Raw genomic sequence first — 144,179 nt, 5'->3', positions numbered from 1 at the left:
GAACAGGGGATACATAGCAGTGACTGCAAGCCAGATAACTAGATATTAACCACTTGAGGACCTAGGGCTTTACCCCCCTTAAAGAGACTCTGTAACAATTTTTTCAGCCTTAGTTCTTCTATCCTATAAGTTCCTATGCCTGTTCTAATCTGCTCTGGCTTACTGCAGTCTTTCCTAACTGCACTGTCTCTGTAATAAATCAATGTATCTTTCCTCTGTCCTGTTTGTCGGGCTAAAGCTTGATTGTGTGGAATGTGCAGGGCTGCTTGTGATTGGGAGAAGTGATACACACCCTCTGCAGGCCCCCTGCATACTCTGAATGACTCATACACTATGCTTAGCTGAGCCTATTAGAAGCTGGTTAGTTTGTTTGTAAACACTGCCTAAAACTGTTAATTACAAGCCAGGATTGCAGCAGAGAGTGGCAGAAACAGCACAGAGGGGCACAGGAGAAAATAATGAATAGAATGGTATGCTTTTTATTGGAAGAATATTAGAGTACAGATTCTCTTTAAGGACCGGCCACTTTTTTTCCATTCAGACCACTGCAGCTTTCACGGTTTATTGCTCGCTCATACAACCTACCACCTAAATGAATTTTGGCTCCTTTTCTTGTCACTAATAAAGCTTTCTTTTGGTGCTATTTGATTGCTCCTGCAATTTTTACTTTTTATTATATTCATCAAAAAAGACATGAATTTTGGCAAAAAAAATGATTTTTTTAACTTTCTGTGCTGACATTTTTCAAATAAAGTAGAATTTCTGTATACATGCAGCGCGAAAAATGTGGACAAACATGTTTTTGATTTAAAAAAAAACCCATTCAGTGTATATTTATTGGTTTGGGTAAAAGTTATAGCGTTTACAAACTATGGTGCAAAAAGTGAATTTTCCCATTTTCAAGCATCTATGACTTTTCTGACCACCTGACATGAGGGGCTAGAATTCCAGGATAGCATAAATACCCCCCAAATGACCCCATTTTGGAAAGAAGACATCCCAAAGTATTCACTGAGAGGCATAGTGAGTTCATAGAAGATATTATTTTTGTCACAAGTAAGCGGAAAATGACACTTTGTGACAAAAAAAAAAGTTTCCATTTCTTCTAACTTGCGACAAAAAAAAATGAAATCTGCCACGGACTCACCATGCTCCTCTCTGAATACCTTGAAGTGTCTACTTTCCAAAATGGGGTCATTTGTGGGGTGTGTTTACTGTCCTTGCATTTTGGGGGGTGCTAATTTGTAAGCACCCCTGTAAAGCCTAAAGGTGCTCATTGGACTTTGGGCCTCTTAGCGCAGTTAGGCTGCAAAAAAGTGCCACACATGTGGTATTGCCGTACTCAGGAGAAGTAGTATAATGTGTTTTGGGGTGTATTTTTACACATACCGATGCTGGGTGGGAGAAATATCTCTGTAAATGACAATTTTTCATTTTTTTTACACACAATTGTCCATTTACAGAGATCTTTCTCCCACTCAGCATGGGTATGTGTACAAATACACCCCAAAACACATTATACTACTTCTCCTGAGTACGGCGATACCACATGTGTGGCACTTTTTTGCACCCTAACTGCGCTAAGGGGCCCAAAGTCCAATGAGTACCTTTAGGATTTCACAGGTCATTTTGAGAAATTTCGTTTCAAGACTACTCCTCACGGTTTAGGGCCCCTAAAATGCCAGGACAGTATAGGAACCCCACAAATGACCCCATTTTAGAAAGAAGACACCCCAAGGTATTCAGTTAGTAGTACGGTGAGGTCATAGAAGATTTTATTTTTTGTCACAAGTTAACGGAAAATGACACTTTGTGAAAAAAAACAATAAAAATCAATTTCCGCTAACTTGTGACAAAAAATAAAATCTTCTATGAACTCACCGTACTACTAACAGAATACCTTGGGGTGTCTTCTTTCTAAAATGGAGTCATTTGTGGGGTTCCTATACTGTCCTGGCATTTTAGGGGCCCTAAACCGTGAGGAGTAGTCTTGAAACAAAATTTCTCAAAATGACCTGTGAAATCCTAAAGGTACTCATTGGACTTTGGGCCCCTTAGCGCAGTTAGGGTGAAAAAAAGTGCCACACATGTGGTATCGCCGTACTCGGGAGAAGTAGTAAAATGTGTTTTGGGGTGTATTTTTACACATACCCATGCTGGGTGGGAGAAATAACTCTGTAAATGGACAATTGTGTGTAAAAAAATCAAAAGATTGTCATTTACAGAGGTATTTCTCCCACCCAGCATGGGTATGTGTAAAAATACACCTCAAAACACATTGTACTACTTCTCCCGAGTACGGCGATACCACATGTGTGACACTTTTTTGCACCCTAACTGCACTAAAGGGCCCAAAGTCCAATGAGTACCTTTAGGATTTCACAGGTCATTTTTGTTTCAAGACTACTCCTCACGGTTTAGGGCCCCTAAAATGCCAGGGCAGTATAGGAACCCCACTAATGACCCCATTTTAGAAAGAAGACACCCCAAGGTATTCCGTTAGGAGTATGGTGAGTTCATAGAAGTTTTTATTTTTTTGTCACAAGTTAGCGGAAATTGATTTTAATTGTTTTTTTTCACAAAGTGTCATTTTCCGCTAACTTGTGACAAAAAATAAAATCTTCTATGAACTCACCATACTCCGTACGGAATACCTTTGAGTGTCTTCTTTCTAGAATGGGGTCATTTGTGGGGTTCCTATACTGCCCTGGCATTTTAGGGGCACTAAACCGTGAGGAGTAGTCTTGAAACCAAATGTCGCAAAATGACCTGTGAAATCCTAAAGGTACTCATTGGACTTTGGGCCCCTTAGCGTACTTAGGGTGTAAAAAAGTGCCACACATGTGGTACCGCCGTACTCAGGAGAAGTAGTATAATGCGTTTTGGGGTGTATTTTTACACATACCCATGCTGAGTGGGAGAAATATCTCTGTAAATGACAATTGTTTGATTTTTTTTACACACAATTGTCCATTTACATAGAAATTTCTCCCACCCAGCATGGGTATGTGTAAAAATACTCCCCAAAACACATTATACTACTTTTCCTGAGTACGGCGGTACCACATGTGTGACACTTTTTTGCAGCCTAGGTACGCTAAGGGGCCCAACGTCCTATTCACAGGTCATTTTGAGGCATTTGTTTTCTAGACTACTCCTCGCGGTTTTAGGGCCCCTAAAATGCCAGGGCAGTATAGGAACCCCACAAGTGACCCCATTTTAGAAAGAAGACACCCCAAGGTATTCCGTTAGGTGTATAGCGAGCTCATAGAAGATTTTATTTTTTTGTCACAAGTTAGTGAAAAATGACACTTTGTGAAAAAAAACCCAAATAAAAATCAATTTCCGCTAACTTTTGACAAAAAATAAAATCTTCTATGAACTCGTCATACACCTAACAGAATACCTTGGGGTGTCTTTTTTTCTAAAATGGGGTCACTTGTGGGGTTCGTATACCGCCCTGGCATTTTACGGGCCCAAAACCGTGAGTAGTCTGGAAACCAGATGTCTCAAAATGACTGTTCAGGGGTATAAGCATCTGCAAATTTTGATGACAGGTGGTCTATGAGGGGGCGAATTTTGTGGAAACGGTCATAAGCAGGGTGGCCTTTTAGATGACAGGTTGTATTGGGCCTGATCTGATGGATAGGAGTGCTAGGGGGTGACAGGAGGTGATTGATGGGTGTCTCAGGGGGTGGTTAGAGGGGAAAATAGATGCAATCAATGCACTGGGGAGGTGATCGGAAGGGGGTCTGAGGGGGATCTGAGGGTTTGGCCGAGTGATCAGGAGCCCACACGGGGCAAATTAGGGCCTGATCTGATGGGTAGGTGTGCTAGGGGGTGACAGGAAGTGATTGATGGGTGTCTCAAGGTGTGATTAGAGGGGGGAATAGATGCAAGCAATGCACTGGCGAGGTGATCAGGGCTGGGGTCTGAGGGCATTCTGAGGGTGTGGGCGGGTGATTGAGTGCCCTAGGGGCAGATAGGGGTCTAATCTGATAGGTAGCAGTGACAGGGGGTGATTGATGGGAAATTAGTGGGTGTTTAGGGTAGAGAACAGATGTAAACACTGCACTTGGGAGGTGATCGGACGTCAGATCTGCGGGCGATCTATTGGTGTGGGTGGGTGATCAGATTGCCCGCAAGGGGCAGGTTAGGGGCTGATTGATGGGTGGCAGTGACAGCGGGTGATTGATGGGTGGCAGTGACAGGGGGTGATTGATGGGTGGCAGTGACAGGGGGTGAGTGATGGGTGATTGATAGGTGATTGACAGGTGATTGACAGGTAATCAGTGGGTTATTACAGGGGAGAACAGATGTAAATATTGCACTGGCGAATTGATAAGGGGGGGTCTGAGGGCAATCTGAGCGTGTAGGCGGGTGATTGGGTGCCCGCAAGGGGCAGATTAGGGTCTGATCTGATGGGTAACAGTGACAGGTGGTGATAGGGGGTGATTGATGGGTAATTAGTAGGTGTTTAGGGTAGAGAATAGATGTAAACACTGAGCTTGGGAGGTGATCTGATGTCGGATCTGCGGGCGATCTATTGGTGTGGGTGGGTGATCAGTTTGCCCGCAAGGGGCAGGTTAGGGGCTGATTGATGGGTGGCAGTGACAGGGGGTGATTGATGGGTGGCAGTGACAGGGGGTGATTGATGGGTGATTGACAGGTGATTGACAGGTGATCAGTGGGTTTTTACAGGGAAGGACAGATGTAAATAATGCCCTGGCGAATTGATAAGGGGGGGTCTGAGGGCAATCTGAGCGTGTAGGCGGGTGATTGGGTGCCCGCAAGGGGCAGATTAGGGTCTGATCTGATGGGTAACAGTGACAGGTGGTGATAGGGGGTGATTGATGGGTGATTGATGGGTAATTAGTGGGTGTTTAGAGGAGAGAATAGATGTAAACATTGCGCTTGGGTGGTGATCTGATGTCGGATCTGCGGGCGATCTATTGGTGTGGGTGGATGATCAGATTGCCCGCAAGGGGCAGGTTAGGGGCTGATTGATAGGTGGCAGTGACAGGGGGTGATTGATGGGTGATTGACAGGTGATTGACAGGTGATTGACAGGTGATTGACAGGTGATCAGGGGGGATAGATGCATACAGTACATGGGGGGGGTCTGGGGGGGGTCTGGGGAGAATCTGAGGGGTGGGGGGTGATCAGGAGGGAGCAGGGGGCGGGGGGGGGATAAAAAAAAATAGCGTTGACAGATAGTGACAGGGAGTGATTGATGGGTGATTAGGGGGGTGATTGGGTGCAAACAGGGGTCTGGGGGGTGGGCAGGGGGGGTCTGATGGGTGCTGTGGGCGATCTGGGGCAGGGGGGGGGGAATCAGTGTGCTTGGTGCAGACTAGGGTGGCTGCAGCCTGCCCTGGTGGTCCCTCGGACACTGGGACCACCAGGGCAGGAGGCAGCCTGTATAATACACTTTGTAAACATTACAAAGTGTATTATACACTTTGTATGCGGCGATCGTCGGGTTAACATCCCGCCGGCGCTTCCGTATGGCCGGCGGGATGTTGCGGCGTGTGAGCGGCGCCAGGCGGAGGCGGAGGATCGCGTCACTGATGACGCGATCGCTCCGCCCATGCCCCTACAAGGACCGCCGCCATTTGTCAATACGGCGGTCCTTGCGGGGTCCACTTCCCGGCCGCCATTTGTCAATACGGCGGTCGGGAAGTGGTTAAGGTGTTGGGGAGGTTGTGGGCCCTGTGGCCCTCTTAGTCTAATAGCAATCAGTGTGTGACGGCTGGAGTGGAGGGATAGAGGGGCGCACTTTGGTGTCTCAGCCGTGGGTGCTGGAGGACCTTGTCCCAGCTCTGCTGCCAGCACTTCTTTACCCCGCTCTCTCCCCCAACAGAAAACTCTATCACAACCCTCTCTCAAAATATAACGTCAAGTGCACAGTTCCATTTAATGTGCATTTGTTTATGAGTAGACTATTCCTGTGTTTATGGCACTTGGAGACAGTGATTGTTTTGCAACCCCTAGAGTTTTTTTTTCCAGCTACTAGGTATTCATCTGCAGGGGGCATAGATCAAGAACCAGCTAGGGTGGAATTACCATGACCAATCCTGTATCCTAGATGTGTGAGTTCTCTATGTTACATCTGTACTGCACTAATAACTTATGGTCCCAAACAAATGGCTTCAATGGTCCATGTTATGTGTTTTATCTAAATGAGGAGATATATGGAGCAAAGGTATGTTGGCTATATGAGAAGTTGATGGCCTAGTGATACAGAAAAGTGGTACAATGTGTTGCAACAAGTAGATATTTTGTTACATTGAACAGACATTTAGGCTCCCTGCACACTGCATGCGATTCCGATTTTTAATTGTTTTTTTCATCCGATTCCGCTTTTTAATCGTTACTGCAAGCTGTGTTTTTTCCTCAGTATTTTTGTTGATTGCATTCAGGGAAAATTGGAATTGCAAATCGGAATCGGAAACGGATTTGCAGTGTGCAAGGAGCATCAATCTGCATATCTTAATCATTGTCCAATACAATTGCAGCTGGGGGGTCCATAAGATGTATCCTGATAAGTTTAACGTTCTAGATATAATTTACCTCCAGGTTCATACATACATATGTTTTGGGATTGTCTGAGGATTATGGGTTATTGGGTTCAGAACTGTTCAGGTACCGGAGACAGTCAAGAGGGTATTGAAGGACTACTTGACTTTTCTGTATTCATATAAAGTTGTTCAGACTTGTCCATTAAACTCAACTCTCCAAATATGAAAAGAGTTTACAGAGGATCAATGCAAAAAAGAGGAGCGGTATTACTGGCAGTTACCTTGACACACAGTCACTCAATGACCAAGTTGGTGAGCTTTGAGGTTCTTGGCATCAACAATGTGAGAATGGAAACAGTTTATCAATCAAAGAAATCTGTTTGGCTGTTTGTAGCTCTTACTGTAGCAGGTTCTCAGGTCCCCTGTACACTGCAAATCCCATTTGTGATTCTGCATTTCCCTGGATGCTATCAAATCAAGAAGAAAAATACAGCAAGCAGTACCGATTAATTCCTCTTGCACAATACATGCGATTCCGTTTTTCTTTTATACGATCCGATTTTTGATTCCGATTAAAAAACCTAGGCGCATGCAGCACTTTTTTAATCGGAACCAAAAATTAGATCGTATAAAAAAATCGGAATCACATGTAGTGTGCAAGAGGCCTAAAAATCGCAAATCGGAATCGCATGTAAAATCACATCAAAATTGCAAATCGGAATCACATAATGGCCTCAATTCACTAAGCTTTATCAAACACTTTATCAAAGGTTTGATAATTTTCCTCATGGGTAAAATCTAATTTTGAATGCACTAAGGTGTTATAGATTTATTGAACATTTTATCGATAAAACATTTGATAAATATGTAACAACTTAGTGAACTCAAAATTAGATTTTACCCATGAGGTAAATTATCAAACGTTTGATAAAGTGTTTGATAAAGCTCAGTGAATCGAGCCCATAGTGTGCAAGAGCCTTGAAACCTCTGCCATTAACAGTGTAAGAATGGCAGCAGTTTAAATATTCCCCTTGAAAGCCTATAGGTGAATTCTGATTGGCTGTTGTAGGCTCCACCCACTTTCCTGAATATTAATCCCGGTTATGTAGTGACCAAGTCTTCCAAGTTTGAAACCCTGGGACGAACAGTCTAAAAATGGCTGCAGTTTATATTTTTTTCATTTAAGATGAACGGCTGAAATTTGATGGGCTGTTTTATGCTCCACCCACTTTTCCTGAATTTTTAGCCTCAGTCACCAAGTTACCAACTGTACCAAGGTTGAGGACTCTGGCTTTATTACTGTGAGAACGGCAAGCCTTCTACATTTTCCCAGTGACATGAATAGATGAAACCAAATTGGTTGTTTATGGTTCCGACCCAGGTGTGCAGGGGTGGGGGGCGGAGACCCCAGAATATATCTTCCCAGGTAGTAAGGAATCTGTATGCTGAATAGTGTAATGGTTAAGGGCTCTGCCTCTGATACAGGCGACCTGGGTTCGAATCTCGGCTCTGCCTGTTCAGTATGCCAGCACCTATTCAGTAAGAGACCTTGGGCAAGCCTCCCTAATACTTCGACTCCCTATAGAGCGTGTCCCAGTGGCTACAGCTCTGGCGCTTTGAGTCTGCCAGGAGAAAAGCGCAATATAAATGTTCTGTTTGATTGTTTGGAATCAGTAAAGGCATTTTTAGGTGATGGCGGCACATACACACACACACACATACATATATACGTCCGATTTCATATACCGTATATATATTTATATGGTGCTGATATCTAGCACAGCACTTTACAGAATATGTAGGCCTCAATTCACTAAGCATTACCGCATTCGCTAATGTAGAAAACAGCTGAATTTAACGATCACCTTGCCAAATGTCAGTTCACTAAACCAGGGGTCTAGTCCTGGGAAAAGAGGTGAGTGGACTCACCTGGAAAAACCCTGCGTCAAAATGGCCGTGGTTAAGCATAATGTAGGCGTGGTCATGGGTGGGGCCAAATATACATGACCTTAGCAGTGATGTAAAAGGTCTGCCGGGGAAGTTTGAGCTCTGCCGTAGTGTATCCCCCCAAAATAGATGTAATCTGAAAGCATTTCACCAAAAAGACACATAATCTGGTAGAAGTTCCTTCAAAATACAGATAATATGGCAGTGGTTCCCCCAAAATAGATAATGTGGCAGCAGCATTTCCCCAACATACACATGATTTGGAAGCAGTTCCCTAAAATATGCAAAACCTGGCAGCGGATCACCCAAAATACATGTAACACCCAAAAAACATATAATCTGCCAGCAGTGGTACCCCAAACATTCACAATCTGGCAGCAGTTCCCCCAAAAAAGCGTAATGTGGCAGCAGCCGTTCCCCTAACATACACATAATCTGGCAGCTGTTCCCCAAAATACATAACAGCGGTTCCACAAAAATGCAGATAATCTGACAGCAGTTCCCCCAGAATAGGTACCCCCAGCATAGGTAGCCAGGTCTATAGGTGTCCCCAGTATAAGTAGCCATGAGTATTGTAGTCCCCAGTATATGTAGCCAGAGGTATATGTGCCTAGTATATGTAGCCAGGGGTATATGTCCCCAGTATATGTAGCCAGGGGTATACGTGCACAGTATATGTAGCCAGGGGTATATGTGCCCAGTATATGTAGCCAAAGGTATATGTGCCCAGTATATGTAGCCAAAGGTATATGTGCCCAGTATATGTAGTCAGGGGTATATGTGCCCAGTATATGTAGCCAGGGGTATATGTGCCAGTATATGTAGCCAGGGGTATATGTGCCCAGTATATGTAGCCAGGGGTATATGTGCCCAGTATATGTAGCTAGGGGTATATGTCCCAGTATATGTAGCCAGGGATATACGTCCCAGTATATGCAGCCAGGGGTATATATGTGCCCAGTATATGTAGTCAGGGGCAGGGTCGTAACTAGGCCCCACCGAGCCGCCCTGCAGAATTTCAGAGCGAGGCCCCCCCCTCCCCTGGGGCCCACTCGTGGCCGTTTTGTGGGGGCTGGAGGGGTGGCAGCATGAGGGGAAAGCCTTGGCCACAGTCGGCGGGGAGAGGGGAAGTTCCCCCCCTCTCCCTCACCTCGGGGCTCTCCCCTCTGCGCTCCCCTCCAGCTAGTTACAGTGTGTGGGCAGATACATACCTTCTTCCGTGCGTACCTTCTTCTCGCTCTAGCGGCTGACGTCACTTCCGGAAGTGACGTCACTTCCGGAAGTGACGTCAGCCGCTAGAGCGAGAAGTCTGCGATGGAACGCACGGAAGAAGGTATGTATCTGTCCGCCGCTGCCCGCACACTGTAACTAGCTGGAGGGGAGCGCAGAGGGGAGAGCCCCGAGGTGAGGGAGAGGGGGGGAACTTCCCTTCTCCCCGCCGATGTAAATGAACGACTTCTTGAGGTATTTACCGACCGGTAAATACTTCAAGAGATTTCAAAAAATTGCAATTCACAAAGATGAAAGAATTCAGTAAATCAAGTAAAATGTTCGGTATTTATCTCCAGCTCTGACCAGCAGGTAACTCACAATCTCCATGTGGTAAAATTGACAGGTGTAGCAGACAGCCAATAGGGAGAGCCAGAAAGCCAATAGAGAGAGCCTCACAGCCCTGCTTCTCACCCCATTTGATCCAATACTCTGGAGGGCGGGACTTCAGAATGGCAGAGCAGGAGATGGAGACTTTTAAAAAGACTTTGCTGTATCCCAGTAGATTTGCATATCTATATACTGGTATACAGAAGAGCTCCTTCTAGTGGCTGCAGCACATCTAAAGGGATGCTGGGAATGCACTGAACAGGAAAAAACCTGACTCATGCTCACCATTTGTGGGAAGACTCACAGCTTTCTGCCTGACCTGCTCCACAGCTGGTGACACTTACTGAGCAGGGCTCAGTGAACTGAAGCATGTGTTTTTGGTAAATTACCAAACTTCTACTGCATGCAGGAAATCTCAGTCCTTCAAGTGTCCAGGAGCACCACCAAGGCTCAGAATCCAAAATACTGGTGTGCCAAGGTCCTCACCCCGGTACCTGGGGGCCACAGCAAATAGTATCACACAAAGGACCGGCACCACGCTGAGTATCTATAGCTCTTCAAGGCTTTATTAGTGCAGACATCATAAGCAACAACAGACTGCTGTTTCGGCCTCCTCCGGCCTTTGTCAAGTTGCTAAGTGATCATATGGGTTTTCATGAGCTGTATGCCAAAATCATCAATATTAAAACAATAAAAGGCTTGAACTACTTCACTTGTGTGTAATGAATCTAAAATATATGAAAGTCTAATGTTTACAGAAAATAATGAACTTTATCACAATATGCTAATTGATTTAGAAGGACCTGTATGTACAATGCCTAGCACACAAATAACCATGCTGTGTTCCTTTTTTTTTCTCTGCCAGAAAGAGGTAAATATCAGGTATTACTCAGTTCTGACTCAGTTCTGATAAAAAGTTCACCGATTTTAGCTCAATAAAACAGTTAAAACTTAAAAAGTAGACTTAAACATCAAATAAAACTATGCAATATCTTTAAAAAAAAAGTCATTTTTAGGACAAGGAAGATATATACAATTGTTTATTTCATTTGTTTATTTTTGCCTCGGGTGTCCTTTAACTTCTCTGTATGTTTTTTTTGGTATGTGGGAGAAAAAGTGAGTGCCTGGGAAAAACATAACAAGGGCCTTTTTCCACTAGCCTGCGATTTGCGATTTGCTTCTGATCGCAAATCGCAAGGTACATTAAACTAATGGAAACTGCAGCAGCAATTTCCATTAGTGCGATCCGATTGCGATGCGATTTTGGTAAAATCGCAATCGTTGTCCTGCCGCGTTTTGTATGCGATTGAGCTGGACTATAATGAGTATAGTAGCTCAATCGCAATCGCATGGTGGAAATTGAAACGCGATTGCGATCGCGATTGGAATCGCGATCGCAATCGCGATCGCATTTCATAGTGGAAAAGGGCCCCAAATCTGTGAAAATAGTGCCCTGACCAGAGTGTCATCCACTATGCCACCGTGCCACCCAGATTGTCTTGCCACACTACAGAAAAAAAAACCTTAGGACATTTCCAACACTTACAAACTAAAAAATAGATTTAATGTATGTTACACTTTCTGTTTACTTCAGTCATGTAGCTGGCATTGGAATTTCCAGAAGAAAGAAGAGTATTTCACATGTCTGTGTCACATCACTGATATTTACTCTTGGAGACGGGATTTTTACATAATGCTGTGAAGATTGATATACTGGCATACTTTAAAGGTTTCAGCTGCAAACATCTGCAAATATATAAAGTGTCAGAGCTGCATCATGGTAAATCTGTATCCTGCCATTCCTTCACTGATCTGTGTCTCCCAGGGGGGCAGCAACAAGCAACAACCATGACAACAAGTACTGCTGCTGACTTTATCAATGAACCCAAATCAAACTAACAATGTGGTAGTAGCTCAGTTTATAAGTTATAACTAGTACGGCAAGAGCAAAAGGGCAAATGTAATTCCCCAAGTAAAATATAATAAAGATTCTCTCACTCTGTCTGAAATTAAAAACTATTGGGTTCATTCACTAAGTAAAGTTACCGTGCACAAGCAGCGCAGGATAAAATCAGCGTGCGTCTGTTGCATAGTGTGCACTCTTAAGTTACGTGTGCTCCTTGTAATTGCCATGTGATGTGATGTAGCGCGACCGCAGCAGGGCTGTTTCTAGACTAAACTGCACCCAGGGCGAGGGTGTAATAATTGCACCCCCTTTCCCCCCACCCCCATGGACTCACGAACCCTTACTCTTTAGGAACAGTCACACACCCACAGGTCACAAGTAGATCTGCCTACTTATTACGGACCAGCCACTCATCCAGGAGGAATCAGGGACCAGGAAAACACACAAGCGAAGATAGCTTGGAAAGTTGACTCCTCCATGGGCGCACTGACAGCCTGCAGTACTGCTACAGGATATCAGGTGTCATCACGCGGAGGTGACGTGATGATGACTTGACGTCGGACACAGGCAGCCCAGGAGGAGTCAAGGAAGGTGATGGCGCTGGTAATCTTCATTCTTCTTCCATTTTGCTGCACCGCGCGTCACCAGCTCCCTGGCAGTTGTATCCTTCTGCCTGTGCCCCCTTCTTCTACTTGTCAGTCAGCACCCAGGGCGGTTGCCCTGCCCAAGAAACGACCCTGCGTGACCGCTATAGTTCACTAGTGTGGATGCGCTACATCACATCCGGTTTGATTCACTAAGTAGCAGTAAAGCTACCGTGCACAAGCAGCGCGGGAAAAAATGAGTGTGCACGCACTACACGTGGTCATGTTGCGTAGCGTCTGCTCTTTGAAACTGCTGCTCGATGTGATGTACTTCATTAGCGTGGCCACTACTACATTAATGTAGTAGCAGAAGTGAAGTATCGCAGTCAGGCTACATCACACCGCGTGGCAATGAGCGCACATAAATTAGGAGCGTACGCCACGCAACAGGACCACACAGGACCAAACGTAGCATACGTGCTAATTTTATCCTGCACTGCTTGTGCGTGGTAGCTTTACCGCTACTTAGAGAATCAACCCGATTGATCTATACTGTTAAAGTATAGGCTGCACAGCCCCTATTCCAGGCTCCTAGTATTCCTTGCCACTAACCCTTCTCATGCGGCTGACTGTCAAACCACCAAGATACCACTGTCTGTGGTATGGCAACCACTTGTTATGAATGAAGAGATGTTTCATGTACAAGTACAGGGATTGGCCAGTGTTGCCAGTATTGTAGCATGTATGCTATGCACTACATCACCAAAAGTGTGTGTACACGCTTCTTATTAATTCATAGGTTTAGCTGTTTCAGACACATTTATGAACTAATAACAGGAGCACACACAGAGATACTTTTTCCATTTGCAGTGGAATGGTTGTACTGAGGAGTGAAGTGTTAAGTTAGTAGTGTTTGGGAGTCCCGATACTGCACTTTATTTAGGGCCCTTTCACACCGGCTGCATTTCGAATTGCTTTTAAAAAAGATTGTGATTTTCTAAAAGCAACTACAGTAAAGGTACAATTGGAATCGTGGCAATTGTACTTCTGCTGCATTTTTCCTGCGTTGCAAACTGTAAGCTCAAAATAATTTATTGCCAGCAGGTAGCCTATACCCAATTTATAGATGAAAACCCAGTATTTTCTGCTAGAAATCCAGCATTTTGCTGGAATCACACCTTTAAGTAGGAAGCCACGCCCCCTCATGAGGCTGCTCCGCGGCTGTATATTCATTAAGCTTGTGCGCACTGCCTTCTGGGTAGTGACATCATGGGTTGCTAAGGGGGAAAAAAAACAGCAGTCCTCACTGTTATCAAGGTGGGACATGTGCACGAGGCAGAAGAAGTTTATCTTGCAGCCTCCGATGGGATGATTGATCATCCCTCTCTGCCCTGTGAAGCTGCCGCTGCCACTATCAGGTCAGCGACATGTGTTTAACTCTCCTCATCCCAGCTGGAATCCCTCTTGTCAGCTCTTCCTACAGCCTCCGATCAGGGCCGGCCCTAGACTTTTTGCCGCCTGAGGCAAATTTTGAAAAAATTGTCACCGCCGCCCCTCCCCCCCCCTCGGGGGGGGGGGGGGGGGGCGCTCTGGGGGGCCGCCAAGCTGGAGGGGTAGCTGGCAGGACGGGGGTATTGGGCCAGCGGCGGGGAGGGGGGTCGGACCCCCCCCTCCCTCGCCTGGGTCCCCCGTCCTCCGCTCCCCTCCAGCCTAAATAGAAGCAGCCGTATGTGTAAGAGGCACGGGCGGGGAGGACACTCACCTCTTCCCAGCGTGCGCTCCACTGACGTCACTTCCTGCAGCGTCCTGCAGGAAGTGATGTCAGTGGAACGCACGCTGGAGCGAGGAGGAGGTGAGTGTCTCCCCGCCCGTGCCTCTTACACATACGGCTGCTTCTATTTAGGCTGGAGGGGAGCGGAGGACGGGGACCCAGGCGAGGGAGGGGGGGGGTCTGACCCCCCTCCCCGCCGCTGGCCCAATACCCCCGTCCTGCCAGCTACCCCTCCAGCTCGGCGGGCCGGCTCCCCGCACCCACGGACGGGCGGGTGCCGCCCCTGGAAATTTGCTGGCTGAGGCAAAAGTTTCACCCCGCCTCATGAGCGGGCCGGCCCTGCCTCCGATGATCTTATAGCTCTGCCTGCATGTCATGTGCATTCACCCGACATGCAGGCAGAGTTAGAAGATCATCGGAGGCTGTAGGAAGAGCTGACAAGAGGGATTCCAGCTGGGATGGGGAGAGTTAAACACATGTCGCTGACCTGATAGTGGCAGCGGCAGCTTCACAGGGCAGAGAGGGATGATCAATCATCCCATCGGAGGCTGCAAGATAAACTTCTTCTGCCTCGTGCACATGTCCCACCTTGATAACAGTGAGGACTGCTGTTTTTTTTCCCCCTTAGCAACCCATGATGTCACTACCCAGAAGGCAGTGCGCACAAGCTTAATGAATATACAGCCGCGGAGCAGCCTCATGAGGGGGCGTGGCTTCCTACTTAAAGGTGTGATTCCAGCAAAATGCTGGATTTCTAGCAGAAAATACTGGGTTTTCATCTATAAATTGGGTATAGGCTACCTGCTGGCAATAAATTATTTTGAGCTTACAGTTCCTCTTTAAGGCTAACATAGTGAAAATTGCAAAACGTGAAATGCAAAACGCCTTTGCGTTTGTGTTTGCGTTTTGCGATTGCGTTTCACAATTTTTGGTGTCTTGATTGCATTGGTACATTTTACAGGCACCTTAGTTATTTGCACTTGATTATCAATTGCATTAACTAGAGCAGAAGTCAGTCACTACAAACATTGCTTGTTTTGTGGTGTAATAGATTTAATTGTGGTGTTTGCATTATTTTGTATTATTTTGTATTATTCAGTTTACATATACATATTGGCCTCGATTCACTAACTGGCGCTAAGCCGGTTAGGAGGCCTTAACAGTTTGTGGGTGCAAACCACAGCGTTTGGTGGTTTGTGCCCACAGGACCACCCACATCGCACGCTGCGCGGCTGGACAGTATTATTGCGCGGTGTGACGATAACGTCCCACCCGCTGCCCTCTTGCACCCTGTGCGACAAAAACAGCGCATCTGGTGACCCCCAAAGTGGCGCATTGATGTCGTCGCACCGCGCACTATTACTGTCCAGCCGCGCTGCACGCTATATGGGTGGCCTTGTGGGTGCAAACCACCTAATGCTGTGGTTTGCGCCCACAAACTGTTAAGGCCTCCTAAACGGCTTAGCGCCGGTTAGTGAATCGAGGCCATTATATACCGTGCACTTTGGAGGGTCATTTATTTAACCATTTCAGCCCGCAGGGATTTTTCACCTTATGCATCAGAGCAATTTTCACCTCCCATTCATTCGCTAATAACTTTATCACTACTTATCACAATTAAGAATTAAGAATTATTTTTTTATAAATGCATTTTAACAGGAATATTAAGAAAAAAATTGAAAAAATTCATTATTTCTCAGTTTTAACTTTAAAATAATACATGCTCCCATAATTAAAACCTATGTATTTTATTTGCCCCTTTGTCTCGGTTATTACACCATCTAAATTTTGTCCCTATCACAATGTATGGCGCCAATATTTTATATGGAAATAAAGGTGCATGTTTTCAGTTTTGCGCCCATCACCATTTACATGCTTATAATTTAAAAAAATGTTTGTAGTATACCCCCTTCCCATGCATATTTAAAAAGTTCAGACCCTTAGGTAACTATTTATGTTTTTTTTTATTATTGTAATTTTTTTTCCAATACAAATTTTATTTGGGTAATTTTTTGGTGTTGGGAAATAAACAGTTAATTTTTAATGTCATAATGTGTGTAAATTGCTTGAAAAATGTATGTAGATGCAGTTTTACTATTTGGCCACAGGATGGCCACCTTGAGTTTTTGGTTTTTTTCCTTGTGCTTCTCGCTTCCCAGAAGAACAAGGAGGACAGGGAATTTTTTTTTTTTAGAAAAACTGCGGTCTCTGTTAAGAGACCGTCTGTTTTTCTGCTGGGGACTTAGGCCGACGAACAGGAACCATGTTACCGTTCACTGATCTCTCGGCTACCGGGGAACAGCACGGGGGAGCGCCCGTGACCAAGCGCGGGTGCGCTCCACTGTAGCAGACCAGCCGACTGTATGTGAGGATCACATCTGGGCGGCTCAAACGATTAAACCAGTTGTTGCATAAAATATACATATATGTATAATGCACACTGCTCAAAATAGATTGCTCAGTTTTTCCACATACAGTACATACTGCATATACTCGATTATAAGTCTAGAAATTTAGGTCTGACTCATTAAATGAAAGTATAGGGGTCGTCTAATACACGAGTCACTGGGAATACTGAGCACACTGAGTAGTGTGTGTACTATTAGTGACATTCCCATTCGAAGCTATTTACCCAGTGGTAAGTGATACTTTCCTGATAAAGGAAATGCCAGGAAAACACAGGTCTGAAAGCCCTGGCCACAACAATTAACAAGGAAAGGGGCAGGAAGGAAAATTACCTGGCTGCAGGAAGGGGCGTGAATAATTGCTGCGCTTGGGGGTCTGCAGTACGTATTGGCTGCTTTTAAGGGACAGGAGAGGTTAATGGCTGCTATAGCTTATGCTGTGCAGTCATTAACCCCTCCTGGTCCCCAAGTGCAGCCATTCATTTTGCTGGGTAGACTTATACTTGAGTCAATAAAAAATCCAGCTTAAGAGGGTCAAATATTGGAGTCAACTTATACACAAGATCGACTTATATTTGGCTATGTTTTTAATTGTTTTTATTCAAGCACTCAATGAAGATATTCATAGCTTTTGCTCAATGTTGCATTTTCTGAGACTTACTGTATTCTTCCATCCATGGCACCATGTATTGTGTGAGGTTTTATTTGCCTTTTTGTTTTTTTAAACTTAGGATGCCACCTTTGTAACAAATCAGCTTGTCAAATTTCTGCTCTGGTAGAGCTGACCTGGCTACCCTTCTATTATTGCGAAGAAAAAACACAAAGGAACTACAAACACTTAAAGTCTACCTAAACGCTATATTCTTTTTTACAAAAAATCTCTGTACCACCAGAAGGCCCACAAGAGGGCCCCAAATCTACTACCCAAAATAAATCATGAGGCGGCACACCACTGGCTGCAAATATGCTTGTATTAAGAAACAGAAGCACTACATGTTACGGAAAATCCTTCATCAGGTGCATAACAATGTCTCACACCACCAACAAACAAAGACTGGGGTAAGCGCACCACACCCGAGTCCATCTCGTGGTTCCGCCCAGCTGAGGCTGGGCGGAGCCACGAGATGGACTCGGGTGTGGTGCGCTTACCCCAGTCTTTATTTGTTTGTTGGTGGTGTGAGACATTGTTATGCACCTGATGAAGGATTTTCCGTAACATGTAGTGCTTCTGTTTCTTAATACAAGCATATTTGCAGCCAGTGGTGTGCCGCCTCATGATTTATTTTGGGTGGCACTAGGAGACCGTGTGAGCAATCCGGTCGAGGCTCGGCACCGGCAAACTACAGGATACATAGTACCTGGCACTGCTACCGTGGAATCGCACAGTTTCCCCAAATCTACTACTTTGCTTGGGACCCCATTATAGCTTACTCCATCCCTGATTCAAGGGCTCCTTCAATATACATATGAAGCTGGATCTGCTGCACACTCTGCTTGTGCCCGCTTCTCCGCCCTCTGCCACTTCACCTGGGAGATGACCCGCCTTGCCTGACCCTAAAGACTGGCCTTCACTGCTGGTACCTTTTATATCAGTGTTCTTTTTCCTACAGAAATCCTGCTTACCCACATCTTATTCTTAACTTAAATCCAATACTGCAAGGTATTTTGCACGGTTTTCTTTGCATCAGTATTATAAGTTTTACATTTATATTATATTTGTAATGCATCTACTCGTGTATCTGTGAGCCCCTGCAGGGTGCTGAGAAAACAAGGCGGGTAATGAATTCAGTTTGTATAAGCAGTAAGAGAGGTCTTCTCTCCCCCTCGCTCTCAGCACCTTCTACAGTCTATCTCCAGTGTGCAAGATAATTCACTATTTGGCTGCATGTAGATTGCTGGACAGATTGAACATAATCTTGTTTTTCCACTGTGGCAGAAAATTAGGCTCATTGATAAGCCTCTCCTGGGCAACAAATTCATCTGCTTCGCTCATATCTTTTCCCACAAAGGCTAAAACTATCATTCAGAAGAAAATGCTGTTACGTTTCCATATTCAGACAATCCTAAAAACAGAAAAATAGGAAATGCATATAGATGTATTACACAGAAACTATAGCTATCTTAAAACAAGGATATTGGGCCTGATTCACAAAGCGGTGCAAACTGTTTAGCATGGGTGTGCTAAACAGTTAGCACGTGAAGTGCATTTTGCGGACTTTTGCGCGCGCAAAGTGCCGCGATTTGCACGATCGCACGAATCGCGGCACTTTGCGCGTGCAAAAGTCCGCGAAATGCACTTCACGTGCTAACTGTTTAGTACACCCGTGCTAAACAGTTTGCACCGAGGGGCGTGACCGGAAGTCCATGAGGTGAGGACGCATTCGAGAGGAGCTCCGTGCTGATAACTACTAAAACTATCCTGAACGGCAACCTGGCGTCTCAAAAGACCTCCCAAACTTCGGGGAAACCCACCCGGCAATCCCCGCCGTCATCCCCGATCAAGACAAGGCGCGCGTCAGAAGCGGTGGCAAAATTAAAACGCTTCCAACATACCTCCCAAGATGGCGCCGACTGCTCTGACACCACCAGCATCCCGGAGGCACTGATGGATGACGACTCTTTGCAATCTGCGCCCGACCCTGGCCCGATGGAACAGATCCTGGAGGGGGTCGCTGCCTGTCAGGCGAGCCTGGCGGCCATAACGGCCAAGCTGGAGGAAGTGCGCACGGACGTCTCTCTGGTGAGACAAGATCTCCAAAATCTCCGCTCACGTGTCTCGGATGCAGAAGGCCGCATTAGCGCCTTAGAAGACACCACGAGGCCTCTTCAACCGGCGATCACCACAGCACAACAGCAGATCACTGCGATACAAGCCAGACAGGATGATTTCGAAAACCGCAACAGACGGTCGAATCTCCGCGTGGTGGGGCTACCCGAGAAGGCCGAAGGTAATAATCCTGAGCAATTTATTGAACGGTTGCTTCTTGATACTTTCGGAAAAGATACGTTTTCCTCTGTCTTTGTCATTGAGAGAGCTCACCGGATCTCCCCACGGGTGCCGGCGCCAGGAGCAACTCCCAGAACTTTCATATTCAAAGTTTTAAACTATCGTGACAGAGACGCCATACTTAAAGCAGCCAGGCAGAGGGGGGAGATTAAACACCAAAATGCTAGAATCTCATTCTACCCCGACTTCTCAACCGAGGTACAAAAACAACGCGCCCACTTCTATGCCGCCAAGAAGCGCCTGAGGGAACTCGGCATATTGTACTCCATGATCTACCCAGCAAAGCTACGTATTGTGGAAGGAGAGAGCACCCACTTTTTTACTGACCCCCGAGAGGTATTCAAGTGGATCGAAGCCAACCCACGGAACCGGGCCCCTTCATCGCCGGGTGAGGTATCCTAAAGTCCTCCGCAAGCTACTTCCAGGCGCTCGAATGGGCCGAAGCCAATCCTCAGAAGAGGGACTCCTCCACTTTCAGGTGAAGCACCCCAAATCTCCTTTTTTCTTTTTCTTCTTTCTTTTTCTTTCTTTTTTCTTCTTTTCTATACATTGAAGTTACATGGAACTTAACACCTGCCTGCTGAACCGCCTTCCGGCCAAAGTATCCTTCTCCTTGTATACACTGACCCTTCATTTTTATACCCATGCAGACCAATGCCTATCTTTAAATTACTACCGCACTCCATGCGAACAGTTGCTATGGAATAGACAGCAAAAGTCGCATAGGCCGAGTGAACCTTTGTATACTCTGACACCTTCACACTGATCCAGGCACTGCTCTATTAATGGCCGCTCTTGTGGGTGAGGCCTTGTTTATGGGCAGCTATCGTGAACACCACCATGTATTTAATGCTGCTGCACGGGCTGGGACTCAACTGCAAAGTATGGGTGAAAATGCAGCTAACAGGAGAAGGCTGACCTGAAACACCTTGAGCATGAGTCAACTTTATAAAGCCTTCGGTACTTTGACTGTAAACACCATGGCTAGTTAAATGTTGAATATCTTTCCGTAGGGCAGGTGTTGTTTACTATATCTTAAAAGAGATGGGGATAAATCAGTAGCCCTCTGCCTCTATAAGTTACCACATCCTTCGTTTGGGGCGACTACTTTTTGTTATATGTTCTGCTTTGCCACATTTATATATGCACATAAAATTTGAGACGCCGGGGATGCGTCAGTACCTTTTCAAAATGTGTTCGGCACGGAAACTCCGTGTCCACCTAGCTCGGTAACGCCTCGGATGCAAGGTTTCCCTTGCCTCGTGCTTCTCATGGTTTGTTACCCCAGCCACCCATTGAGATGCAGCTTAACTGCACCCAAGGGTAGGCTTCCGCATTTAAGTTACGGGTACAAGGCCCCGCTGCCTGTTACAGCGGGGCAGGGTGGGAAAGGGTATGGGTATGCTTTGTTATTCACTGCTGGTGTGTTGTTAGCTCTTTATATTTTCAAGTACTATGACAGAATTTGTTGGAACCCTGGTTACCTATTTTTCCATAGGCCAGTTCATTTAACATTCCAGATGCAATGGCTTCCCAACTAACACTGATTACGTGGAACGTACGGGGCATGAACGACAAAATTAAAAGGCAAACGGTATTAACATACCTGTCTAAACAAAAGCCAGATATAGTTGCGCTACAGGAGACGCATATCACAGGGGGTAAAATCCTTAGCCTTAGGCGTGGATGGATAGGCTGGACCTACCACTCTACTTTCTCCCAAATGTCACGCGGGGTGTCAGTGCTGGTAAACAGGAGACTGCAATTTCATCTGGAAAAAGTTAAAACTGATCCTTATGGCAGATATGTATTTATTAATTGCAAGGTGGCTAATAATCCCCTCTTGATTCTGGCGTTTTACATCCCTCCTCCATACACGGCTACTCTAATGAAGGAAGGTTTAACCTTCATGTTACAATTCCCCATGATCCCTGCTGTATGGATGGGGGATTTTAATGCTGTTCAGAATCCCAAATTTGATAGGCTCCCACCTCAGATGGACAAGGAAACGTCATTTTCGCTACTCCTTGGTGAAATTAATATGCCAGATGTATGGAGACACATGCACTCTAATAACCCAGGTTACACCTGCACATCAGCTACCTATAAATCTCTGTCCAGATTGGACCACATTCTTGCTTCGCCTTGCATACTACCTAACGTTTTAGATATAAAAGTCTTGCCACGGCTGGTATCGGATCATTCACCGCTACAGATGACCTTTAGTTGGGGTCTCTCCCCTCCACCCAGATTATGGAAATTTAACCCATTCTGGCTTGAACTCATTAATTCAGGTGACAATATCTCACGGGATATATCTCAATTTCTGCATACACATAGAGATGAAGAGAATCGGGGACTGGTCTGGGACACCTTAAAGGCCTATCTGCGGGGAACCCTGATGCGAGCTGTGGCAACACACAAGAGAATTAACTCCCTAAATGAACGCAACATACAAATACAAACCCTGGCAGCAGAACAAAACTACATACAGAACCCATCGCCAACCCTTTATGAGGAATGGCAAAAACTAATACGCAAACTGACCAGACTTAGTGAAGAGAAAGCAAAATCCGCTATTTTTTTCAAGAAGCAAGCATTCTATGAGCAAGGGGAGCGTACTGGTACACTGCTAGCTAAAATGTCCCAAAATTACTCATCCCCACCAGTGATATCCTCTGTCATGAATGCAGCTGGAGTGGAGGAGAGGGGCCCAGATAGGGTTAACCGGGTCTTTAAAGACTACTACTCAGACCTCTATAAGTCTAAATCCCCAGCCAGTCAGAGTGACTCAGAAATATATCTTTCAGAAATCCCCCTCCCTAGACTTACCCCCGAGCAGAGGCAGCAGCTTGAGGAGCCCTTTACGACTGCGGAAATTGAAATGGCCATAACCAGCTTCCCGAATAAAAAAGCACCTGGCTTAGATGGCATCCCTGTCGAGATCTATAAAAAATTCTCTGAAGACCTAGCCCCTACCCTCCTTGAAATGTACAATGAAGCATACGAAAAGGGAATACTCCCGCCCTCTATGCGTGAAGCGTTAATAGTAGTCTTACCTAAACCAGGAAAGAATCCAGTACTATGTGAATCTTATAGACCTATCTCTCTTCTCCCAGTAGACGCCAAGATACTTGCTAAAATGTTAGCTATCCGCTTAAATGGTGTTATACTCTCCTTAATCCATCCAGATCAAACTGGATTTATGCCTGGCAAAAACACCGCCATAAACATACGCAGACTGATGGCCAACTTACAGTGCACTCACTTAAATTTAGGCCAACGGGCAGTCGCCTCGCTAGATATGGCCAAGGCGTTCGACACTGTAGAATGGCCCTACTTACAAGCTACACTATCCAGATTTGGTTTCGGGGAGAGATTTATGAGATGGGTCAATATACTTTACACAGAGCCACATGCAAAAATATGCACCAACTCTTGGGTATCTGAGTCTTTTGGGCTACAACGTGGAACTCGACAGGGATGCCCGCTTTCTCCCCTGCTCTATGCCCTTGCGGCAGAACCTCTGGCATGTCGTATTCGGGCACACACTGGCATAACAGGTCTACTTACCCAACACACCCAAGAAAAATTGTCTATGTATGCTGACGATACAATACTATATCTATCTGACCCGGGCCCCTCCCTTTCACTCGCACTAGAAGTCATTCAGGAGTCAGGATACTACTCTGGCTTACAATTAAATAAAGATAAGTCGGTTGTCCTGCTAATCGACGCCCCCTCCAGCCCTGGTTCCTTACCAACCTCCCCACTACAGATAGTTAGCTCCTTTAAATATCTAGGAGTAACCATTCAACTGGACCCCAGGAAGTACCTAACAAATGAGGTGTACCCACTGCTTCAGCTGGTTAGAGATAAAAGCAGATCCTGGACCAAGTTGCCACTGTCAGTGGCTGGCAGGGTGAACCTGGTCAAAATGGTGCTCCTTCCGAAAATTTTATACATTGTACACCACTCTCCCATCTACATCACGCAGCAATTTTTTAAAAAACTACGCTCTTTACTATTAAGCTTGATATGGTGCAATGGTAGGGCCAAACTTAAATATTTAATAATGCAAAACCCCAATGGAGAAGGTGGGATGGCCCTCCCCTCATTTCAAAAATACTACATGGCAGCCCAGCTGCACCAGATGGCTGCATGGTTCACCTCGGACATCTCCTACAATCCAGAACTGTACGGTTATGATATTGATCCCCATTGTAGCTCCCTGGCACTAAACCTACTAAGGACCACCCTTACAAATCTGGCACCTGGCAATACTCTGCTAGAGCAGGCAACCAAGGTGTGGCGATGGGTTCTCAAATATTATTCCAGCACTGACTATGAGACAAACACTCCACTATGGGACAATCCCAAACTCCCTGAGTTCTCCAAAATACCTGACTTCCATATATGGGTCTCTCGAGGCGTGGTCTTCCTTGGCCAGATAATACACAACGGAAGGATACTTCCATTCCCAGACCTGGCCGCCAGATTTGCTCTTCCCCCACACTATGCATTTAGATATGCCCAACTGCACCATGCATACAAGGCCCAATTTGGACCTGCCCAAATCTCTGCCTCTACCTCTGAAATTATTGACCTGATTAAGGATGGTCAAACCAGACACATGATTGGTTCCCTATACTCAGCTCTCCTACACCACAAAGCTGACATATACAATGCCCCCTCCAGAGATAAATGGGTTGAATGTGGGTTACAGATAGAAAACGATGACTGGGATGACATACTTGCGGCAGTTAGACTAGCCTCCCCATGTGTGAGAGATAGACTTACTCAACTATATATTATCCATCAGGCGTATCTCACTCCCGCAAAAGTTGCTAAGTTCGACAGAAGCCGCTCTGATCAATGCCCTAAATGCTTTCTACCTAACCCAACTTTTTTTCACTTGATATGGGAATGCCCAAATGTTGCCACTTACTGGACCCAGGTTGTAGCATTTCTCCATGACAAAATGGGCTGCCCAGTCACGCTTGACCCTGCACTGTGTATACTCGGCCTTATCACAGATGAGGATATTCAAAAGAATGATGAACTGTTTATAAATCAGACCCTATTTCATGCCAGGCAAGAAATCTCCCTCAAATGGCTTTCTCCAAACTCCCCTACGCTTGCTGAATGGTTAAGGCGTGTTGACAATATGGTACCCTATAAGAAACTTATATATATGCATAGGAAGGCACCTAACAAATTTCACCTAATATGGGATAGATGGATAAACAGATAGATACCTCCTCGTATCCTGAAGTAGCAAGGATATACATTAGTTTATATCTGTATGCATGCACTATCTGGTTTGCCGGAATCCACTATATATGCCAAAGTTGTCCCCCTGTACTCTGTGTTTGCTCCACTGTATTAAAATCTATGCAGGAAAATGTTAATATGGAATGATGTTCTACTTGCATGTTCTGACTTTTGTGCTTGATATCTGCCTCACACCGGCAGTGTTGTATTACTACTTTGAAGTTTAATAAACTTGTTTTGGGTTAAAAAAAAAAAAAAACAGTTTGCACCGCTTTGTGAATCAGGCCCATTGTCTTTAAATCCTTCAGATTGTAAGCAGGGCCGGATTTGTACTTTTTACCGCCCAAGGTCACTGACACCAGCCTTCAGTATAGGTAGCGAGATGACCCCTCCCCCCTTCCCTCTAGTATAGGTAGCCTGATGATTCCCCCCCCCCCCTCCACACACACACACACACAGGATAGGTAGCCAGATGACCCCTCCCCCTTCCCTTTAGTATACGTAGCCAGATGAATCCTCCCCCATTTTCCTCCAGCATAGGTAGCCAGATGACTCCCTTAATCCTTCCTTTTCCAACCCCCCCTTTAAGTATAGGTAGCCAGCTCGCCTTCACACCGCAGCAGCCATCAGTGTCACTCATTTCTCCAGTGCAGAATATTCCTCTTCCTTTCCGTCTCCAATGCTGTCCAAGTCCATAGCCGCTGGCCACAATACAAATGTGCACAGAGAGTAAGGTGGCTGCTGCACAGGTGGCTAACAGCAGAGTGCCGCGGTCAGGCGCTCACCTGATCTCACTGTATTGCAGCATTTGCAAGCTTGCAAATGCTGCACCAATTTAGTCTGCTGCTTTGGTGCCCTTCCTCCTGTGGTGCCCTAGGCCATGGCCTAGGTGGTCTTGGCCTAAGTCCAGCCCTGATTGTAAGCTCACAGAGCAGGTTTCTCATTCTTTTGTTTCTTGTAACTGGCTGTAAGGGATGATAGGAAAGGGCGATTTCCGATTCCGCGGAAATTTGGAATGAGGTCAGCCCGAAATTCCGTGACCATTACATTCCGGTGGTATTTCGCGGAATTCCGAGGTATTCCGCTTACCGGCGGTACAATTTCAGTAATCTCATTTGAAACTTCGTTTTTGAAACATCGTAGGCCATGGGACCTAGTGGCTGTTCCACCAGTCATTTTTTTTTTTTTGGAGCAGCAGGAGTTGTCGTAGGCCATGGGACCTAGAGGTGGTTCCAAGGCAGTCATTACAATTTTTGTTTGGAGCAGTAGGAGTTGTCGTAGGCCATGGGACCTAGAGGTGGTTCCACAGCAGTCATTACAATTTTTGTTTGGAGCAGCAGGAGTTGTCATAGGACATGGGACCTAGAAGTGGTTCCACGGCAGGCATTACAATTTTTGTTTGGAGCAGCAGGAGTTATCGTAGGCCATGGGACCTAGAGGTGGTTCCACGGCAGTCATTATAATTTTTTTTTTACAGCAGCAGGAGTAGTCATTGACCAAAAGCATAGGGTTAGTGATATTACGTCGGATTGCTGCAAAAACAGAAATGTTTTGATCGTAAAATGCAAAAATATGTGATGGTAGTGATATGCAGCAGAGTTTGAGAGGAAGAGCCTTTGCGGCTTGAAAAACAGCACATTGTAATTTATTGTAATCATCATCATGAATCAGTGAGAGGGGCCCTGTAATTATCACTGATCCATGACTCATTCATTTTTATGAACGTTAGTATGTCCACATTGTCTGTGGTTGTTGTCTGTGGTCGTTGGTCGGTGACCACCCCACCTGCAGCACTAAATACTCGCTCAGAAAGAACACTGGCGGCGGGGCATGCCAGAACCTCCAGTGCATACTGAGCGAGTTCAGGCCTGGTATCCAGTTGTTTTGTCCAATAGTCCATGGGGGTCATCATTACTCTCCATATTGTCTAGAGCACTGGCCGACCCCAAGTAATCATTCACCATACGGGCCAGCCGCTGGCGGTGACCACTTTGTCCGCTGGTGGTGCTGCTGCTAGAAGGAGTATCTGGCATTGGCTGATAAAATTCCTTCAACATACTCAGCAGGTTCACAGATTGGCTATTGATGCTGCTGCTGGGAGTGGGACCACCAGACCTTTGCTGAGTATGATGAGGCTTGGTAGCTTGGGCCCAGGATACTGGTGCAGGAAACGCATCTTCTACCCAACGAAGAAGGGCATCCCGGATCTGGCTCATTCTGGTTTCTGCTTGGGAGGGGGTTATGAACTGCCGCATTTTCCTCTTGCCCCGGGGATCTAAGATGGTGGCCAGCCACATGTCGAGCCTTGATTTTAGAGTTTTAATCCGGGGGTCCTTACGGAGGCACTGGAACATATGCGCAGCTCTACATCAGAATCTTCTTCCCACCCCTGGACAATAGGCTCTTCCGCTTCCACAAGCTCTGCCTCCTCATCCAGGACTTGAGCATGCTCACTCACTCCCCCACTTGACTGACCACTGTTCAGTAGGGCTTCCTCCCCCTGTTCGAGCAGTTTGTCAAGAGCCTTGTCCAGCATGAAGGCAAAAGGGAGAACTTCTGATATGCTGCAGTACTCCTCACTGACCACTTTTGTTGCCTGCTCAAATGGCTCCAACACTTTACAGACCTGTCCAATCAGCTGCCACTGGTCCCCAGTAATGTACTCCAGTGGCCCTGTTCTGGAGGAAGATGTCTGAGACAGGTATAGCCTGACCGCCATTCACTGCTCCCACAACCTCTCCAGCATGTGGAGGGTGGAGTTCCACCGAGTTGGACAATCGGAAATAAGCCTGTGCAGCGGCAGGCTATGGCGGCTCTGCAGCAGTTTCAAAGCGGTTGCAGAGCGATGGATGTGGGCTGAAACTTTTCATGCTGAGGCCACAGCGTCCTTCAACCCATCAAAAGTGCGTAAAAATTTCTGCACTACAAGGTTGAAGATGGGGGCCAAGCAAGGTAAGTGAGTGTAGTCACCTTGCGAAATGGCGGCCAGCATGTTGGCACCATTATCAGACACCACTACACCTGTCTCCAGTTTTCGGGGGGTCAGCCACTGCCAAATCTAATCCTGTAAGACTGCAAGGATTACAGATCCGGTTTGCCTGTTCTCGTCCATGGATTCCAGTTTCAGCACTGCTTGGCATCAATGGTGCTGCAGACCAGTGTAGGAGCGGGACCACTTGCTGGGAGGCTTAGCAATGGCGGACTGGCCTTGGACAGAACAGGTAGCAGAGAGAAGTAGAACAGGCCTCCCCTTCAACCCACGTGGCGGCATCACCAGCTGAGATGCCCCAGATCTTGCACCCTCCTCAGCAGCACCATGGAGGGTGACCCAATGGGCGGTAAAAGTTAGATACTTTCCCTGTCCATGCCTGCTGCTCCAGCCATCCATAGTGAAGTGCACCTTGCCACCGACAGCGTGATCCATAGACCGGCCGACACACTCCACAAAGTCCTGATGAAGGGCAGGGATAGCATTCCTGGCAATATAATGGCGGCTGGGGATCCGCCATTGTGGAGCAATACTGTTCATCAGTCTACGGAAGGGGGCACAGTCCACAAACTGTTAGGGCAGCAGCTGTTGGCCCAACAGCTTTGGCAGGAACGCATTATTTTTCACAGCAAACGGATCACTTGCAGGGAGCATCCTGTGCCTGCGTCCCTTCCCTCCAATCAGCGGGGAGGGAAGGGATGTGGGCGGGGCCCGGAGCTATGGAGAAGGTGGGGAGCGGCGAAACTGACAGTTGCAGAGATAAACAGCCGGCTGCTTGTTGTGGTAAGTGAGCTGCGCTTCTGTGCAGTCCGGGAAAATGTATCGCATCTGCCTAGGGCTCCAGCTGGCCCACAGCAGTCCATCAGAGCAGACACTATGCTGTCTGCTTGTACTGGCTGCACGTGGTCATTTCTGCAATGTTGCTAAATGGGTTCAGGCGTGTGATTATGCGAATGATGTTTGGAGATGCGCAGAGACAACGACCGTCATAGAGGATTAGATTTTTACAATCCCCAACGACTCCCGCACAAAGAACCGCGATTGCTTGAACTCTCGTTCCCGCCCTTAGTGTGCCGTCGCATGATGACGCGAATACCCACCAGCAGGAAGATGAATTGGGGAATGCTCCTCGTCGTGGGACATCCCTGGGATCCATCTTCCTGTCTTGCGAGATGAGTATTTAGCTTCGCACACCTGTCCAAACAGAAAGAGGCAGGAATTAGGAATCAGAAAACAAAATCAATAACAAACTGAAGAGATAGCGGTAAGGTGAAGAGCAGTGTTAAAACAGCATGGCTTTCATATTTTCAAGTGAATCTCTGAATACAGTATACGCCCCGAACTGGGCCACAGTCATTGAACTCCTAGTCAATTAAAATTGGCTTACCCAGCGACATTCTCATCTAATTTCACAACTGCTGAACATGTATGGATGGATGGGCTCAAAACAAATTCTGTGCTGCTCTGCAGAAACTAATACATATTCAACAAGCCCTTCCAGCCAATCACGAGCTATGACAGTCTGATTGCCATGAAGAATTCTAATAACTGTATTATATGGCTGTCTAGTTCATAGCTATGGCAACACATATACAATTTATTTAGTGCTAATAATGAAGTATGCCGTGACTTACAGCATTGTGTGGGGAATTATAATACAATTCATTAAAAGAAAATATTAGTTCTTTGTTCATTAATATACACTAGTTTTTAAAAACTCATTCCTTGCGCTGCAGGACTTTTAATAGCGTGGCATTTATTTTGCATAATTTGAACATACAGGGATTTTATATTTTACTTGCATTCTTGACGTGTGGAGCTTTATTACAGTATAATCATTTCTTCAAATTTAGCAAGCTGTGATTGGTAACAGCAGAGATGTAAGTTGGCAGAGGCATGATGTACACATAATACAATGAAGTGGGAGATTTTCTTAGCAAACTTGGGAATGTTGAATTTAATTGGCATTAGAAATTGGAGAGAAGACACCAAACGATTTGTCATTGTGAAAAAAAAAAGATACTCAGTACTCCAGGCTGAAACCTATGAGAAAAAAACCCTCAAATATTAGACACTTACCTCTTTAGAGGGACACTGGATGCTGCAGAGGCTTCTCCAATCCTTCTGAAGCCCACCACTAGTAGCCGGGACTCTCTTCTTTACAGACACGCTCCTGTCCATGTAGGAGGGCGGCTGCACTGCGCAGGCACACCAATGGTACACGGCCACGCTTGAGCACAGGGTTAAAAGCAGTGCACGAGCGGTAACTTGCACCAGCACAGTGCGGCTGCCCTCATGGAAACCTGGCCGCACAAACCTATTCAACAAGCCCTTGCCAAATAGGTTTAGAGGGTCCCAGCCCTGGAATGGTGAGCTTAAAGGGGTTCTGTGGTGGTTCCTGAGGAGAAAAACTGCCACTTACCTGGGGCTTCTATCAGCCCCCAGCAGCAGTAATGTCCCACGCCGTCCTGCGCCCATCCACCGTTCCCCGCAGCCGGCACCGGGCTATTATTCGTCTGTCACACAGACGAATAATGCGCGTTGCCGTGCCTCCGCTCGCGTCATCTGAGGCTTACTGCGCAGGCGCAGTACAATGGAGCCTTGTACTGCGCTTGCGCAATAAGCTTCCGATGACGCAGGCGGAAGCGAGTGGGTGCGCGGCCACTGTAGCGCAGCCGCAGTTGAATCCCATGACGCGCTAGACCGGGGCCGGCGGCGGAGAACGGCAGATGGGAGGACGCCGCCGTGGGACATTACCGCTGCAGGGGGCTGATAGACGCCCAAGGTAAGTGTCTGGTTTCCTCCTCAGAAACCCCTAACAGAACTTCTTTAAAGCTAATGTAACCCGGGTGTTTTAAAAAAAAAGGCAGATACTCACCTAAGGAGAGGGAAGGCTCGGTCCTAATGAGCCATCCCTCTCCTCTCCCGTGCTGCGCTGGCTCCTCCATTCTTGTCCCACGCCGAGGGGACTTCGGAAGTGTTCGGGAGCTGAGTCCTCCGGAAGACAGGCGGCGCAAACGCGTCATAGAGGGCGCGCGCGCATGCGCATCGTAGAGCGGCCCGTCTTCGGGAGCACTCGGGCTCCCGAAGCATCTCCGAAGCCTCCCTTCGGCCGGGAGACAGCGGTATTTGACCGAAACGGTCGAATACCGCTACGGGGGAGCCAGGACAGCAGCGGGCACCGGGAGAGGAGAGGGAGTGCTCTATGGGACCCAGAGCCTCCCTCTCCTTAGGTGAGTATCTGACTTTTTTTATCACCCGGTTCCCATTAGCTTTAAGAAGGATAAGGGAAGCCTCTGGATTATCCAAAGACTTCCCTGTCCAGAGATCAGGGGTGCAGCTAGGCCCAGGAGAACCAAGTGGCCCCTTGGGGCCTCAACCACAGCAGGGGCCTCTTATACTGCCAGACTGCCCTGTCTGTGACTTGTAGGGCCTTCCCTGCCTCCCGTCACTCACACACAGACCCCAAATCAGCAACAATGCCAACAGAAAGGAGAGCAGCACAGTGACCATGGAGTACTCTTCAGATGCAGAGGTGACGTCATTGCTCAGTATCTGCATTTGAAGCATGCTATGCACTGCTCTCCTCTTTTTTCGGTTGCTGCCAATCTGTGGGTGTGTAAGTGTTGGAGACGGGGAGCCAGAAGGATGCTGCATAACCCATCTGACACCAATGCCTCATATGGGGGGAGGGGGGGCGCTGGCTACCTATACTGAGGGGGACTATCTATGCTGGGGTGACACCTTAGCTTCCTGTATGGGAAGGACTACCTATTGGGGGAGGGGGGCACCTTTGGAATCCTATTAAAATGAAAGTAGGGACCTCTGACTGGGGGGGGGGGGGGGGGGGAATGCCCTAAATTATGTGTCGGTTGGAGCCACAAAAACCTTAGCAGCACCCCTGACGGAAATAAGAAACTGACTTTTTTATTTATTTCTTTTCCTTCTGGTAGCTACATAACAAAATAAACGTTATTAGCTGAGTATGCCCTATAAAGTGGGATGGGTGCCATAGATTATGAAGAGGAGGACGCTAAAAGTGACACAGATATTGAATGGGCCTCAGCACCTGGCCATTGCAGAGTATTCGGAGCAGAGCATGCTGGAATAGTTACCTGGGATCCCCCTTCTGCCTGTCACACTCACAGTGTCACCTCACTATGACACCCTGTAGTAGTGTTGCTCATTATGAACATTGCTGCAGGGCCTCACTGAGAGAAGACACTGCAAGAGCGACAGGCTAAAGAGGGATCCTGGCAGCGCCAACAGGTAACTATTCCAGCACGCTCAGCTCCAAATACTCTGCATAGGGGAAGAGCTACTAAATAAGGGGGGTGGGGGCAGTGGTTCCTACCACAAGGCTGCAGGAGCCCACAGCACCTGGTGTAGCCATGGCTAGGGGTGCCACTATGTTCTTGCACCTGGGACCTTTTTTCATAGTTCGGACAAAATTTGGGAAAATAGCAGCAGGCAGTGCATGGGACTGTACTATTTCCTGCACTAGATGTAGCACCCATTCCCCTTCCTGTCCCATGGGGAATGTGTCTCCTTGCTCCCTACACACAGCCTGCAGTGAGTGAATGTGCAGAGCAGCAGGGTGAGTAGAGAGAATGATTGCTGTGCTGCATCTGGGACATTAGCAGGGAGAGGTGGCATGATGTGTTTAGTGCTTCAGAAGTTGCCTGTCATTAGTAGCCATGTGCACTGGCTGCCATGGTGACCTGGACTATTGATTATTTATCCTGATAAGAGTAATTAATCGATAATGCAGGACAGTCTGCTGTTGCAGAAGCCAGTGATACAGGTGCTGACAGCAGACTTCTGTAGTGAGCAGAGAAGCAAGCTCCTGGCAATTTAGATTATCTTAATTGCAGGTAATCTTATTTCTTTTGCCAGCTCCCCCATCCACCCTGTCGTCTTCCCCATGACTCTTTCCTCTTTTCAGTGGCTACTTTTAACAGCATGTGCCTGCCAAACAGCACTGGTGATGTCTGCTGTCCTGATGAAAATCCTTCCTGCCATTTCTTCTCTCCCACCAGGCTCTCTGTCTTGTACCTCTACCTCTTTACCCCCCTCCTATGCATCCCTCTTTTTCGTATGTCCCCCCCCCCCCCCATTTTTTGACTGACTTCAGAGGCTCGTTTACAATCTAATCATACCATACCATAGTCATAGTCTAAAGTCCTACCATATTATTATTGTGTATTTATATAGCATCTACTGCAACACTGTATAGAGTACAGAGTTTCATAACAGTTAGCTCCATCCACATCCTGATGACCACTGTTCCTTTTTTTGGGTGGGTGGAGGTGTTGTCCCTCGCCGCAGCTCCGCTCTCAGCGAGTCGCCCGAGGTACCCTTCCTTGCAGGGTTGGCAGCTGCTACGAAATACACCCAGGCGCTTTGCTGATAGCGGTGCTGGCTGCGGCAGGGGACACATAGGCTTCCAGGGGCTGGAGGAAGCCCCAGGTAAGTACATCTGTTTTTTTTTATTTGCCTGATATTTCCTTTAACTTTAAGCGTACATTCTTTTTCGCTGCCGAGTCACTTTGGTGCAGGGTGAGTATAGGGTGGAAGCAAGTGAAAGAGCAGGAGAGTATGCACATATAAACATTCTACACATTAGTCAATCACACATTGGGCTTGATTCACAAAGCGGTGCTAACTGTTAGCACGCTTGTGAAAACCCCCTTAGCACGTCTAAACAAGCTTTTCGCGCATAAAACTTTGCGTGCGTAAAACTTTGCACGCGCAAAGTAAGCGCGCGATCTGATTGAGAAATCCGGTGCTAACCTACTTAGCACCCTGCTTAGCGCGTCTAAAGACTTTAGACGTGCTAAGTAGGTTAGCACCGCTTTGTGAATTAAGCCCATAGCCTGTCAAACCCCACACCACCACCACCACCACCACCCCATCAGAAACCACAGGGTTTGCTCTCCCTGCAGTTACAGCACTACAATTCAGGAGACATCTACCTGTACCAAATCAGCGTACAGATTCCAGACTAGAAAAAAACGCAGAGCCTAATTTGTAGTTGCAGATAGTTTTGGAAGTTGGAGGCTGGTTGAAAATTCAAATAGTAAATTATTTTTTAATAGCATTACATTTATTAAAAACAGGACGTTTATAGAAAATGTTGGGTGAGATTTTACTTTAAAACAGAAATGATGAGAGCAAGTGCTGTCTGTGTAACAGGAAGGGCAGCACGCCGGGGATGAATGCCACTGCTGTCTGTGCTGTCGACTGCTTGGCCAGCTTCTCTGCTACCAGCACCTGACCCATCACCGCTGTGGAAGTGACATCTCTGAGGCCGCTGTGCAGAATAATGGGGCATGTATGTGAGCAGCGGCATTCCTGAGCGACAGGAAACATGGGGTCCCAGCTCAGAGCACACGGGAGGGGGAGGTGGCATTGCGGAGGGAAGAGGCTGTGCAGGGGAGGTGGGCAGGTGTTTGCCCCGGGTTTGATGGACAGTCGGAGTTACGTGCCTCTCTCTTGTCCCACACAGATCGCGCAGCTTGGCCAGGGGGATCAGATTGGGACCTGCAGTACACAATGGCAGAGAGTTCAGAGAAAGTTCCTATAGCGCTAGCGGGACCCGAGGATGTGGAGCAGTGCCTTCCTCCTGTGAGTACATTCCCCATCAGCAACGGACACAAATAAGGGGACACGCTGTCAGCCCGGGGAGTTTAGGGGTCGCATTTCCAGCCAGTCTCTGGAGATCAGGGACAGTTAGCTTGTTTCTTTTACAAGCTGTACTTTGGAAAGTTGTTTGAGAGGTCTGATATTTAGTGTTTTGTTGGCAAACTTTTCATGCACAGGTCGTATTTTTGTAGTGGTTATAGAAAAGTTTTATGAAGTGTGTTATGTAAAATGGAATGTTAGAAATGCAGAGAAGGACAGTATTTCTGTTTATCCCAGGCTGACAGGGCAATTTATCTCTTGAGCTGCACACACACGTGAGATAAAAGTCTCTTGGAACGATTAACGAATGATCAATGACAGATCGGCAAGTAATCTTTGTTTAAAAAAATTACTTAAGCTGTATACACGTCGCAAGATAAAATGATGCGAAATGACTGATGAACATCCATTCCATGATCACACTCGTTAAGATCGCAGATGTTAAGCGATGTGAACACCAGCAGAAGACTTTTGCCAAACGATCTTTAATGGACAGGATTGTTAATCGATGCAGGATGTTGGGGAAAGGGCTGTAGACTTTGGGAAAAACACATTGTTTAAATTTTGTTAATAGCTCTGTACACACTGCTGACGATGAACGATTATCTGCTGAAGTGATCTGTCGTATCGTTGGCTTAAAATGCCCAAGCAACATGGATCATTTGTTAATTGTTCCCTTCAGCCATGGTTTGTGCTTTGAGTTTTCAAACAATATCTGAAAGATGAGTCGTTCATAGTTAGTTTTGAGCTATTTTTTTCTCCGATGTGTACGAGACTTTAACAACCTAAAAAAGAGGTGTGTATGAGATTGTCAGCTATTTGTTAACATCTATGTGCACAGCGCAAGTGTGATTAAAGAAGGGACTAAATGGACTACATTGGGTCTTTTGCATGATTCGATCATTGGCATGTGTACAAGGTGCCCATTAATGGTACAATTTTTACTTCAGATTTGATCTTTGGTTTTTTGGCACTTTTTATGATCGAATTGTATAGAAAATTTGCGCAAATCGGTGTGATACAATTCTTTGGTAGATCGAAAAAGGAAAAATTATCGATCCGAAAGTTGAGTTTTATGATCAATCTCATTACAAAACTTTTTAAAATTGTTCTGTTAATGGGAACAATCGATAATTGCCTTCCGACTAGTTACGACCATTCAAATTGCGACAAAAGATTGCATCTGATGAAAAGAAATTACCGTTAATGGGCACTTTGAGAAAGATCACTCATTCAAACCTTCCGGCTAAATCCATGCCACAGACTGATTCCTTGTTTTCCAGAGATTTTTATCTTATGTATGTACGCAGCTTACTAAAACAGCTTTACATGTGACTATATAAGGCACGTCAGCCAGCCTGGCACTACAAATCCCAGCAGGACATGATGACGCAGGAGACGCCAGGTTGGCAGCTCCCCATGAATAGAACACTCTAGTGGTCTTATAAATGATATGAAACAGAAAACAGCCACGTACAAGCTGCAATGCAAAGTATAACTACAGGCTTAGAAGGGATTTGGATTATGAAGCAATAGGATGTAAACTTGGATAGGTTAGAGCAATTACTTACAATGTACACTGGAAATTCACTTTCCCCATAGGTACATAATGATGAGATTAAGCGGTGGAAATGGAAGCAAAAAAGCAGGATTTGGTGAGGTATTTGCAGACAGGACCAGTGTTTGATTTCTGTTTACCTCCACAAAAAGGTTAATTAGATCATTTCCCCTGCATACCTGCAAATGTGGAGATTAGTATTGGCGTATTGCTGCTATTAATATATTCATGTTATTGTAACAGCCGCTGTTAGCAGGCTTGATGTTGATAATGTGAATGGTGGTATCAGGATGGGACAAACATGCCATGTTGTGGGATGATTATTGTCATATAATTGAAAATCCATAAGCAAGTTTTCAGGCAACCTGCCAAGAAAGGCACACTTACTGCCTCAGCACTGGCTGCTAGCGGGGATGATTCATAATGTAACGGTATTCTAGCACGTTCTCAGATGCTATGGAACGGTACGTTTCAGCAGTTTGTCCTTCTCCCTTGCATGGAACATGTCAATAGATCCTTGGATGGCTCAGGGCATACAGTAAAACCCTCTGAGGTGACTGGATTGGGTTTAGCATGCTAAATGAATCGCATCCGGTGAGGCCTTAACTCTCCAGTACCCCATGTGGTAAACGTATACAAGAAATCTAAATTGCTGTGGTTGTATTTTCTGGCAGTCATATATGGCACAAAACTTGGCCACACACTGTACAATCTAATAAGACTGCCTCACAACTGGCATGCAAGGATGTGCAACTGAAAGACTATAAAGCAGCATATAGCCTGCTTTATGGAAGCAGGAAATGTGGGCACTAGAGGCACCGCAGAAGTTTGGGCGCCACCATAGGTGCCCATGCTACATATGACTATATTGAGAAATTATTTGTAGCCGCAGTTTGCATAGCAAGCAGCCCCAACACCTGCTGTTTTATTGGGAGCCTCGGGTGCCCAAATTTCATCCTCATTGCTGTAATTTGTATGGTTGCTTATGTTGGCACCCACATTTCTGTGGCGTTTGTTATGTTTTTTGTTTTGCGTGGGAATGCAGCATGTATATCGGTGGGTTTGTGGCGGGGGCTGTTAAGGTTAGTCATCATAGGGGTCTTAAGGTTAGGTTAAGGCATCGGGGGGGGGGGGGGTGGTTAAGGTTAGATATTGGCACAGAGGGGTGAGTAGGCATAGGCAGAAGGCCCGTTAGGGTTAGATGTAGGGAGGGTGGTTAGGATTTGTCATCGGTGTGGGGGTGGTTAGCGTTAGGCATCGGAGGGTGGTGGTTAGGATTAGGCATTGGTGGGGGTGGGGGTGTTTAGGGCTAGCCTTCGGAGGGGGGTGGTTAGGGTTAGGCTTCGGAGGGTGCTGGTTAGGATTAGGCATTGGTGGGGGGGGGGGTGTTTAGGGTTAAGCATCAGAGGGAGGGTGGTTAGGGTTAGACATCAGTGGGGGTGTTGTTAGGGTTAGGCATCGGAGGGTGGTGGTTAGGATTAGGCATTCCAAGGGGGGGTGATTAGGGTTAGCCATAAGAGGGGGGTGGTTAGGGTTAGGCATCGGAGGGGGGGGTGGTTAGGGTTAGGCATCGGAGGGTGGTGGTTAAGATTAGGAATTGGGAGGGGGGATGATTAGAGTTAGGCATCAAAGGGTAATGTGGTTAGGCTTAGGCATCGGGTTAGTTTTCGGCATTGGAGGGAGGATGGTTAGGGTTAGTCATCGGCAGTGGGAGGGGTGGTAAGGTTTAGGCCTTGGAAGGAAGGTTCATTAGGGTTAGGCATTGGTAGAGGTTTGGTTACAGATAGGCATTAGCCAAGGAAATTTGGTCGCCGAAAATAGCCGCTAGTAGAATGTCGGTAAAACTACTATTATTCTACTATTGTGCAGTGCTAAGCTAATTCCAATAGTATAGCATCAGTAAATGTTACCGAAATTTTACTATAGTTAAACCTAACCCTATTCTCACATAGAGCCCTCCCTCTACCGATGCCTAGCCCTAACTACCCCCCCCATCCTCGATGCCTAACCCTAACCAACCCTCTACTGATACTTAACCCTAATGCCCCCCCCTACCCCTGTCGATGTCTAACCCTAGCCACCACCCTGCTGATGCCTAGCCTCTGGCTCCCAAATTTCCTTCTATAGCTATAATTTGTATTGGCTCCTATAGCGGCACCCAAACTTCCACGGTTCCCCCAGCTTCCCTCAAGTGTATCTACATTTCCTGTAGAGAGGAATGGGACCTAAGAAGGAGGTGAGGACACATCTTTCTAAACAAACTTGGAATTTTTTATATTAGAAAGCTTAATGTTTTAGGGCTGCTGTTGTAGTGCTTTAATTACAAAGTAAACGTGCAGTTAGACACCACAAAGAGTGTTCATCTGCTCAGAACTTAACTGTATTCATCTCTGAAGCTGGTCTTGATAAATGGTCTGAGACAGATGGAACAAATATCAGTTGGACCATTCATGTTCATTTAGATCAGGGATGTCAATCTCCAGTCCTCATATATTTTTGGCACAATTTAAACTAATTGTTGAGACTGAATCAGGAAAGGTTGTTTATCAAGTGGAACACATTTCTCCATTTCTAATCCTGAACACTGGCATGGATATGGTCATTTAGGACTAGAGTTTGACACCTGTGATGTTGCTTTTATTATTGAAAAGAAAAAAACTTTGATTAGTAGTCAAACAAGGTTGCAGAAAATCACAGCCGGTGTTTTGTGTTTCTCTAATCAGTGAAACCATAGGATGACCACGACAATACAGGAATGATCAGATAAGAAGGAGTGGTAGCCCCACATTTCTAGGATGACAGGTTTCCTTTAAGTTAAATCTAGGTAAAATGAAGCCTATCTCTGAGCATTACTATGTTTTGTTAAGCTTTCTGTCAAAACTGCCATACATTATATTAGTTCTAAAGACAGGATTCTTTGTATGTCAATTTGTAACAAATCTGTCCCATCTGGCTCTAGGCATATACAGCGGTGACAATGAAGCCATCCAGCAGTGGCCGTCTCCTCCGAATCGGGGCTGTGGTCCTTATCTCCGGGGCTCTTCTGCTTCTGTTTGGAGCTATTGGTGCCTTCTATTTCTGGAAAGTTAATGACAAGCATGTAAGTGATCACGTATGTCTGTGTGTCTTGTCAGAATGGAGCTCAGCACAATGATCATCTGTCTGTTCCTATCCTGCTCTGAGCTTCTGAGGAACAGATGTGAGATTCATGAGGTCACAAGGTGTCTGCTTTATAAGAAAGCCTTTTCACTTCACTCTCCAAAAATCATTTGTAAACTTGTGAGACATCTTTCCCTAATGTGCATTAGGCACACGGCTCACCCGCAGCAGCACAATGGAGTGTAAGGCCTCAGAACCAGCACCGCCTGGGACAGGAAGCTGAAAGGCCTCTACCACAGCAAACACACCTATTCTGCTTTCCTGATTAATAGTGTAATATAGCGAGGAAATGGAAACCCGGCGTTATTCCGTGAGATCCATTAGGCCGTTATTTCTTTCAAAATTGTTTGAAAAGCCGGAGATAAATAAAATAATCATCATTCAGTCTGGCTATATAACCTGCGTACAGATGGCTGTCTTAATTGGCATAAATATAAATACATAAATTATTAAAATGGATCATTATAGCTGCAGTGGGGAGAGACGTGTAACTTGTCACTATAATTGGCTTTAGAGGAATAATTAGTGACAAGTAAAAAGCTGCCGCTTCCCTCTTTCTCTCGATGAAAAATACAGTATTTAAAAATGATTTTTTTCCTTCCCCTGCTAAGTGATGGTGTTGTCCTATATAGAGAGTACTTGCTTTTGATGTGCCTGGGAGGGAGACGTACAGGGATGGCCTATGCAGCTCTCCTGCTCGTGGTCTTGTAGGCTGCGCTGGGGTCAGTGGTGACTGCTTGCAGACAAAAGCCCCTTTATGTCGGACTCAATCAGCTCTTGTATATCAGCCAGCTACTTCCCCCAGCATTACTTTCCAACAGCAGCTTGTCATGAATGCAGCCCAGTCTTCCTAGAGCAGGCAGCACCCAGCCAGTGCGCCTTGTATCATTTGTGCAGAGCGCTACATCGACAGGTCGCATAATATCACGCCGGGCTGGTTATTAACCTTATACGGCTATTCATCAGCTGCAGTTCTGTCTCATACATCTGCTAAATTGGAAATTCTCACATTCGAGGATCTCAGCGTGTATTAATGGGCACATTATCCAGCCGGGTGTAGGAGGTGTCAATACTTTACAATAACAAGCGGGGGGATTGTCACAGGCAATGGTCTGGCCATAAGTTTAATATATTTGTATAGATTTCATAGCTGTGATTGATTTTTGCAAGCATAAAACGTATTACTGTTATTGGAATCAGCACAGAAGCACTATTCAAGTATTTTATTTTGTGCAATAGTAGAACAGCTAACTGAATAATAATAGGATAGTCTTGTTCACCATCATTAACAGGCTTTTCCTTCCCTTAATGATCATTGCTTTAATATGTGTATGCACAGTAGGCTTATAAGTAAAGCACACTGTGTTAATAAATGTATGTATGACCAAGTGCTATGTACCCACACCAGCTATTTATGCATATTTTGTTATCATAATGGACATGGGATGTGTGGCAAGTTTTCCAGGATATTACCCACAGACAGGGTGTGTCCTAATTGGAGGTGCACACAAGAGACAGAACCCTATGACTCCTCCTGTTCTTCAGTCATGCCTGTGAGCTATGAGAAGTCCCTGCCCTCACCTGCTTTATGGGAATTTCTAGGTGGCAGCAATCTTATGCCTCTATGCAAAGGGCTGTTGTGAAAAAGCATGACAGGACTCTCTCTGACCTGCTTATTCCTAATCTGTTAATGGAATGGATTAATCAAATCTAATGACCCCCCCAACATTGCCGATCAATAAACTTCCAGCTGACTTTAGAGAATGGAAAGGATGACTGTCATGCACAATCTTCCTGTACTGGGAAGAGGCAGGAGTGGCCTGAGAAGTACAGCTGAGTGCTGCATAGAGCAACAGTTCATTTCATTTTCAATCAGACTTCAGGCATTGTGCAGAACAGGTTTTTGGGTAAAAATGACAATGATTATGTGTCATAATAGGCTATTATTTTGAGTCTGGCCATATTATAAATTGTAATGTTCCATCAGAGACTGGAGTTCAGGTGTCCACTACAGTCTTGATTGTGCATTCTTAAAGCAGTAGGATTAGCCATACTATGCCGGGGGAAAAAAGCACATATATAAGTAGATAATTACTTGATCTACTTGCATAACACATGCATTGTCCACGTTTTGATTTCAGTGAATTTTATATAGTAAATGAAGAGAATTCTGTTCCTGGTGGGAGCCATGTCTTTTGCCCACAGTTTAGGTTAAATCCCTGATGTCATTTCTGCCCTTTAATTTTTTTCTTTTCTCCTCCAATCACTGAGTCACCTCAGCCTTGCTTGTAAACACAAGTGAGCAGGGGATCAGGTTTCAGATAAGCAGCTGGCAGGAAAATAAAGGGAGGAGGAGGAATATATTATAGATAAAAAGAACCTCCAGCATACAACTGTTTGGCACTAACTACTAAAGGGCCAGTACTCCTTAAACACTTTGTCCACTTCTACAGTATGTCTACGTCATCTGTGGCACCCTCCAAGCCACCATGACGTAGATATACTGACTGCGTTTGCAGCCCTGCTGTGCACGATCGGGTGCGAAGTGCACCCCCGGCACTTTCAGCTGCATTACTAATTGGTTAAAGGCAACATGTTCCCTTGTAGCCAATTAGTCCACCCCCCTCTCATGAACGATCACTGCAGTAGTCAACTGCAGCGATCCTTCATCGGCCCCCCTCCTTGCAGAAATCATTAAAAAAAACTTCCAGCAAGCAGCCTCACTCACCTTACCTCGTTCCTGCGACTATCCTGAAGCCCAAGCCTCCGTTCCCCGCTCTGCATTCAGCCGCGTATTGCCGACTACCCGGGTCCCGGCTGGATGATGGCATTACGCAGCTGACTGCAGAGCGGGGATCGGAGGCTCGGACTTCAGGATAGTCGCAGGAACAAGGTTGCTGGAGGCTGCTTGCTGGAGGTTTTTTTTAATGACTTCTGCACGGAGGGGGCTGCCTGATGGGGGGGGGGCATCTGGCTATCAATAATGGGGGGCTGGGGTAGGATATGTAAAAGGGGGTACACATTTATTGGGGGGCATCTGATTAGCTAAGGGGAGGGGGGATTTAATAATTTGGCACATCTGGGCACCTGGGGGTCCATAATCAAGTACTAGGGGCACATTTGGCTATAATGGGGGGGCAACGCTAATCCTGGGGGCACATCTGGCTATAATGGGGTAATTCTGATCCCGGGGAAACATCTGGCTATAAAGAGGGGTGCATCTGTCAATCTATTCTGGGGGTGGCAAACACAGGGGACACATCTGGCTATGCTGGGAGAGGGGTGATACTGGGGACACATCTGGATATCTATACTGGGGCGACTTTAACTGGTGGCACAGTTTTTATGTCAATAGCACTTTTTATTTTTAATCAGAAATTGGTCACAATTGAGAATTAATGCATTTTTTTCCCACCTAAATAGGGCATGTGTAATGTTTCTTGGCAGCTCATCTAAGCTGTGACAAGTAAATAGAACGTTAAGACTAATGGGACAGATTAAAGCGGATCTGAGGTGAAAAACTAACTATAACACGTAACTTGTCTTTATAACTTATCCGAAGTTTAGATAGTTTCCACAGTAAAACTAGCTGTAAACAGCTTCAACAGCAAATAATTATTTATTCCTGTGATACAATGAGAGCTGCCATGTTGGGCTTGTTATCATTACTCAGGTAATCAGCTGTGCATCTCCGCCTCTCAGCCTGTGTAAACTCCACTCCCCTCTCCCTTCCCTTGCCTCCGAAATCCCGTGCATGCTCAGTGTGAATGTTCTCACAGAGTATGCAACACAATCAGACCAGCCTGACAACAGTGGGCCCTCAGGGGGAAATGTCCACACATATGTCAAAAAATCAGACCTCATTTCAGAGCGGCTGGCCCCCCCTTTTCACACACCTTGTGTGTACCTCTTTTCCATGCAGTTTACACAAACAGAGCAGACCATGAACTAAGTAGACGGGAAGGCTGTGGTCTGCTTCTTGAGCGAGGTGATGGTGACAGGCATCCTTCCCGTCTACGATCCCCCTCTTCTCCTCCGCTGACCGTGTTTCTATAGCTGATGGCTTCTCCTCCGACACTGTTGGCTTCTTCTGTGACGCTTCTTTTCTGCTGCCCGCCTCTTCTCCTCCACCTGTGATGGCTTCTCTGCTGCTGCCCAATTCTTCTGTGCTGCTGATGGCTTCTCCTCCGCCGCTGCCTGCTTCTTCTCCGACACTGATGGCTTCTTCTGTGACGCTTCTCCTCCGCTGCCCGCCTCTTCTCCTCCACTGCCCGCGTCTCCTCTGCCTGTGATGGCTTCTCCCCAATTTCTCTGCGCCGCTGATTGCTTCTCCTCCACCGCTGCCCGCTTCTTCTCTCTTCTTCGTCCCCGTTCCCCCGTTGCCTTCAAAATCGGTGCTCCTCTTGTCAGGAGACAAGTACTGAACTCACGCAAGCATCGCGTGAGTTCAGCTGCTCCTGACTGGGAACGCCCACTCCTCCTCCGTCATCGCAAGCCTCCTCCTCCTTAGACTGGGTTCCCATAACCACACCAGCATGGGACTCAGAAGAACCCCGCGGCGCTGGGGTGAAGGGGGCACGGATTAAAGTTTTAAAATGTAAAACATGAAAAAACAATTAACATATTACATTTTGAGGGGGAAATTGCCCTAGAACATGTATGTATAGGTCACATTTATTAAAGGTGCAAATCTTCCTCTCGGATCCACTTTAAGAGCAGATTCAGAGCAAGCAGCAACAGAATAATATTCACATCTAAAGGGGTGTTGGGGATGCCTCTTTTCTATTGCAATGCCCTTGCTGCACGGAAAACAGCGGTAACAACACAGACCTGCTGTTACCGCTTCTGTAAATTACCGAACATCTACCGCACATAAATATTGATGAATTAGCACACACAAGTGTAAACAACCGAATGCGGTATTTTAACCACTTCAGGACTGCAGTCATAAAACCCCTTAAGGACCAAAGCCTTTTTTTCCATTCAGACCACTGCAGCTTTAACGGTTTATTGCTTGGTCATACAACCCACCATCTGAATGAATTTTACCTCCTTTTCTTGTCACTAATACAGCTTTCTTTTGGTGCTATTTGATTGCTGCTGCGAGCTTTAGTTTTTATTATATTCATCAAAAAATACAGGAATTTTGTCAAAAAAATGATTTTTTTTTACTTTCTGTGCTGACATTTTTCAAATAAAGTAAAATTTATGTATACATTTTTGTCCAAATTTATTCTGCTACATGTCTTTGATAAAAAAACCCATTCAGTGTATATTTATTGGTTTGGGTAAAAGTTATAGCGTTTACAAACTAAGGTGCCAAAAGTGAATTTTCCCATTTTGCAGCATCTCTGACTTTTCTGACCACTTGTCATGTTTCATGAGATGCCAAAATTCCAGGATGTTATAAATACCCCCCAAATGACCCCATTTTGGAAATAAGACATCCCAGACACTGAGAGGCATGGTGAGTTCATAGAAGATTTTATTTTTTGTCACAAGTTAGCGGAAAATGACACTTTGTGACAAAAAAAAAGTTTCCATTTCTTCTAACTTGCGACCAAAAAAAATGAAATCTGCCACGGACTCACTATGCTCCTCTCTGAATACCTTGAAGTGTCTACTTTCCAAAATGGGGTCATTTGTGGGGTGTGTTTACTGTCCTGGCATTTTGGGGGGTGCTACATTGTAAGCACCCCTGTAAAGCCTAAAGGTGCTCATTGGACTTTGGGCCCCTCAGCGCAGTTAGGCTGCAAAAAAGTGCCACACATGTGGTATTGCCGTACTCAGGAGAAGTAGTATAATGTGTTTTGGGGTGTATTTTTACACATACCCATGCTGGGTAAGAGAAATATCTCTGTAAAAGACAATTTTTTGATTTTTTTTACACACAATTGTCCATTTACAGAGATATTTCTCCCACTCAGCATGGGTGTGTGTAAAAATACACCCCAAAACACATTATACTACTTCTCCTGAGTATGGCGATACCACATGTGTGGCACTTTTTTGCACCCTAACTGCGCTAAGGTGCCCAAAGTCCAATGAGTACCTTTAGGATTTCACAGGTCATGTTGCAACATTTGGTTTTAAGACTACTCCTCACAGTTTAGGGCCCCTAAAATGCCAGGGCAATATAGGAACCCCACAAATGACCTCATTTTAGAAAGAAGACACCCCAAGGTATTCCGTTAGGAGTATGGTGAGTTCATAGAAGATTTTATTTTTTTGTCACAAGAAAGCGGAAATTGATTTTAATTGTTTTTTTTTTCACAAAGTGTCATTTTCCGCTAACTTGTGACAAAAAATAAAACCTTCTATGAACTCACCATACTTCTAACGGAATACCTTGGGGTGTCTTCTTTCTAAAATGGGGTCATTTGTGGGGTTCCTATACTGCACTGGCATTTTAGGGGCCCTAAACCGTGAGGAGGAGTCTTGAAACCAAATGTCGCAAAATGACCTGTGAATAGGATGTTATCTCTGTAAATGACAAATTTTAGATTTTTTTTACACACAATTGTCCATTTACAGAGAGATTTCTCCCACCCAGCATGGGTATGTGTAAAAATACACCCCAAAACACATTATACTACTTCTCCTGAGTACGGCGATACGACATGTGTGACACTTTTTTGCAGCCTAGGTGCGCTAAGGGGCCCAACGTCCTATTCACAGGTCATTTTGAGGCATTTGTTTTCTAGACTACTCCTCACAGTTTAGGGCCCCTAAAATGCCAGGGCAGTATAGGAACCCCACAAGTGACCCCATTTTAGAAAGAAGACACCCCAAGGTATTCCGTTAGGTGTATGGTGAGTTCATAGAAGATTTTTTTTCTGTCACAAGTTAGTGAAAAATGAAACTTTGTGAAAAAACAATAAAAAATCAATTTCCGCTAACTTTTGACAAAAAATAAAATCTTCGATGAACTCGTCATACACCTTGGGGTGTCTTTTTTCTAAAAAGGGGTCACTTGTGGAGTTCCTATGCTGCCCTGGCATTTTACGGGCCCAGAACCGTGAGTAGTCTGGAAACCAAATGTCTCAAAATTACTGTTCAGGGGTATAAGCATCTGCAAATTTTGATGACAGGTGGTCTATGAGGGGGCAAATTTTGTGGAACCGGTCATAAGCAGGGTGGCCTCTTACATGACAGGTTGTATTGGGCCTGATCTGATGGATAGGAGTGCTAGGGGGGTGACAGGAGGTGATTGATGGGTGTCTCAGGGGGTGGTTAGAGGGGAAAATAGATGCAATAAATGCAGTGGGGGGTTGATCGGAAGGGGGTCTGAGGGGGGATCTGAGGGTTTGGCCGAGTGATCAGGAGCCCACACAGGGCAAATTAGGGCCTGATCTGATGGGTAGGTGTGCTAGGGGGTGACAGGTGGTGACAGGAGGTGATTGATGGGTGTCTCAAGGTGTGATTAGTGGGGGGAATAGATGCAAGCAATGCACTGGCGAGGTGATCAGGGGCGATAGGGGCTGATTGATGGGTGGCAGTGACAGGGGGTGATTGATGGGTGGCAGTGACAGGGGGTGATTGATGGGTGATTGATAGGTGATTGACAGGTGATCAGTGGGTTATTACAGGGGAGAACAGATATAAATAATGCACTTGCGAATTTATAAGGGGGGGGGTCTGCAGGCGATCTGATGGTGTGGGTGGGTGATCAGATTGTCCGCAAGGGGCAGGTTAGGGGCTGATTAATGGGTGGCAGTGACAGGGGGTGATTGATGGGTGGCAGTGACAAGGGGTGATTGACAGGTGATCAGTGGGTTATTACAGGGAAGAACAGATGTAAATAATGCACTGGCGAATTGATAAGGGGGGGGTCTGAGGGCAATCTGAGCGTGTGGGCGGGTGATTGGGTGCCCACAAGGGGCAGATTAGGGTATAATCTGATGGGTAACAGTGACAGGTGGTGACAGGGGGTGATTGATGGGTGATTGACAGGTGATTGACAGGTGATCAGGGGGGATAGATGCATACAGTACACGGGGGGGGGGGGGGGGGTCTGGGGAGAATCTGGGGGGTTGGGGTGGTGATCAGTAGTCCCCAGGGGGCAGTTTAGGGACTAAAAAAAAAATAGCGTTGACAGATAGTAACAGGGAGTGATTGATGGGTGATTAGGGGGGTGATTGGGTGCAAACAGTGGTCTGGGGGGTGGGCGGGGGGTCTGAGGGGTGCTATGGGCGATCAGGGGGCAGGGGGGGGGAGATCAGTGTGTTTGGGTGCAGACTAGGGTGGCAGCAGCCTGCCCTGGTGGTCCCTCGGACACTGGGACCACCAGGGCAGGAGGCAGCCTGTATAATACACTTTGTAAACATTACAAAGTGTGTTATACACTTTGTATGCGGCGATCATGGGGTTAACAACCTGCCGGCGCTTCCGAACGCCCGGCGGGTTGTCGTCGCGGGTGGGCGGAGCCTATTGCCGGCGGATGCGCGCGCATCAATGCGCGCGATCCCCAGCCCGGAAGAGACCCAGGACCTGACGCCAATCTGCGTTACGTGGTCCTGGGTCTGCCACTTTGCCGCCGCCAATCTACAGTGGTTAACGACTTGTTTTTTGTTATCGAACAGCCATTGATGAATTGAAGCCTATGTTGCTTTGCTGTCTCCAGTGAAACAATAAATGGATTTTGCTGATAGAGGATTTACCAAAACTATCTTTCTATATTAACTTTGTTAAGTGAATTCAATGAACTTACTTTCCATGGACAACAGAAATGAAAACGATATAGAGGCTGCCATAGTCATTTTATTTTAAACAATACCAGTTGCCTGGCTTTCTGCTGATCTATCATGCATCAGTAGTGTCTGAATCGCCCAGAATCAAGCATGCATCAAATCCAGTCACGCTGCAGCCAGAAACTTCTGATTTACATACGCTTATGGCTAAAGTATTAGAGGCAGAGGCAATTTGCATTGTTTAAAAAGAAATAAACATGGCAGCCTCCATATCCCTCTCATTTCAGGGCCCACATGCAATTGACGTTTTCTCTTGAGTTATCTCTTAGGAGATCATTTTAATTTTAAAATAACTTTTCAGCATTTTACAAATGAAAAAGTACCTAAAAGTTGGTGAAAAAGCACTATCAAAACTATTGAGTATTTTCTTGCGTTTTGCGGGTTTAAAAGGCATTTCATGACTAGGTGTGAAAATATCACTTAGGAGAAAATTCAGGAGAAAAAGTTAATTGCATCTGGGCCCAGGAGTTAGCCACACATTGATCAATTTTTTTTCAGTTTGATTCCTGACAGATTTGCTCACTCTTTTGATCCGGGGCATGGCAGGAGCCAAAGGTAGATCAACAGCACATACTTTGTACTTCATCAAACAGTGTAACACACTGATATGTGGCTGGATAGTGTAATGGTTAAGGGCTCTGTCTCTGATGGAGGTGTCCTGGGTTCAAATCTCAGCTCTTCCTACTCAGTAAGCCAGCACCTATTCAGTAAGGAGTTCTTTGGGAGAGATTCCCTAACACTGCTGCTGCCTACTGAGTGCGCTCTTGTGGCTGCCTCGCAAGCGCTTTGAGTCCGACAGGAGAAAGGCGCTAGGAAAAAAAAGGAATTATTCATCAATTTTCAATAGATTTTCTGTTGAATTCTATTTTAAAAACTAAAATTTTCACAAAAATGTTGTATATTTTTATCTTTGCCAAACAAATACATTTTGCATGAAAATATTTGGTGACTCAAAATAGCTATGTGTGGTCATCACTAGATGTGACCTCAGAAAACACTTATTGAAGATTCCACTGCAGGAGTCCAATAGATCTTCCACTTCTGAGAAGAATAGGTTATAGGTGTAATGCAAGAGGATATGGCACCACCAATCTCTATGCCTACTGAGCTTAGTAATGGGTACAGTGACAAAATGTCTCGCATAACAACATATTTCACATGATAGTCCAATCCAAACTTGATACCTAACCTGTGCCTTATCCAACACTTTTCCCCCTACCTTAGGTCCCTTTCATACCGTGGTGGTTTCATTGCGTTGCATTACCCTGCAGTAGCGCTAAGGCAATGAAAGTCTGTGAGGCCTTTCATACTTGTACGGAGAGAAGCGATGCGTCAGAAGTGATTTTTTTGCCACGCTGCCGGCACAAGGGAAACAGAGCATTGGGGGGGCGGCTTGTGCTACGGAGCGGAAATCTTGTAAGTTTAGGGCGACGTGTATATTTTAAAAAATTTGCGGGGTAGCATTGTGATGCACATGTGTGGAAGAGTATTCAATACACTTCTGCGCAATTTGTTTCTTCGGCCATAGGAAGTCAGTGCTAGAGAGGTTCACCCTCACTTCCTGTTTGGCTTGCGGCCAGAAAGGGGATTACTGCGTATTAACGCGGAAATCTCTGAAGGCCTTTTTTAACATTGCAGTGTGATGCAATCATCTAATTGCATCGCACCAGCAATGCAGGTCGGCAGTTTGAAACCAGACTTAACTTAACTCCTTAGTGACTGTCCTAAATGCGATCAACCTCTATTGCCCCCCAAAAGCTACTAAACTATTTGCTTGCACACTGCTCCGTCGTTGCTTGACCCTCCTCTATTGAACAGTACACGCAGCTTCGCCAAGCTAAGCCACATGTCTATATAGTGCTTATTATCCACAGTGTCACCCTAAAGATTGAGCAAGATCATTAACAGTGACATTGACTATGTGTGTACGACCCTTAAGGTACTAGGCTCTTGTTGCTACGTGGACCGTAATAACTCAGACCCTAACATTTCAGCTCAAACCCAGTGATGTGTTCTATGTTGTGCTGGATTATTTAGAGATGATTTGCTTTTGTCCTGTCAACTCAGGCACACAATCACTTATGTCATCTATCTTCCACCACCATTGACAGCTCTGATGTTTCATATCTTCTGTTGTAGCTCCTGCAGTCAGTGTTATCTCTCATCGGGAAAATTGAAAATAGAGATAAAAGAGGAACAAGAGAAAGAGCTGACAACTATAACAAGGAGCAATTTAAGCCTGTGTTTTCATTTACAAATTTAATGCAATTGTAAAAACAACTCTGAATCCCCGAACATGTCTATACATTCACTGTCACTTTCTAAAACTCTCCAAATCACTATGGCTCTTTTTAGGTTTCGGGGTATAAAATTATCCATGAATCATAATTATATAGTTACATAGTTACATAGTTATTTTGGTTGAAAAAAGACATACGTCCATCGAGTTCAACCAGTATAAAGTACAACACCAGCCTGCTCCCTCACATATCCCTGTTGATCCAGAGGAAGGCGAAAAAACGCTTACAAGGCATGGTCCAATTAGCCCCTAAAGGGAAAAATTCCTTCCCGAATCCAGATGGCAATCAGATAAAATCCCTGGATCAACATCATTAGGCATTACCTAGTAATTGTAGCCATGGATGTCTTTCAACGCAAGGAAAGCATCTAAGCCCCCTTTAAATGCAGGTATAGAGTTTGCCATAACGACTTCCTGTGGCAATGCATTCCACATCTTAATCACTCTTACTGTAAAAAACCCTTTCCTAAATAAATGGCTAAAACGTTTTTCCTCCATGCGCAGATCATGTCCACAAAAAGCTCATCCGCCAAGCTATTATATTGCCCTCTGATGTATTTATACATGTTAATTAGATCCCCTCTAAGGCGTCTTTTCTCTAGACTAAATAAACCCAGTTTATCTAACCTTTCTTGATAAGTGAGACCTTCCATCCCACGTATCAATTTTGTTGCTCGTCTCTGCACCTGCTCTAAAACTGCAATATCTTTTTTGTAATGTGGTGCCCAGAACTGAATTCCATATTCCAGATGTGGCCTTACTAGAGAGTTAAACAGGGGCAATATTATGCTAGCATCTCGAGTTTTTATTTCCCTTTTAATGCATCCCAAAATTTTCTTCTTTCAGCAGTCACGTGGCTACTGCCATGATCTCCACTTCCAATTAGACCACCTTTCTCCTCCCTGCATTATTACGGCACCTGCAGGCTTGGGCAACTCCCCTTCAGATAGGAAGGGTGGAAGTTATGGCCTCATACCTTTTATACAGCACTCCTGTTCCTGTTCCAAAAACGTATAATATAGGCATACTTCCAAAAATGGACTAAAACCATAATAGATATACAGTATATCTATGGTGGGGACTAGACTGTGAGCCCCTCCAAGAGACAGAAGTGACACAATTACAGTATATACACTGCAAAGTGCTGTCCAGGATGTGAGGGCTATATAGATACAAAAATAAATAAATCTGTATGATTCTAATCACAGTGAAACTCTGTACTTTGGCAGTACCCAGTAACACTGAGTCCCTTATTTGATTCACTTTTTCGCCTACGTTTTTCATCTTCATTGGTCATCTTCTGTTGAAAATAACGTTTCAGCACTCAAATTGTATTTGAAAAAGTAACAAATAGTAGGTGAAAGTTATTGCCAAATTTATTGTATTTTCTTGCTTGCTGGTGGCAAGGCATTTTATTGATGAGGTGTGAAAATACAATCTAGGAGAAAACTTAGGAGAAACAGTGTATTGAATAAGGACCAGTGTGAGGTACCAAATCTCAGTGGTTTTGTTAGAGTAAAGTGCTGTAGGTTTGTTAGAGGCAGCATCCTCATGGTTTTTGTGTTGTTGTTCCATCTGGCTATATGTCAGACTCCTCAATCAGTGGCATAACTACAATTCATGGGGCTCCCCAATTAAACTTTGAGGGGGCCCCCCAATGTCCACACTCCTTTCATTCCCTCCCCTTGGTGCCCTTCATGGCCATGGAGCCCACCTTACAAGGGTCATAAAACCATAAGGCCTCTTGCACACTGCAAGTGATTCCGACTCAGATTCCGCTTTTTAATCAGTTTTTACATCCGATTCCGATTCCGATTTGCAGTGTGCAGGGAGCAAACTGCAAATCAGAATCTGAATCGGATGTAAAAACTGATTAAAAAGCGGAATCGGAATCACTTGCAGTGTGCAAGAGGCCTTAAGGTCAGCATGATCATCATGACACCCATAACAAGTGTAGCCACAAAGACACCTGAAGTATAGTCCCCTGTCCCGACGGAACGAAAGGTTAGTAGATGGGGCCCCCTCAGTTCTGGGGCCCCCTGCGACTGCAGAGGCTGCTCTCCTCTAGTTACGTCTCTGTACTCAATACATCTAAATAATGCCTACTTATTTGGTTTTGGTTTTTATTTTTTTGTCTTGTTTTGATTTTTAATAACCTATATAATACAAAGAAAATGGCAAATACAAACAAAATCTGACATATTATTTTAAATGTGTGCAGATCCTTGTAAAGCAAGAACCAAATAAACGTTTGACGGGAGATGCAGCCAATCCTTCCTTCTCACACACCGACATGATTATACAGTATTATCGGGGTGAAGCAATACTATATTTATTGAAAAAAATACTCTGTAAATATTTCATGAGAGGATCAAATAAACGTATTTCCAGGCAAGACAAGGGAGTCTTCAGAATAAACATTGAGTTGAACAGGAAGGTTGGAAGTGAAAGAGAAGTTAGTGATTCTGTGACCAGTTTTACTCTATTTCGTCTTGGTTTTTTGCATTAGATGCAGAAGAAACACCTTTCACCCATCTCGGCTGCTTTGAAATTCAAGTTATCTGAATATTCTTTTTTATGAAATCATAGTTTCCATAAATTCCCCTCTTCCTTCCCACGTCTCTTTCTACCGCGAACACCTTTCCCAGTTTCCTTGGCTAATGTTTCTCCTGGCTATGTATATTTTTGCATGTGATTTACAATCCGTTCTGGATGGGAAGCAGAAATCACAGGGAGTCCTAACATCATCAGCCTACAATTACAGTCAATCAAGGTGAAACCTACAGGAAATGTTCGCTGCCTTGAAAGGAAATTATTTAATTCATGCACTTGAGATAAGCCCATGCTCCGTATGTATCACCAGCTAGTGAATGTCACATATGCAGGAACCAGCAGTAAATCAAGTGGTTGAGGTGTAATTGTGATTGAAAGGAGTAAACTTGCTTTTATTTCCAGCATGCCAATGGGTGCAAAACTTGCAGGTCCGTATTTCCTCTCAATCAGCTTTGCTCCTGACTGAGACATTCTCCTCCGCTAAGCTTCGTATAATCACATTTGGGCTGCGTTACCAAGAATTTAAAGAGGAACTGTAATGACACATAGCACAACATAATAAATTATTCAAGATACCCATTTTTACATTAATTATCCTTGGTTCAGCAGCAATAGCACTTGTTATATCTATATATTGTATATTAGCATGTAACCCCACCCGCCCAATGGTGTAGTGCAACCTTCAGCCCCAGAGCACTCTGGGAAATCATGTGATGTTTCTGCTTACTTCATGTGGGGGTGCATACAACAGTGATTCACCTTGCCAGCAGTAAAGATACTGGTGTCTCTGATACATATGAAGAGATAATTACCTCACTGAGGCTTCCCTCTGTGTTCTCCTGTGCACTGAACGCAGTGTGGCTACTGAATACTGAACAGCCGTATTAATGGCGGGAAGGGGCACGGCCCTGATGTGGAGGGGGGCTATGCCAGTGGGAGGACAGAGGATGCTAAGGGAAGCCTCAATAAGATCCTGAGGTTTCCCTCTCTTTAGGTAATTATCTATTTTTGAACCCAAGCTCGGGTTCCCTTTAAGAATGTACATTTTGGTAAGATTTTACACTGGCCACATATTGACTAAATAATTGATAAATGAAATGAATGTTGTGAAAAAAAAGCACATTTATTCATTAAATGGTATAAGCAGAGTTCCCTAACCCTGTCCTCAAGGCCTACCAACAGTACATGTTTTGTAGAAAACCACAAACATGCACAGGTGAGGTAATTAGTGTCTCAGCAGAGCTGACCTCTGTGGATTTCTACAAAACATGCACTGTTGGTGGGCCTTGAGGACAGGGTTGGGGAACACTGGATACAGTGCAGTGCTTAAGGGGAACCTAAAGTAAGGGTAATACAACAACTGACATCTTCACTGAGACCCACAGGAGAGCTTTGAGACACACTTTAGAATTGCTATCGATAGCTGCAATATCACTTTGCAATTGCTGTACAAAAAATTTTGCAGTGAGTTTTTGATTCCCACACCTGCATCAAGCATGAAGCAATTGGAGTCAGACTAGAGTCAATCTGATCTGCATGCTCATTCTGGGTCAGTGAATTATAGAGGCAAAGCATCATCACAGAAGTCAGACTAGCAGCTAGCGGCGCATCTGTAACTATGTATTACTATTCTTATCGCACTGATCTAAAATGATTGCAATTTTCTCTTCTCTTCAGGTTTACAATGTTCACTACACCATGAGCATCAATGGAAAGATACAGGAAGGCTCAATGGAAATTGATGCTGGAAACAATCTAGAAACATTTAAGACTGGATCTGGGAGTGATGAGGCGGTTGAAGTGCATGACTTCCAGATTGTAAGTATGCTTGTGGTCATGTCTGTACAGGTCAGGGCTGGCTATAGCTCATCTGGCACAGTATATAGCAACCATAAATATGCCCACATCAGGGCCATTAATAAGTGACCAGAGTTCTGCAGAATCGCTCCATATAGCCAGCTGGCAGTGTAACTACATGACAGCTGTTAGATTTGTGACTGACTTTACAGGGCCGTGATTCATACACACTGCATTCCAAAACTCAGGCTTGATAATTAATAGAAGTATTCCTGCTGTAAGTGTTAGTTTCACAGCCAATGCTGCCAGGATAAGATAGCACAAACAATACACCCCACCCCCCCTCCTTCCAACTTCCTTTAGTGGGCTACCTGAGCCTTGCCTGGGCCCATACAGAATAAACTTTTTCTCCTGTTTTCGCCTACGTGATATTTTCAGTTTTTGCTAATGGCTATATGTATACTTACCTGGGGCTTCCTCAAGCCCTGTGATGTGCTTGGGGTCCCTCGCCATGCTCCCTGGCCGTTGTCTTCTAATCATCCCTGGTAATGTGACCGGCCACGCAGGGGTGTGCCTGTGCCGCGCATGCACAGGAGTGCATGACTGGCCAGAGTACCTGGGGAGATTAAAAGAGAACGGAGCAGCAGGAGAGGATGGCGAGGGACCCCATGCACCTTATGGGGGTGGAGGAAGTCCCAGGTAAGTATAAATATAGCCGTTATCTTCATCTCAGGTACCCTTAAGGACACCAGCAAACAAAAAAAAAAGAATAATTTTAACAGTCATTTTAAACCCACCTACTTTTTAGTACTTTTTAGTTTGCAGGGTGCTAAATAGTTATTCTGAACAGAGGATGAAAAATGATCTCCTATCCCACTCTGCATTTTGTTTTGTATGTCTCATCATGCACCTCATTCGTGTATGTCGAGACACAGTACTGGAATATTTGTTTTTGCGGAGATCCCCGAGTGTATGATCTCACTGGGGCTCGGGGGTTCCACTCCACTTTCTGTCCTCTTGGTAGGAGGTCCTACTTATGGGACTCTCTGATGCTCACATGGGGGCAGCCTTGTGAATATAAACTGCACACTGCTACATACATGAGTGACTACGGATTTTACTCTCAATATCTGGACATATGTCGCATATAAGGACATGCACTAAATGTTTATGGAGGTGCTTCACATCTCTTAAGTAATATTTGCTGGCGGCACTGGCTAGCCGCCTTTTGTTAAGCCTAATAATGTATATTTTTGACTGTGATGTACTTCTACTGTCTTTTTGGGATGTTACTTTGTCTATGTAAAACTTTGTTTATAATTAAAAAAAAGAAATTGATCTCCTAGGAGAAAAAGTAAATTCATTGTGTGCCCAAATATTCTAAGTGACTATATTGTTAATGTTTCCTTTTACGCAGAACAAAGTATACACATATCAGCAGCTACAACGTTCACCTTCACGCACAGCTGCCTTCACTGGCTACAAGTCCTGTGATAATGTAACAAAATTAGTAGTAACAACATTAGCAGGAATAACCAATGTTAATACAGTGTTCTTAGTTTCAGTACATCACCTTCTTTCCTCACTATACAGATCACAAAATGAGTGAGTGTTGTCAGGGGAGTAATTACTACAACTACAAGAAGAAAAAATAATTTAAGCCATGTCTGTGATAAAGTATAGACAAAGAGGAGGAAATGCTGCACTGACAATATATATATATGGATACTGCTGTAGGGATTCTTTCACATAGGTGACATTTTCATCCCTGTAGTATAAGAATCATACATAGACACCATGGCCAAGATTTCTCACTTATTAACTAGCAGTTTATAATGTAGCTGACTTTCTGGGTCACAGGGACCTGCGAGGATGCAGCTGCTTGAGAGATGTCTTGGTCACAATGTAGCTCAAAGATTATTAATTTAGCCGATACCTATGGGGAAGCTCTGCTGTGCATCTTTCAATTACAGTAATGTGGCCAAATAATCATTTCAACAAAAGCATTAGAAAGAAGACCAATAAAGCAATTTGGTTTACTGCTAACAGATGTATCACTACCCTGAGTAATGTTATCAGCGCCAAAACCATGTCTTGGGCTTACCTTTGAATAATTAGTAATAATGCACTTAAATAACCTAAGAGGACAATAAGCCTGGTGTTTAATATTTTAAATGTCTCACTACCCCATAAATAATGGACTTGGCCCAGATGAAAGCCGTACATGGGTGCAATATGGCCTGATATGCCAAGTGGATCTAGTCCTACGTGGCAAACTCAGTTTTGATAGATTTCAGAAGAAATCTATTGAGTGCCGTGCTGCAGTGCAACAACCATTCATCCCCCATCGCTTCTCCACTGCCTCACTTGCACAGAGATTTTTCAACATGTCCGATCAGACTTGCTATCAATACACTGCAAAAAATCGATTGAAAGTGAATCAATGGTATATGTTCGAGCAAAATTGTTTAGATATTGATCTGAAAAATTGATGCAAATATTGATGCATGTATGGCCAGCTTAAGTGACTAAATACAGAAAATTCCTGATAAGTTATTTCCCCTGGGTAAGTCTCTCCCAAGCTTTGTTCAACAGAACAAACACTTAAAGTGTACCAGAGCTCCAGCCTCATCCACTCGGATCGATCCCACGCCGCCATCCTCCACTACCCGCAGCTTCGGGAACCGGGTCCCGGCACTTACGTCAGTCGACTCCAGTCTACACAGGAGAAGTGCTCTGTTTGCATATCTCTCCAGAAGCGCTGGAGGGATACGTAGAGGGCGCACTTCTCTTGCGTAGACTGGAGCTGACTGACGGAAGTGCGGGGACCCAGGTTCCGAAGCTGCGGGTAGCGGAGGACGATGGCATGAGAGCAATCAATTCAATTTAATTCACTTTATTGTCATTGTGTAACACAACGAAATTACTTTTCATGACAACCCCACAGTGCATATAGGGAACATAGTGATAGTAACAAGGAAGAGAAGAAATTATACAAGTATGCCAGGTATTACAGATGTTTAAACAATTTGTACACAGTGTTAATTATTTCAGAGAGGATTCAGAGTTTATCAAGTTTATGGCGGATGGGAAAAAGCTGTCTTTCAGTCTGTTTGTGTGTGTGCGGGTTGATCTAAAACGTTTACCTGATGGAAGGAGCTCAAACAAGGCATTTCCAGGGTGAGTGTTGTCTTTGATAATGTTTTTGGCCCTTCTCAAGCTGCGAGTATTATACAAAAGTTCCAGTGATGGTAGTTCAGTGCCAATAATGGCTTCTGCTGTTTTAACAACTCGCTGCAGGGCTTCTCTAGTAGCCTTCGTGCAGCTGTTGTACCAGGCCGTCATGCAATTGGTCAGAACGCTTTCTATAGTGCATCTGTAGAAATTAACCAGCAGCTTCTGTGGGAGGTTAGCGCTCCTTAGTTTTCTCAGAAAGTAGAGGCGTTGTTGTGCTTTGCCAGTTAGAGCTAAAGCATTGTCAGCCCAGGACAGGTTCTCTGCGATGGTGACTCCCAAAAATTTGAAGCTGGAAACTCTCTCCAAAGCCTCTGCATTGATCATTAGCGGTAGGTGAGTAGTCTTTTTGGTGGTCCTAAAGTCCAGAATAATTTCTTTGGTCTTCTTTGTATTTAATAACAGATTGTTAATGTCGCACCATGCAGTCAGGTTCCTAACTTCTTCTCTGTATGCAGCTTCCTCATTGTCTGATATAAGCCCAATGACAGTCGTATCATCTGCAAACTTAACAATTACATTTGAGGTATGGATAGGCTGGCAGTCATGGGTGAAAAGTGCATAGAGGAGAGGGCTTAATACACAGCCCTGTGGCACGCCAGTGCTCAGGGTAAGGGTGGAGGATGTCTGTTTTCCTAGTCTGACAGTTTGAGGGCGATTAGTAAGGAAGTCCAATAACCAAGTACATATGGAGGGAGCAAGACCTAGTGCATGGAGTTTGTTGGTCAGCTGGCTAGGTACAATGGTGTTAAATGCTGAGCTGTAGTCAACAAAGAGCATCCTAACATAGGAGTTGGGCTTTTCCAGGTGTGAGAGGGCAGCATGGAGAGCTACACAGATGGCATCCTCAGTCGATCTATTTGTTCGGTAAGCAAACTGGTGTTGATCTAGATTTGCTGGGATGGAGGCCTTGATGTGTGTGGCTACCAGTCGTTCAAAGCACTTGGCGATGACAGGGGTTAGAGCAACTGTTCGATAATTATTAAGACAGGTTATCCTAGTATTTTTTGGGACTGGCACAATGGTTGTAGATTTAAGGCATGATGGGACTACACCCAAGAACAGAGAGAGGTTGAATATTTGTGTAAAAACTTTCGCTAGTTGACCAGCACAGGCCTGGAGCACACGTCCTTGCACACCATCAGGGCCTGCAGCTTTCCTGGTGTTGATATTTGTGAGTGCTTGCTGCACTTCATGTATGTGAAGGATTAATGGCTGTGAGTCTGTAGTGGGCCCAAAGTTGACTGGAGGCCGATTGTTGTCTTTTTCAAATCTAGCAAAGAAGTTGTTAAGTTCCTCTGCTAGGCTGGGGATGTTATTGTCCAGTGTATATTGAGTGCTATTCTTCTTTTTGTAATCTGTGAATAGTTGAATGCTTTGCCACATCCTCCTTGGGTTTGAGTCATTTTCAAAGTTTTCCTCAATCCTTTGTTTGTATTTAAGTTTTGCATTTCGTATGCCTTTTTTCAGACTTGCTCTGGCTGAAGAATATGCGTCTTTGTCCTGTATTTTAAAAGCTTTGTTTCTATTCTTTAGAAGTCCCTTGAGTTCTTTTGTTATCCATGGTTTATGATTTGGGTAAACCGTAATTCTTTTGTTGACAGTGATGGTGTCCACACAGAAATTAACATATGACAATACAGAGGATGTACTCATCTCCAGGTCTGTTTCATGAAAGAAAATATCCCAATCCGTATTTTCAAAGCAATCTTGGAGCTGAGAGACGGCAGTCTCAGGCCAGACTTTAACAGACTTGCTAATTGGTTTAGCAGTGTTGATAATGGCTTTGTATGCGGGAATAAGAAACAAAGATAGATGGTCAGACTGTCCCAGTGGGGGGCGTGGGGTGATCTTATAGGCACTTTTTGTGTTTGTATAGACATGATCCAAGGTGTTTTCTCCTCTGGTTTTACAGTCCACATGCTGATAAAATCTGGGAAATACCTTCTTAAGATTTGCTTGGTTTAAATCTCCAGCAATGATGAAAATTGCATCAGGGTGTAAGTTCTGTTGCTTACTAATGACATCAAACAGTTGTTCATTTGCTGACTTAGTATTGGCATGAGGTGGAATGTATACTGCCATAATTATAATAACTGTATGTTCCCTGGGTAGGTAAAACGGTCGACATCTCAGCATTAGATATTCTACATCAGGTGAACAAGACTTGTTGATTATGGTTACGTAAGTGCACCAAGCATTATTGATATAAACACATAGCCCTCCACCTGTTTTCTTGCCAGAATCATGCGTTCGATCAGCACGGTGAAGCGTGTGACCTGCAAGCTCAACTGCAGCGTCTGGTATGGAGGGGTCCAGCCATGTCTCCGAAAAAATCAAAAGGCAACAGTCTCTCATAGTTTTATACGTGGAGATATCCAGTCGGAGCTCATCCATTTTATTTGCGAGGGATCTCACATTTGCAAGCAGTGCGCTAGGAAGAGGGGTTTTATGTGGAGTAGCTCTCAGTCTAGTTAGCAGTCCTGATCGCTTACCTCTCTTTTGTTTCCTCTTGCTTCGCTTTCTGCCCCGTCTAAAGAAATCCAAGCGGAGTGGGGCTGGAGGAAGCCCCAAGTATGTATAAATCTTTTATTTATTTGAGCTCTGAGTTCCTTTAAGGCTTGGTTCCCACTTCCAAGGAAAGTGCATCCTAATGTTAAAAATAGGATCCGCTTCCACTTGTAAAAAAGAAAAAAAAATGGATCTACAGCAAACGGAATACAGAGTCCCAACCTGTCGCATTTTTCCAGAACAGAACTCAAAATGATATGTGCACGGACACAATTAAAGCCTATGAGAGCAGACAGTGTTTGTTCTAACTAGGCTGGTCACTGCGTCCACTCTGTCTGCTTTGATCACCGTGTTTGATTGCCGATACTCATGCTGCTGACTCTTCCACTCGGTCCCGGTTAACAGGTTGGTGCCAGGCAGAAACATGGGAATCCCCATTGGATTGCAAAAGACCAATGGGAATCCTCAGTAACAGGGAGGATTCTCATTGGTTCATGGTTGACCAATGAAAAGTCTCCCTCTTGCTAGGGAGAACTGGGCTATTGTAATCGAATGGGGAGCCCCATGCTCCTGCCGGCCTCTGATCTGTGAGCTTCGGGAACGAGCGGAGGAATCAGTAACGATATGTGAGTATTGTCAATCGAACACGGAGATTGATGCGGACTGACAGCGTGGATGTGAGGCGGAGCACCTAGCAGTTTTGCATCCATTTCAAGTGGGAACCACTTATCCAATCTCCTTGGAAAATGCTTGCTGAGACCACAAGAGATGTTAGTGTAGAAACTGACAGGACTTGAGTACAGCTACCAAGACTTCATTACCTGGGCATTATTGCTTATAAGCACGTTCCTGTGGAATCAGGAAATTTGGGCGCATGGGGCTAATGGACTATTTGGGCACCCCATAGGCGCTAATGCAAAATATCGGCTATTGGGCACCTAAGAAGTAACTTGGACGCTGGACCCATCCAACCAACGTTTTTCATTTTGAGAATTAGTGTTTTGAAAAATATAATTTTGAAATTTGTTGTGACAATTATCATTTTGTAAATTATTTTAACTTTTTTTGTGATTTATCATTTTGAATTGTATTATCTTAGAAATGTATCACTTTTTGTAGTAACCTTATTTGCAGCAGAGAAAGGGCTAAACACCACCAGGGGGTTCTTAGGGTTTGATTCCACCAGGGGGGTTTTAGGTTTAGGCACCACCAGGGGGTCTTAGAGTTAGGCACCACCAGGGGGTCTTAGAGTTAGAGTTAGGCACCACCAGGGGGTCTTAGAGTTAGGCACCACCAGGGGGTCTTAGGTTTAGACTCCACCGGGGGGGGGGGGGTGTTAGGCACCACCAGGGGGGTCTTCAGGTTAGGCACCACCAGGGGGGTCTTAGGGTTAGGCACTACCATGGGGGTCTTAGGGTTAGGCACCACAGGGGGGATGTAAGGCCCGGTTCACATCTGTGTTTTTTTCCGGAACATAACCGAAACGTATACTGTACAAACGGAATGGATGTGAATGGATCCAATGTTAACCTATGGATTCATTCACATGCGTCCGTTGGTATGGATACGTTCCGTACGTTCTGGTCCCCGGATCTAAAAAATGCCGCAGGCCCTAATTTTCCGGACCGTTCTGCATAGCGGAACGGATCCGGACAAAAATATTGCAGCATTGGGGGCAATGGGAAACGGCAAGTTTCTTCACACCGTTCCACGGGTGATGGGGGCATGGGCCGGCGCGAATCTAGCGACTGGAGGGTGAGGGGAGGGTGCAGCAGCCGGGCGGGTGGGCTAGGGAGGGTTTATACATACCTTATCTTCATAGGCAGGCGGCGGTAGAGGCTTCCGTCTTCTTCTGCGTCATGTGACTACATGTAGTTATAGCGGAAGAAGAGGAAGCCTCTACCGCCAGCTGCCTATGAAGATAAGGTATGTATTTGCTGAGTGAAAACGGATCCGATCAATCATTGATCAGATCCGTTTTCACTATGTGAACGGGCCACGGACTGAGCCATCCAAATCCAGTGAAGCGGAGACCGGATCCGCTCACCGGATCATTTTTGGCAAAACCGATGATGTGAACCTGTGGGCCTTAGGGTTAGGCACCACCAGGGGGGTCTTAGGGTTAGGGATTGTTAGAGGGAGAGTTCTGTGTGAGAGTAGGGTTAAGTTTAGTAGTAGTAAAATATCCGTAATATCTATCAATGTTTTACTGTGCTTATATTTTTGTTTTCAATGTTAGGGCTAGTGCACAGCAAAATCACTATTGCAATTACTAGCGCTTAGCGATTTGCAAAAGCGATTTTCAGAGCGATTTTTGATTAAATCAGCATTTGCTTATTCATTGAAGCTGAGCCGCTTTAAAAAATGCTACATGCAGCGCATTTGCGATTTCAGAAAAATCACAACGCTGCTGTTGGAATACCCTGATAGAGTTTCAGTAGCCAAGCGCTTTTAAAAACGCTGGCGGTCTGAAAAGCGCTCAGAAGGGCTTTTGGTGTGCACCAGCCCTTATAGACAATTTTTTGTCATTTTGGCTTCACCCAGTGCCCTTTTTATCACCGTTATTGTAACATGTGTATTATTCTATCTCAGATAAATATGACAAAACAATACAAATATTGTTATGACGATATTTTAACATTTTGTCTATACCCCGCAATATTTTTTCTTGGTGCCCTTATTTGATGTATGCCATTCCTGTATCTAGGCAGTCATTGAGTGTTTTATATGGAAATTCAAGTAATGATATTGAGAATCTCTTTTGTCTTATTTGTGCTTAGCTTCACAATGGCAGGGATGTTTAAAAATATAACTGCATTAAAGGCAGTAGTTGTCATACCTTTATTTTCTTACTCCAGTGATTGTTTTTTCAAGAAACCCCTTTAGAAGAATTCAAAGTCACAGAATCATGTTTGTCAGGTCCTGAACTTTCTAGTTGTTTACTACAAATATACTGATTTGTAGCTATAAATATTAATAACTTTGCATGAGGCAACAGGATATTGGGTTTTCCAGCATGTGACATTTTGTGTATGTGCAGATGCCTGACGCTGTACAAGCCTAAGGAGCATAGATGCCACTTGAATAACACCGGACATGTGATTTGCACAATGCTATGTCAGACCTGGGGGTGACTTGCTGGGCAGATTAAGAATATATTACTTCTGCATGTTGCTTTATTATTGAATCGTGTACCCTCTTCTTTGTCATAGTACAGAGAGACATTACATCAGCTGTTTAACTCTGTGTTCTCTATGGTAAACGTCTGTCTCTACATGATGCAGACCTTCCTTAGAGAGAGACAGCAGTCATGACATTTGCTAATTATGTTTCCAGAGAGCAAAGATGGAATTCTCCTTTCTTGTAGCACACGGTCATTGCAGATAAATAGAGATCAATAACTGGCCAATGTTAAAACTTGTTCAGCAAGTCCTAGTGTAACACCTATAAAAGTACATTTTCTGTATTCTTTACTCTATATAAATGTGGATATAGGGAAAGGGATGGATTTCTGGAATGGGCGGGTGACTGCTGTATATGGAAAGGGAGGGATGCTGTAGCACCTGGAATGCATGGGTGATTATTGCACATGGAATGTGGGTGACTGCTGTACATGGAAAGAGAGAGATGCTGTAGCACCTGGAATGCATGGGTGATTATTGCACATGGAATGTGGGTGACTGCTGTACATGGAAAGAGAGGGATGCTGTAGCACCTGGAATGCAAGGGTGATTATTGCGCACGGAATGGGGGTGACTGCTGTACATGGAAAGGGAGGGATGCTGTAGCACCTGGAATGCATGGGTGATTATTGCGCATGGAATGGGGTGACTGCTGTACATGGAATGGGAGGATGACTGCTGCAGATGGAATGGGAGTTTGGCTGCTGCACATGGAATGGGAGGGTGGCTGCTGCACATGGAATGGGAGGGTGGCTGCTGCACATGGAATGGGAGGATGGCTGCTGCATTGCTGCACGTGAATAGGGAGGGTGACTGCTGCACATGAAATCGGAGGGTGACTGACTGCTGCAGATGGAATGGGGGATGAATGCTACACATGAAATGGGAGGGTGGCTGCTGCACATGGAATGGGAGGGTGACTGCTGCAGATGGAATGGTGGATGAATGCTGCACATGAAATGGGAGGGGGGCTGCTGCACATGAAATGGGAGGGGGGCTGCTGCACATGACATGGGAGGGTGGCTGCTGCACATGAAATGGGAGGGGGGCTGCTGCACATGAAATGGGAGGGTGACTGCTGCACATGAAATGGGAGGGTGGCTGCTGCACATGAAATGGGAGGGGGGCTGCTGCACATGAAATGGGAGGGTGACTGACTGCTGCACATGAAATGGGAGGGTGGCTGCTGCATATGGAATGGGAGGGTGATTATTGCGACTGGAATAGGGGTGACTTCTGCACATGAAATGGGAGGGTGACTGCTGCTTATGGCATGGGAGGGTGACTGCTGTGCAATGGGAATGGGAAGTGGGTGCTGCTCATGGAATGGAGGTTATTTGTTGCTCATAGAATGGAAGGGGGGCTGCTGCTCATGGGCCACAAGTACACATTGATCTAGGGGTGTAAAAAGTATAAATGTAGCCTTGTATGGGGAGAGAATGCCTGGAATGCAGTGCTTCTGTATTTTTACTTCTTGGAGGGCCTGATTTTCAACCACAGAATATTTGCTTTGATTAGCTGTATGATGTGGAGCCCAGACATTGGTCTTCATTAGAAGGCTTAATGATTGCTGACTTTCAAATGCATCATTAGTAATCAATCGAGATGGTCAATGATACTCTAATAATTCAGGCTGGCATGCAGATTATATGCAGCTTAAAAACGTGCCAATCAGATGCATTTGGTTTTGGGTTGAGCTGTATGCAGTCATTTTTTTTGACACTGGATGTTTGAACAAAGGCGCCAACAAAATTTGACATTTGTCATAGGCGTCCTACCACTGCTATGCTTGCTCATCCGTGAGATGTTAATCATTTAGGCTTGATAGTATTATAGATGAACCATTTAGTTTTGGCGGGGTGGATTACCCATTTTCATCTGATTATCACCATTTTTCATATTGATTTTAAACAATGTGATGATGGCAGTTTAATATTTATTTATTCATTATTTGTTAACTATGACATGTGCTTAGCCAAATGTTTTTCTGCTTACCATTTGCTCCTTTATTTTACTGATGAAGCAGGATTTCACCTGCGTAACACATTGCATCGTGGAGTATTCCAATAAAACTATTTGTTAGCCAAAATCAACAGAATCGAGTCTTCTTTGGGAGAGATAAGTCCACCACTACCTCCCTTTTTAAACAGTTTTTAGCTATATTCTTTTTGTTGGTGCTTCAGTTCAAAAATCCAGGACCACGTGCAATTAACTTATCCTCATGAGTTTTCTTCTAGGAGATAATTTTTCATCTTCTATTTAGAATAACTTAGCAGCATGTTGCAATTAAAAAAGTACCAAAAAGTAGATGCATAAGTGCTGTCAAAACTATTTTAAGTATCTTCTTGCTTGCTGATGATTTAAAATGCATTTTATTGACAAGTCTGAAAATATCACTCATGTGAAATTTCAGGAGAAAAAGTTAATTGCATATTGGCCCCAGTGTTATAATCTAGTCCACCCTTGGTGGAGGGGTGCTATCCTTTTTCTTCTGTCTACAGAGAGGGACTTCTTATCCTGGGTGGGGTCAGGTTTAATCTTCTCACCTGCTATATCAGTGGTTGCCTTAGGGGCTTAGGGGCCGTTCACATTACAAACGCGGACGGCCACGCATTCGGAACGCAACGCATGCGAACGCACGCCATCTGCGTTTGTATGCATTGCGTGGCTGATCCCATCACTGAAAAGTGAATGGGACAGTCGCGCGTTTTTGCAAAATCTGCGTGCAGCATGCGTTCCTGGACCGCACAGGTCCGGAACGCATGCAGTGTGAACATCAGACTGTGCACTCTATGCACTGTCTGATGTCGTGCGTCTCGGCCTCCCGCACGCGTTTCCAAAACGCGGCCGGAAACGCATGCAGTCTGAACAGGCCCTTAACCTTGCCTGTGACTGTGAGTATTATTTTATCCACTAAAACATTGACCACTTACTCGAACATACTACACTATTGGGGGCTCTTGGTTTACCCTTTTTTTAATATGTTTTTGAGTTGATTCTAATTTGATGTGAATTGTATGCACATATCTCATTGGCCATCTTTAGAAGTAAAAAGAAATACCCTCTTTACCTGCAAATATTTACTGACGGGGAGGGAGTCAATCAAATTAACAAGCTGGCAGCTAATTGATCACCTTTTGCTAGTTTAAAGTTTTATAGAATTCTTCTTCGTATAAAAGCAATCCCCTGATCAGATCCACAAAATAAATTTTTTTATATGAAATATCATTTCAAGTTTTTTCCTCCTCTAATGTATCTGCAGAGACAGCCGAATTTGTACATTGGTTATAAAAAAAGATTGTTAAGTTTAAAGTGCATGCGTCCTAAGTATGTGTCTCCCAAATCAAAATGCACCATAAATGACTTTTCTCCTATGTTCCTGTCACTTACAGTAGGCAATACAAATCCAACAGGTTTTGGACAAGTCCATCTCCTCATGGGGGATTCTCTGGGTTTTCTATATTTTGAAAAACACTAACTGAACATCAGTTGCTTAGTCGAACTGCCAAAATAGTGTTCAAATGAGTAGGCAGATTGGCTGACATCTTTTTATAGATCCTTTGTAGTGAATGCTTTAGTAAAGAATTAAGGAAATAATTAGAATCCCCTATTAGGAGATGGACTAGTCCAAAACCCATCAGATTTGTACTACCTCCTGTAACCGACAGGAACATATTAGCAAAGTAATGTAAAGTACATTTTAATCTGGGAGACATACTGTATATTTAAAGGTTTACATTTATTCATGATAGTGGTCCTTTAATTACAGTATTGTGTCTGGTGGGACACTTCTCTACCAATTATACACACAGTTTGCAGCAAATACTAATGACCAAGTCCTGTGACAAAAATTATATTTATTAATGAAAGTGCACAATATACAAATGAAAACCCAACAATACAAATGTGAAAATGAACCCTAACCATCTAACTGTTAAAAATAGAAAACATTATTTGCACTACTTACAACCAGGAAAAGTACAATATCAGCAGGCAAAGAAATCAGAACAGAAATCAGGTCGGACCAGAAACTCAGTAACACCAATTACCAATTTCAAATGTTCTGGCAAAATAGGGAGGTGTAAGGATCCGCTCAGCTGGCTGCACAGGCAGACAGCTGTTTGACCATTCCTTGTGTCTGAGGGATGCAGGTCTCTGGATAAGAGACCTGGCTTTGTCTTGCAAGTTCCAGACCTGCTCTGCTGCTGAGGGATTTGCATGCATTGGTTATGCAAATCATCTAGCTGCTGGCAGTATAAAGGTTGGGATCACCCACAATCCTTTGCTGGTCATTCCTTCAGGGTTTGTTGAAACACTCCTAGAGTGTCAGCCATGCTATTTCTTGTTAAAGTTATCTTAGAGTAATGCTTGGAACTGTACTAGGCAGTTTCCTAGTGCAGTTAGATTGCCTATCTGTTTTGTCTGTCTGTTGCGATTGTCCTGTCCCAGCGGTGGTCGACAGGAAATCCTTCTGTTTGTCTGGGTGCTAACTGGGGCAGCGGTTGCTACCGGTAGCCCCTTCTGATCTGTCTTGCTTGGATCGCACTAGTCTTGTGCTAGCGCTGTGGATCCTTCTGTTCTGTTTTCCTGGATCGCACTAGCCTCTAGCGGTAGTACTGTGGATCCTTCTGATCTGTCTTGCCTGGATCGCACTAGTCTTGCGCTAGCGCTGTGGATCCTTCTGTTCTGTTTTCCTGAATCGCACTAGCCTCTAGCGGTAGTGCTGTGGATCCTTCTGATCTGTCTTGCCTGGATCGCACTAGCCTTGCGCTAGCGCTGTGGATCCTTCTGTTCTGTTTTCCTGGAGTATAGCTGGAGCAGCGGTTGCTACCAGCTATCTCATCTGCCTGTCTTGCTTGGATCGCACTAGCCCCTAGCGGTAGCGGCTGTGGATCCTTCCTAGCTTATTCCTGTTTTCTGTTTGTCTGTCTTGTCTGATACGAACGCTTGCTGTAGGTTCGGTGAGGTAACCGTTAAGCAAGCGCTCGCGTTCTCTGTTTCGTGTTTGTCTGTCGGTGTTTAGTTAGGCGTGCTTGTCTCTGTTGTGCTTAACATGCGGAGACCGCGCTGTAAACGCGTTCGCTGTTGCGAATGAGTGCGGTGTTCGCGTTTAGTTAGCGTTTGTTATTTTCGTTACTTATCATTGTCGTTTGCTGTGCCTTTGCTTCTCTCATGTTCTGTTCTGATCTGTCTTGTGTCACTTCTTGCGATCGCCCTTCTCGCGATCGTGTTCCTACTTTTGTTTCTGCTGATGTGTGTTCACCGTCGCAGGGTCGCGACTAGATTGGTGAACACACATTCATCCTGTACCTGTGCTCTTTCTCTTTAAGGGCTGTTCAGCCGCGCATTGTCTTGATCTGTACAATCCCCATCTGGCATCTGTGGCCGTGCAGCGGTTGTGCTTGTCTGCTCTCCACTGCGCCATCTGCCGGTGGGAATTGCCCTCTACTGGTGCTTGCACCAAAGCTGGGTTCCCCCCTTCATACGCTTGTGGAGGATTTTTTTTTTCTGTGCGCTTTTTTATTCAAGCTGCATAACAACACAATGTAAAGGTTTTGAAGAGGTGATTCTTTTTCATACCCACTGTAGCTCAGCCTTTTGGCAAGAAAATTACCAGTCGTTTTTGATAGATCAGTTTTCTGATTAGTGCAGCTGATGATCCTCCACAATTGCAATGTAGTCTACTGTGTGCATCTAGTTACACATACAAAAAATATTGCTGTCTGATCATTTAGACCCTTCAAGACATACACAGCAGTCTGCAAACTAAAATGGAAAAATCATGTTTATTAACACTAAATTACAAATTATTTACCTACCATTTATACATATCAACATATCACAGCAATTTTCTTAACAAAGAATGATTTTCACTTTAATAGGCTTATTAACTTTTGTGTCCTGGGTAACAGGAAATTTGCTTGTAATTTTTTTGCCCATTATTCTTCCCCATAGGGTGCCGGTGTCTCTGTGATGATGATTGTATATAATAGGTTTGAACTACCAAAGCCAAACAGTAGACTTGCTTCATTATCCTTTCAGGTGACAGTATGGTGCCTGTTCAGGCAATGTCTGCTACCGCTCATTAGCTAAGTTGGATCTTGTTCCACAGAGTGTGAGACAGAGAGCACACTTATTTGCATCGTGTGTATTTTACCACATAAACCCGCACTGCTGCACTGGCCATTGTAGTCAATGGCCCGCTCAGGAATCGCACGTCGTTCATGTTTGCGATTTTCCCCCCTGATTTTTAATTGGACTGCTCTCTGCTTTTTCCTGTGCCATGTGCACTTTCCCTATTCCCGATGTATTTTACCCCATCCGAAAAATCTGAAAAAGTGGCATTTGGCAAAATTTGATCACAGAGTAAATGTAGAATTTACACAGGAATCACATGGTAAGGGCCTGTACACACTGCTGCGCTTTTAAAATCGCATGCGATTTTTAAATCGCAAGCCTTCATGAGAATAGTCAAAGCGCATCGCACCAGTGTGTACAGGTCTTCACTATTTTCATTATTTTTCAAAAGACCTTGCGATTTGAAAAGCGCAGCGCAAGTGCAGCAGTGCTCCCTGCCTTAGTCCTGGCAGCTGCTTACTGCAGGATGTCTCCTCCTCCTGCTTCCCCCTCTCTTTCTATATGACAGCGAATAGGGTTGGGAAAAAGCCAAACAAGCATGTCTGTATGGTGACCATTGGCGATATCACCTGAAATAATCACAACAGTGTTTAATCCATGTATATAGCTTCAGGATTTGCAGGCTGGGACTCAGTGGTTTAAAAGCCTCGCCACTGTCCATAATGACATAATAATGGCATTGGTTTCAGATTCCTTCTACCAATAAACAGTTTTAAATAAAGTTAGACCAGGTCTGCAGGTCACTTATGTTCTCTGACATGAACTGATGCTCCTGGGGCAATGAAGCATACGCTGTGTATGTGGTTCCGTTTGTGCGATAATCCTTCATATGAGAATGGTTTTCCTTTTCGTTCTCTGTCACATGACAACCAGTTTATGGAGCATAAAATCATTTACCTCATTCGCTCAGTTGCTACAGATTCTGTGGTATTGTGCTGATGGTTTGTATCTGGCCGTGTCCCTTTGCATGCTTTTCAGCTAGCTGCTCTATTCCAGGGTCTCCCAGGACAGCGAGCTGACAATGTGGCTTGTACACCACCGTGCACATGACTCCAAACCATAGTGTCACCTACTTATTATAAGTGTCAGAAGGGGTATGCAATCTAAGTGGTTTCAGCACCTTCCCGGCAATATGGTGGAAGGCTCTGAATGTGTTAATGGCTTGATGCACCCTGAAAGGACTTGGTTAGAGTACAAGCTAACAAATTGATAATTCACTTGTATCAGCCATGAGGGAGGGCCTAGAGCTTGTGTGTGATTTATGAGCCCCGGGATTAAACTTCCACTTCAATTACACATCACAAACAAGATGCACTTGGAGCTATATTTGTGAGATGTCAGCTGAAATGGAATTATATTTTTCTGATGACAACCAGAAGCACTCAGCATCCCATTTTTGCCTCTGTTGCTGTTTATCAAGTGTGAATATGAAATCCAGTTTCTGCTTGTGCTGTTTAGGCTACAGGATAGGCCCTTATGGGTATTGCAAGAGCCAGAGGAAATGCAGCATAAATATGGGATTACCCATCAGCACATCATTGTAATGTACAGCTTTATAAATAGGTTAGGACTTTCACTGTCCCTGTTTGCATTCTTTTCTGGCCTGTCACTTCGGTGTGTGGTATGAGAGCCATACAGGGATAAGACAGTTATAATTCCATTCTCTCATTTTTCATTATGTTGGCCACACAGGCAATACAGGCACTGTAATAAGAATAATAATAAGCCGCAAAGCTGATAAGTCTGTTGCTTAATATCTGCTGTTATTTTCTGTCCTTGGCATCAAGATTACAAGAGGCTTCATACGTTTTCCTTACTTAGCCCCAATAATGGCATCAGCTGCTTCATTTCTGCAGAAAGTAGTGTTTGCATAGACAAATGTGCCTATGAATCCGCCACCAGGAGATTTGGGCGCAGAATACAGCCGATAAACAGCTTACCCTGCTCCTGCACAAGTCCCGGCGACGGTAATTACTATCCCCCTCCAGGCCACCATGGATTGATGTAATTCGGCTTCCAGCTATTGCTGGCGGCCGAATTACAGTGCCTTTGTAGTCATTTGTGCCCCGTCTTTTGACGGCACCCAAAGTACTCACTTGCCACTATAGCTGTAATTCCTATTATGGCCTATTGTGGCACCAGCTGCTTCCAAGTCTCCTGCGCTGTTTTTACAGCGCTCGTCTGAAGTATCCTTCGATACATGTATATCTATTAGGAGTGTTTTTTGTCATTGTGAATAAATGTTACCCAAATCCTCCTTTACATTTTTTTCTGTTAATTAAAATACCTTATTGAGATTTGTTGTTTAATTATATTTGTTAAAATCTTTAATAAATCGACTATGGAAAGTTCTAGAGATTCTAGAGCACAAGTATCTCCAGCAGTATGTATACCATGTATTCAGAAGCCTGGTACTTTGCCCCCGTACTACACGGATAGGGTAAAATTGGCCACGTGTACCGGGCTTAAGGTTGTGTAGAGGATAGGGGTGTGCAAGGAAGGTGGCAAATTGTAGGGATGGCAGTGGTGTAGCTAAGCAGCTATGGGTCCCAGACAGTGCAAGTTATATATTGCCCCCCCCCCCCCATTATCCTGTATATAGCAATTAATATGAAGCACCAAAACCTGCCAGTGAACACCCACAGTGTCAGACAGGTGGAAGCAGGGAGGACAGTTTGTTGATGGTTATCACTGTTCAAAACACATATAGAGGTGATCATTACCAGCATAGCACCAATGAAGAGCTAATACAGCAGTTGTACATTAATTCAGACAATACCTTAGTTATGTTTCATCTGAAAATTGATTACTAAGCTATTTAATGATTTATTCAGATTTAAGTCTAGAAATGATTATTGTTTATACAGCAGTGGTATCTCCTGGAGCAATCCACAGTCATATCACTAACCGTCCTTCACTTAGTAACATGACTCACAATCTGATCCTTACCCTAGTTGCAGTCATTTAGAATGTCTGCGCCATTGTCCAGCTTGAGAGGAAATGTACAGACTTAGAAGATGACTTACTTTGAGCTCTCATCTATCTAGTCCTAACACACTGCTATAAGCTATCTCTCTGTATGTCATAGTGTGTGAAGGGGAAATGGCTGAAGTTATGGAGGTAGATTCTAGGCTTTAATGAGCTGCTGGGAAATGTGTTAAGGTTCTGTGCCAAAGTCAGGTTCCATGTATAATTGCATTAGTAAAGCTACATACTGTCATGGGCAGATAAAATATGAGGTGTCATGTGCATGTACACTCCTGAAGTCTCACAGAAGTAATGGGAACAATCACACTAGGCTTTCAGTCATGTCTTACTTTTGCTGTAGACTACAGTGTAGAGTTTTATTCCTGTGACAGTGATAAAATGGTATGCATGCAGACAGATAATTGAAAAGAACATTGGGATTCAGCACGTCACAAAGCAGAAAATGTGCTCTTTTGCTGGTGCTCTGTCACATATAGTGCATCTGTATAAATGTGGCATGCTTACAGACTTCCATTGGTTGCTCATTCAGGCTTATCTCTCATGTGTATTGTCAGCACTTACTCCCTATCTACAGCTGCAGTTGGGCTGCATTTTCTAAGTGGTGATGCTAGCTGAAGGATCGTGTACTCTAGACCCTGGTATTGTCCTACATGTCACCCTATGCTCTAGGGGCCTATTTAAAGAAGAAGTGGTGATATAGAGACAGATTAATGCTTACTTGTTTTTCAGTTCTGAAAATCTTATCCCCACTATTACAGCATTATATTTACTGTATATTCCTGCGTATAAGACTACTTTTTAACCCTTGAAAATCTTCAGAAAAGTTGGGGGTCGTCTTATACGCCGGGTATCATTGATGCTGGGTGATACCCCCTATCCTGTTACCGTCTCTCAGATCTTGTTGCAGATCTTGCTCACTGTAGTGAAGCGGCGCAGGCGCATATGTGTGTTTTCTGAGAGGCAGAGAGGGAGGTAAATGGGATACAAGGGTGAGCCAGAGGGGTGAAAGAGGCATGTTTTATGGGCACAGCGATATCTATTCTTCCATACTGCTCTGATAAACAGGGAGACAGGGAGAGCTGACCAATCCACTTAGGGAGAGTTCACCAATCCAACTAGTCAATTGACTATATACTGTTATACACTGGGTACCACATACAGTACATCACCAGTATATGATATTTTTTTAATTTGGTGTACGTTGGAAGAGGGATAGTCTTATACAGTGAGTTTATCACAAACTCTATATTTTAACTGAAAAAGTTGGGGGGTCGTGTTATACACCCAGTCGTCTTATACGCCGGAATATACGGTGTCACCTGATTTACTCAGTGGTGATGGCTGCTTTGATCGCCACATCATTATTACCCTAAAGCGGTGATCCGCAGCTAATTGAATGGAATCATGGATTGCCAGCCACAAACTAGCAGTATGCGGTCCATTACATAATGACGGTGATTGCTGAAAAATGGCAATGCAGGGTAAAGATGGAGGTATTTATTTAAATAATTGCCACTTTAATAAATATGGCAATCTGTAAATTGTTATTAAATTTGTATAAAATATAGTTTTTTTCTGATATTAAGTCTTATTTCCACATTTATAGTTGGGCACCTTAGAGTAAAAATATATCAGCACTGCTAGATTTTAATTATGTGTTGAACAATAGAGTGTCACCGCAAAAGGAAGGTTAGCACGGGAGTATAGTCAAACTAGATTAAACTCAGAATTACCTCTATGCTCTAAAAGATTAGCCACAGCATGATAACCGTTATGGACAAAAACATTTATTCATTACAATTTATGGAAATCCTTGAAAAAAACCTGAAGTTTAGTACTTGGTTTCACTTTGCAGAGAACACTTAAGGGGTTAAATATCAGTGTTTACTGAAAGGGGCACTACAGCGAAAAACTGTAAAATTTAAAATATGTGCAAACATATACAAATAAGTACATTTTTTCCAGAGTAAAATGAGCCATAAATTACTTTTCTCCTATGTTGCTGTCACTTACAGTAGGTTGTAGAAATCTGACAGAAGTGACAGGTTTTGGACTAGTCCATCTCTTTATAGGGGATTCTCAGGGATATATTTATTTTCAAAAGCACTTAGTGAATGGGAGTTGCTCTGTCCAACTGCCAAAAAAACTGTGTAGGGAGCAGGGAAGCTGGCCAGCATCATTGTTTAAATCCTTTTTAGGGAATACAGTATCTTTATAAAGAATGAAAGCCTTGCTGAGAATCCCCTATGAAGAGACGGACTAGTCCAAAACCTGTCACTTCTGTCAGATTTCTACTGCCTACTGTAAGCGACAGCATTATAGGAGAAGCATAATTTATGGCTCATTTTACTCTGGAAGAAACAGACCAGTACTTCTTATTTGTATATGTTTGCACATATTTTAAATTTTACAGTTTTTCGCTGTAGTGCCCCTTTAAGAACTGGTGCAGACGGACGTCTGTCAAGCTTTCACTCTGCGCCGCATTCAAACGCCAGAGTTTAAACGCCATTGTTTAAACGCTAGCTTTTGGAGGCTTTTGGGAAGCTTTCAAATCTAGTGGTTCGGACTTCTACACTGGCTTCCTGGTGTTTACCACCACTGAAAGCAACATGTTGCTTTCGAGACGAGATGTGACTACCAACCAGGCTTCCGTGAAAACCTGCAAACGCTTGCCGCGAACGCTCCCTTTCACTTGCATGCGACGGCGGTAGATCCCGAAAAAACGTTGCGTCTAAAACGTTGCGTTAAATACCGAAAGCGTCCGTGTGAACCAGCACTTATGGCGAGAGAATCACAGCAGTACTCCTGCACTCTAATCTAATTAGACAATTTGATCTGGGTAAACAAACACAGAGCAGTTAATTTCTTGAGCAACTACTGTATGTTTAGTGTGGTTTGCCATCTTAAAACAATAGAAATTTGCAATAATTCAGCTTTAAGTGAACATCTGTGGTTACCCACAATGCACTGCTACTGAATATGCAGATTATCTCTTTATGTCCCTGATGCCAGGCTTGCATCCAGAACCGCTGGTGTCTAGCAAGCCTATAGCTTTACATTATACAGAGCCACGCCAACCCCACATGCAGACAGCCTATTTCTGACTTTTGGTCCTCCTCAGTGCATGGCAGGGATTGATTTGGCTCTATGTGTGTGAGCAACTATATGAGGGATAAAGACTTTTTATTGTGTGCAGTGCAAGAGTTTGGTTCTGCTTTGACTTGGCCCTATAGTAAGAGTGGGACTGTCATGTTTATTTCCTTGTAAACATTGCTGCCTGGCCTAACTGCTGATATTTTGGCTTCAGTAGTATCAGCACCTAAAACAAGCATGCAATCGGTGTGGTCAAAGGTTAGTGGATGTAAGCAGAGGATCAGCAAGACAGCCAAGCACAAGAAATACATATGTCAGCCTCCGTATCTCTATCACTACAGCATCACTTTAATGTTAGGGATGCCACTGTTGAGATGCATTAAAAAGTTGTATAGTGGAGGCAAACAGTGGAGCAATAGTTAAGGTTAGACATGTCCAGGATTAAGGTTAGGGTTAGGCTTTAAATTACTGTTACAGATGACTGCTGAGCAATGTTGGCACTGTGCTTCACTGAGTATATAGCTCCCAGAATCCCTGCACCAAAGTGCTGGCGCCAGGGTATGACGTCTGCTATGTATGTGGATACAGCATAAACCACTGGACCTAACTTTATTTCCGCGGAAAATCCAACAATTTATGGCCATGTTCTGCACAGCAGCTAAAGTAAATTTATAATTTCTTACATAAACAGGAATCAGAATACTATGCCTAACATTTGTATTAAAATAATATTTCCACGGCATAAATGTAGTAAACCTGTACATTTCATATTTCATTTCTTATTGCCAATAAAGCATTGTCCCCCGTCCTACATTATTCATATTTCCCAGCCTGTTAAAGTTTCTCTCCTCTAACATAAGATGCATTGTAGGTTAGCGTGCAGCTCAGAGAGATAAGACGAACAGTGTCAGGAAGTATGGGAATCTGTGCCGCGAGGGTATACAGCCATTGTGTATAATTGTGTTTATCTTTTAGGGTATTACCGGAATTCGTTTTGCTGGAGGAGAGAAATGTTACATTAAAGCTCAGGCCAAGGCTCACGTTCCCGATGTTGACAGCGTGACAAAGGAAAGCCTCTCGTTTGAGTTGGTAAGAAGCAGACAAAAGAATATGAAAATGTCCTAGTTTAAGCCATTTGCGCCTCAGAAGTTAGAGTATTGGTACTTATGTTCCATGATTTCTTGGTGCTTTTTATGTCTATGAGTCTACAGAAAAACTTTTGCATAGTTCAGACAATATTGTGTCATTTTATTTTTAAAATGTAAAGCTGTGCAGGGCCTCAGACAATATTCAGACGTGCAAGTATGATCGATTCATCAAACGTTTTCTCTTAGAACATCACAGCATTAAAAATGCCTTTTTGAATCACGTGATCAAGCTTGTCTACATAAGGGAGGAACCCCCTTACTAAAGGAAAAATACTGGGTTATGAGGAAATGGGCAAAAGGTAACTTTTAATCTATACACGGTAAAATAGAACTCAACTCTTTTAAAGAATGACATTGAGCTAACTGATATGTGCAGAAGACAAACGAAGATTGAGTCAAATATATAGGGAAATGCAGTATACCCTACTAGAGCCCGTTCGAGTAAGTGCTAGTTCACAAATACTAATTACCCAAACAAGGAGAACCTACTTGTTTCGCCCCTAAGGGGGATGGGAGGCTTCATCAGGGGTGAGTTAAATAAAGTACTAAAATGGCTAGTGCATACAAATAATCACATTCATTACATTAAATGTAAAGACATTCTTGTGATTGAGACCTGTGTGGTCTGGTGCTACCTCAATCTTCTGCACATATCAACTAGACCAATGTATTTATTTTAAAGAGTTGAGTTTTATTTTACTTTGTTTAGGTTAAAAGTTACATTTCCTCATGTCAGGAACAGTTTTCTCTTTTTTTACTTTATAAATTATCTAAAATGAGACTAGACAGAACAAAATCATAAGTTATATAAGTTCAAAACTATTACAGTTTTTATTTTCTGATTTATGTGTTTTCTTTTGTTTTCCACTTAACTATGTCATATAATTTTACTTTAAAATACTGTATTTAGAAGGTTGTTTGTATTTTGGCAAACCAGCACAGATAGGTTAAGCGGGGTACATGAATGGACAGGAAGTCCAGAAAGTTTTCAGCCCCTTTTAAACCTGGTATGGTGCAATACGATGCAACGCAGTAAGTGTAAAAGGGCCCTAAAACATATATAGATATTACCTGTGTATAACCTCCCTAGAGAAATCTAAAGTATATATTTTATCCAGATCAGTAAAAATAGTTTTTTTTACATTCCTGTTCTCAAAAATGGCCATTTCATGTTATAAAAAAAAACATAAAGGGAAGACAGATATCTTTATCTCTACAAAGCATAGGAATTCACCTTCTTTTTCAGAAAAAGAATCTCACTTGCATGACTGAACTTTTTCTGAAGTATTATACGTACCATCACTGACTAATAACCTGAGCTGGCTGTGAGAGGGCCAGGAGGCTGTACTATTTATTGTCAGTCACCTGTAAGATAGAACATTACATTCCACCTCAGGTTCGTGTACAACGTCCTTAATTATTCCACCAGTTGAAATATCTCATGTGTGTCCCAGTTTCAGACAGGTACATTATTATACAACATAATAGATAACTCACTGTAGATGAGCCCTAAACCGTCTAACGTGACAGGGAGATGATGAATTAGCTGTCAGCCGCAGATGTTAAGCTGAACAGTGTGACTTTAGTCTTGCAGTACATTAATAAAACTTCTAACAATGAATTGTAACTTGGTGGTAGTTATAATACATATTTAATAATGAACCAGCTTGAGCAGTGGTGCAATAATAAATAGCACATCATGGTTGCCTGTGAAGCTGTGGGAACCTAGTTTTTGTGTACACCTAAACACACTGCCGAGTAGATGATTAGGAATGATAAATCCCTTGAGGCGTGTGAGGAAAGGGCGGCTGGGTGGGAGTGTTCAGTCTTCTGGCTCTCCAAAGTGAATAACTGGCGGCTCCTCCATTACTCTGTCCTATAGATTTATTGCTTGTAAGCAGTCCGGTGTCACCCACCATCAATTTGAAAATAAACCACTCTTAATGCCGTCATGTCATCGATACTCCTGGGCTGTGACCTGCTTATGGGCTTCCTGGAATTACAGCAGCTTGACAGAAGTTTAATATTAAAACATGATTTTAAGATCCAGTAATTGCAATATAATATACAGTATACAGCATATAATATGCTTGTGAAGGCTGTGCTGGGATGATTACAAAGCAAATCTGACATCATTTTGTATTGCATCGAGTAGTAGTCTCACAATGGGGCGTTGCGTTGCACATCATGTAAAAACACAATGGACGGGAAAAGTCGTATTGCGCATTATACCTGCAATGTGACGCATACAGTGAAACATACAGTACATGAAGTGTATGCTTCAGTTCAACTGTACCGTATAGCATGCCCCACATTATTCCAATGGATTTTGCAATACAATAACTACAATATCGCGTCACATTCAATATATTTTCCGACGCAACAAATGTGATAGTGTGAAAGTAGCCTAAGGGTGCCCATTAACGGTACAATCTCCCAAATGATTGTTTTCATATGTGTACTGTTAACCATTTCCTGCCCCATTACGTGAAATCAAGTCTCTGCATCCCCCCCCCCCCCCCCTACAAAATCCTAGATAACACTGTTTATTTATCTCTGAGCTGATAACAATGCTACTCAGTTGTAAAGGAATGACAGCAAACCCCTCACTTCCTCCCAGGGAATTCAATGGCAGGATTAATGTGTAAACAAGTGTAAAACACACATTCCAGGAGCAGACAGATATAACAAGTAGGGTATACACAATGTGTTACTAATACATATTTAAAAAAAATGAACTGTTTAAATAAACAGTTAAATAAACAGTTAAATAGACAAATAAAAGGTGTAGGTTTAATGTACAATATAAGCTATTTACATTAAAGCTATAATGTATGAAAGTGGACAAATTGTGTATTTTTTCACTTTTTTCCTTATTTTCCTTTTAAAATACATAGAAAATAAGATCATTACTAAAAACAAATATCAGCCACAAAAAGCCTAATTTGTCCTGAATAAAACAATATATAGATCATTTAGTCGTGATAATTATTTATAAAGTTATTGCCAAAGTAATCAGAGCTGAGCTGAACTGTGAAAATGACCAGGGTAGGGAAGTGGTTAAGGGTGCTGATCGACGATGATCCAAATTTCTGATCATTTCTATTAGTCTGATCAGATTGATTATCACTTTCCCCCGCCATTGGTGGACCTGAATAATTGTTTACAACTGATCGCAATGATCGAATTGGACCGTCGTTCGTTTGGGAGTTTGTACTGTTAATGGGCTCCTTAGGGCTAGCAGTGAAGCAGGTCAATCCCACATGTAAATTATGTAGAAATAATTGAAATGTTTCTATATACCTTTGTTTTGAGAAAAACAGAGGTGGTCATGTGACATCTGCTGTTCCATGTAGTTCTTTTTTCCCAACTGCAGATGAGTTATGCTGCCTTTTGGGAGGAGAGTTGTGACCAAGCTGCTGCTCGCTTCTCCTCCCAGTCATGATGTTTGGAAGGGGAATGGCCAAGCTGCCACTCAATCCTCCTCCTGCCAGTGGTGTCGCAATAGGGTATTTTAAAGCAAACCTGAAACACAAAAGTCAGATACTTACCTCGGTAGCAGGAAGCCTCCCTCATTCTCCTCAAGACTACTGCTGGGACCCTCTGGAGGTTCGTAGGCATGCTTCCATCAAGAACAAGGGCAGCTGCACTGCTCTGCCGCAGGACCCCTTGTGCCTGTGCAGTAGCATGGAGCTACACGGGCTCAGCTTTTTCCTATCCGGAAGGAGAAAGTATCAAAGTCACGTGAAGCACAACCTGACTCGCAAGACAGTGAGCTCCTCCTGACCCTGTCCGCTTGTTCGGTGCTGAACAGCGGCAGGCAGAAGTATGTGGGTGTTTTGTATCGGCTATGCCAAATTCAAACACCAACGCTTCAGCAAGAACTTAGCAAAATATAAAGTAGCTTTAAAATATGTACTGTACGAGCTGCTTTATTCTGCTAGGAATGCAGTGCTGCAAACCTTGGAATGGTAAGCTTCAGGAGGATTGGGGAAACCTCTTAACACTCCAAAGACTTCACACTACTGAGGTAAGTATCGGTATCTAATGTTTTGTTCCATTTTCTCTTCAGGTACGCTTTAAATCATCCCGAATCATCATTTCAGTGGACAAAAATCAAATGTATTTATTGCCATTTTACTCCCAGAGTTTGCAGATTTTAAAGTTTGCTGCCAGTAGACATCTACTGATGGTGTAATGGTTAAGGGTTCTGCCTCTGACACAGGAGACCTGGGTTTGAATCTCGGCTCTGCCTGTTCAGTAAGCCAGCACTAATTCAGTAGGAGACCTTTGGCAAGTCTCCCTTACACTGCTACTGCCAATAGAGCGCGCCCTAGTGGCTGCTGCTCTGCTCTGGCGCTTTGAGTCCGCAAGGAGAAAAGCGCAATATAAATGTTATTTGTCTTGTCTTGTCTTGTCTAGTGTGGGGACAATAAAGCGGTAAATGGAGTTTTCCATGTGATTAGAGAAAACGTTGGCTCTGATTGTATCTCTGGGGCTGAAAAAAATGTGAATTGCTGTTTTTAAGAAACCTGTGATCATGTATTTTTATCATACACTAAGTTACTCTTACCCAGGTCTTTTACAGGTTTACATTAAAGTAAACTCTGTGACTTCAAGTAAGTGGCATCTTTCGGCTCGCTAGTCAGTGACACAGGAGGACAGAGATTTATCATCCACTTTTACCGGTGAGTTGCCCTGCCAGGGCTCACTGTGGAAGTTCGAGGACCATTGTCCCCAGCTGCAAGTATTCCTTCCCAGAGAGCTGTAATTACTAAGCCATGAAAGAGCAGACAGAAGAGAGAGGATACAGAGCAGGAGATAATTCAGGTTATTGATGAAGACAAATATTGAGTGCATGATAGGATCTCTAGAGAGAAGCTGAAGTTTGTGTCATTCTTTCAGTCTCTAGATGAGGATCTCCAGCTAATTCCATCAGATAAACTTCCCTGTTCCAGACTGGAGAGTTTGCATATTGTAGACCTTGCCATTCACCCTGATCCTGAGTACAGAATGAATGATGTTCCTCCCCTGCACCCCATTGCCACACGACACACGTACTGCAGTGCACACGATTCATATTCCTTCAACTCTCCAGCTCAACTTCCTCAGTCCTCTTCATTTCCACCAGCAAAGGGCCTAATATTTCCGTAAGGTGCTGCTTGTTATTATTATGCATTCATATAGCGCTGACATCTTCTGCATCGCTTTTTCATGATGACAGTGTACGCTGTCATGACACGTCACTAACTGTTCCTCTACGGAGCTCACAATCTAACCCTTACCTTGTGTGGTTGGTTAAACTTCCATGGATAGACAGATATAGATAAAGGATGTTGAAAGTACCATTTACACAGATTTACCGGATTTACACTACCGGAGCTTGTAAGCAGAGAGATTCTAGCGCCCTGAACTCCGCCCCTCTACGCAGGCCACACCTCCAGTCCTGGCCCTTGTTTTCTTATATCACATAAAGAGCTGCTAAATGTACATGAACCTAGCAGTGGTGTAATTTAGAGAGTGGGCCGGCCCAGCTTGGATAAGGCTCCCTCTAATTTAATAATTAAAAAAAGTGTGATGTGCGCTGGACTGATGTGATGCATGGAGGATTTGATACCCACACCTCCCATTATGCTACTCTCACTTTCACAGGAGGCACCGATTAAGCCTCCAAATCCCAGTGCTAAATACATGCCTGTGGCTTCCGAACTGGAGCTGGGTGGTGAGTGACATCACCCTCCAGCTCTGCTGAGAGAGGGGACATTCGGAAAGGGAGGGAAGCCGCCTCTGCCACATAAAGTGCCTGTAGGCACATGCCTACAGTGCCATTATGTAAATCCGGCCCTGACCACTTATATGTCATTGAGCAGTCAGTGAATGCATCCACATCTGATAAAGATGCCCCAAATGTAGCAGGCAGCGCAAAAGGTAACCCTTCTCTTAATCTAGATTGTCTCTCCTGTTTTGCACAATTCCATGCTAAAATCCATTCAGGGGTTAAATCCTGCTGCAAGGTAGTGCCAGAAATGATTGCTGAACGCTGGGTAAATGTCAGTGAATGCCAGTCATGCTGCACAGAACGCATATATAACATCCACAACACATTACTAGCACCTTGTTTGCAAAGCCTAATACAACTGATTTCATCAGGTTTCCCAGTGCCCTATGGTACCAGCTTCACCGCAAGGAGCAAATCAGGAACGGCATAAACTGGAGGCAGTCATGAAACTTTACAGCCTTATAAAAGCATATTATTCACTGCTGGGGAAAAAAAGCCGACTTCCTGATATATAATAAACCTCATCTTTAGTTGAGCTTTAAGCTAGTCTGGTAAGAACTATTGTCCTTTAGCAAATCACCCTCTGTAAAAAATGCATTTAGCTGAAAATGCCAGCTTTGTCAGTCTGCAGCTCCAACTTATTGCAGGAATCTCTATAAGCCACCTCTAGAGAGCTCTTTCTAGCTTAGTTGCATCAAAGCTAATTATGTTCATTAAGCAGTATTCTGCAATAGTAATAGTTAGCTGATTCCACTTGATCTGCACCCCTGATGGAAATGATGTACAGAGACGATCACATGACTTGCTTTACGGACGATATACCAGGTGAATTCACAAATAGCTATAATTAGTCAGACTTCATACTAGTACAGTGTGCTGCAAAATCAGTCAATTTCTATCTAGACAGGCCACTGCCTTCCTGATCTCTCAAGGATATTCATATGCACTTGATATACTGGCGTAATATATCATATAAATTGCTGCCTTTAGGTCATATCGCTTCTTTGCAGGATATATTATCTCACAAACGCTTCTGCCAAGGCAGCCATAGCCAGTAAAATTAGACAGTATTACACATGTTAGCGCTCGTGTAATTGTGTTTATTGCCCTTATTTTCAGATTTTTTTAATGTGATATCAGTGTGCCTTGTACATCATTCATATCCCAGACACGTGTCATGGTTATTTTGTCCTCTGTACAGATCAAAACCAATTACTAGGTGATATTCTCAATCATAATTACAGTGAGAAGCCTTTGCAAGCATTTTTGTGCTAGATTGCTTTTCATAGTTTAGGCATACTGCAGGAGAGATATATTTACAATAATTGATAGCACCTGAAACACACACTGGAAAAAATGGGCTATATTAGCTTTTAACAAAATGCACGCACTGCAAGAGAAAATGTATAAAGCAGTCCTGAGCTTTGATCACAAAAATGAAAAAGGATGGTCATGCTGCATGCTACACGCCTTCACTCAATCGCTTTTTCCCTATGCTTCCATGTCATCACACATGGGTAGATGCCCCGCCCACTCTACCCCACAGGATCTTAATTAGTATAAAAATGCGAAGCTGCTGCCCCCCCCCCCCCCCCAGTCTTTTTTTTGTCCTCGACTTCCTCACCTCACACAGGATCGACGTGAGTAGGGCAAGATTTGCCTAAATATTTTTATTTTTCCCCCTACCTAACTGTGTTTACAGTTTTTTTTCCTATACTGCCTCCCATTCAACTATAAATTAGTAGGGGAGTCCCCCACTCTGCTGGTTCTCAGGGGGATAGGGGACGCAGGATAGTGTACATAAGGTTTAAATAACCTGTTTGCTGCGTCCCCTCTAATGGCCTACCTGGAGTCTTAGGCCCATAAACAATACTAAATGTGTTGTATTTCGAAACTGGAGATCCGTTTTTTCTCACCTATTTACTTCTGTCTCCCTGGAAGCGCCCGGGGCGGCAGCGGCGAGTCCGGCATGTCTTGTTTCCTCCTGTGACGTCAGCCGCATTGGACCTACACACTCGCATCCCTTCCGCCTTCCATCAGCTTGGTGCGGAATGGGCGCTTGCTGAGAGCCGGAAGTGGGCGGTTCTAACTCCCGGAGGCTCCACGGAAGTATATTTAAAACCCATGGCGGCGACAGCTCTCTGAGTTCGCTCGGGAGTTAGCGTCTGGACGCCGCCATGGAGGAGGATGCGGAGCAGCCGGAGAGGCAGCAGAGACACCACGGGCAGCAGGCTGGAACATCCTCTGTGGGGGAAAGAGAGACAAATCGAGGTAAGGCAAAACGTTAGTGGCTTGCCTTACAGGGACTGTTCTTTCTCTTATACATATTCATACTTACCTCCTTTCTTCTTTCTTCAGCTGTGTTAGCTGGATCTATGGATCCTCCAGGTCCCTCAGCAGACCAGCAAAGGGCTCTAAGGTAGGGGGTCTAAAGGTAGGTTCTTAAGCCCTGAAAAATAAGAGAACACAAAATTAATATGGTGATTCTCTCTTAATTCCTAGAAAACATCGCAAGAAAAAGTCAAGATCAAAATCCAAGACAAGGACGACGGATCCATCTACAGAGTACAGAGAGAGGAGCAGATCACCACACAGGAGTCATTCTTATAGACGCTGTTGGGCTTGCAACAATGAAGCCATGCCTGATAAAAATGTGTGTAGATCCTGCTTTGCAGATATGGCTAAACAGTCATCGCAAACTCCCATGGATGTATCACAGATGATTAAAGACGATGTGCAAGAATCAATGAAGGAGTATGTAGCATCACTTCCTCCTCAAACATTACCACCTACTGAACAAACTTGTACAGTTAATGACTCTGAGGAAATCGCAGGGGGTTTCGACTTTGCTTCAGTCCAGCCCTACCTTCACGCAATACGAGAGGCAATTGAATGGGAAAGCTCAGATGATGAACAACCATCTACCAGTTCCAAAAAACACAAGGAGTACTATACTCACCTTAAAAAGAAGACAACCTCATTTCCTATGATGGATGAAATTGCGGATATTATTAAAGAAGAATGGGAGAAACTGGACAAGAAGCCACCCTTAAATAATTGAATTACAAAATTATATCCGATGAAGCCTAAAAATTCAAAGTCCTTAGACAATCCACCAACTGTGGACGCCGCCGTCACCCGACTAGCGAAACATATTACGTTACCAAGAGATAATGTTGCATCATTTAAAGACGTAATGGAAAAAAAGATGCGCTCGGAACTTAAGAAGATATATACCTTAGCAGGAAGTGCCACGAAACCTGCGGTAGCGTTAACCTCAGTGGCGAGGGCCATCAGAGCATGGACTATAGCTATAGAGGAGGCAATTCGAGCTGATGCTGATAAAGAAGCCATTATAAAAGCACTAGACGACTTCAACCTAACGGCAGATTATGTGGGCGAAGCCGCCGTAGATATAATCAGATGCACGTCCAGAACTATGGCCTCGTCAGTAGTCGCAAAAAGGGCGTTATGGCTGAAGTCATGGTCAGCGGATCAGTCATCAAGACAGGAGTGGTGTAAGATACCATATGATGGAGACAACTTATTCGGAAAGGAATTAGATAATGCTATCCAGAGAGTAACAGGGGGAAAGTCCGGTCTGTTACCCAAGGACAGGAAAACCAGAAGACCGAATTTTCAAACCAATAGAATACAGCAATCCAGGCTTCGTACTGCCAGATCATACCGACCTGGCAGAGAATTTAAGAAAAACTGGCAAAGCAGTCACAGTAATCTCCAGAGACTAACACGCCAGAAGACAGCTACTTCCACTCCTAATCAGCAGAAATCCTTTTGACAGGAAATCCGTCCAAGTCTGTCCAGTAGGGGGCAGCCTGAAGGAGTTCGGACAGATTTGGATGGAAGAAATAGACAATCCATGGGTAACAAGAACAATATCCAGGGGACATCGCTGGTCCTTCATGAAAAGACCCCCAAGAGCACACTTTGTAAACACAAGGATTCCAAAAAACTACAACAAGGCCAGAATTCTACAAGATTACGTACAAACGTTACTAGGCAAGAAAGCTATAACTCCGGTACCAGAAGATCAGTAAGAGAGAGGTGTGTATTCTCCACTGTTCTTCGTACTCAAAAAAACAGGAGACTGGAGACCGGTATTAGATCTACGTTACCTGAACAAACACATAAAGCTCAAAAGGTTCAAGATGGAAACGCTCCAATCGATCATTCGGGTAGTAAAACAATCAGACTGGATGCTGTCTGCGGACCTCGAGGACGCCTATTTGCACGTCCCCATCCACTCGAGGTTCCAGAAGTTTCTGAGATTCGCAATAGGAATGAATCACTACCAGTTCACTTGTTTGCCGTTTGGAATCTGCACGGCACCGCAGACTTTTACAAAGATCTTACTCTCACTAGTAGCCCTTCTAAGAACAAGGGGGCTACGTCTATTCCATTACTTGGACGACCTACTACTTCTGGCGTCAGACAAAGAGACCTTGATTACTCACAGGAACATCCTTCTAGACTCTCTCAATCACTTTGGATGGAAGCTAAACAAAGACAAGAGCCAGTTGGAGCCGACGCAATCAATGATTTTCCTGGGAGCCCTCTTTCAGACAGATTGGAATTTAGTAAGTCTTCCTCAACCGAAAATGACACTGTTAATACAAAAGATAACTCAAGTAACTTCGGTGGACACACTGAAGGCAAGACAATGCGTCAGTCTACTGGGGTCAATGACATCAACTGTCCAAACAGTGAAATGGGCACACTGGCACGTGAGACCATTCCAGTGGGGCTTCCTTGCCCAATGGAACAAGACGAGTTTGAATCAGACAATACAAATCACGACTTTAATGAAGAACAGTCTTATGTGGTGGACGAATATCGACAACCTCTCCAGGGGACATCTGATCGAAGTTACGAACTCGATCACCATTACTACGGATGCCAGCCTACGGGGCTGGGGAGCGAACTGCGACACACTCACAGCGCAGGGCCTCTGGAAGACCTCAGATCATCATACTCAATCAAATATCCTGGAGATAAGAGCAGTATACCAGGCATTATTAAGTTTTACTCATCTGATAAGAAACAAAACAGTGATTCTATACATAGACAACAGCACAGCTGTCTCGTACATACGAAGACAGGGAGGAACAAGGAGTTTATCACTTCTGCAGGAAACAGCGATAATTTGCCAGTATGCGGAACAACACCGTTGGAACATTTCGGCAATATATACACCGGGGAAGGAAAACATACTGGCAGATTACCTGAGCAGACATACGTTGAGCAACAACGAATGGAGCCTTTCCACGGAGATATATCAATGGATCTGCAGTCACCTGGGAAAGCCCGAACTAGACCTCATGGCAACTCCATTTAACTCCAAATGCAGGAATTTCTACTCCAGGATGTATTGCGAGCAAGCCCTAGCAGTGGACGCACTGACGGCCCAATGGAACTTCACAACAGCATATGTGTTCCCTCCAATACCGTTAATACACCGATTCTTGTCAAGACTCTACAAGGAGGATGTGATAATGATTGCAATAATTTCATACTGGCTGAACAGACCGTGGTTCCCCCTCCTGTGGGATATGAGGTTACAGTCACCTCTTCCTCTCCCATGCAACAAAGACCTTCTATCACAAGGGACAATTCTTCATCCGAATCCCGAGAGGTTGAATCTCATGGCCTGGCGATTGAGGGGAGGAGGCTGGAGCTGGCAGGATGCTCACAAGAGGTAATTAAGACTATCCTAAGTGCCAGAAAACCTACTACAAACTCCACCTATCAGAGAGTTTGGGACAAATTCCTACAATTATCACAAGAACTGCATTTCCAGCCTACAAGACCGGAACCACACCACATTCTAGAGTTCCTTCAGAGAGGTCTAAACATGCAATCAGGATACCACACACTGAAGGTGCACGTTTCCGCTCTATCGGCATTGACTGGTACTCAGTGGGCCATACAACCTTTGATTAAGCAATTCTTGAGAGGAGTATTAAAGATAAGACCGCCTAAGAAGGCTATCTTTCCTAAATGGGACCTGCCATTAGTCCTCGAAGCACTAACAAGACAGCCTTTTTACCCCACAGCTGATAACTCGCTATGGAACATAACCTTGAGGACTGTTTTCCTAGTGGCAATTGCCTCGGCAAGAAGGGTGTCAGAGCTACAGGCCTTAGGTTGCATGGAACCTTATTTGACCTTCTTTCCTGACAGAGTGCTACTTAGACCAATTCAGCAGTTCATACCAAAGGTTACCTCCACATATCACCTCAATCAAGATTGGACTCTACCAACATTTACTCAGGAAGGTGGAGAAGAAATTCACCCTCTGGACGTAGGTCAGGCACTGAAAACCTATTTGCATCTAACATCAGATAAAAGGAAAACTGAGAGACTGTGGGTAATTCCCGCAGGTTATAGAAAGGGGCAACCCGCCTCTGTGAGAACAATAGCCACTTGGATCGTTAAGACGATTCAGACGGCTTACAAATCGATGGGGTTAACATCATGGGCGGCTTTAAACAAGGTGCCCGCAGAAAAAGTGTGTCAGGCAGCAAACTGGTCTTCAATTAACACCTTTATGCGTCACTATAGAATTGATCTAGCATCACAGTCTACTTTGAAGTTTGGAAAAGTTGTATTGGATGATGCACAATATATGAATAATTAAACTATTTTTTTTTTTATTAAGCATTAAATATGGTGTCCCTCCCTTCTTATTTCCTAGTTAAATCCCATGTGTGATGACATGGAAGCATAGGGAAAACGGAAAATTGTTACTTACCTATCGGTAATTTTCCTTTCCCGATGCTTACATGTCATCACACCGGTCCCTCCCTTCCTGTGAGCTTCGGTAAGTCGAGGCTTACGGAGACTGGGGGGGGGGCCAGCAGCTTCGCATTTTTATACTAATTAAGATCCTGTGGGGTAGAGTGGGCTGGGCATCTACCCATGTGTGATGACATGTAAGCATCGGGAAAGTAAAATTACCGATAGGTAAGTAACAATTTTCCGTTTTGACGCACTTAAGTACAATACGGCTGTATTGAGTTCCACTATCTCCCCTAAACTGGCTGGACTTCATTGGTTGGAATGGTAAAGCCTGCAGTCAATCACTGAGTTAGTCCACATGTTAAAAACAAGTGACGAGTTCCTGCTCTGTGCAGGAAATGCATCGCTCCCAGCGCTGGATTTTCCATAAGGCTCTGTAGACGTATGCCTATAGGCACCTGGTGATGGAGAGGCGGCTCACTCCTGTCCCTGAGTGCCTCCCTTTCTCCTTCCCTATGCAGAGTCCCAGGTGGAGCATAAATGATAGGTCACTGTGGTTACCTACGTTGGGCAGGAAAAGTAGGAATGAGGTGACAGGTGGGACAGCCAGTGCACTTGTGGTGCGGTTCAGCAGGTAAGTGGGGGGGTAGTTGGGCTCCAGAATGGGTGCCTATAGGTTCTTGTAATGTAATTCCGTGTCTTACCGTATTTCGCGACGTATAAGACGCTCCGGAATATAAGACGCACCCAGGTTTAGAGGGCAAAAACCAGGGAAAAAAAATAATTATATATAACCTGGTGCGTCCATATTCCAGAGGCGTCTTGTACATGTTATCCCCCAAATGATGTCTGCCAATGTGTCCTGTGTGCCCCTTCTCCCCATGTGTCCTGTCTCCCTAGGTGTCCTTCTGTGTCCGTCTCCCTATGGGTCCTGTGTGCCCCTTTTCCCCATGTGTCCTGACCTCTCCTTCTCCTCATATATCCTGTGTCCTGTCTGCCCCATGTGTCCTATCTCCCATCTCCCCCATGTGTCCTTCTCCCCCATGTGTCCTTCTCCCCATGTGTCCTTCTCCCCATGTGTCCTTCTCCCCCATGATTCCTTCTCCCCCATGATTCCTTCTCCCCATGTGTCCTGTCTCTTCAGTGTCCGTGTCCTCTTATGTTGTTTTATGCCCCCCTTCTTGTGCCACAGCTCTCCCCATTGAAATCATGCTGCCCGCCATGCGTGTGTCTCCCCGGCTCCCCCCCCCCCCCCCGCGCGCGTGTCTCGCTATCCCCGTTGTACATACTGTATGTCCCCCAGTGTCAGCAGCAGCAGCGGCGGAGGCTTACCAGATCCATGCCGCCGCGATGACTGCAGACACCACATGCAGTCATGCCGCCGCGATGACTGCATGTGTTTCCTCTACTGCGCGGCTACTGATGACGCAATCAGTACAAGCCGCGCAGTAGAGGAAACACATGAAGTAGCCGGGTGTCTGCAGTCATCGCGGCGGCATGGATCTGGTAAGCCTCCGCCGCTGCTGCTGCTGACACTGGGGGACATATGTACAACGGGGAGAGACACGCGGGGGGGGGGGGGGGGGGAGAGAATGACCCGGGGAGACGCACGCATGGCGGGTGGGCAAGAAATTATTACATTGGGAGAGCTGTGACACTCGGGGGGCAGGCCAGGCCCAGCAGGGACACAGGCAGGGAATCCCCAATGGCGGCGGGTCGGCGGTTCGTATCGGCGGGCGTTCGCAAGTTGGGGATTCCCTGCCTTTGCCGTATAAGACGCAGGGACTTTTTCTCCCCATTTTTTGGGGAGAAAAAGTGCGTCTTATACGGCAGCAAATACGGGTAATTCCGGGTCTGATAGCTCCTGACTCTCCCTCTTTTGGAGGGACAGTCCCTCTTTGGGAGCCCAGTCCCTCTGTCCGTCTTTCTTCCTCATTTGTACTCTTTCAGGACTGATGTACAGATCTGTGTAAATATATGTATTTCTCTACTGAAAAAGTTGTTCAATTGACTCTCTAAACTTTATTCACATCCTTTAAATGTATTTCTTATTTTCAAATGTTATTATGAATGATAATGGACCAGGATAGAAAGGACCAGTGAGGTATGAATTATAAAAAAAATGTTTTTCATGAAATCTTTATGGCATGCATGACTAGGGGTGTGGCTAGGGGTGTGGCATGAACATGGCTTACGTGTCCCTCCTTCTTATCACAAAAAGTTGGGATGTATTCAAATGAGTCATACAGGAAGGTGGGTGCAAACTGAAATGGAAAGACATTTCTAATAAGATTGAACAGAGTAGCAGCAATAGAGAATGCAGAAGCTCAGATTGTATCCGGGGATCAGCAGGCAGGGTCACTGAGGACCCTCCTTCCATCATGTCACTCTTCATTGGTGCTATAGTGGTAATGATCACTACTGGTAATCATTAGAAGAGTCCCCTACCCTTAACCTGTGTATACCTCTTACAGCTTGTATACTGTTGTATAGTATGCACAGTGCTGGACGGGGCTCAGCGTAATATATGAACGATGGGTCCCATGACCCTGTAGCTATACTACTAGGGGCGTAACTAAATTGTGCCATTCCTATGTGTCTTCTGTCCCTGCTTGTCATGTGACAGGCACGGAAGCCACATGGTGATTAGCTGTACATCACTTGTACACCAAAGAGGACCTGTCCTGCTGACAGAAGCAGGTAATGCATAATGCACCTCTGCATTACATACAGGAGCAGGTGCTCCTAGTTCTTGGCCCCCTCAACCACGTTGGTGGAGGTCGGGGGCTATTGTTATGCCCCTGTATTCCACTGACATTAAAGCCCTGTACACACATTTAAGATGGTTCTTGGCCAAGGCAGGTATTCATGGCCGCCTCTGTTAGGAAACGAGTGTTGATGTGGAAGGCTGAGACTCTCCATGAAGCATTGCCGAGAGATCCAAAGTGTTGGATAATTTTGCCCAAGTCTTTCTCCCCACTTTGTATCAATAGTATGCAACACACTAATAAGCTCATCGTGTTCTCCCCAAAAGACTATGATACAGAGATACTGTAAGACTATGACTATGGTATTTTTTTATGATATATTTATATTGCGCTGACATTTTCTGCAGCACTGTACAGTCTTGTCACTGCTGACAGTCCTCAGAGTGTCTTACAGTCTAATCCCTGCCATAGTCATATGTCTTTTGTGGAAAAATCAATAACTTCACTGTATATTTTTAGAATGTTGGAGGAAGCTACAGTCCCTGAAGAAAACCCTCATAAGCAGGCAAACTCCATGTAGATAATGTTCTGGCCCAGATCCAATCTGGGGACTTGGGAGCTCCTCTGAAGGACAGTTAGTGGCATGGCCATGCATAAAGTACAATAAAGGGCTATGAGAGATGTCAGTGTTATATAATTACTGAATATTAATCTGAACACTGTGAAGTGGATTGAATTCTTATTTATTCTAATTTAATATAATTCCCAGCATTGTACTGATGATCAGCTTTATAAATATAGTATATGCAGTACATATCTATCCATCTATATACATATATTTATTTTATGGGACAAGTCACACAGTAGCATGGATCTCTGCCCTGCTTTTCACACACCATTGAACAATCGCTCTATCCTTGTCTCTGTCAGCAGTGGGCTGCAGGAGTCATTACTGCTGGCAGAAGTCACATGGGATGAGTATTGTGAGCGACTTATAAATAGGAGAAAGCTGAATAGGAACTCCAGGAAAAATAAAACTATGCACAGGTGTTAGGTGTTATTCTATATGAGCGCCATCTATCTTCTCAGACTGAACCAGCCCACAGCATAAGTGATAAGCCACACTGGAGAGGAGAGGTGTGTATTAGCTGATCTCTATGTTACATGTGGCAGTGGTCAGATGCACTGGAGGAGGAAGAGGGAGTCTGGCAGCATTTTTTTTGTTGGTGTATGGAAATGGGGGCCACACTTGTTATGTGGAGTGCGGGACCGTTATAGTGGCTGCATTATTTGCAGGGGAATAGTGGCCATATTTGTTATGTGGGGTGCGGGACCGTTATAGTGGCTGCATTATTTGCAGGGGAATAGTGGCCATATTTGTTATGTGGGGTGTGAGAGAGTTATAGTGGCTGCATTATTTGCAGGGGAATAGTGGCCATATTTGGTATGTGGGGTGCGGGACCGTTATAGTGGCTGCATTATTTGCAGGGGAATAGTGGCCATATTTGTTATGTGGAGTGTGGGAAAGTTATAGTGGCTGGATTATTTGCAGGGGAATAGTGGCCATATTTAGTATGTGGGGTGCAGGACCATTATAGGGGCTGCATTATTTGCAGGGGAATAGTGGCCATATTTGGTATGTGGGGTGCGGGACCGTTATAGGGGCTGGATTATTTGCAGGGGAATAGTGGCCACACTTGTTATGTGGAGTGCGGGAGAGTTATAGTGGCTGCATTATTTTCAGGGGAATAGTGGCCACACTTGTTATGTGGAGTGCGGGAGAGTTATAGTGGCTGCATTATTTTCAGGGGAATAGTGGCCACACTTGTTATGTGGAGTGCGGGAGAGTTATAGTGGCTGCATTATTTTCAGGGGAATAGTGGCCACACTTGTTATGTGGAGTGTGGGAGAGTTATAGTGGCTGCATTATTTGCAGGGGAATAGTGGCCACATTTGTTATGTGGGGTGCGGGACCGTTATAGTGGCTGCATTATTTGCAGGGGAATAGTGGCCACACTTGTTATGTGGGGTGCGGGACCGTTATAGTGGCTGCATTATTTGCAGGGGAATAGTGGCCACACTTGTTATGTGGGGTGCGGGACCGTTATAGGGGCTGGATTATTTGCAGGGGAATAGTGGCCACACTTGTTATGTGGAGTGCGGGAGCGTTATAGTGGCTGCATTATTTGCAGGGGAATAGTGGCCATATTTAGTATGTGGGGTGCGGGACCATTATAGGGGCTGCATTATTTGCAGGGGAATAGTGGCCATATTTGGTATGTGGGGTGCGGGACCGTTATAGGGGCTGGATTATTTGCAGGGGAATAGTGGCCACACTTGGTATGTGGAGTGCGGGACCGTTATAGTGGCTGCATTATTTTCAGGGGAATAGTGGCCACACTTGTTATGTGGAGTGCGGGACTGTTATAGGGGCTGGATTATTTGCAGGGGAATAGTGGCCACACTTGTTATGTGGGGTGCGGGACCGTTATAGTGGCTGCATTATTTGCAGGGGAATAGTGGCCATATTTAGTATGTGGGGTGCGGGACCATTATAGGGGCTGCATTATTTGCAGGGGAATAGTGGCCATATTTAGTATGTGGGGTGCGGGACCATTATAGGGGCTGCATTATTTGCAGGGGAATAGTGGCCATATTTGGTATGTGGGGTGCGGGACCGTTATAGTGGCTGCATTATTTTCAGGGGAATAGTGGCCACACTTGTTATGTGGAGTGCGGGACCGTTATAGTGGCTGCATTATTTTCAGGGGAATAGTGGCCACACTTGGTATGTGGAGTGTGAGAGAGTTATAGTGGCTGCATTATTTGCAGGGGAATAGTGGCCACATTTGTTATGTGGGGTGCGGGACCGTTATAGTGGCTGCATTATTTGCAGGGGAATAGTGGCCATATTTGGTATGTGGGGTGCGGGACTGTTATAGGGGCTGGATTATTTGCAGGGGAATAGTGGCCATATTTGGTATGTGGGGTGCGGGACTGTTATAGGGGCTGGATTATTTGCAGGGGAATAGTGGCCACACTTGTTATGTGGAGTGTGAGAGAGTTATAGTGGCTGCATTATTTGCAGGGGAATAGTGGCCACATTTGTTATGTGGGGTGCGGGACCGTTATAGTGGCTGCATTATTTGCAGGGGAATAGTGGCCATATTTGGTATGTGGGGTGCGGGACCGTTATAGTGGCTGCATTATTTGCAGGGGAATAGTGGCCATATTTGGTATGTGGGGTGCGGGACCGTTATAGGGGCTGGATTAGTTGCAGGGGAATAGTGGCCATATTTTGGTATGTGGGGTGCGGGACCGTTATAGGGGCTGCATTATTTGCAGGGGTACTGGGATTGTTCAAGATAGATTGGGAACACTAGCTTCTCTGTTTTTATACAATATGATCTTAATAATCTGATCAAAGCCGCGATTGTTTGCTAACAGTTGTGCCGTTAATGGGCACCTTTAAAATCAGTCGCTCTGTATTGTGCAACTGTTACGGATTCAATATACTACAATGCAAACTTCTGAAACCATCACTTTGCCGAGGTCCGCTAAAGTCCTGTAAAAAGACTTTCTTTGTGCTTTTTTTTTTTATTTTTTTTTTAATGTATTTTTCTGGCATATGCTGTAATTTGGACATGCAAAAACTTTAGGAAACTGCATTCAGTTTAAAGGACAACTGAAGTGAGAAGTATATGGAAGCTGACATATTTATTTCCTTCTGAACAATGTCAGTTGCCTGGCTTCCCTTCTGATCAATTTGTCTGCAATAGCTTCTGAAAAACACCAGCAACAAGTATGCAGCTAATCTGGTCAAGTCTGAAAATAATGTCAGAAACACATGACCTGCTGCATTCCTTTTGAGCATCTGAGGCTAAAGGTATTAGAGGCAGGAGAAGATCAGCAGGCCTGCCAGGCAACTAGTATTGTATGAAAACTTTTCTAAAAGGAAATCATTATGGCAGCTTCCATATCCCTCTCACTTCAGTTGTCCTTTAACTTTGAGGAGCACACTTAAAGGGGTTCTCTGGTATCTTTAAAAAACAGACACTTACCTGGGGCTTCTATCGGCCCCCTGCTGCCGTGATGTCCCACACCGTCCTCCTCCGATGCTCCGTCCCCTGCTGCCGGTAACCTGCTAATTATTCGTCTAACTAGACGAATAGAACTGGCGCTGCGCACCTGTGGCTCGGTCCCACGCGCGTCATCAGGAGCTTACTGCGCAGGCGCAGTACGAAGTTCTATTTGTCTAGTTAGAACAGTGTTTCTCAACTTTTTCGACCCAAGTACCCCCTATCGCAATTCAGTTCCAACCAAGCCCCCTATGAGTATGTATGTGTGTGTGTTCATATATATACATATCCCCCACCGCAGATATAGTTGCCCCCAGTATAGATAGATAGCTAGGTATAGGTGGCTGCCCCCAGTATAGGTGCCCTCAGTATAGCTAGGTATAGGTGCCCCCAGTATAGCCAGGCATGGGTGCCCACATTATCTGGGTATAGGTGTCCTCAGTATAGCTAGGCATGGGTGCCCCCAGTATAGCCAGGCATGGGTGCCCCCAGTATAGCTAGGTATAGGTGCCTCCAGTATAGCCAGGCATGGTTGCACTCAGTATAGCCAGGCATGGGTGCCCCCAGTATAGCTAGGTATAGGTGCCCCCAGTATAGCTAGGTATAGGTCCCTGCCCCCAGTATAGGTGCCCTCAGTATAGCTAGGTATATGTACCCCCAGTATAGCCAGGCATGGGTGCCTACAGTTTAGTCATGCATGGGGGGACGGAGTGCAAACCGGGGGAGCATGCCCACACATAGCGCTTCACCCTCCGACACTCACTAATAGCAGCAGTGGCGACTGCATGGTAAAAGGAATGCACACTTACTTCTGCGTTCCACGCCAGAGGTCCGATCTTCTCTGAGCCTGCCGCTACTTCCTTATAAACAGGAAGTAGCGTCATCGCTGACAGAGAAAGACCTCCCGCGTGGAGCGTGGAAGTCCGCGTTCCTTTTACCATGCCACCGCCGATGCTGCTATTAATGAGTGTCGGAGGGGGAAGCGCTGACTGGGGAGCCCAAGGTGAGGGGGGGGGAGTGGACCCCCCTCCCCACTGCTATGTGTGGGCACGTTCCCCCGTTTTGCGCTGCGTCCCCTCTTTGCTGCGTACTCCCTGCTGTGGGTACGTGAACCGCGTATTGAGAAACACTGAGTTAGACTAATAATTAGCAGGTTACCGGTGACGGGGAACGTAGCATCGGAGGAGGACGGCGCGGGACATTACAGCTGCAGGAGGCCGATAGAAGCCCCAGGTAAGTGTCAGTTTAAGCTTTTTTTTAAAGATACCAGAGAACCCCTTTAAGCCTGGTACACCCTTTCAATTATGATTGGCAAATAACTGACAAATTTTACCACCTCCATGTAGTATGAGGATCAACAAATATTGAATACTATGAGCAGATTGTGTAGATAAACCCAAAAACTTACTGTATGTGGTAAAATTGGTTAGTTACTGGCCAATCATAATTGAAAGTGTGTACCAGGCTTAAGACCTCTTTCAGATGGGAGGCTAAACTGCGTGCTTGTTGGCAGTGAATTCTCAGCCTTCAGCTGCTCATATGAAAGAGGCCTTTCTATAAAATGTAGTCTCTACTTTTATTAAGTAGAAATTACCTCACAAGATTGGGAATACAGCCAGCACTTGTGTCCATGTTTTGTTCAGTTTTTTTTTTAACACATCTTTCATAGAAATTGAAAGAAAATTGATCAGTCACAATTGAATTAACAGTGTAAGAAAGATGGCCATGACCTATGCACGCGCCAAAACATGTTGCCTTTAAAATGAATCACAAAAAAAAAAAGTATGAATGAAATATGAATGTGGCTGTCCCGCGCATAGTGTCAGCTTCCCCCTCAGAGAGATGAAATCTGTGTCGTAAATGTTTTACAGTGAATTTATATTTCAGAAAATCAACATCAGCTAATTTCAAATGGTGTCATAAACCAAAGGGGATATGAATTATGCACTGCGCCTCACACTGAACTGGATATGTTTCTTCATCTGAAGACCGAATGCAAATCAATGCGCGCAATAAAGAAAATCCCCCTAGAACATTAACTTGTGGCGGGGTAGTCCTATCACACTCAGCCCTGTCCTGCAATGCTTATCTTGTGTTCAGTACAGCCTTGTAGATTGCTAGGTACCTAATGTCATGCTTACAGGAGAGGGAGTAATTACTGCAGTAATGTCACATAACTAATGAATAGTAGCACCGTTTAGTCACCAGGGTCTAATACCTTATGCTGTCCAATCATAATGTGGAAATTGCTTTTGTATTTTAATGATGCATGTATTCCTGCAGCCACCTGAATAATGAAACGTAATCTCCCTCACCTGCATAATGAAATATAATCTCCAATTTCACTGTCATTCTCTATTACGGCTGCGGATACTGCGTAGAAAACCCCTCACGCAGCAGTGTAATGGATCAGTTTTGTCCCCTGAGAAGCACGAGGTTCATATCATTTGACGATCAGCAAGTCTGTAGAAAGGGATCTGTAATAATGTGGTCTCTGTGCGGTGATATACAATCATGTTTATGATAATACTTACTTGCTGTATAAACAAAATGTTTATGTAGATAGCAGAAAGACGTGGCAATGCTGTGGAATAAGGTAATTCTGTCACAGCCTAACCTGCTCTTCACAGCCATGTGGCTCTTTGGTCAGGATTTTCATTTTGAACGCCATATTTTAAGCTTAGTAACAGTGATACTGTAAAATATGCCCTCTAGTTAGGCAGAGAGCAATACTCAGTTATTATCAATACTTGGATTTAAAACTCCAGTTTAGGCACTTTTTTAATTATTATTTTTAAAGTGCATTCAAAATTTATTTCACAAAAATATTTGGTTTTGCACTTGAGGACCACCTCCATCTCAGAAACACTTATGCAACGGCAAAATTGCATCCAAACAGGGTTAAAGTGAACCCTAGGTGAAAATAAACTGAAATAATCAATTGTTTTTATCCTTCTACTCCTAAAAATGACTTTTTTTGATATCAAATGGTTTCATTTTGTATTTAAACATTTACAAAGTAGATGTTTTATTGTATCTGCTCAGTGGCAGGCTGTAAAGTGTCCCAGATTTAAAATACATGAACTATTCACCTTTTTCTATCTCTCCCTTGCCCTCAGAAGTCGTATTCTGCAAGGAGAACTTTTATGGATTGTGATTTGCTTATCAGTGAAGTTTACTATATTCCTGACGGTACTAATAAGACAAAAGCTGTCACTTGCATGCCTGAAAATTAACTCTTTCAGGCAGCAAAACAAAAAAAGTAAAACAGCCTGGTTGTTAATATGTTTTGCACTGTACATACACTTGTTTAGCTCGTCATCATGTCACGTGTCGCTTCAGGTGCACTTTAAAATTGATGCAGGTATGATTTATTGAAATCAATAAGCTGCCTTTTTTAACTGTGTGGGAAACTGGGTCAAATTCTCCCTGTGTTCTTCAAGGAACCTAAACTTTCCAGGCTTCCACCGGCTAGAGATCATTACTCTTCAAAAGCAGGGTGCCTGGGCAAAATACACAACTCTTTAGATGTTATCAGCTTTCTGGGAAAAACACAACTAATATTTTATTGTACACCCAGATTAGTGGCACTATTGGCTATTGTGCATCCAGGTATTTATCATGTGCCCATGCATTAAAATCTCTCCCCTGTCTGGCTGTTGCAAATCCAGCTGCTTGGGTCCTACATGGCTGACACACTGGCATGTGTGTGGCATAGAGAATGAATGAAGGTCCGCACGATGTCTCCGCAAACCAAATTTATTCAGGACACATCCCAATCAGATAAAAGAGCACCAAGCCAACATGTTTCGAACCAGCACGGTTCTTAATCATGGCTGATTAAGAACTGTGCTGGTTTGAAACATGTCAGCTTGGTGCTCTTTTATCTGATTGGGATATGTCCTGAATACATTCGGATTGTGGAGACATCGTGCGGACCTTCATTCATTCTCTCTTGTGTCTGGGCAGGGCAGCCCTTGTTCCAGCACTGCCTCCCTTGTGAGTAGAGCAGTATCCTTTCTCCTTCATGTCTCATGTGTGTGGCATGCTATGTGTGGCAGTCACGTGGAACACAAATATGGAAGACACAGTGGCTGGACAGGTGAGGGATTTTAATGCATTGGCACATTACCATTTGGCAGGACAGCAACGGAGGCGGGAGATGCTCTATTACGATGCTAATTCACAAGAGATTTCATGATTAAATAAATCGGGACTTGGCCTGCAGTATATGGGAAGCCAGTAGATCTCTCTCTGATCAGATTTGATCAGAGAGAGCTGTCTCTCGGTTGATCTTCCCATACATCACTCGATCTGCCCATACATCACTCGATCTGCCCATGCATCACTAGTGTCTATACATCACTAGATGTATGGGCACCTTTACAGGGCAACATCTTCTGGTCTAGTGAATGAAGGAGATTCCTTTATAAGTAGAGGTAATCCACTTACTTCATCAGTCGAGCTAAAGGAACACTATCGATGAACATGTTTTGTCAGTTGAGATGGGAATAGTTTGGGAAGTGCTTCTAACTAGTGGTGTATACAGTTCACTGCTTACCTCTTTGTTTACTGTTATAAAATTCCTTTCACACTTGACTGACGGGCCAGGATGACCAGGGTGACGGACCAGTGAAACATGAGGGGAGTGGGGAATCCCTCACACTACATCTGTTAACCCTGTGTGTGAGACAGATCTCACTAACTGCAGCTGTTTGTGCCTCTGAATGAGCTGTCTGCATGTAGAGCAGAGAAAATGTATCTTGTTTGTAATTGTATGTGAAACCTGACACCCTGCGTGCATGAAAAAAAGGGCGTGCAGCAAAAAGGGCGCTGCTGGATAACAAATTTGTGCAGATGGATAACGAAATCTCAATAATGATAAACATTTTTAACAAAATTAAAAACAAAAGTTTGCTTTCTTAAAACAGAAAGTATTTGAGATATTAACCATTGTCGTCCTTAGAAGCTAAACACACCTCCAGATCCGCTGGAATGGAGGTGTGTTTAGCTTCTAAGGACGACAATGGTTAATTTGCATATATTCAGTAGTGATGCACTGGGAGATCTCTCGGAGCTCACTCCAACCTGAATTATCGCAAATACTTTCTGTTTTAAGAAAGCAAACTTTTGTTTTCCATGCCTTTTAGTAAAGGGGCTTTTTGGACCATTGTAGCCCCTTGCACAATTCAATGAGTTCTGGTTCACCATGAGCTTGCTGGTTAGTCTGTACCTTAACAAAATTAGTTAATGATAAATACTGTTTTAAAACAGATGGGAAATCAAAATGAAAAGATATTTACTTTTAAACTTGTTACATAATTCAAGATTACAGCTTAACCTAACCCTACTCTCACACAGAACCCTCCCCTGGTGGTGTCTAACCCTAACCGTCCGCCTCCCCTGGGGGTGCCGAACGCTAACCAGCCCCTTGGTGGTGCCTAATCCTAACCACCCCCTGATGGTGCCTAACCCTAATCACACCCCCTGGTGGTGCCTAACCCTAACCACCCCTCCTGCACAAACACCCTTACACACATAGAAATGATAATATATTTGATAACGTAAAAATCTGTACATACAAATGAAATAATATGACAAAAACTATAACATTGTAAGTTTCTAAAACAATAACATATTACAAAAACTTTAATGCTCTAATGTTGAAAACGATATTTATCCCGCACCCTTTTCTTTGCTTTGGGCGCCGTATTAGCAATAAATGCATTAGAGACTATTGTGGCGCCCAAATTGTCCATTAGCCACCCGCGCCCTTTTTCCCTGCTACCGACACCTGAGGCTTTTCATATAACTCTGTAGTCTCACATACAAGGAACAGACTGCCTGTGTCACATACCTCACAAAGCACATACTCCCCTTTGCTAATGAATTATTCCATTGCAGCTACAACCTATACACAACGAATTACAGCATTAGCCTCTGAAATTTAACATGAAAAGTAGGAAAATGTTTACACAGCTACTTAGACATTACTTGTACATTATCGTTTTAGAACACTTGTTTTGACACTAGTTTTGATAGTGTTCCTTTAATTGACTCAATTATCTCTGTTATTTAAGTGCTTGCCTGAAGGCTTGTACTGTCTCCAGAGTGTCTTGGCAAACATGATAGAACATTGTTTGGTGATGACAAATGGTGTTGATGGCCCCTTCATTTTTTTTAGGATTGATTGTTGCAGTTGGTCATAGATGGCCTCTTATACCTCCTAAAAATCCTTTTCCATCCCTGTCCAATGTGCACCCCATCATGCTATAAAGAGTGACCAATCTCCTTGCGGAGTAGGTAGACTCCATGATCTTAACCTGTAGAGTCCATATGCTGTTCCATGTCTCTACTCAGGTGTTGCTTGGTCTCCCCAAGTTGTACATCCATGTCACACTGGAACAACCATCCTATAAGGGAGGGGCTTTGACACTATTTGCCTTCAATACACAGTGATGCTTATCATGTTTGCAGACAGTACATATATTTAATTTCTTAAGGATCGCCTGGACAGGACACTGTACAGCGCTGCGATCTAAGGCAGCGCTGTACTGGGGACAGCGGTGTCACTCGGCTGTCCCCTCCAGATGCACAAACGCGATCCGCTGTCATAGGCTGATGCCTATCATGCCCTGATGCCCTGTCATTGGCTAGCAGGGGGGTAGGGAGGGCGGGATTATTATAAAATAATTAAAAAAATAGATTAAATTTATTGTAAAAAAAACAACAAAACCAAATAAAATAAATAAACACGCAGGCAGGGATCAAACCCCACCAACAGAAAGCTCTGTTAGTGGGCGGAAAAGGGGGGAATCACTTGTGTGCTGAGTTGTACGGCCCTGCAGCGAGGCCTTAAAGCTGCAGTGGCCTATTTAGTAAAAGATGGCCTGGTCACTAGGGGGGTTGAAGTCCGTGGTCCTGAAACAGTTTTAAACAAGACCTTCTGCATAATGGTGTCAGCTAGACTGTTGGCTGATGAGGAAGTGGATTACCTGTCCTTATAAATGCCTGAGAATTTCCTCAACCTGTTTTAAAGTGTTGCTCTGTAGGAGTGATGGAATGACTCCTAGAACAGAAACAGGTTTAAGCTACCTTCTCTTTCCTTTAGATTGTAATCTGTAGTTACACACAAGAGAGTAAAGTGAGATGTGCTTCTCCTGGAATAATGACACAGATACAATCATGGCAGATGGCTTCTCTGTGGTGACTCCCTCATCACTCACACAAGTAAATTAATATAGCTAAAACCACGCTGCTTTATTTCTGTGTATTAGCATACTGTGTATTTGGGGTGTCGTCACATTCTTCATGCCCACCGGTGCTCTTAGTGAGGTATAAATAATCAATGTACATGCTTTTCACACTTCAGCTGAGAGGGCAGTCTTCATTCCTACTCATCCATATGTTCCCACTGAGCCTAAATATAATAGTAATTACAAATCGACTGATGCCACGGCTTTATGCTAAATTAAGACTGTTATTTTATAAACAAACAAATGAATAAAACTATTGTCACTACCATATCTTCTGCAGTAATGCTACATTAAAAGAAACTTATTCTCAGCATTACATACTATAAGTATTCTATAAAGGTATGTGTGGCATATCTGGGGTCTGTAACTGTTAAGCTGGTTTCACACTACAAACTGGTGTCAGTGGTGCAGTGCACTCACCGCACCGCCAAAAAAAGGCCTTCAGGGTATACCACGTTACTACACGGTATTCTCTGATAGGCATCCGGCCAAATAGGAAGTGACGCAAGCTTGCAGTGACTTCCTGTTTTTGGAATGCGGAAGTGTACGGAAGCATATTGTCAAAATACGCTTCCGCGCATTCGCATTGAAACATCGTCGCTTCGCCATCACCAACATTTTTTAAATCCCTGCCTTGCCATAGACTGTAATGACTTCCTGTCCGTCGAAGAGCGACGCAGGTCCGCCCGGTAATGTAGTTTTGGAAGTGCGTCAGATTGAGGACTTCCAGCGTACCGCGACGCAGGTAATGTGATTTCCCCTGTAGGTTTTCATTGGAGTGCGGCAGCAGATAGTGTGTCAATGACGCACCGCACTGCCGCTAAAATCCTACACAAAATACACATTAAAAAAAAAACACAAGAAGAGAGATCTACTAAGAGAACTTGGACTTTTCAGTTAAAAGATAAACTTTACAAACTGCTTCTTGTATTTAAATTATCCACACCCACAAATTTGATGATTTTATGAAATTTACAGTCCTTTTAATGGTGTCCAAAATATACTTGGTGATAACCCACAGATGTTCAACATCTTCTGTTAGGGGCGGTTATTCCTATTAGTGGAAGTGAGATTGTAAAGTACATAATCTGAGGTTACCTACAATGACACATGCATGACAAATCAGGTCTTTGTTGTGGAGCTACACCCAGGAGATCTGAGTGACCATCAGGTGGGTACAGTTAGTATCAGGTCCAAGGTCAAAGGCTCAGAATTTTTTCATCTCAAGTGGACCCAAGATGAACTGACGTGTGCTTTTAAATGGGTTTCACAAAATACTTATAGATTCTTATGGGGACCTTACAGGAGATATGTCCTGTTGCTGAGACTGTCAAGAGGAAAGTCCTTATTTGACCTTTCAAGCCTGTTCATTGGTCAGTCCTTTAATATGGCAATGACTCTTCTGACCAACTGAGGCACTGCTGAATTATTAAGGGGAATATTTACATAAAATATAAAGCTTAGATGTATACATACATAAAGGATGTATGTATTCGAACAGTGACTCCTCCCCAAGCCACTCATTTTCATTGGAGGAGGTTGATCCTGGCTACTATGAACAAAATTTGCAATACTTTTTTATTACTGCAGCTTATCAAGCAGCTACGAGGCACACGCTGCATTTTCATAGCACGAGTGGTTACTGTATTTTTATTTTGTTCAGCAGGGTGCAGAATACAATGAATCAGTTAAACGTTACAAAAAGACGCTGACAAGCAAAGGAAAAACACATTAGAACACTTTGTGATATATACATTGTAAGAATCTATACGTTGGTTGCTATTGGCAACAACACTACACCTTCGTTCGGCACCATATCACAGGAAGTGTGATAACTTGACTCTCATCACAGCAAGCAGCATAGGAAATAGAATTTCTTAGATGTCATCAAAGTCTCAGGAGTTTATTCAGTAAACAGCTATACAGACGGTTGTCTCTACACAGCGAAGCAACTGTTCTGTAGTAAGTCCTCTTTGCATTACAGCTCTTGGTTCCATTGCATGGCAACCAGGTTTTCTCTTATGTTACATCTATACTACATGGCACTTAGGACTATATACAGCATACAGTTAGATAATATGACAATACATTACAAAAAGAGTAAAGGGTGGGAGTCATCAGCCAGAAGTCAGAAGCAGCAGAAGAAGTAGCCCCCCCGGGAGCTCGTTACCTCCTCTTATACTAAACTCTAAAGAATCAAATGTGACATCATCAGAGCAGGGACGGATCAATACCTCATCGCCTGCTATTGGCTGATAAGACATGACAAGCACAGTCTTTACCGCGCATGACCTGTAAAATTCCATGTTCCAGGCACCGGTCATCTTGTTCTGAGGAATAACTTTGTTTACTGTACTTGGCTCGATGTTTACAGAACAAGACTGCCTCTCTGTTTGTACATCGCGTAGCCTTGTACAGTCCGACTCACACTTTTCTTCAGTGCTTCTAGAAATCCTCTTTAAAGGTATACTCTGCAAATCAAGTCTTTTAACTAACCTCCGTTAAAATAACTGAGGCCTACGAATTCAATCATATAATACTTAAATTCTAACATACATTAGGCATATACTTGTGTATTTTTTTTTTCATTATTCCTGTGTTATTTTGATTAAACCGTGTAGACTGATTATCTATAACTGGTGGAACAATGTACCAATACTCACATTTTTGGCAGAATTAGACATGAAGCCCCATATGCAATTTACTTTTTCTCCTGAGTTTTTTCCTAGATGATATTGTCACACCTTGTCAATAATATACCTTTTAAGCCACCAGCAAGCAATACAATACTCAGAATATTTTTGGCAGTACTTTTTCACCTACTTTTGGTATTTTTTCAATTGCAAAGTGCTGAAAGGTTATTTTAAACAGAATATGAAAAATTATCCCCAGGGAGAAAACTCAGGAGAAAAAGGGAATTGCATATGGGCCGAGGAGTATTTTGTACAATCTGGCCTTTCTCCACACTCCAGGGGACGGTATAATGATTGTGGATGCAGATACTCACAGGATAACAATTGTCAGAATGAATGTGGTACGGCTAACTATCTGATAAGTTAGAAAATCTTATAGTATTTGTCTTCCGCTAAAATAAACTGCAGCATCTTCACAGCTCTACTTTCTATAGGCATAAACACAAACACTGGCTTGAGGCAAGCGTTTGTGATTATGAGAAGTGTGAAAGTTAGCACATCTCAGGGCGGTCATACACAATATTTGCTGCATAACAGCGTATGGTATTTTATTGTTATTACGGAACCACATTACCATGGAAAATACATTGGCATAAAGAAATATTTTAACTAACTGAGATGAGTTTTTATTGGTAAATTTGTTAGACACATACACACAAGCATTGAAGTCTAAAATCTAAAACATGCTCACTTTAATCCCAGCCCATGAAAGACTCCTTTGGCCTATATTCTACCAACTCATATGTCATTTTAAAGTATGCTAGTTTTCATTTACAGATAAAACACCAAGACCTACTTTCAACAAATGGCGTTATGCTTTAGTTTAATTCCCATTTGCATAAGCGGAAGATAAGGAATAAAATCGCTTTGCAGCCTTTGATAAATGTAGGCTTCAGAGTCCTCATTAAACAAAATACTAATTTAGGCGCACAAACACTAACACCAAACATTAATAAGGCAAAGAGAGTGGAATGTAAACATCACAGTGTGTTGTGTGTTATAGCTTGCTTGTCTTTTCTATCGTGCCAGGGCGATGAGGTCATGCCGGCTAAATTTGATGAGAATTATCTTATCTGGGTGGCTGCAGACCAGCCCGTGAAGGATAACAGCTTTCTGAGCTCGAAGATCCTGGAACTGTGTGCCGATCTTCCCATCTTCTGGCTCCGACCCACATATCCCAAAGGTGCACTTTCTATATATGGACTGTGGAGCAATTAAAAGACTTTGTAGCTACCAAACCGTCCTGCTTGTGTTAAAGGACCACTATCGCAAAAATCATAAAATATTAAATACAGGTAGTTCCTGGTTAACAAACGAGATAGGGACTGTAGGTTTGTTCTTAACCTGTATCTGTTCTTAAGTCGGAACATTGTGCCATCTCTGTCTCCTGTACGTCCTCTGTGCCCTCCTCTGCCTCCAGTGTCCCCCTCTGTGTCACCTCTGCCCTCTGTACCTGCTTATACAAGTTTAAAAGCCATTATTTCTTTGAATGTTTTAAAATAGATTTTCTCAAAAACTACAAGTCCAATTTGAAAAAAATGTTTTGACTTGTTCCCATGGAAACACAGAATCCATGCCGTTCGTATCGGCGGGCCGTTCTTAAGTCGGGTGTTCGTAAGTTGGGGACTACCTGTACATGTAAACACATACAAAAACAAAGTACATTTCTTCCAGAGTAAAATGAGAAGTAAATGACTTTTCTCCTATGTTGCTGTCACTTACAGTAGGTAATAGAAATCTGACAGAACCGACAGGTTTTGGACTAGCCCTTCTCCTTATGGGGGATTCTCAGGGTTTTTGTTATTTTTAAAAGCGCTTAGTGAATGGCAGTTGCTCCGTCCAACTGCCAAAAAAGTGTACAGCGAGAAGGGAGGCTGGGCAGCATCATTGTATAAATGCTTTTCCAGAAGTGTCTTTATAAACAATAAAGGCCATGCTGAGAATCCCCCATGAAGAGATGGACTGATCCTAAACCTGTCGGTTCTGTCAGATTTCTACTAACTACTGTAAGGGCTCGTTTCCACTATAGCGCTGCATGCGGATTCGCACAGCCAATACAAGTGGATGGGCCTGTTTCCACTTGTGCGTTGTGCGGATAGTTTTTGTGTGCGGGGAAAATCTGCACGGCAGAGACGTCAGAATTCACTCCCCGCACACCGCTATGCGAATCACACCCCAACTATTTAATAGGGAAATCGCATGTGTATTTGGCATGCGTTTTTCCCCACGATTCCGCGTGCGATTCCGCATAGGAACACATGTTAATTTAAACAGGCAGTGACATGGTTAAATTCGCATATACCCTTACCTATGCGGAATCGCGGCAAAAAACACATGCGGAATCGCACTCACATGCGATTTCTTCAGCGGTGATATGCGGCGATTCCGCACCGCAATAGTGGAAACGAGCCCTAAGTGACAGCAACATAGGAGAAAAGTAATGTATGGCTCCTTTTTTCTTATTTGTATGTGTTAACGTGTATTTAAAATTTTACATTTTTTTGCAAGAGTGGTCCTTTAAAATTCAGCTTGAAGGAAATAGTGAGTACCTGGAGAAAGTCATAACATATTATTTTGATGGATCAGGTCGCACTGATCTATGAACACTGTGATGATCCACTGCAGTGCAGGAAAAGTCTCAGGTGAACCATTCATGAAAATAAATTGCTTCCAGATATGGCATGACACAATCTGTATTTACGAAGCATTGGCAATGGGATGATACACCCCAGGCAATGGTCACAGTGATCACCAGCAAATAGCAGGAAACGATGCTTTCTCATCACATTGTATTTTTAATGGAAAGTTTGTTAAACAATGTTTTTTATTAAAATATTTAAATGTATTTCAGCCCTTTATTTATTTGAAGTTAGAGGTATGAGGCTGCCATATGTATTTCATTTTAAACAATACCAGTTGCCCTGCCAGCCTGCTGATCTCTTTGGCTGCAGTAGCTTCTGGCAAGATTATACTACTACCCCAGTTCTAAAGTAATAATGAGAGGGATTTTTTGTTTTGACTTTTTTTTTGCAAAACCTCCCACTCAATCCTACATTGGTCGAAGAAATGTGCCGACACATTTAAGTACCGTAATCCTTTTAATGATCTAATAGTAATCCTTTAATGGAATAAAACAAGCATATTGGAGTTCTAAATAAGATGTATTCTGCCCAGATAATATCCATGTCAGTCAAAGTGTAAATTCTAGCTCTCTTTCATCAGTGTCTATCTTTCTTTTATCATTAAAGGATTATTCCAATGTTTACCATTTTTTTTGTTCTTGTACACTGTGGGAATGATTGAGACTCCTTTACTCATTTCCCTAAGAAAGGATGCCTCTCTGGTTGCCTGCTTAGATGGGAAACCAGATAGCAAAACAGCCACCCCCACAATGTCCCTACGTTTCTTGTGGAAAGGGATCCTTTGTTGTCCCTTCCTGCTGACCACAACCCCACGTAATTTCCCTAGGGTGGCCACAGAATTTTATTTTTAGAACAAATATTCAAATTTCCAATTTTACAGTAGATTAATGTGCATATGATAATGCACGTGCCTGCATGCTTATTGAAAGTGTGATCCCTGGCATCCTTCTGGGTCACAAGAGCCTTTCCTAAAAAATAAATGATGCAATTTCCCTGCTTACAGCAGAGTGCAAAGAGTGCAATGCCTCCACACTTCATATGCACAGCTAGAGAACTGCACATTTCACACTGCCAGTCACTACTGTAAATGTTCAGGTAACCATAGTAACCTGTGTTCTCTGCATATGGCTGCAGTTTGCATGCCAAGCATGGAATTGATTGCCCCCACCTTGTAAATGCAATCTCTGAATGAGACAATAGGAGGATTTGGAATACAATCCTGAAGCTAAGTGAATTAGGTTCTGCGTGTAGAGTGGTCCTCTTCTGTAGTGTCTGGCTTCAGAGGTCCCTCAATAACACACACAGAACATCATCTAGCATCAGAGGGAGGAGATACATTGAGAAATACAGGATGATGAGAAACTATTGAAGTTGTAATATACATGCTTGTCCAATATATCTATGGTTATTTTTTCAGTGCAATAGTTGTTAGTAAAAAATAAAAATAAAAAATGTTCTTTAAAAACACTGCATGGCAAGAAATGGCAAGTGGTTTATAGGAGATGGAGTTACACCATGTTTTCTTGAGAAACCTCACAGCTGTTTTATATGTTTCTAGAAAGTCAAAGAGGTAAAAGAGATGTAGGAAGAAGAGCCAGACAAACCCAGAACCTCAACCTGGACCAGTTTGAAGCAGCAGCCGAGGAGTTAAACACCAGACGTCAGGGGAACCGAAGAGCCCAACAAGCCAATGAAACCCAGCCACCTTCTGAGAGAGAAGTTCCCTACAACCCCGAGAACCCATACCATGTGAGTTCCTGCTGAGCAGTCATCCAGAATATATTAATGCCAGCATGCCACTCTTATCAATAAGACATTTTTCCTATATGCAGCAAGGATCTTGTTATTATCAAAGCCGGATTTATACTTTTTGTGCCCCTAGGCCAAGTATGTTGTGGCTCCCCTTTCTTGTGCAGCAGTGCCTCTCCCATTCCATGTGCCGCACCCTCTTCCATGTGTATCATCCATGTAGAGCAGCCCCTTTTTTTCATGAACAGCTCCCTTAAACATCACTTTCCTTTTTCATGTTTTGATCCACATTTTTTGCCTTATCTTTCATATGTAGTAACCCCTCCTTCATGTCCAGGTGCCCCTTGGCCAGCAGCCGCCCAAGGGCCGGACCTTTGTGGCCTTTCCAGAAATCCGGCCGTTGTTATTATCCAAATTTGATCTGTGCATCTCTCTTTCTGAGCATCCTACCAATGACTCTTTGACCAGGCCAATGTGTGTGTTTGTATACAGAGTCGCTTTGTTACAGGACAGTATGCATGTATGACCTTGTGGCTCCTAGCAAGGCCTGCTGTATTGTAGGAAGCTGTACTGGGCTGCCCTTGGCTTAGCAGTGTTTTGAAGGTATAGCAGCATCAGGTGTACAATGGTGAAAGCACCTGTACAGGTAAAATTGTAGAGAGAGGAGTGAAGTGTGGATGTGTCTATTAGTTATTTGCTTGTGGTAGCATGTTGCTTTTTTGGAGAATAGACATTGGCACGTAAAATGGATATGGAGAGATATAACTGCCTAGTGCTTGAAGCATATCTAATTTAAAAACAATTCCTTCTTGAAGTAGTAGAGCTTAATACTGAACACCTGAACAGAAACAGGGTTTGTCTGCAGATGAACTGCAAGGGGAGATTAGGGTGTGGTGTTCACCTCATGGTGTATGCTGTCTTGATTGCAAGTAAGCTTGTTTTGAAATAATTGCCACTTTTTAGCAAAAGTTTGCTTTTGTTTAAACCCCATGTCAAAGGGCAGCTGCTACTAATTATTTTGGAAGATGCAGCTCATTTCTGCAACAGTGCCTGTAGTGGAAGAAAATGGGTTAACGTGTGATTACACGAGTCACTACTGAAAGTTGCATAACTAATAATACTGATGTATTATACCATGGCACATAGACTACATGTCCAGTGAGAAAAATATTTAACCATTTCAGGACTCAGCCTTTACCCCCCCCCCCCCCCCCCCAAAGAGAGTCTGAAGCGAGAATAAATCTCGCTTCAGACCTCATAGATAGCAGGGGCATGTGTGCCCCTGCTAAAACGCCGCTATCCCGCGGCTTAACGGGGGTCCCTTCACCTCCAAATCCCCTCCGTACAGCCTGGGAGCGCTTCCGCATTGGGGCAGGGCTAACCGCCGCAGCCCTGCCCCACGCGCATCTGTCAGACTCTGCCTCTCCCCCGTCGCTCTCAGTTTTCCGTCACTGGTCACTGAGAGGGGCGAGCGGGGGAGAGGCGGCGATGCACGTCTGATAGACGCGACTAGAGGCAGGGCTGCAGCCATTAGCCCTGCCTCCAGGAAAAGAAGATTTACGACCAAGTCTACGACCAAGGTTTGCGGGGGTGGGTTTGAGGGTGAAGGGGCCCCCGTTTAGCCGCGGGATAGCGGCATTTTAGCAGGGGCACACATGCCCCTGCTAACTATGAGCTCTGAAGCGAGATTTATTCTCGCTTCAGAGTCTCTTTAAGGACCAGCGCTGATTTTGAAGATCTGTGCTGGGTGGGCTCTACAGTCCCCAGCACAGATCAAATAGCAGGCAGAGTGACCAGATCGCCCCCCTTTTTTCCCCACTAGGGGGATGATGTGCTGGGGGGGTCTGATCGCTCCTGCCTTCGTGTGGCTGGCGGGGGGGGGGGCACCTCAAAGCCCCCTCCACTGCAGGATTCCCCCTCTCCCTCTCCTCCCTCCCTTCCCCGAGATCGGAAGCTGCACAGGAACGGATCTGTCCTGTGCAGCCTCTAACAGGCTCCTGCCTGTCATGTGACAGCGATCCCCGGCCGCTGATTGGCCGGGAATCGCTGATCTAGTACAACACTGCTGCTATAGCAGCGTTGTAAAAATGTGAACAAAGCTGATTATTTCCGCTTGTGTTTACATTAAGCCTGCCAGCCGCGATCGGCGGCCTGCAGGCTTTTTACGGAGCCCCCCACCGTGAATTGACAGGAAGCAGCCGCTCGCGCGAGCGGCTGTTTCCTGATTAATTAGCCTGCAGCCGGCGACGCAGATGTGCGTCGCTGGTCCTGCAGCTACCACTTTGCCGACGCGCATTATAAGTGCGCGGTCGGCAAGTGGTTAAAGTAAGGCAAGATAAAGCAGACTATGCAATGTTTTCAAAGCTGGTAGTGGTGGTGATAATTACAGGAATGTAGTTTTACCTGTACATTTATTTTACATGTAAGCATTAACTTACATTATGAAAATAAATACTTTTCAGTGAAATCACTATAGCTGCTAAGATGTTTCACCTTCAGTGGAAATTGTAGCCTGGATTCAGTTTCATTTTTGCCATGCTTATTTTTGGTTGTGTTATTGAATATACACATTTGTAGATTCTTCCTACTCAGAGATTTTTATTTCACTGTAATCAATCTTACAACTTTTATCAAGAGTTGATGAGATAAGATATCAGTCAGTCACATACATATAACATCATGGAGGCCAAGTCAGGCCTGTCCCAAAAGGTAGCTACTGGAAGCGGGAGGACATAACGGGCTCTATTCACAAAACTTCTAATAAATAACTTATTTATCACCTAACTGATAAAATCACTCAAAGTAAGTTGTTCCTGATTCACTTAATTTCAATATTACTTTTCTTACCTTAATTATATGATATGTTTGCTCTTTGGAAGCTTAAAAATGTAACATAGATAAGGTGAAAACAGAGGAGAAAGCTTTGTTAATCATGCCCAATGAGTGGAGCTCACTTATAACACACTGACTCACATATTAGCTAAAGCAAAGACATTTTTCATGAATCAGACTTACAATAAGCTATAACACCCAATAGTAACGTCTGCAGTCTTTTTTACTTTGCCCAGTGGAAATAAGGTTTTCAAAACTCACATCAATTAGATTGGGTCGTGACAATCCCCCCCACTGAAGCTCATTGTAGAGGCCATTAAGGAGACACTGTAATAAACCCCTCCTCTCCCCCCCCTCCCCCGCACTTACCTCGGGAGAGATCCTAATGAGGCTTCCACTGTTTTTCTCTGTCCCTCCATTCTTGCGCTCGCTCCCCCGAAACCACAGCTTGTGGCGCAGGCGCAGTAGCACCTGCAATATTTACCTTCCCTGGCTCTAACACAGAAGCAGTAGCGGCTTTCTGATCAGGTTCAGGCAGAAAAAGCCGAGCCCAATCAGGTCTGCTCTACTGCACAGAAGCGTGATCCCGATCAGGCTCGGCTATTTCTGCCTGAGCCAGATCGGAAAGCTGCTATTGCACTGGATCGGTTTAGGTAAATATTTACCTTGCTGGTGTTCGGGGGCCGTCATCGCTGGAACAAAGACATGGAGGAGGACGGGGGAAGCCTCTTTCGGATCCAGAAGCTTCCCTCTCCCGAAGGGGGGATTTTACAGGGGTTCCTTAAAGTCTATGAGACTTGCCACACTGTTTGCGGTGCGACACAATGTGATGGAGGTGCTCCGGGCACAGCAGAATCTCAGAAGTGCACAGGAAGTAGCGTGTTTTTATGCCAATTTTTATGCCATCATTTCGAGAATGTGTCAAAAAAGGCATTCCACTTACACACAGGTGCAAATCCATACAAATAATCTACATTGATAACTAAAACTTACAAATCTGCAGTACCCTTTACTACAGGTTTATCTTGGTCCTGGCAGGAGAAGGGTTAAACTCATAGTGTAGATGACAGACTATACATACTGAAGATACATACTGAAGTTCTTGTACTAGCTATAGTACTGCTATAAACTTCTCTGCACACGGCACTTTACATGGAGCCCACGTAGCAGGCAATTTCCCTAACAGTTCCTTTCTAAAGATTGCCGTGCATTTTCTGCTTTTCAAGGTGTACAATGTTCAGAAAAACAGTTATTTCAATTGTGAATTCTCTGAAGCTTGCAGGCTGCGTTTCCTTTTCTTTTGCTTGGAAAATATCCCAGTAATCTAAAGTACATTAAAGGAATTGAAAGATGCTTTTTTTCTGCTAGAAAATATACAAGAGGGAAAAAAATCCAGTTTACAGTGCGATCTGAAGAAATGCAAACTAGATATGTCTTGCGGAAAATCAATATAGTGCTGGCTTGGCTTTCTGATCAATGTCATTTGAGTGATTTAACATGTGAGTATTTAAAGCCAGCTCACATTTCAAGATTTCATCAGTATTCATTCCCTGCAGGAGTTCTTGTCGGGCCTTTCAATAAAGCATTGTTCTTCCAATTCTAGCCTACAATCCAGCCACAAGTGCGAGCAGTGGGGAACACTGACGCTGCATTTTATGCTTCAACACACTTCTCCAAAACTAAAGTTTCCAGGAAAACTCTGCTCTGACAGCAGAACATTGGCTGGCTGGTGGAGTGCTTGGCCAGACTGTACAGCTGATTCTTATCCAAGGGCAATTATTGAATGTGGACAGCAAGATATGAAGCAACAGATGTATAGGAATTATGTGACACAACTAATGTTTTGTGGCTAAAAAATTCCTCTCTGGATAGCTATAGCTGTAGCTGTATACATTATAGGGCATTAGCCAATTCTACTGTGATTAGCCCACTTATGTATATAGTCAAAATCAACTCCAGCTTAAAATCCTCAGGATGTTACAGTTGCACAATACTGTATGTATTTAGAGAGTTTAGCCTGTCTAATTCCCCCTCATCTGTCACTGTCATTTGATGTCTCTGCTGTGTCAACTCAGGAATATCCTGTGCCATGCCAGAGCAGCTAATTAGTAAACACAGGATATTAACCCTATGTCTGCTTCCATAAAAGCAGGAAGTAGACACACTGCAGATTTATTGCAGGATTTGTATCAGCAGTAATTAATACATGTTTACCGTTCAAGGTTATTATGCTGGTGCATATTTTTTAACCACTTGATGACCCAGCCTTTACCCCCCCCCCCCCCCTTAAGGACCAGCGCTGATTTCGCTGATCTGTGCTGGGTGGGCTCTACAGCCCCCAGCACAGATCAAACACCAGGCAGAGCGACCAGATCACCCCCCTTTTTTCCCCACTAGGGGGATGATGTGCTGGGGGGGTCTGATCGCTCCTTCCTGCGTGTGGCTGGCGGGGGGGGCACCTCAAAGCCCCCTCCACCGCAGGATTCCCCCTCTCCCTCTCCTCTCTCCCTTCCCCGGAGATCGGAGGCTGCACAGGAACGGATCTGTCCTGTGCAGCCCCTAACAGGCTCCTGCCTGTCATGTGACAGCGATCCCCGGCCGCTGATCGGCCGGGGATCGCTGATCTAGTACAACGCTGCTACTGTTAGCAGCGTTATACAAATGTAAACAAAGCGGATTATTTCCGCTTGTGTTTACATTTAGCCTGCGAGCCGCGATCGGCGGCCCGCAGGCTATTCACGGAGCCCCCCGCCGTGAATTGACAGGAAGCAGCCGCTCGCGCGAGCGGCTGTTTCCTGATTAATTAGCCTGCAGCCGGCGACGCAGATCTGCGTCGCTGGTCCTGCAGCTGCCACTTTGCCGACGCGCGTTATGAGTGCGCGGTCGGCAAGTGGTTAAAGCAGAGAGGAAATTCTGAGTTCAATGTATGTGAAGTGAGGAAAAAGCATGCATCCTCCCATGTACTGGGTGTGTGTATTCACACAGCCGTGTCCAAGTATGCGTGTTCATATTTACCTGTCAGAGCAATCCTCCAGAGCTTAATCCAAATGGCAGTCTCCACTCCTCTCTCCACATTATGGCACAAAACTCCACCCAACCACTGAAGCCTGCGCAAAATTGTCTCTCCAAACCAAGGGTGTCCAAACATTTTAGGCCAAGAGTCTATTTTGAGAGTGCTAGGGGGCTGAACTAGCAAAATTAAACACATTTTTGCTGATTGAAAATCACTATTCATGTGACATTTTGTCAACTAAAACATTTCCAGTGGAAATAACATGGCTGTTACTGCTGCTGGCACAGTGGCAGCTGCTAATCAGTGGCTGTTACTGCTGCTGGCATAGTGGCAGCTGCTAATCAGTGACTGCTACAGTGGTGGCTGATAACCTACAGACGAGCAAAGGGGGAGGTGGAGCAGTGATACAAGGTAGTCCCTATATGCCTCAATGCAGCTATGGCCTGCTACATGGAATTAACAACTGTAAAGAGCTCTTTGGGCCACTAGAAATGGCTTGGTGGGCCGCATGTGGCCCCCGGGCTGGCCTTTCGACATGCCTGCTCTAAACCCTCATCTAAAATTTTCTTTAAATCATCTTCATAGACACTCTTAAAACATATCTGTGGACATTTCATCAACAACCCCTCCACTCCTCCCAGACACACACGCGCACACACACACACAAAACCTTTGCTGGCTTAACCCATCCCATCACTGGAGCATAGAGTTCTGTCACTGCAGCATATATTCTGTCATCAACAACCCATCGACTCCTCCCAGACACACACGCACATGCGCACACACAAAACCTTTGCTGGCTTAACCCCTCCCATCGCTGGAGCATAGAGTTCTGTCATTGCAGCCAGGGATGCTCGGATACCACTTTTTATTATTCGAGTTAGGTCGAATTCGAATAGTAAATTATTCGAGTTCGGTCGAATATTCGAGTCAAATATTTTTTACTATTCGATTCGACCTCGAAATTCGAGCTGACTATTCGAATTGGCCTTAAATAGCTTCTTCTTCTTCTTCTCCTTCTCCTCCTCCTCCTCCTCCTCCTCCTCCTCCTCCTCCTTCTCCTTCTCCTCCTCGCAGAGTGGCAGCAGAAGGTAAATCTGTGTACCCTGGCAGTGGGAAACACAGACAGCAGCAGCATGAGGAATGGAGGAGTAGTGTGAGTGTGGCAGCAGGTAGGCAGCGTGACATAATAGCCCTGGTACCTAGCGGTGATACCAGGGCTGTAAATAAACACAACAGGAGGTCCCAGACAGCGGTCGTGCAGCCCACATCGTGTCCAATACACAACTGGGACACCACAGTTTTCAACCCAGGCACCTCAGAAAAATTAAACCTTTTTTTTAATGTTTTTTTTTTTTTTTTACAGCAAATTACACATGTAGCTATTGTTGGACGTAATAGCTGGTGGCAGAGTGGCAGCAGAAGGTAAATCTGTGTACCCTGGCAGTGGGAAACACAGACAGACAGCAGCAGCAGCAGAAGGAATGGAGGAGTAGTGTGAGTGTGGCAGCAGGTAGGCAGCATGACATAATAGCCCTGGTACCTAGCGGTGATACCAGGGCTGTAAATAAACACAACAGGAGGTCCCAGACAGCGGTCGTGCAGCCCACATCGTGTCCAATACACAACTGGGACAACACAGTTTTCAACCCGGGCACCTCAGAAAAATTAAACCTTTTTTTTAATGTTTTTTTGTTTTGGTTTTTTTTTTACAGCAAATTACACATATAGCTATTGTTGGACGTAATAGCTGGTGGCAGAGTGGCAGCAGAAGGTAAATCTGTGTACCCTGGCAGTGGGAAACACAGACAGACAGCAGAAGGGCAGTACACAGCAGAACACTGTAGGTGTAAAATGTGTGGCTACAGGCGACGTAATAGTCAAACTGAACCAGGCTGGCTTAGTAGTGAGCAGGAGCCAGGAGGTGGTAAAGGGTGGTAAGGCATATTAAGTTAACGATGGTTCCGGCAGCCAGTTCATGTCCCCCTCTCACCGACAACAGGGGCCAGGAACTCGCCTTCCACCCACGCCTGGTTCATCTTGAGAAACGTCAGTCTGTCCACAGACTTGTGAGACAGACGTGAGTGTTTCTCGGTGACCACGCCACCAGCTGCACTGAAGCAGCGCTCGGACAGCACGCTGGAAGGGGGACAGGACAGCACTTCCAGGGCGTACTGCGCCAGCTCGCTCCAGATCTCCAGGCGCTTGACCCAATACTCCATGGGATCAACAGGGGCATCGCTGTCAAGCCCGCTGTAGGACCCCATGTAGTCAGCCACCATGCGGGTCAGGCGCTGGCTGTGACCGGAGGAGGATGCTGCTGCATGCACCTCCTCTCTAGTCACTGCTGGAGCCTCTACAGTCCTGTAGAGCTCGTTGCTGAGAGACAGCAGGTCTGTGGGGCGCTTGCTGCTGGATGCAGGCACCTGCTGCTGCCTCTGTGCTGGCTGGACAGTGGGGGTGGAAGGCTGGGGGAAGGCTTCCTCCAAGCGCTCAACAAGGGCCTGCTGCAAGCTCCTTATTTGTTGCGCTGGGTCTCCTCCTGTAGGAGGCAGGAACTGGCTCAACTTCCCCTTGAGGCGCGGGTCCAACATCATGCTGATCCAGATGTCCTCCCTCTGCTTCATCTGGATCACCCTGGGGTCCCTGCGCAGGCACGTCAGCATGTGCGCTGCCATTGGGAAGAGGCGGGCCACGTGTGCTGGCACATCGACGGCAGTGCTGTCCTCATCCTCCTCCTCTGCCGCCTCATCCTCTCTCCACCCCCGCACCAACTCAGCTGCACTGTGCTGATCCCCCTCATCAGCAGCAAGGTCAGGGACCTCCACCACCAAGTCCTCCTCCTCCTCCCTCTCAGAGGTGGACTGTGCAGCTGCATGCCGCTCCTGCTGGGCCAAGGCTGCCGCACCCTGTTCCAGCAAAGCATCGAGGGCCCTGTTCAGCAGACAAACCAGGGGCACCCACTCGCACACCATAGCATGGTCCCTGCTCACCATGTTGGTGGCCTGCACAAAGGGAGCCAGCACTAAGCACACCTGCTGCATGTGCCCCCAGTCGTCATCGGGGACGATGGACAGGATGTTGCTGGTCTTGTCCCTTTTCTGAGCGGCGGACACAGTGGCCAGGGCAAGGTACTGGTTGACAGCGTGCTTCTGTTCAACCAGACGCTCCAACATCGCCAGGGTGGAGTTCCAGCGAGTTGGAATGTCAAGGATCAGCTGATGGCGTGGCAGCTCCAGCTCCTTTTGCATGTCTTCCAGGCTCGCAGAGGCTGCAGGCGAGCGCCGGAAGTGACGCACAACATTCCTTGCCGTTTCCAGCAGTTCGCCCATCCCCTGGTAGGTGCGCAAGAACTTCTGCACCACCAGGTTCAGCACGTGGGCAAGACAGGGGATGTGGGTCAGGTTTCGATTGCGGCAACCAGATTGGCCCCATTGTCGGCCACCACCTCTCCGACTCTGAGGCCTCTGGGGGTCAGCCAAATCCTCTCCTGCTCCTGGAGTTTGGCCAACACATGGGTTGCCGTCAGTTTGGTCTTCCCAAGGCTGACCAACTGCAGCAGCGCTTGGCAGTGGCGTGGCTTCACGCTGCTGCTGAGGCGGGGGGTTTGGCCAGGTGTGCCGAAGGATGGCAGAGGATCAGAGGAACCTGCTGCAGTTCCCCTGACCCTGCGGGGTGGCACCACCCACTGTGTTGCTGCTGCTGCTGTGCCCGCTGCTGCTCTCCCATCCTCACCCCCTTCCACCAAGCTGACCCAGTGGACAGTGAAGGACATGTAGCGGCCTGTCCCGAAGTGGCTGCTCCAGGAGTCCATGGTGACGTGGACCCTTTCACCAACCGCGTGCTCCAGCCCTCGCTCCACATTGGCCATGACAAAGCGGTGCAGTGCAGGCATGACCTGGCGGGCGAAGAAGTGTCTGCTGGGGAGCTGCCAGTCTGGGGCTGCAGAAGCAAGCAGTGCACGCATGTCGCTCCCCTCCTGCACGAGCGTGTACGGCAGGAGTTGGGAGCACATGACCCGTGCCAGCAAGCCGTTCAGCTGCCGCACGCGACGGCTGCTGGGAGGCAGAGCCCTAACCACCCCCTGGAAGGACTCGCTCAAAAGGCTCTGGCGTCGCCTTTTGCTAGCACGGTAATCAGCGGAGACAGCAGAGGAGGCCACTGAGGACTGGCTGCCAGAACAGGCCTCAGTGTCGGCGGCAGGAGTTGCAGAGGGGGGAGGAGCAGTGCGTTTCCGCACTCCTGCTGTTCGTGCTTAAGGAGCAGGAGGGCGGGTGGCTGCTGTTGCTGCTGCTGCTGCTGCTGCTGCTGAAGGCTGTGCAGTGATGGGTGTGGTGCCACTGCCAGCACCAGATGCCTTCAGCCTCTGGAACTCCTCATGCTGGTGGTAATGTTTAGCAGCAAGATGGTTGATGAGAGAGCTGGTGCTGAACTTTAAGGGGTCTGCACCTCTGCTCAACTTCCGCTGACAGTGGTTGCAAGTGGCGTACTTGCTGTCAACTGTGGGCATGGTGAAAAATTGCCAGATTGGTGACAAGAAAACCCCCCTATGGCCTGGAGCCGCTGCTGCCTGTCTCCCTGTGGTGGTTGGGGGGGGCTTGGGTGCGGCTGGTGGTGGTACTGGCAGATGCTGCTGCTGCTGAACCTGAGACACCAGCAGGCTGTGGGACCTGCCTACTGCTGCTGCCAATGCTTGCAATGATGTGCCTCCTTGCAAGGCCCACAAGCGCATCCTCCTCCTTCTCCTCAGAGCTGCTGATGATGACATCCCCAGGTGCTGGTGGTGGCACCCATTCTTTGTCTGTCATCCTGTCGTCATCATCATCATCATCCTCCCCCTCCTGAAACATGTCCTGCTGGGATGATGACCCCCCAAACTCCTCTCCTGATGCATGGATGGGCTGCTTGACTGTCGCCACAGTCTTGCTGTCCAATCCCTCCTCCCCCAAAGTGCCCATCAGCATCTCCTCCTCAAAATCGCCAACAACAGCAGACAATTGACTCATGATGCCTGGGGTCAAAAGACTGCTGAATGACAGATCACCAACTGACGGTGAACTGGCCTCCTCCCCAGGCCCTGCTGGGCGGCTGCTGCGAACAGGGGTGGTGGTGGTGATGAGGGTGGAGGCCTCGGATGCAGAGCTGATGGCGGCTGCTCATCCTCCGTCATCAGTTGCACCACAGTGGCTGCATCCTTTTCCTCAATGGGACGTTTCCGACCCGGCTGGAGGAAAATAGGAGCAGGTACTACACGCTGCTGCTGTGTCTCTGCAGCGTGAGTTGCAGATGCTCCTGCTGGGCGCCCAAGGCGTCCACGGCCAGTGGCTATAGGCGGAATGTTAGCCACTGACGCAGCTGCTGTTGCTGCGGAACTGTGCATGGTGGCGCGGCTTGCCACAATGCTGCTCCCTCTCCTCCTGATTCCCTTGCTGCCCTTCCCCTTGCCCAAACCGCGCTGGCTGCCACTTCCAGACATCTTAGATGTTTTGGGCGTAAACAAAAAAGTTTTTTAAAAGGGCGGGTGAAAAAGTGGGGTACTTTAATGGAGTGGGTTGGTGGGTGAGGTGACACTAATCACTAAGTGATTAGATCGCTAAGTGATTACTAGTACAGTACAAATACAAAATACAATAATCAGTAATCAGTAAGTGTGAACAGTGAACAGTGAGTGTGTCCCCTAGTACACTAACTAGAAAATACAATAATCAGTAGTAATCAGATTCAGTAGAAGGAAATAGAGTGTGTGTACACTACAGACAATGCACGCACACACACACGCAGGAGCTAGCCTATGAACAGTGACTGAGTGTCCCTAGTACAGTAAGTACAAGTAAATACAATAATCAGATTCAGTAGTAATCAGATGATTCAGTAGAAGGGAATACTGTGTACTGTGTACACTACAGACAGTGCACGCACACACACACGCAGGAGCTATGAACACAGTAACAGTGAGTGTCCCTAGTACAGTAGTATAACTACAAAATACAATAATCAATCAGTAAGTAAAGGACAAGACAGGGTAGAATACACAGCAGAAACACTGGTATAGATGAGAAATAAACTAACAGAGGACAGGAGGACAGCTGCCCACACAGGCAAGGCCCTGAGGTCTAAAGCTGTGTAAGCTTGCCTGCAGCAGCAGCTGTCTTTATGTAACACACAAGCTACTAACTAAAATACAATCTCTATCTAGCTAACAACAATATAGGTGTATATAGCAGGTGTATGTGAGCAAAAACGCTAGGTGATTGACCACAATAGAGCACTTGCTAAGCCAAAGCAGAAAGGAGCAGATCTCTCTCTGTACAAGTCTCAAACAAGGACGGAAAAACCGAACATGGCGGCCGCTATTTATAGGGTAGGGGCTGGCCAGGGTCCCCCTCTGTGATTGGCTGCCATCAGAGGGCCTGGGAGCCCTCTGATTGGCTCTAAGGACATCAATCTGGGCTATGACGCTATTCGAGCTCGGTATTCGAGCTCGAATAGCGCTGTTTGCTCGAATAGCGCGAATAGTGAGTGGGCTATTCGAGTTCACTCGAATAGCCCATTCGATTAGCTGCAGCTATTCGAGCTCGGTATTCGAGCTCGAATAGCTGAAAAAGAGCTTGAATATTCGAGCTACTCGAATATTCGAGCTCTGCTGAGCATCCCTGATTGCAGCACATATTCTGTGCTGCAGGAACTACTCCACTCCTGCATCTCAGAGCTTCTGCTCCAATCAGAGCAGCTCCTTCAATGGAGCATCTCATTGGGTGAGTCAGTATTTTCATATTGCATCTATCTCTACCCGCTTGCTTTGTACTCAGAAAAGGACGATTTTAATGCAAATTTAAAAAAAACACATTTAAAAATATATTTAAAAGCCAATAAATGAAGGTAAAAGGTTTAAATTGATAATCCATAATAAAAAAAAATCAAAAATAGGTTAATTCAAACAATTTATAGATACCTGCATTTGGATGCTGGGTTTGTTATTTTTATTTACCCATTCTACGCTTTTGGAAGCTGTTGACTGTGGTGGGTTATTTATATGTGATTGTCCTTTCGATTTTCTTAAACTTTTCTTATAAATACTGCAGTATGTGGGATTAATTAGACATGAACTAAAACCAAAAGGCCAAAATACATAAATAAATAACAGAACACAGACAAGTCCTTATTATTACTTAAAGCGGAATATAACCCTGCATTTCAACTTTGCTCTAAAACATTATTTACAGTATATTATATGCAACCAGCATTTTTTTTTTTACTAGACCAGCATTGGAAGGGTTACACAGTGCTTTAAAGTTCCTGGAGATTTCTGCAGATGCATCCGAAGCTGACATAGATACATTTTGTTTACATAAATGCATCTAAGTGTTGAATGTGACTCATCTCTCCGACTGAGAAGGAGTTGGAGGACAGCCAAAGAGTGTGTAACATTTCTCAATAGATACATTTAACTAAATAGAATGTAAAAATCTGAACTTCTACATATCTCTCCACGGAACTTTAAACCTCTGTGTTTAACCCTTCCAATGCTGGTCTAGTAAAAAAAAATGCTTTTTGCATATAATATGCTGTAAATAATGTTTTAGAGCAAAGTTGAAATGCAGGGTTATATTCCGCTTTAATATATGAATTAATAATACATACATTCCAAGTTATTGAGCACATCTTTGATACAGGATTACTTTCACATCATACTTAATTTTATGCCTTTTCCTTCCAGGGTCCATATGCTATTAACTTTGTCTCCTTCATTTTCTCCAAGTTGATATTTTTACCTTATCAATAAAATGCCTTTTCGTAGTTAGTAAAAAAAACAACTAACTAATCTGATCTATTATTAACAATAAACGTATTCACTAACTGAACCCTACCCCTAACCTTCTCCATACCAACACTAACTGAACCCTACCCCTAACCTTCTCCATACCAACACTAACTGAACCCTACCCCTAACCTTCTCCATACCAACACTAACTGAACCCTACCCCTAACCTTCTCCATACCAACACTAACTGAACCCTACCCCTAACCTTCTCCATACCAACACTAACTGAACCCTACCCCTAACCTTCTCCATACCAACACTAACTGAACCCTACCCCTAACCTTCTCCATACCAACACTAACTGAACCCTACCCCTAACCTTCTCCATACCAACACTAACTGAACCCTACCCCTAACCTTCTCCATACCAACACTAACCTTCTCCAATCTTCCCAACCTCTGATAAAAGCAATAAGGTAGCCATACACTGGTCGATTTGCCATCAGATTCGACCAACAGATAGATCCCTCTCTGATCGAATCTGATCACAGAGGGATTGTATGGCTGCCTTTACTGCAAACAGATTGTGAACCGATTCCAGCCTGAAACTGTTCACAATCTGTGGTGGTGGTGGTGCTGCCGCCGCTCCCCCCCCCCCCCCCGCCTGCATGCCCACATACATTACCTGCTCCGGCCGGGTCGACTCCAGTCCCCAGGTCTCCGCTGTCTTCTCCGCTCTGGTCTGGTCTCCGGGTCCGGCATGCTTCACTTCTTCCTGCCCGGCAGGAAGTTTAAACAGTAGAGCGCCCTCTACTGTTTAAACTTCCTGCCGGGCTAGAAGAAGTGAAGCATGGCGAAGACCAGAGCGGAGACGGAGCAGCGGTGACCGGGGTGAGTCGCGCCGGCGGAGCAGGTAATGTATTGCCACTCTATTGCGTCGGTCGTCGGGCACTCGAACGCCGCTAGCTACGCGCTCCCTACCCGCGGGCGATCGACGGTAATTTCCCGCATGGAGCGATCGACGGGATCGATCTATTACGGGACGAAATAGATTGAAATTTAGCGTGTAGCGTGAACGATGTGACAGCAGATTCGATCCCAGTGATCGAATCTGCTGTCGATCGGCGGGGAATCGGCCTAGTGTATGGCCAGCTATACTCATTTTACAAGATAGAGAATCCTGATAACCTCTTCAGGCACAGCTTATGCACAGGTGAACAATGGAGAAAAGCACTGCTTTGAAATATTGTTGTCTGTAAAACATCTATAGAGGGCAGCAGAAATTTCTGTGTTTAGACTGATAGCTGTTGCTGTGAAATTTTTCCTTTTTTTGTGAGTTTGGATGAAGCCCATTGAAAACTTTTGCAATAGGGATCTTATCATTCTGAGCTTCTACCTTGATTAAATTATTTCCTTTTTTACAAATGAAAAAAAAAATTACATAACACACCTTTTTTCTATTCATTCAGTACTTACAGCAGCTCCATAGAGGTGTTTTAGCCTGTGTTGCTTTTAAGAGCCCAGTCGTGTGCACAGAATGTAAAATAAAGAAATGAAATACTCTGCTTGGCTGGACTTTTTAACACAGGTTCCCATCATTGCCATTCATTCCATTTCTCCTTTACTGAATCACTCGCTTATAGTTTGCAGCAAGATTTAATTCCCTGCTGGGCACATCAAAGGCAGCCAGAGAAGTGTATGAGGATATCAGTAGAAATTATGACTAATCCTGAAGGCCACCTTCATTCTAACACAGTGAAACTTTGCTGAAGTCTCAACTATAGTATACTGAGCGAGCCAGCTATGTAATTTGCATTCAGCGGCAAGTGCGCAAGTGCTCAGTGTGATAGCAACTCATGTCGATTTCTCTTTTCCATACTTCTATGTTACACCCTGCCATACACTTTCTCCCAGTCCCAACGCGGCCAAAAGATAGATTCCTCTCTGATGGACATCTGATTAGAGATGGATCTATTGTTGCCATACACAGATGCCTTAACTGCTATTGTTATGTAGCAAGCCTGAACGCCTCTAGACATAGAGGCGCTCAAGCTTGCTACACAGCCATAGCAGTTAAGGCACCGTTTTTTTCACGGCTCCGAGGAAGCAGGCAAGCACCCGCAAAACACATAGTCAATTTTATGTGCTCAAATAAAAGACCTTTTTTAAAATTCTTTAAGAAAGGTAAAGGCCCATACACACGTCTGATTTTTGCGAACGACGGGTCGTTTGAACGTCCCGTCGTTCGTCCGTCAAATCGGGCGTGTGTACAGACTATCGTTCGCGTGATAAGACTGAGTTTGAGCGATCCGCCGGGCGGATCGCTCAAACTCAGTCTTATCACGCGAACGATAGTCTGTACACACGCCTGATTTGACGGGCGAACGACGGGACGTTCAAACGACCCGTCGTTCGCAAAAATCAGACGTGTGTATGGGCCTTAAGATTACCTCTTTGTTTATAAGTCCAACAGTTCAATTAGCTTATCTTTTAAGCATTGGGTGCCTCCATCCCTGTCTACGAAAGTAGGATTTAACACTATTGAAGGCCTCCTGGATGTTATTGCATCTGCAACCTCAAAGAAATCTCCACACTGTTAGGCACACCATTTGTAACCAGCGCCGTATGAAGAACACTTTTTGCTCAATGTTTACAGTTGTGGATTTCCTTTTGAGTTATCTTTTGCAGGAAAAGGAATCCATGGCATTATGGATTACAGTACCTGAAAATTCCTAATTTATTTTGCTTACATTATTCTGTCAATAATCTTAAAACAACACAAAAATTAGTGCTATGATTCTGAAAATTGTCCCATTACAATATAAAATAACAGGTACTGTTACAAAAGTATACCTAAGTTCTGAGAAGTGGGTTAGGCCAAGAAGTTTTCAGCAGCCCCTTATACGTTGAATATGGGGTTTGGGGGTGATCAAAGAGCACCCTGAGGAGACAAAAAACACAGAGACAACGGGAGCCCCGACGGTGCAGTATGTCACAAAAATAGTGAATAGTGGTGGAATAAGATAGTTACAAAGGAAGGTTGCAGAAAGGCAACCAACCACTGTAGGCAGGTCGAGATCAACAAACATGAATCCAGCAAGCTGGATGAAGGTCACAATAGTAAACTGCGACTAAATGGTCCTCTGTGTGGCTCCACCACAAGGGTCCGACTAGAACACCCCTCCAAGGGAGGGTGTAGATCAGGGCAGGGCAATCTTTACACGGCCCAGGCTGCATGCTGAAGACCACGGGCCACATTTTTTACATATCAACCCCCCTCCCTCCCTGCAGATTTGCCAGCGGGCAGTAGGAGATTTGAAACTCACCTTCAGTCATCGCTTCCCGTGTTGCATCTCCATGGTAACAGGACATTACATGATGTGACCTCAGGACGTGCCCGTGTATTACATGCTGGCTGCCAGTGTGTAATACGCTGAAACGCCATGTCATTTGACGTCCTGTTGCCATGAAGACGCGACGCGGGAAGTGGTGATTGAAGGCGAGTTTCAAATCCTCCGCTGCCTGCTCACAACTCTGAGGGGGGGCGTTTCAGAGGGCGATTCAGCCGCCTGTCAGCGGGCTGGTGTAACAGTGCATGCAGGCCATAGTTTGCCCAGCGCTGGTGTAGATGCACAAGGGAGGGAAGAGGCGCAAAGATAGTGATAACATTTTCATTAAAAAAACAAAATGAAAAAGAGTTGAGGTGACCTCAAATGAAAACAAATTCACAGAGGCGCTTTATGTCGGCTTATTGCACTTTTTGGCACTTGATTTGGCCTAAGGAAGTGGGCTTAGACTTATGAAACGTGTTGCCAGTGCATAAAAACAATTAATTTATTATATGAATGTTTCTTCATTTGAGGTAAGCCACCTCAACTATCAATATCTGGGTGCCTCTTCCCTCCCGTGTCCTTATATGTTTACATTTTTTAAATTACTGTTTGTGTCTTACATTGATGATAACATCATGCCTCACCATATAGTTAGTTACATCACTTGTAATTTATTTAGTTAGTAAACCTGACATTGGGATTTTTTGAAGGTTAGGTGTCAAGGGGGTGTGTGTGTTAAAAGTTAGGTGTCGGGGGTATTTTAAGGCTAGGCATTAGTTAAAGAGAGTCTGAAGCGAGAGTAAATCTTGCTTCAGACCTCATAGTTAGCAGGGGCATGTGTGCCCCTGCTAAACCGCCGCTATCCCGCGGCTTAACGGGGGTCCCTTCATACCCAAACCCCCTCCGTACAGCGGGGGAGCGCTTCCTGGTTGGGGCAGGGCTAACCGCCGCAGCCCTGCCCCACGCGCGTATCTCCGCCTCTCCCCCGCCCCTCTCAGTCTTCCTTCACTGAGAGGGGCGGGGGAGAGGCGGCGATGCGCGTCTAATAGACGCGACTGGAGGCAGGGCTGCAGCCGTTAGCCCTGCCTCCAAGAAGAGAAAATTTTACGACCAACTTGCGACCAAGTCTTGCGGGGGTGGGTTTGGGGGTGAAGGGACCCCCGTTAAGCCGCGGGATAGCGGCGGTTTAGCAGGGGAACACATGCCCCTGCTAACTATGAGCTCTGAAGCGAGATTTATTCTCGCTTCAGAGTCTCTTTAAGGGTTGGTTATGGTTAGGAATTAGAGGGGGGGTTAGGGTTTGGGGTGGTTAGGGTTAGGCATTGGTAGATGAAGGGTTCTGTGTGAGAGAAGTGTTAGGTTCAGCTGTAGTAAAATATAGGTATATTTTAACAAGTAGGACTACAAAATTTCCTTTATGCAAGTATGCAGTTCTGACTCCTCTCTACACTATCCAAAGTAAAAGAGAAAATAACTTTTGCTACAGTTTCACTTTGAGCGTTTTCTGTCTTTGGACTTTGGTGTAGAGAGCCCTTTTTTACCCTGTATATGAGGCTGCTGACTGACACCGCACACAGATTTTCAGTGCCCCAGATGCACCAAATATTATCTTTATTTAGCTGTTCCTAAAAGCAGCTTAGAGATATAACTAGGTCTGTTCATGGTTATATAATATGTTCTGCAAACAAATCTTTACTTTTAAATCTAGAGAGCTTTCCGGGTGAGCTGTCATTTAAACCAGTTCCCGTCACTGAGACGAGATGCGGGGGCACCATTGCTCTGTGAGGTATAGTGGAAGTATAGTAGTCATCAGAGGACATAAAACAATAAGCTTCATGACTGCCTAGCATCAGCCAAATAGAAGGCTTTGGGTTAATGTGAACAAAGTACATCTAAAGCAATACAAATACTTGTCAAAAACAATTATTAACAAAGGGTAACACTGGTGTCTTGCCAGATATCAAAATATGTAGATAGACTACAATTTAGCGAAGTTAAGAATTGTTCTTATTACACTGATCATTAACAGCAGTAAAAGCTCAGACTGGTGAGGTGAATGACATTGATCATTTTGTTACAATCGGGATGATTCACAAAACTTATTTTTCACCTTAACTGTAACAAGAGCTAATGCATGAGATAAACAAATAAGGAGAGATAATTCATGAGATAAAAATATAAGGAGAGCTAAATTGTGAATTAAGTAATGTCAGATAATTCAACAGAAAAGCTTTGTGAATCAGCGAATGACACCGGCAGGGAGGTGGGGCGTTTCAGCATCAATATTGGAACATAGAGCAATGAAAAAAGGAATCCTTTGAAAAGTATTTTTTTCATAAGAAGCAGCGGATGGGCATGGAGATAGAGGAAGGGGAGCAAAGAAAGTGTGTGTGGGGGGGCAGGGCTGTGGAGTCGGAGTTGAGAAGTCTGAGCAATTTTTGGGTACCTGGAGCCAGTTGTTTCCTAAACTGAGGAGTTGGATGATTTTTGTACCAACGCCACAGCCCTGGTAAGTATTAGACTAAGGAGTTGGAGTCGAGGAGTCTGAGTAATTTTGAGTACCTGGAGTCGGTGGTTTCCTAAACTGAGGAGTCGGATGATTTTTGTACTGACTCCACAGCCCTGAGGGAAGTGTTCATGCAGTACTAAACCCCTTCTTCTACTAAGTTTATGTACCTTGGTCTGTACCATTGGGTATGGCTTTGTTACTTTCAGAGAATTTCTGTACAATCCATCTCGTTGAATCCCTATAGATTGCCAAAATGTATTGAATGTGAAATCACAGTAGGTCTGTTACCAATAAGAATGAAGCATTATAACATTGTATGCCTATAAGTGCTGTTAAACTATCCCCTGAAACAGCCCTATAAAAACTTAGACTCCCTTGAAAGCAATTTAACATTTCTTCTGTCTCCACAGAAATTATTTGTAATTTTATTGTCCAGTCTGTCAAGTCTATATCGCAGTTACTCTTTCAACTTCTTTATATATGTATGTAAAAATATTCAGCAAACTATATTTCTGCTGTTAAAAGAAATGATGCCAACCAAGAACAAAGAGTGTGGCAGGATCTAAAAATAGATCTGGTGAATTCACCTGAATGTTATATTGCACAGCAGTGCTTCTGTGAGCTGCTCTCAGTATTTGCTTGCATTGTGTGAAATCGGCTCCTTTCACATGTGTGATGACTACATCAGTGGAGTCCCTCTTGTCTTTATTCTGCCTCTCTGTCTCTGGCTGTTTCCCTTTGTTTTCCCAGGTGCTGCCTCTGTCAGTGTTATTTTTGTACACCGCTGTGTAATGCTTTGCGTCTCGTTTCACTCAAGCTGAGAGCTTAGTTAGATGATTTCACCAAAGTGGCTTGTGTTATTCCCAGCGATGCAGACACAATAACTGAGACAATCATCTCATAAAGGTTGGCTTGTCAAAATAAGCCGCTTTCTCCTCATTTGCGAAACAATTTTAATTTGCAGTTTTCAACGTATGGCTCTCATCTTCATTAAAATGTTCTGCTTACATATGCGCTAGAAACAGCAGAAATGTGCCCTGTCTCTCCAGCTTTGTGTAGCCAGAAACACTAGGAAAAGAATAACAAAGAAACTATGCACAACAAATTACGCACAACACATTGCAGGGACTATACATCTATGCTTTACATTTAAGCCTTAAAATAGTTGCTATTATTATTATTAATAGATAATTCTATATATAGAATTTTTCATAACACATTGGAATCAGAGATACATACAGCTGCACACACAATGATGAAAATACAGATAATATTCAACTGAACAGAACGCTTTGTATATTGTAAAAAAAAAATATAAAAAAAAAATATATATATATATATATATATATATATATATAGACAGAAGTATTCAAGGTGTATAAATACAGTAGTACTTACAGTAAAGAGAGAAGTATAGCCTAAGAATAACAATAGGTGAGGAGAGTCAGTCGCTACATGCAAGGTGGGGTGTATGGCCTGTTGGTTAGTATAGGATAACAGAGTGGCAAGTCGTTGGTTTAAGTGCCAGATTATATGGCAATGGATGTTAACATAACCCGTCAGGCTCATTTTAAAACAGTGATTTTTCATACTGAGCTAGGCTTATCCCTAATGCTGGCAATACATGATGAGTTTTTTTTTTGGCAGATTTACTTTTCAATCATTTTCCGATTGTTTTTTTTTTTTTTTTATCAACTTCCATTCATGAGAAAATTGATCAGAAAAACTATGGAAATCGGATCGGACCTGTCAGAAAATATCTATCGAGCCATCTATCTGCCGAAAAAACTCATGGTGTATTCCCAGCACTAGTTATGTTGACATGTTGGGGTACCTTGGCTGCTTTCAGTATGGCAGATTATTATTCCACACTAGCTGATGACGCGGCATTGCCCGGGTATGTATTTGGCTGGTGTTGGCTTTGTCCACTTTTTCTAACCCTAACACACAATTACTCAATTACCTATTTTGTGAGCTTTGCTGTCTTTGGCATCAATAATTTGCATTGAAATGAAACCATTCTGATTGGCTCTTTGTGGCTCCACCCCCTTTTCTGAATTTGAACCCCAGTCACCCAATGACGTACTGTACCAGGTTTAAGGCTTGTGCAATTAACAAGAATGGCAGCAATTAAATATTCCCTTTGAAAATCAATAAGTGAATTTTGATTGGGTTTTGTAGGCTCCACTGACTTTTCTGAATATTAATCCCAGTCACCCAGTGACAAATTGCAAAGTTTGAGAACCCTAATGTAAACAGTGAAATTTGTATTTGCCACCCACTTTTTGGTTATGGGGATAAAAAGTATCCTATATGTTATTCCAGGTAATGTACTGTGTGTGTGCCAAATTTCAATCAAATCTGTTGCCTGACTGAGGTGACTGAGTAACAAGCATCCAAACTTTCGCATTTATAATATTTCAAATTTAGCTAGCAGGGGAATAGCTACAAACGATAGCCTCCCCCTCCCCCAGACATTTCATGGGTACCTCCTTTCTAATTCCTAGCCTTATGCCCCCTCCCATCCTAACTGTCTTAACTCCCCCCCCCCCCCCATTAACCTCCTAGAATGTAAGGTCAATCACCACAACAAGTGTAGCCATCAAAACTCCCTCCATCCCCAACAATAGTGGTGGCCATCCCCCCCCATAACAATTGCTGCTACTAACATTGGTTTACTAAGGACAGGTTTTGTTTGTCTAGCATGCTCGGGTTTTATGAGGTGGTGAAGACGAGCGAGGATATTGGGAATACTGTAGATGTGATATACTTAGGACTTTGCAAAGGCCTTCCACACTGTTCCCCAAAACAGTCTGGTACAAAATCAAGGACTGGGGAAGCATCTATTTTTATTTTTTTTAATCAAAGCCCTCCCTCTCCCCAGCCAGCCAATCCGGGCGATCAGCTGTCATAGGCTTCTGCCTATGAGAGCCGATCACTCTCTTGTCCGCCAGGTAGACAGCCGTGTCACACGGCTGTCCCCAGTACAGCGCTGCTGCTGTTCGCAGCGCTGTACGTGTAAATAGACGGCGTATCAGTCTCCCGAGTGGCTGTTGCCACTCGGAGACTGAAGGCGGGGTGGAGCTCCGCCCCCGAGCAGGAGATGCTCTCGCAGCCTGCACGCGATCTCCTGCAAACTGCAGCCCCAGGACTTGAAGCCAATTGGCGTCAGGCGGTCCTGGGGCTGCCGCCGCGGCCAATTGGCATGGGGCGGTCCTGAAGAAGTTAAACATTTTATGGGTCAATCAAATAGAGTTTTCCACCATGTCAACTCTGGCATTTATTAAGATAAGTTGATTAAAAGAAACGTATCATTCATATTTGTATTTAATTTAATAACATTTATTGAATAAATGTAAAAATCTAACAATTTACTTGTATCAAATATGATACAGAATGTGTCATACAGTACCACAAAAAAAGGCAAACAATGTCTGGTTAAGAGGTGTTGGTAGTTAAGAGGGAAAATGCTGGGATCCATGAGGCAGAATTTAGAATACCTATAAATTATGTCCATTAAGAACTGCAACTTTGATCTTAGAAAACCACGGTTTTCCTACAAAGACTTCTGTTTTGCCCAGTTTGACATATTTTTATTTGCATTCCATACTCTGAATATAGTTTGCTTGCAATAACAGTATCAGTCTGTGTGCTTTGCTTGGACAAACAGCCATTTCTTTAATATTTATCTGCAGTTTTGAGATGTCATAGGGAACTATTACCTAGTCTGGCCTTATAAACATTATTTAGATTGTGTGTCTTCAATCATTGGTTGTTCTGTGTGTAATTGCTCATAGATTAAACCTTACGGTCTTGCGGAAGCTGTATTGTTCACATGCAGTATTGCAGTACATCATTGCACCCCCACTTCACCACATTGGTTCATCCTTATGTTGGCTAATTGTTGGTTTTATGTTATTTAATTGAAAAAGGAGGAAGTGCTCTTCAGCACTGGTTGACTTACAGTATTTTTCCTCCACTATCTCAATTCTATAATAAACATTTGTACTATTTTTACATAGCTAGTTAAACCATTGTTCATTTTTTTCTACGTCTTAAAGGGGCAAATATGACGAAAAGTGTGCTGTTCTAATATCCCTATAATCAGTTGTGTAATAGGGACAGCATACAATTCTCCATAGGGCATGTGTTCAAAAATGCCTGCAAGTAGCATTTTTCCTCACTTAACAGCAGATATCCCACCAGAAAGCAAATGTACCACGTCAGCACGCAGCTGCTTTCTGATGCAAGATCAGCTGTAAGTTAAAGGGACACTGTAGGGGGTCGGGGGAAAATGAGTTGTACTTACCCGGGGCTTCTAGTGGTCCCCCGCAGACATCCTGTGCCCGCGCAGCCATTCACCGATGCTCCGGCCCCGCCTTCGGTTCACTTCTGGAATTTCAGACTTTAAAGTCTGAAAACCACTGCACCTGCGTTGCCATGTCCTCGATCCCGCTGATGTCACCAGGAGCATACTGTGCAGGCACAGACCATACTGGGCCTGCGCAGTATGCTCCTGGTGACATCAGCGGGATCGAGAACACGGCAATGCAGGCGCAGTGGTTTTCAGACTTTAAAGTCTGAAATTCCAGAAGTGAACCGGAGGCGGGGCCGGAGCATCGGTGAGTGGCTGCGCGGGCAAAAGATGTCTGCAGGGGACCGTTAGAAGCCCCTGGTAAGTTTAACGCATTTTCCCCCGACCCCCCTACAGTATGCCTTTAAAGGAGGAACTGTGACCAAGGATTAAACTTCATCACAATCAGTAGCCGATACCTCTTTTCTCATGAGAAATCTTTACCTTTTCTCAAATAGATCATCAGGGACATCTGTATGGCTGATATTGTGATGAAACCCCTCCCACAGTGTGATGTCAGGACCTAGGTCTGTTTTGTTTTTTTCATGTCTGCCAAGTAGTAAAGATGATAACGTACAGGCTGATTGTGGATCAAATAATATTAAATTCCATGGCACATATCAATCATTTCTTGATTTCTCTTCTATTTATTAACATCTCGCTTTGCATTGTATTGAGTTATTTTTTTCTCCTTTTCGCTAAATTCCTCTTAAAGAAAAATGAGACTTGCAGGCATTTTTTTTAACCCATGCCCTATGGAGAAATGTATGCTGTCCCTATTATACAGATGATAATAAGGATATTAGAACAGCACAATTTTAGCAAATGTCCCTTTAAAAAAAGCTTCTTGGTTGAGCTAGTCACTGCAACAGTTCATTATTTTTGCACGATTGCCAGTCGAAACAAACACCAGTGAATGTTGCATGAAAATACTTTATAAATATGCATATAGTACTGCCATATGACTGTATAGCATGACACTGGCCTTATGTAATATACAGGAAAATTGAAGGGCACATTCAGTACAATGTATCAACATACCATCTTGTTTAACACAATGATCCCAGAGCTAATGGCAACCATGTGTGTTTTCCCCTGACAGCTGGAAGGAGAAGGCGGCATGACATTTGACCCCATGCTGGACCATCTAGGCATTTGCTGCATCGAATGTAGGAGAAGTTACACCCACTGCCAAAGAATCTGCGAGCCGCTGCTTGGCTACTACCCATGGCCATACAATTACCAGGGCTGTCGCTCGGCGTGCAGAGTGGTCATGCCCTGCAGCTGGTGGGTGGCACGCATCCTGGGAGTGGTGTAACAGGGACGCCATCAGGACGACACGTGGAAATAGCAAAGGAGTCATAACAGAGAAGACAGGAGCAAACAGAACCGAAACCTGACAATATGTGTGACACATTATCGTTTGTAAATAAAGACCTAAGTTAATATGCGATGACCACAATCATTGAGTGAAATGTGCCGAGTTCTTAGGTATATCGTCTGTATGGAACGTGCAATAGGCTTCTTGGGAACCCCCCCCTTTTATTTTTCTGGATTAGTCTTTTTATGTAGAACCTTCTTCTGCCATGAGACATATTTGCTGACATAATGTAGAGAAACATTCTCTTGTAAAGGTTAAGCTGAGCGGCTGCCGCGTTTCCCGTTTCTGTTGCTTGATGTGAATAAATCTCTGGTGAATTTGCACCCTGTTGTTATTGGAACGGATGCATTTCAGACAGCAGAACGCAGTTGATGCCAGCTTGTTACTCGCTGCTCTTTCCAATGAGTAATTTCTCCACAAATGGGGGAATAACATATCTGACAGGAACTATTTATATTTTTGACAATGTAATGTATAACACAAGTTTAGCTAATTTTATACCAATCAATGCAATAAAAAGAATAATTACTTTTATTCTGTGGAAGTGGGCTATAATTCTCACATGCAAATGAGGTATTTTGTATTTGGTGCTTCTGAAAAGAAAAAGGCTTCACAAATATTAAAGCTGAGAATGTTCTCCCTTGTCAGTGGAAGTGAATGGAGGTTATTAATATATGTCACTGGCTTATTCCAGCACACTGAGATGCTTCTCGGGATACAGGCTTTACAGAATCAGTTTGTATTAGAGAGATCTGATAGTTTTCAGATAAAATGGAATTCGCTGATGCTCATGAATGTGCCCGAGATTCTCTCTTGGCAGATTTATGTATTCTTAGATTAATTGTGAATCCATTTCTGTATCTGCTATATTTCTTTTAGGTCTAGCTTACGTGGACGCTTTCCCAGTACTAAAATTACATATTCTTAGGGAGGAACTGTAACCAAGGATTGAACGTCATTCCAATCAGTGGCCGATATCCCCTTTCCCACAAGAAATGTTTTCCTTTTCTCAAATAGATCATCGGGGGAGTCTGTGTGACTGATATTGTGGTGAAACCCCTCCCACAGTGTGATGTCATGAACAAGGTCCTGACAGCTTCCTGTCTGTGAATCTCGTTGCATTGTGGGAAATAACAGCATTTTTCAACTGCCAAGCAAGCAATATCTCCCTCTGTGCACACTCACTGAGACAAAGAGTGTGAGGACTTCTAGTGGTCCCCAAAAAAATACATGCAAAAATATAAAAAAAAACATTTCACATTTATTAAATTAATACCTCCCCTCCCTGAACGAAAATGACAGCAATTATACATGTAAATAATTTAAAAAAAATTGTTAGGTTAGGGACTCTGCTTTCCTACTAGTATTGCAATATAGTGTGAAACCTGCTGGCCACAGAGGATGTCTATATCACATGGGGAGTCCAGTGCGGTGAAAGGCCCGTCAAACCTCACAGCATAAGTCCAACAGTAGCAATTTCCACATAGGACTCAACCCTCCAAAGTGTGGTATACAAAGGGATATTTATTAATCCATAGCGGTAATACAGCACACAAGATAGCACAATGTTTCGGGCAGAGGTCCTTTCTCAAGTGCTCAATGCTAACCCATTTGCTATAGGGGGAGAGAGGAGTTAGGGATTGTTATACTGGCCACACATTGCTATGCTTGCTATGGGGGTGAGTGAGCATTACTACACTGGATACCCTTGCTATGGGGAAGAGAGGAGTTAGGGATTGTTATACTAGCCACACTTTTCCAAGGGTGGGGGTGTGTGACCATGTGTTTGACTATCTGACTATGCTTGCTGCGGGGGAAGAGGGAGGGGGATCCCACTAGACACACTTGATACGGCTGGTTGTAAGGGTTTATATGGGATACACCTGCTATTGGGGGAGGGATTACAAATTGCCGGGCTGCCCACACATGGGGGGGGGGGGTCCTAACCATGTTTGCTGTGTGTGGGGGGGGGGGGGGCTGAGGGAGGAGTATCATACTTGACATATTTGCTATTGTGGTGGGGAGTGAATAGGGGGGTGTTAATGTGATCTCCACATGGCCATGGCATATGAACTCCATTTTCAGCTCAGCATGGAGCAGCCAGAAGGGAGAAAAGCAAGAGGGAGAGGTACATTATACACTAGCCTGGTCTATATTTACATAGGCTTACTCTCCCTTAGCCTGGTGTAATCCCCTCTGCTGGTGCACCTACTATGCCCCCCCTAGTGATGCCATTAATACAACCAACAGAACATGTTTTGCAGGAAGCCACAGGTGAGATAATTAGTGTTTCAGCAGTAGAGACTAACTACCTCTGTGGTTTTCCACAAACCATGCACAGTTGGTGGTACATGAGGACAGGGCTGGCAACCTCTGACCCAGACAACTGACATTTCCTGAAATTTAATCAAGAGTGCTAGGACAACCTGGGTTAAAAACAAAGGCAACCAAGTAGACCTTGGAGGATATAATGATAGGTACACATGATACAATTTTGTGTTAGATTTACCTGCCAGATCGATTTTTTCCAATATGTCCAATCTTAATTTAGATCGATTTTCCGATCGATTTCCATAGAAGTGAATGGAAATAGGTCGGAAAAATTTAACGAAATTAAGATCCGATGTGTTAGAAAAAAATCAATCTGGCAGGTAAATCTAACAGAAAATTGTTTCGTGCGTACCTAGCATAAGAGTGTAACGTGGTTGTGGGTGTGGCCAAAAGTGAGCAGGGCTACTTGTGAAAACCTACCTATTCCTTTACACACTATTTTGGCAGTTGGACTAGGCCACTGATGTTCAGTATGTGCTTTTTCCAATTGGCGTCAGGTCCTGGAGCCGGCTACTGAAGGAGATCGCACGCAGGGTGCGTGCGCATCTCCTTCTTGGGGGCGGAGCTCCATCCCCTCTTCAGTCTGCGAGCGGTTATTGCCGCTCGGGAGACTTTTAGACGGCGTGATCGCCGTCTATTTACATGTACAGCGCTGCAATCAACAGCAGCGCTGTACTGGGCACAACCGTGTGACACAGCTGTCCCCCTGGGGGACGAGAGAGCGATCGGCTCTCATAGGGTGAAGCCTATGAGAGCTGATCGCTATGATTGGCTGGCTGGGGGGAGGGAGGGTTTTTAAATAAATAAATAATAAAAAAAAAACCACAAATATTAAAAAACACTGGGGTAATCAGACCCCACCAACAGAGAGCTCTGTTGGTGGGGAGAAAAGGGGGAAGGGGGGGAATCACTCGTGTGCGGTGTTGTGCGGCCCTTCAGCGAGCCCTTAAAGCTGCAGTGGCCAATTATGAAAATAACATCCTGGTCTTTAGGGAGGTTTACCACTGTGGTCCTCAAGTGGTTAAGAATACTTAAAGCGGAATATAACCCTGCATTTCAACTTTGCTCTAAAACATTATTTACAGTATATTATATGCAACCAGCATTTTTTTTTTTTACTAGACCAGCATTGGAAGGGTTACACAGGGCTTTAAAGTTCCTAGAGATTTCTGCAGACGCATCCGAACTTGAGAGAGATACATTTTGTTTACATAAATGTATCTAAGTGTTGAATGTGACTCATCTCTCTCACTGAGAAGGAGTTGGAGGACAGCCAAAGAGTGTGTAACATTTCTAAATATATACATATAACTAAATAGAATGTAACTATCTGAACGTCTGCATATCTCTCCACGGAACTTAAAACCTCGGTGTTTAACCCTTCCAATGCTGGTCTAGTAAAAAAAAATGCTTTTTGCATATAATATGGTGTAAATAATGTTTTAGAGCAAAGTTGAAATGCAGGGTTATATTCCGCTTTAAAGAGGAGCAGAGGGCAACGGCGCAACACATGCTGGAGTGGGAAAGGTAAGGAGAATGAGGACAATGCCCTCGGCTTACGCTCAGCCAAGATCGACCAATCCAGATATCTTGGCGATGCTTCACTGAGGGTCCGCATCCACCATACCCCCCTTAGATTCTCTGCAGGAATGGCCCTGACTGGCTGCCTCGATGAAGAACCACCCAGCGTGTGTACAAGCCTTTCATTCTGAACTCCACCCAGGAAACCATTTGTAGCAAGCATGTTTAGCCTGGGTTATGTGGGTTGCCTCTAGGGACTTGGGTGTTGTTCAGAGCAAAAACATTCTGATAGGTTAACTGTCAGAACTGATAGGTTAACTGTCAGAAATAAAGGGCATAGAAACTAGAATAAACTGGTTAAAAAAAAAAATCACTATTGATCATTGCTAATCGGCCATAAGCAAACCAGCTTTTAGGCTCGTTCACACCTAGGGCGTTTTCGCCTAGTTTTTAGCGCCGGTGATTTTCTAAATCACACTAAAAATGCTTGTGCAATGAATCCTTATGGGATAGTTCATATCAGCACGTTTACCATTTTTAGGGCGATTTTGCTACAATGGAAGGTATAGGAAAATCGCAAAACGTTCACAAAATCGCTTTGTGCGGTGATTGCATTCGCGCTTTCATGAATAACTACATTGTATTTATTGATTTCATGATTATCTTTACTGATGTCAGGAAGTGAAAACACAGAAACTCTCTGCAAAAGCGCTTAGAAAAGCGCTTTACAAAAAAATCGTAGATACAGGTTAGCGCAGGGAGGGGTGAAAAAAAAAAATCACAGAATCGCTAAACGCTGGTCTCAGGGATTGCGATTTTAGATGTGAACAAAGCCTTAAGTGACTGTGTAATCATATCTAAACATTCACATTCATCTCTGAGGGCCCTTTTCCACTAGCAATCGTTAGCGTTTGCGCTGAATGCTACCGATTGTGATTCAGCAAAGAAACAAATTTCCCCAGCGTTTGCGATCGCGATTTTGCTATGCAATGGACTGCATAGCAAAATTCCGGCAAAAATCATTCCGCGGCGCAATAGCATTTCAGTAAAAAACTAATCGTGGTAGTGGTAATTACCTACCACGATTCCTATGTTAAAATACAAACCGTAGCGATTTTAAAATCACTAGCGGTTTGCGATTCAGCATCGCAATCGCCGCTAGTGGAAAAGGGCCCTTAGGCTGTGTTCCCACTTGAGCCGAGAACAACATTTTTTTGACCGTCCTCCACTCATTGCTTAACAGACAGCGAATGGCTCTTTTTTTATAAATAGGAGCCGTTCACACTTGTCACTCTGCAATGGATCCATTGGATCTGTTGCAGTAAGCAGGCCGCACTTCTGTGCAGTCAGTGATAATACCAGGCAGGCGGATGCATTACCTCATATAACCTATAGAGGTAACGCATCTGCACTGGGCTACAGCCGGACCATCGGAGGAGACATTACACTATCCACTCCCGCTGATCCGGAGCAAGTGGGAACCGAGCCTTATGACCATTTCTGCTCTCTGCTCTAGGGAGCTCTCTGTTCCCATTTGAGCGAAGAACATTTTGTGTCCATTCTCCAATCATTGCTAGACAGACAGTGAATGTCTCATATTTTATAAATAGTAGACGTTCACACTTGTCACTCTGCATCGGATCCACAGGATCCATTGCGGTAAGTGGACCACACTTTGTGCTGCCTGCGATAATTTCGGCGGGACAGATGCGTTCCCCCATATAGCCTATGGGGGTAACACATCAGTTCCGAACTACGCCAGACAATCAGAGCGGACATTACACTGTCCGCTCCCGCTGATCCGGCACAGTGGGAACAGAGCCCAGGCTACAATTCAGCTGAGCAGCAACCACTTCTCTTCCTTAGTTGCACAGATATAAAGGCAGCAAGATAGATTTCAGTACCTTATCCCATCCTGCTGTTGTGGGCTGGACAATAATGTCTATAGCTACTTTCAGGGTCAGATGGAAGATTGTAAGCAGTAATTTAAAATACATTAGTGTTCAAAAGTGACTTTGTTCTAATAAATGAATCGGATCGCATTACTGCCATTAGATGTATCTAACAGTAGAATAATGTGATGGGGTCCGCGAACATACAATACCTGCTAATGAGTGTTACCAGTATCCTCCTCTTATTTTAACAAGGTCTAAGAAAGACTGCGAGGAAATGGATGTGTTGCTGTTAGCAGTGTAGTGTCAGTTCTGAAGAGCACATTAGCAGTGAGATAATTACACCATGTATGTGAACATTGCAAGCCTTCATTACACAATATAACACTAACACTGTCGGATGTTATTGACATGCAGAAATAAGCTGCAGAACTCCATGTCTACCGTATGAGAAAATTCCAACAATTATCTGTCAATGCATTTTACTAAATGGAAATCAAAGGAGCCCCTTAAAAAAAAGACATTTCATAATACCATAATTGTCCTACAGGCTTATTAAAAAGACAGATTATAACACTGTTGGTGCTGCTTCACAATTTTGTTTTAAAATAGCATAGCAATCTTTCAGGTGGAGTCATTTGAAGCCTGAGGACCACAACATATTTTCCAATTAACAGCTAAGGCAACAACTGAAGCAAGAGGGATATTGGAGGCTGCCATTTGATTTCCTTTTAAGCAATACCAGTTTGCCTGGCAGTCCTGCTGGTTTATTTGGCTGCAGTAGTGTCTGAATCCACACCTGAAACAAGCATACAGCTAATCTTGTCAGATCTGACAATGTCAGAAACATCTAATATGCTGCATGCTTGTTCAGGGTCTATGGCTAAAAGTATTATAAGCAAAGGCTAAGCAGGATAGCCAAGCAACTGCTATTGCTTAAAAGGATATAAATGCAGCCTCCATCTACCTTTTGCTTCAGGTTCCCTTTAAAGTTCAGGGGGAATGACTTGTGTTCAGGATTGTGCTGCATGTCCCCCAGTCTCTTGAGATTCAGATCAGATTGATGATAGTCATGTTTAGGAGAACTCACTGAGAAGCATGTGTTTTGTTTGATCAGCTGATAGATTTGCAAAGCTCCGATTTGCTGTGATCACATCCTGCTTTAACACGATTGTGACTAGCAAATCAGAGACTTGCATATCTATCACCTGACCAAACTGATCACATGCTTCTCCAGGAGTTCTCCATAACCATCACTAATACAGATGTCTGTGAAGTATTCCTTTGAAATTCTCTGGTATGTGTCCACATTCATTGTTCAATCAATGATGGCTAGCTGCCCAGGTCCAGATGCAGTGAGCCAAGCCCAAATCATATGACTTCCACTGCCATATTTTATAGTTTGGTTAAGATTCTTATGCTGGAATGCAGTGGATTTTTCTCCAAAAAGAACATTCCGAAGCCAGAAAGTTGCTTGGTGTGATTTGCCTTCTTAAAACAGAAGGTACTTGCGATTATTCAGCTATAGGTAACATCTGTGGTTACCCACAATGCACCGCTTCTGAATATGCAAATTATCTCTATGTTCCTGAAGCCAGGCTTGCATCCAGAACCGCTGGTGTATAGCATGCCTATAGCTTTACATTTTACAGAGCCACATCAACCCCACATGTAGACAGCCTGTTTCAGAAAGGCCAGAAAGTTGTATTTAGGCTTCACTTATCCATAAAACATTCTAGTATCATTCTGCTATGTCTACATTATCTTTACCATTTTTTAATCTTTAGCATACTAAGACTTATGAACATCAACATTAACCAAGACAGACCTCTTGCTTGCTTAGACACTACCCTGGGTTCTTTTGTAAGTCTCTATTATGCGCCTTGCACTTGGAGTTGTCTGATAGTTGAACACTTCTGGGTAGGGTAGTAACGGTCTTCTGTGTAAATGTTGATTGGTGGAGTCCAACCGCATTACATATGTGGCCTTTTCAAGCTGCATAGGCATCAATAAGCTCTTTTTCTGACATCCTCAGATACATCCTTTATCCTCAGATACATCCTTTGTTTGAGCCATGTAAAACAAGAAGGTAGACAATCGAGAGCCCCCAATCGTGTATTATTGATAATACAATGTATATATTATTTAGTATTTATATAGCGCCGACATATTACGCAGCGCTGTACAGTGTATGTGTATATATATATATATCTTGTCACTAACTGTCCCTCAAAGGAGTTCACAATCTAATCCCTACCATTGCCATATGTCTATATTATGGTAGTGTAAGTACTGTAGTCTAGGGCCAATTTTAGGGGGAGCCAATTAATTTATCTGTATGTTTTTGGAATGTGGGAGGAAACCGGAGTCCCCGGAGGAAACCCACGCAGACACGGAGAGAACATACAAATTCTTTGCAGATAGTGCCCTGGCTGGGATTCGAACCAGGGACCCAGCGCTGCAAGGCAAGAGAGCTAACCACTACGCCTC

General features: G+C 44.5%; 1 protein-coding gene across 2 annotated transcripts; it reads left to right on the top strand.

Annotated features, from left to right (window-relative positions):
• The first annotated feature begins 34,279 nt into the window (after positions 1-34,279).
• CNMD (chondromodulin) lies at positions 34,280-136,479 on the top strand. 2 transcript variants are annotated; one of them, XM_068265235.1, is made up of 7 exons: positions 34,280-34,337; positions 39,205-39,345; positions 54,684-54,824; positions 76,925-77,038; positions 107,401-107,554; positions 110,572-110,762; positions 135,667-136,479. In XM_068265235.1, exons 1-7 carry the CDS (start codon positions 34,329-34,331, stop codon positions 135,880-135,882), a joined length of 966 nt encoding a protein of 321 aa, XP_068121336.1. In that variant the 5' UTR covers positions 34,280-34,328; the 3' UTR covers positions 135,883-136,479. The 2 variants fall into 2 exon arrangements, with proteins under 2 accessions (XP_068121336.1, XP_068121335.1); XM_068265234.1 differs by lacking the exon at positions 34,280-34,337 and adding an exon at positions 34,453-34,630.
• Positions 136,480-144,179: the final 7,700 nt, after the last annotated feature.

This window comes from Hyperolius riggenbachi, chromosome 2, assembly GCF_040937935.1.
Source record: "Hyperolius riggenbachi isolate aHypRig1 chromosome 2, aHypRig1.pri, whole genome shotgun sequence".
Lineage (NCBI taxonomy): Eukaryota > Metazoa > Chordata > Amphibia > Anura > Hyperoliidae > Hyperolius > Hyperolius riggenbachi.
The sequence above is the reverse complement of the archived record's forward strand: the minus strand, read 5'-3'. Positions and strand labels throughout refer to the sequence as shown.

Excerpts from the sequence above, each read along its gene's own strand:
- CNMD (XM_068265234.1), top strand. The coding sequence starts at position 34,559 with ATGGCAGAGAGTTCAGAGAAAGTTCCTATAGCGCTAGCGGGACCCGAG. Across the intron at positions 39,346-54,683 it reads GGAAAGTTAATGACAAGCAT|GTTTACAATGTTCACTACAC; the intron begins GTAAGTGATCAC and ends TCTTCTCTTCAG. Across the intron at positions 54,825-76,924 it reads AAGTGCATGACTTCCAGATT|GGTATTACCGGAATTCGTTT; the intron begins GTAAGTATGCTT and ends TTTATCTTTTAG.